General features: G+C 34.7%; 12 protein-coding genes, 1 non-coding gene and 2 pseudogenes across 29 annotated transcripts; 8 read left to right on the top strand and 7 right to left on the bottom strand.

Annotated features, from left to right (window-relative positions):
- Positions 1 to 9471: 9471 nt before the first annotated feature.
- On the top strand, positions 9472 to 16180 carry LOC124831690 (dihydrolipoyllysine-residue acetyltransferase component 2 of pyruvate dehydrogenase complex, mitochondrial-like). Of its 3 annotated transcripts, none has more exons than XM_047305764.2 (19): positions 9472 to 9660; positions 9760 to 9853; positions 10215 to 10285; positions 10475 to 10548; positions 10660 to 10700; positions 12251 to 12306; positions 12404 to 12478; positions 12564 to 12656; positions 12821 to 13063; positions 13143 to 13215; positions 13383 to 13486; positions 13754 to 13839; positions 13919 to 13994; positions 14906 to 14973; positions 15049 to 15115; positions 15211 to 15306; positions 15397 to 15499; positions 15599 to 15694; positions 15781 to 16180. In XM_047305764.2, exons 1-19 carry the CDS (start codon positions 9628 to 9630, stop codon positions 15849 to 15851), a joined length of 1620 nt encoding a protein of 539 aa, XP_047161720.1. In that variant the 5' UTR covers positions 9472 to 9627; the 3' UTR covers positions 15852 to 16180. The 3 variants fall into 3 exon arrangements, with proteins under 3 accessions (XP_047161720.1, XP_047161719.1, XP_047161721.1); XM_047305763.2 differs by having other exon boundaries at positions 10657 to 10700; XM_047305765.2 differs by having other exon boundaries at positions 9473 to 9660; positions 10657 to 10700; positions 13395 to 13486.
- Positions 16181 to 17313: 1133 nt separating this feature from the next.
- Positions 17314 to 19013, bottom strand: LOC124831691 (prohibitin-3, mitochondrial). The gene is made up of 2 exons (XM_047305767.2): positions 18053 to 19013; positions 17314 to 17496 (listed from the first exon to the last, which is right to left on the bottom strand). Exon 1 carries the CDS (start codon positions 18907 to 18909, stop codon positions 18070 to 18072), a length of 840 nt encoding a protein of 279 aa, XP_047161723.1. The 5' UTR covers positions 18910 to 19013; the 3' UTR covers positions 17314 to 17496; positions 18053 to 18069.
- A 20451-nt stretch (positions 19014 to 39464) lies between these two features.
- Positions 39465 to 43477, top strand: LOC124843242 (Pentatricopeptide repeat (PPR) superfamily protein). Of its 8 annotated transcripts, none has more exons than XM_088108105.1 (6): positions 39465 to 41337; positions 41417 to 41489; positions 41662 to 41753; positions 42024 to 42108; positions 42188 to 42260; positions 43226 to 43477. In XM_088108105.1, exon 1 carries the CDS (start codon positions 39595 to 39597, stop codon positions 41242 to 41244), a length of 1650 nt encoding a protein of 549 aa, XP_087964231.1. In that variant the 5' UTR covers positions 39465 to 39594; the 3' UTR covers positions 41245 to 41337; positions 41417 to 41489; positions 41662 to 41753; positions 42024 to 42108; positions 42188 to 42260; positions 43226 to 43477. The 8 variants fall into 8 exon arrangements, with proteins under 8 accessions (XP_087964231.1, XP_087964234.1, XP_087964235.1 ...); XM_088108108.1 differs by having other exon boundaries at positions 41650 to 41753; XM_088108109.1 differs by having other exon boundaries at positions 39465 to 41489; positions 43226 to 43283; positions 43408 to 43477.
- Positions 43478 to 46006: 2529 nt separating this feature from the next.
- On the top strand, positions 46007 to 48222 carry LOC124843244 (pentatricopeptide repeat-containing protein At3g62470, mitochondrial-like). Its single transcript, XM_088108409.1, has one exon. The coding sequence runs from the start codon at positions 46072 to 46074 to the stop codon at positions 47989 to 47991; it is 1920 nt and encodes a 639-aa protein (XP_087964535.1). The 5' UTR covers positions 46007 to 46071; the 3' UTR covers positions 47992 to 48222.
- Positions 48223 to 53103: 4881 nt separating this feature from the next.
- LOC124831306 (thioredoxin-like 4, chloroplastic) lies at positions 53104 to 55726 on the top strand. Its single transcript, XM_088110467.1, has 2 exons — positions 53104 to 54294; positions 55187 to 55726. Exons 1-2 carry the CDS (start codon positions 53839 to 53841, stop codon positions 55256 to 55258), a joined length of 528 nt encoding a protein of 175 aa, XP_087966593.1. The 5' UTR covers positions 53104 to 53838; the 3' UTR covers positions 55259 to 55726.
- A 301-nt stretch (positions 55727 to 56027) lies between these two features.
- On the bottom strand, positions 56028 to 57973 carry LOC124824671 (prohibitin-3, mitochondrial pseudogene; annotated as a pseudogene). Its single transcript, XR_015785162.1, has 2 exons — positions 57037 to 57973; positions 56028 to 56190 (listed from the first exon to the last, which is right to left on the bottom strand). The product of XR_015785162.1 is annotated as a prohibitin-3, mitochondrial pseudogene (transcript).
- Positions 57974 to 62270: 4297 nt separating this feature from the next.
- COP13 (Proteasome component (PCI) domain protein) lies at positions 62271 to 68419 on the top strand. Its single transcript, XM_047297135.2, has 11 exons — positions 62271 to 62630; positions 62757 to 62869; positions 63840 to 64086; positions 64618 to 64675; positions 64761 to 64850; positions 65038 to 65103; positions 67209 to 67298; positions 67429 to 67587; positions 67666 to 67787; positions 67975 to 68047; positions 68124 to 68419. Exons 1-11 carry the CDS (start codon positions 62446 to 62448, stop codon positions 68187 to 68189), a joined length of 1269 nt encoding a protein of 422 aa, XP_047153091.1. The 5' UTR covers positions 62271 to 62445; the 3' UTR covers positions 68190 to 68419.
- A 3005-nt stretch (positions 68420 to 71424) lies between these two features.
- Positions 71425 to 73664, top strand: LOC148201566 (uncharacterized). The gene is made up of 4 exons (XM_088109435.1): positions 71425 to 72602; positions 72694 to 72917; positions 73006 to 73251; positions 73340 to 73664. Exons 1-4 carry the CDS (start codon positions 71520 to 71522, stop codon positions 73662 to 73664), a joined length of 1878 nt encoding a protein of 625 aa, XP_087965561.1. The 5' UTR covers positions 71425 to 71519.
- Positions 73665 to 78665: 5001 nt separating this feature from the next.
- On the top strand, positions 78666 to 98502 carry ACD5 (Diacylglycerol kinase family protein). Of its 3 annotated transcripts, none has more exons than XM_047297138.2 (12): positions 78666 to 79048; positions 84511 to 84630; positions 84718 to 84885; positions 84984 to 85076; positions 86178 to 86270; positions 88647 to 88872; positions 89406 to 89499; positions 95121 to 95270; positions 96307 to 96408; positions 97068 to 97448; positions 97963 to 98029; positions 98103 to 98502. In XM_047297138.2, exons 1-12 carry the CDS (start codon positions 78875 to 78877, stop codon positions 98247 to 98249), a joined length of 1815 nt encoding a protein of 604 aa, XP_047153094.2. In that variant the 5' UTR covers positions 78666 to 78874; the 3' UTR covers positions 98250 to 98502. The 3 variants fall into 3 exon arrangements, with proteins under 3 accessions (XP_047153094.2, XP_047153092.2, XP_047153093.2); XM_047297136.2 differs by having other exon boundaries at positions 78667 to 79048; positions 84472 to 84630; XM_047297137.2 differs by having other exon boundaries at positions 78669 to 79048; positions 84472 to 84630; positions 98112 to 98502.
- Positions 93314 to 95114, bottom strand: LOC148201565 (uncharacterized). The gene has a single exon (XM_088108989.1). The coding sequence runs from the start codon at positions 94150 to 94152 to the stop codon at positions 93334 to 93336; it is 819 nt and encodes a 272-aa protein (XP_087965115.1). The 5' UTR covers positions 94153 to 95114; the 3' UTR covers positions 93314 to 93333.
- A 938-nt stretch (positions 98503 to 99440) lies between the features above and the next one.
- LOC124824675 (U-box domain-containing protein kinase family protein) lies at positions 99441 to 108232 on the bottom strand. Of its 4 annotated transcripts, none has more exons than XM_088109263.1 (10): positions 107843 to 108232; positions 106717 to 106924; positions 106137 to 106258; positions 105949 to 106070; positions 103714 to 103904; positions 102874 to 103196; positions 102376 to 102477; positions 101704 to 102132; positions 100606 to 101358; positions 99441 to 99883 (listed from the first exon to the last, which is right to left on the bottom strand). In XM_088109263.1, the coding sequence occupies exons 2-10, from the start codon at positions 106913 to 106915 to the stop codon at positions 99701 to 99703; spliced, it is 2424 nt and encodes an 807-aa protein (XP_087965389.1). In that variant the 5' UTR covers positions 106916 to 106924; positions 107843 to 108232; the 3' UTR covers positions 99441 to 99700. The 4 variants fall into 4 exon arrangements, with proteins under 4 accessions (XP_087965389.1, XP_087965388.1, XP_087965390.1 ...); XM_088109262.1 differs by having other exon boundaries at positions 106717 to 106947; positions 107843 to 108231; XM_088109264.1 differs by having other exon boundaries at positions 106137 to 106216; positions 106717 to 106947; positions 107843 to 108231.
- Positions 108233 to 116802: 8570 nt separating this feature from the next.
- LOC124824677 (soluble inorganic pyrophosphatase 6, chloroplastic-like) lies at positions 116803 to 119532 on the bottom strand (annotated as a pseudogene).
- Positions 119533 to 124003: 4471 nt separating this feature from the next.
- Positions 124004 to 127314, bottom strand: LOC124824669 (derlin-1.1). Of its 2 annotated transcripts, none has more exons than XM_047297133.2 (7): positions 127173 to 127314; positions 126728 to 126863; positions 125835 to 125908; positions 125647 to 125740; positions 125387 to 125515; positions 124850 to 125010; positions 124004 to 124403 (listed from the first exon to the last, which is right to left on the bottom strand). In XM_047297133.2, the coding sequence occupies exons 1-7, from the start codon at positions 127187 to 127189 to the stop codon at positions 124166 to 124168; spliced, it is 849 nt and encodes a 282-aa protein (XP_047153089.1). In that variant the 5' UTR covers positions 127190 to 127314; the 3' UTR covers positions 124004 to 124165. The 2 variants fall into 2 exon arrangements, with proteins under 2 accessions (XP_047153089.1, XP_087964681.1); XM_088108555.1 differs by lacking the exon at positions 127173 to 127314 and adding an exon at positions 127023 to 127147.
- Positions 127315 to 128506: 1192 nt separating this feature from the next.
- On the bottom strand, positions 128507 to 128612 carry LOC124824678 (U6 spliceosomal RNA). Its single transcript, XR_007027735.1, has one exon. It is a non-coding gene; the product is annotated as a U6 spliceosomal RNA (small nuclear RNA).
- A 3068-nt stretch (positions 128613 to 131680) lies between these two features.
- Positions 131681 to 134967, top strand: LOC124824674 (cell number regulator 6-like). Its single transcript, XM_047297139.2, has 4 exons — positions 131681 to 131969; positions 133045 to 133159; positions 133465 to 133733; positions 134401 to 134967. Exons 1-4 carry the CDS (start codon positions 131865 to 131867, stop codon positions 134632 to 134634), a joined length of 723 nt encoding a protein of 240 aa, XP_047153095.1. The 5' UTR covers positions 131681 to 131864; the 3' UTR covers positions 134635 to 134967.
- The last annotated feature ends 6685 nt before the right edge of the window (positions 134968 to 141652 follow it).

Below are 141652 nucleotides of genomic sequence, written 5' to 3'. Positions count from 1 at the left end.
TCTACTCCAATCATCAATGAAAAGCACAAAGTACCTACTACCTCTTGGAGTTTCAGTTTGTATGGATCCACATACATCTGAGTATACAATCTCCAATCTTTTTGAGGTCCTTTGAGGCACAAAACTTTGACATTTCCCTCTAGTTTGCTTGTAGTGAACACATTCATGAAATACAGATTCTAGAATGTTAACCAAAGGAAAACATAGAGTTTTTGCTCAGCTAACACAAATCCCTGAAATTTAGGTGCCCAAAACGTAGATGCCATAGCCACTTTGTTGACTTTCCTGCTGCATTAAAACATTGATGCTTCACAGCCTTCATTATCACACGAAAGGTTCTGTTTTGAGACAAACTCACCTTGATAACCATTATTTTGCTTTGGTCAAATATACTAAGATGGTTATTCTCCATCTTCATTTCAAAACCTTTCTATAATAGTTGTCACAAACTCAATAGATTTGTCTTGAGTCTTGGAACAAACAAGACTTCATCTATCACCACTTCTCTCCCATTTTCATCACGAAGCACAATCCGACTAGACCCCTCTACAATCAAGCTTTTATCATCTGCAATTCTGATTTTGCCATTCAAAACCTCCTTCATCTTGAGAAACCAATCTCTTCTTCCAGTCATGTGAGTCGAGCACCCTGAATCAAGGTACCATGACGCTTCCTCCAATTCATCTCTGTTTGTTCTTGTCATCAACATCACTGCTTCTGAGTCAAATGTGTTGTCTTGTGCAAGATTGACTTGGGTTTTGGGTTTATTCTTTGCACCTTCACCCTTCCAGCATTCTTTTGCGAAATGTCCAAGTTTTTGACAATTAAAGCATCTAACCTTCTTTTTGTCAAACTTCCAATTCTTTTCTTGATCACCATTATACTCTGACTTGTGACTCTTAAAGTTTTTAGAGTCAATGGAGTCCTTTTCTTGTTGTTCAATGGAGTCCTTTTCTTGTTTTTATTAAGCCTCCTTGTGCTTCTTTTTGCCAAACTTCTTCAACCCTTTTCCCTTTCCATGAAACTGGGATCTGACTTACAAGACTTGCTTTTGATATTGCCTTCGTTCATTTAATCTATGCTCATGAGCCTCCAGCGAATGTTGCAGCTCTTCTACCTCCATATTCTCTAAGTCACGCATCTCTTATATTGCAACTACAATATGATCGAACCTTGGTGGCAAAGTCCTTAGGATCTTATCAACAATGTACTAATCTGTGATTGTATCCTTGCACTCCCGCATAGCACTCACATGTTCTTGGACCTTATCAAAGTAATCAGCCTTGGTTTCACTCTCTTCCATGGCTAGACATTCAAATTGCTTCCTTAATGTCTACAACTTCACTTTCTTGGTTTTGTCTCCATCTCCATACGTTTTCAACAAGATTTCCATATCTTCTTTGTTGTTTGTGCCTTTGAAATTCTGTGAAACACTCTCGGTCCAACACACTGATAGGAATAAACTGAGCCTTACTATCAAGCTTTTGTTGAGTCTTGAAGTTTCTCTTTTCTTCATCAGAGGCCTTGGTGCTTAATTTAGGCACCCCTTCAAACACCACATTCGCAACATCCTGAAAGCCGAAAATGGCATTCATCTTGGTATGTCATTCATCAAAACATTTCCCATCAAAGATTGGATAAGACCCTTGCATCATTCCTCCTAGTCCAGCCATACTTCACCGTAATCTCCTTCTTGCACTCCTATCCTCCTATATGTTCTTCTTTTACACTTCTTGAAGACTCATGATACCTCACTTCTTGATGGCCTCAAGATACACACTCTGAAGAACTCTCACACACTCACAGGTTTCTAACTTATGCTCTTGATACCATAAAGGATTGGGCACAAGAGAGGAGAAATGTAATGTGTTTTATCTAAATGTATATCTATATATTATTATATTCAAATGTAAAGTAGAGTATCACCCTTATTTATAAGGGTTAGAAACTCTTATCAGAGTGCACAAAAGAAAATAGCACCGAAACCGACAACAGACAGCTGTTAGAAAACTGAAACAGCTCCACAACCTTTTGGCTTAAAACTTGTACACAAAACATATTCTAATAATTTTATGGGAATGATTTTATTATTATCCTGATAAAGAATTTTGTTTCAATAAGCGTACAAGGTAAAGAAATAATGACAAAATTTAATAAATGATTTAAAAAAAGTAGTAAAAGATAATGAGCACATACATATATTTTATATATATATAAAAAAAAATTAATACCTCTTATAGTTTTTATTTTTGCCAGCTTTATTTAAAGTGATCAATGACTTTTTAACATTCAAATTGATTTCAAGTTTTGTAATTTTTATTCAGTTTTAATCAATTTTTATGATGATGTCCAAATTGTTAATGACACAGTGTCCATATGAGTCATAAGTGAATTAGATGTAACTTTTTCACATACAAGACAACTTAAATTAAGGTTGACGTGGATATGTGCTATTTCAAAGTGGTTTCTACGATGAAATGCATTTGACTTTGATGTTGAGGACTAAGATTTTATTTCTCAGGAGGGAAGGTTGTTTAGTGGAATTGTTTCTCTGATTAATTAAAGTTCTTTCCTTGACAAAAGTCGTGGTAAGTGGTTTTTGGGGTATTTCTTCTTGACAATGTTGTTTGTCTTGTTCCAAATATCCAGGGCCAACAAATTTCTTATTCATCACATGATGGTGGTTTAAGGGGTGTTGGGATAATCCCCATTTACAATCGTGGTGACATGACAATAATCAAAATGGCAAGAACTTCAAAGAATATTGGCAGACAATTTTGAGGATATTGTCACTTACGAATAATACCATTTTTTGTTATTTTTATTGGAATTATGTGTTGGTAATTAACATTGAGTTTGAAGTTTGTTTAATGAATAACATAGTGGATCTTCTAATGTCATGTCCTGTAATTATTTCAAGTCGTCCTCTAAAGAAAACTTTGATGAAAGAGATGCTACACGTTTATCACATAAAAAAGGAAAAAACTAACGATGTTGGTCATAAAGGACTAAATCCGTGACTTTCTTAAAGGAGTGAATGAAAATAAAACAAATTTTGGAAGAGAGATGACATCCAAAAATGTGTGATAGTTTAGGGGCAAAAAACATATTTAACTCTTCATTTTTAAATTGGTTGTCTCCAACGAAAAGGAACATGGAAAGCTTGGTGGAACATGTGGAGAGTTTGATAGAGCATGTGGAAAGCTTGGAGGAACATGATGTTAGTTCAGTGAAACATGTGAAGAACTTGGTGAAGCATAAAGACAACCTGAATAACTCAATAGAGGAGGTGGAAAGCTTGAATAACTCAATAAAGCATGTAAATAGCTTAAATAAGTTGGTGGAGTTGGTGAAAAGCTTTGATAGTTGGAAGCGGGACATGGAAAATCTTGGATAACCTAGTGTCAACACCCAATTTCGTCCGGATTGGCTAATAGATTTATTTTTCTTTGCATGGGGAGTGTTAAGCGTTCGTCCTCTCTTACCTCAAGGACGTTCGGCAATTCTCAGCCTCGACCGTTCGTCCTCTCCTGTGCGTCGTTCGTCCTCCACCATGCTCTTCTCATCTCCATATCTCGTGACGTTCGGCATTTCTTTAGCTACAGGCGTTCCTGCGTTTTGCCGCTCGTTCTCAACCGTTCGACCGTTCACTTTCGTTGACGTTCGTCAATTCTCAACTTCAACCGCTCGGTCATCCACTAGCAACCGAGCCATACCACTACTCCCAGTGCAAACGTTCGTCTAGCCTGCCGGACCGTCCGTCCTCTACAATGAGAAACCGTTCGTCCTTAACCGTGCATGTATCTCTCCATATCTCAATTACGTTCGGCAACCCTCAGCATTGACCGTTCGGTCATGTTGTGTTAGTGAACGTTCGGTCATGTTATGTGTTAGTGAACGTTCGGTTATGTTTTATGTTAGTGAACTTTCGGTCACTTTATGTCAACGTTCGGTCATGTAATGTGTTAGTGAGCGTTCGGTTTATATTGTTTAATGAGCGTTCGGTTTTCACCCGAACGCTCAGTCCTCCATTTGAACGCTCGGTCTCAATGTCGGTTGTCTTTAGCGTTCGTTCTCTTGCTTAATTTCGTCCAGTGTTCGGTTTTAAGCGTTCAGCCAGGAAACAAATAGCGTTCGGCAAAGAGTGTGGTGAGGCGTTCGCCCTAATCATTCCCCTACCGCTCGTCCATCACTTTCCTTCCTACCGCTCGTCCATCACTTCCCCTTTCTACCGTTCGCCCAGCTAATTTCAGTCTTCTACCGCTCGTCCTGACCCTCCCTTCCATTCTTCTACCGCTCGTCCTAATCATTCCTGTCTTTCTGCCGCTCGTCCTAATCACTTCGCCTCTTCTACCGCTCGTCCATCCCTGACCATAAGCGTTCGTCCTGCACCTTGCGCGTGCGTTTTCTACGCTTTCAAACGTTCGTCCTCTATCCTACGTGACCGTTCGTCCTATATTAACGTTCGTCCTATTGGGGAGCGAGCGTCAATAGGTAGCTTTTGGTTTTGATGATGTATATTCTCATAAAGCAATCTCGAGCGTCCGGTCTTGTGGGATTGATGATTCTGGACGTTCGTTCTTTAATTTGTAAATCTTAAGTGTTCGGTCCTTGTGGTAGTGTCTATGAGCGTTCGGTCTTTGTGGTAGTGTTTGTGAGCGCTCGGTTTTCTCAGGTTTACCTTGTGAGCGTTCGGTCTTATTATCGGTTTGAGTCATAAGCGTTCGGTCTGTGTAGTAGTGATTTTGAGCGTTCGGTTTTGGCGTTTGGTATACTCGGGTAACTCTTAAGGGTTCGCGTTCGACCTGGATCAAAACTTTTACCTTGTGAACGTTCGATCTGGACGTTCGTTCATTTTTATGTGCACGGTCGTCCGTTTCCCGTATGGACCGAGCGTCCAAAAGCAGTGGTGGTTGCGTTTTTTAATTTGGCCTGAGCATTACACCAGGGATCCCCACCTTGACCACTAACGAGAATTTGCAGTATGGGTTTCTGCAAGAGAATATTTTTGGCAGGCTTTCACTTTTGGATTTTAATTTGGATAAAGGTAGATGTTTGGCTGGAAGCAGACACGATTGGAAGCATGGGGAGCAACACGCTGGCAGCAGCATGGGCAGCTCCATATTCACGGCCTGGCTGGAAGGGAAGCGTACCAACGCGGCAGAGCAATTGTCGGAGACACATGATGAAGCAAACACGCGTCCAAAGTGAAAGCTAGCTCATAGTACGGGTTTCTGCAGAAGAGGGGAATCATTTTCTGACACATTCGCTTTTGGGTTTGTCTCCCACGAGCACCCATCCGGAGGCTTCTCTGATTTTTTTTTTTCATCCTTACACCTTACGGCCAACATCAATCTTCAATCAATACCTCCACACAAAAAAGTTCTCAATTCCTTCAGTACACTAAAAGCCACAGAACCCACCACTTTTTTTATTCTATCTTCCATTCACTCTCAGACTCTTCTCTATTCACTCAACAAAATCACACCCTCCAAAACCAGGGCAAAAACGATCATCTTGATCATTATACTGGCCTTCATCTCCAACAATATCACACGACCATCATCATTCATACACAGCGAATATACTCTCCAACCCCTCTGCTCCTCCCATCCGTAACCATCCCAACCATTTCCTCTTCACAACTCACTCACTACCTCCACTACATTTTCCCGTCACCATCCTTATTCTCTCGAACATCATCATCTTCATCACATCATCTTCATCTTACTCTTCATTCATCATTCATCTGGAACACCTGGTGACCACGGCTACGGGGGGCACTGGCTCCCCCGCGACACCCTTCCAGCCATCTTTTCCTTCCACTACCACTTTTCACAGACCAGGGAACCAAGCTTTCAAACCTCCCTTCATCTCCAACGCTCACGGCTACTAGGAACACCCATCACCTCCAACATCCATCTCTTCATCCCTACGCCCATTGCTACTAGTAACTGCCCATCCTCTATATTCACTCACTACCATAGCCATCTTGACACGGCCAAACACCCACGGCCACTGGAGGACCATCATCATTCACACAACCAACATGATGACCATCATCTAGAACACACTTTCTACACCTTATACTCGGCCACTACCAACACCGCACGGCCACCATCTATCCTCACCCAGTCGTCATCTTCATCCATACTCACCCACTGTCATAGCCACCCTTCAGCATCCACCCGTAATCGTGAAGATTGAACCGAACCTCCATCACCATCAGCTTCGCGTAACCACACCTCACACCATCACCCATAAACTAACCACAACACAACCAAATAACCCAACCCATTCCCAAATCACCATCAACAACGGAGAGGGGGCAAGATCTGACGCTGCGGCCAGCGGCGGCCTTGGAAACGCCTGTGAACTGCCGGCGACATTAGAGATCAGGCAGAGAGCTCTTCGCGGCAGCCGGCTTGGCAGAGGCGGCCTCACGCGCGCGAGGAAAAGAGAAAAAGGGGAGCGTGGGACTCCGGTGGTGAGCGGCGGTGGTCAGCGTACCGGCGGTGGCTTTGACTGCAGCTGGCGGAAGCCGGTGTTGGCTGGGGCAGTGGCGTCGCGTGACTGGGTGGAGGGACCTCCGTTGGCTGCCTTGGAAGAGAGACTCTAGGTTTTGCGCTTGAATGAGAAGGTGAGAATCCTGTTCTGAGAAGGAGAAATGGACCTGGGGCCCGGCGTGGGCTGCTTCTTTCCTCCTGCCACCTGCATTCCATTCCCACCCCCATCTCGTTCGGGCTTAAGCCCACTCTTTTTATAAGAAAAAAGGAAAATTGAATCTGGGCAAACATTTCGGGATGCACTCCAAATTTCATGTTTACACCCCTAGCAGATCCAAAGTTGAAGAAGAAGAGTTTTGGGCTCAAACCAAAGAGCTTCATTTCTTTCCACACCTCTGGTTTTTATCTCTACACTTTTATGCTTATTGGTTGCTTTGTTTTATGCTCTTTAATGTTTTTTTTCTTTTACTTGATTGTTTTCTTTTCATATTATTGTATGTGACTATGTATGCATCTTATGTTTTGCCGGGTTTGTTCATAAAAAAATCTAATAAATATAAAAAAAAAATTAAAATTAAAAGACAAAACAAAAAGGAAAATACAAAATAAAAATAAAAATTAAAAATTACAAAAATATGTTTTAAAGGGGTTAGGCACATGTGTGATCGCACACATCGTCCTTGTGCTAAAACCTGTTCTTCTTCTTTTCTCAAATAATAATAAAATATGTTTAAAGGGTTTAGGCACATGTGTGATCGCACGCATCATCCTTGTGCTAAAAACCTTTTCTCTTTCTTAATTAAAATTACAAAAAAATATGTTTTAAAGGTTTAGGCACATGTGTGATCGCACGCATCGTCCTTGTGCTAAAAACATTTTCTCTTTCTTTATAATAAAATTACAAAAATATGTTTTAAAGGTTTAGGCACATGTGTGATCGCACGCATCGTCCTTGTGCTAAAAACCTTTTCTCTTTCTTAAATAAAATTACAAAATATGTTTTATAGGTTAAGCACATGTGTGATCGCACGCATCGTCCTTGTGCTAAAAACCTTTTCTCTTTCCTAAATACAAAAAATTCAAAAAATATAAAATCTTCAAAGACTAAAAAAAAACATCCATACTTTCAAACAACAAACAATCTTCCTACCCAGAACTACGTGATCCTTGATTCTCCATCAAAAGTGGAGATACGTAGGAGCAAGGCTAGCCCTTGTCAGGTTCACTTCCCCAAAAATCCAAATTTATCCATAATCATTTTCCAAACAAAATTTTCTAAACAATTTTCAAACAAATTTTCAAGCAGTTTTCTAAAAGAACTACGTAACCCTGATTTCTCATTTTGAATGAGAATACGTAGGAGCAAGGTCAATCCTTGTCGGGCCCAAAAAAATAAAAAAATATGTTTTGTTTATTCAGAATTTTTATTTTAGGGGATAGTTAAACATTTTGAAAACCACATCATATTCGTGCATTTAGTTAAAGGTACTGCCTTAGGGCAGGCGTTGTGGGGTGCTAACACCTTCCCCACGCGTAACCGACTCCCGAACCCAGAATCTGGTTTTCGCGGACTGTGTTTTATCGTTTTATGGTTTTCCCGTAGTTTCCCATAATAAACTATGGTGGCGACTCCAAAATCTTTTTTCTAAAACCCCGTTTCTCTTTTTTGGATCGTCGTCCCGTCGCGATTCCGGTTGCGACACCTAGGAAAGTACATAGACAACTCATATAACTCAAAAGAATGTATAGACAACTTAATAATAAAGCATGTAAAAGCTTGATAGAATATGTTGGTATTTTAATAGAGAATCCAAATAGTTTGATGAGGAATGAAATAGTTTGGTGGAGCAAGTGAACAATTAAATAACTCAAGTCTCGATAATAATATAATATAATATAATCAATTAACAAATTACATTTTTACACAAATAAACCCAATTGGATGTTATGCACCCAGTAGCAACTTCCAAAAGGAAAGTTATACACTCTCTTAACAACTTCGAAGTTGAAGTTGTGAGTCTCTCTAACGATTTTTTTATTCTGATAAAATGACTAGGAAAGTAATATGGGAGTGTACCACTTTTTTATTTAAAATAATTTTATTGTTATACCATTTGTTTATTCTCATAATTTTTTTAATTGTCTATTTCTATGATTTTGGCACCAGATTTGTCTATTTTAGTAAAAGAACCGAGTTTGCATGAGGGCACCGCTCTCCACCACAATTGCCGCTACATTGCAACTGTTGGATCGCAAATCGCCACTCCATTGTCCCGCTGGACTGTGAATGGTCATCGTAGCCCACCGCTGAACCGCGAACCATCGCCGCCACTTTGACTATTATGGAAGTATAGAAAGCAAAATCATATTGCTAATCCAGCCCGTGATAAATTATTTCTTCTCCCAATTCATAAAAAAAATTCAGAATTATTTATTATGTTCTGGAAAATAAATTCTAGAAATGATAGAATGCAGAAAGAAAATGATGGAGTGCCATAGTTGTATAATTTCTTTTGAGACACTACTCCCATCGATTTTCTAAGTTCTTATTTTCTAACTTGTATGACTACGACACCTAATATTTTTATTTTATTTTATTTTTCCTTCTTTATTCTTTGAAACTAAAAATTCTTGAAAACATCTTCATCAAACAATAATTCTAAAAATACTTTAATTATAACCAAACTAGGTTTTGAAAGTTATAACCAAATGCTATGGTTTACTAGTTCGCAATATAAGTTGACTTTGTTAGCAGAGTTATTTTTTTTTACACATGAGTGGCGAGGTTTTTGAAACTCACAAAAATAAATAAGTGAAAATAAAATAAAATTTACATGTTTTTTTTTTATTGTTTTTCTCTTTCATTACAACACAACAAACTATTAACAAGGATGTAATAATAATAAAAAACAATAAAAGTAAGAAAAATAAAAAAGTAGAAGAATTTATTTAAAGGAAGAGAAAAAAAAAACAAATATTCCTGAGTTGGTTGGTATGCTGCCATAGTTGCTACCTTCATAGCATGCCATTTGCATATACTTGATCGGATCTATCACCGAACGAACCCTAACCAGTCTTTCTTAGGTCGCTATTTCTCCATTTTTTCTTCCGTTCATCGGCGATGGCATCACATTTACTCAATCACTCGGCCAAGGTGAATCATATTCTACCTCTCTACCTACCTACCGTTATCATTATCGCGTTTTAATGCAAACACAGGTTGGCATTTTTTTTTGTTTTCTGTTGGATTCAGGTGAGAAATGTTTCGAAGTTGCTGCACCACGAGCGTTATATGTTGGCGCGTTGGTTTTCCGGCGATGCTCAATCCTCTCTCAATAGGAGGCGCGGTAATTGCTTGTTTTCTTGGTTATTTCTCAATTGCAACTGAATTCATAGCAGATTTATTTGTGAATTTGGAATTCTGTGTTGGATTGACCTAATTAAACAGTCCTGTGAAACTTCGAATTTAAAAATGGGAATAGTGTAGAATGCTTGATTTTTTATAGGTGTATTGGCAACCAATTGGTGTTTTTAATTAAGGTGTTTGTGAGTGAGCAGCAAGTATAAGTTTAACCGTAGAGATTGTGTTGGAGAGGCTTGAAGTGATATTAGCATATTCTGGTGTTTGGGAGCCATTTGAATGCTTGGTGAAGGTGCTCCTCAAGTGTTATTTTATATATTAATAATTGTAGTTGGTTATTTGTTTAGATGTGTGGAAAACTCAGCTCCCTGAGTCTTCAACAAGAAACAGTGTCTTTGAGCCGGTCGTCGACTTTACTGTGAGTAAAACAAATTGGCATCCAAATTTAACAATATATCACAAGTTTTTTTTGTTTATGCCTTCAATATCTCTTTCTTTTCCTTGCCTATTCTGTTGCTTTTCACTTCCTCTTCCTCTTCCTCGGCATGTGTATATTTCCAGCTGACTTGTATTTTCTTTTTGATATAAACGTTCATTTGGTACGCAGAAGAGAAACATCTCCATGGCTAGTATCAGAAGGGGTTCCATCACCGGGTCTGGTTTCACCGGAGAGATTTCACCGTAGGTCACTTTATGTTATAATAATTTCTTTTTCCTTGCATATGTCTTGCTTCAAAAGGGATTAACAGTAACTCTTTTTTATTTTTAATCAACCGTGTTCTCAAAAAGAAGTTCACAGGTGTTGTCAAGGAGATGCTATGCGTCAGCCTCAGGTACAACCAATGGATCTTTGGGCTGTTAATTTTGTTTCCTCCATTTTTTTTGTTCGGTGTTACATTAAGCCTTTCAAAATATTCCTTGTTGACTATTTATATTTTGATCTTTTAATTCATGGGTCCTGATGAATTTGATTAAGATTGATGTCCTTTGACATTTAATGATCATGGAATGATATGGATGATTGGATAAGTAGCTTGGTTAAAATGTTCACTGGGTTTTTGCTTTGCATTTAGTTAGTCATCCATATATCACAGATTTGCAATAGGGTGATGCTTATCACCTATGTGGGGCTTTGAGTGCTTTCTTATGTCTTAAATTGTTGCATATCTGACACCTTCATAGTTTGGCAAATTAAATTTTGAAATTTGATTGAAATGGAAGATGTGTGTTGGACATGTGAAGCTGCATTTAACCCACTGCATCTTTTCTCCTGTACTGTACTGTTATTTTTTATAGTATAAATTATAAATAGACGGAGAAATGTAGTCAGTTGAGAATTGCAAATATAGAGCTACCTTAGCTAATCTTGGCCAGAGTTTCTAACTACTCACTAGTGTCCTTGACCTAGGATTGAGATGAGACTTTTTTAAATGGGGTCTTTTGATACTATCCTAAGGGCATCTCCATTGGTTACACAGTGCAGTTCTTACCAGTTAAGAACTGTGCTTTTTGTAAAAGCAACCAGTGGACCTTGTCAAGCACCAAGCACATTGTGTAAGTGCAGGTAGCTTTTAATGGTATGTAAGGTAATATTTACACAAAAAGATAGAAATAAGATGCATTATTGACTAGATAAATAAATGTGTGTTGTATAAAAGTATATAAAGACACATGCTAGGTTGGAGAGATGAACTTTTTAAATTATAAAATAAAAATAAGTGGTATGTAATGATAAGACCATTTAAGATGCATAAGAAATAAAAATGGGAGGCATTGTGTTGGAGATGGCCTAATAATCCTGTAAGCGGACCTAGTCCCCTAAAAGAAGTTGTTAGCTTCAGGTCCAAGGATAATTTATATCACCAATCTCCCAAATACAAAATAACTCTTTCAGCAAAAAGCATGGTCAATGCACTGTGCACAGGCATGATTTACCTTGTGCCACATTCAACTTATTTAAGAATAGGGTGGAAAGTTGAAACTCTTGATCACTTTATGTGGTAATAGATGTTCTGATCTTATGCTTTTTTTTGGTGGAGATACAAGCGTGAATGGTTTTACATATGCCTAACGTAACTAGACTAAATGTAATGTTTCTTTAACTTGTCAACATATATGAGTCTTTTCACATTATGCCGCAGCTTATGCTTCTCTATCATTTGTGTTTCCTTACAGGAGATGCCATGTACTTGATTCGTTGTCACCTAAAAATATAGTTTTTATGATACAAGAATTGTATCTTTAAAAATGTTTCCACTATCTTACACCTTTCCTTAAGCTTCCCTTTTTTTTTGTTTTTTTTAATAGAATATTATGTCTTGAGACTATATAAATAATACTGTACTTATTGATTTAATCTCCGACGTTGGTGAATATATTTCAGATCTACCCCCGCACCAGGAAATTGGAATGCCTTCTCTCTCACCTACAATGACCGAGGTTTTACTTTTCTACATCATATGTTAATGTCATTTAGTGGGTCATGGTTTCTCCTAAAGAATATTCCCAATTATATGAACTCCCCAAATATATACAGGGTAACATTGCAAGATGGTTGAAGAAAGAAGGTGATAAAGTTTCTCCTGGTGAAGTGCTTTGTGAAGTTGAAACTGTATGGTTCTTGTACCAGAGACTTGACACATAAAATACCTCTATTAAGGTTCTTATGCAAACATTGACATATGCGTATTTCATAGGATAAAGCTACTGTTGAAATGGAAAGTATGGAAGAAGGTTATCTGGCCAAGATAGTTCGTGGAGATGGGGAAAAAGAAATTAAAGTTGGTGAGGTATTGATATCTTCTGCCTCTCCCCTCCTCTCTTTTTTGAAAGGGACTTTTTATTTATTGTTCCACAGTTTGAAGTTGCAAGAAAAAAATGCTTATTTACACTCCGGACTCTGTTGACTTATGGAAGACATCACAATCGGTAACATGAAGAATTTCTTTCATAGGTAATTGCCATAACTGTTGAAGATGAGGGGGATATTGACAAGTTTAAAGACTACAAACCCTCAACATCTGAACCAAGTGCACCTCCTGTCAAAGAAACATCTGTGCCATCCCCAGCAAAGAAGGAGGCAGAGGAGCCTGTTCGAGAACCTGAGGCAAAGGTTTCCAAACCAAGTGTGCCAACTCCATCTGGAGATCGCGTATTTGCTAGTCCTCTTGCTAGAAAGTTGGCTGAAGAGAAAAATGTCAGTTATCAATAACAAATTATACGGTTGAAGGTCTTTCAGAATAGACATAGTTAATCTATATCCCTCACTGATGTAGGTACCACTCTCTAGCATTAAAGGAACAGGACATGAAGGACTAATTGTGAAGGCTGATATTGAAGATTTCTTAGGTACAATTATATCATTTTATATATATATTAATTTGTCTGTATACTGTACATATTATAGTGGAAACATTTCATTGTTATGCTAGATAATTCCTCACTTTGTCTTGCTTGCTCTAGGATATTTTAGCATGTGTGGCTGATTAAATTGATTATATGATAACCCTTTTTAGCTTCTGATGCAGCTTCTAGTCAAGTTTCCGCACCCTCAAAGGCCAAGGGTGCAACAGATGCAGCTCTGGATTATATCAACATTCCTGTCTCTCAGATACGGAAGGTAAATTGCTGAAGAAATCCTTAAATTTTATTAGATGATATTTCTGTTTCAAGTGATCAAAGACCAGTTTTTGGACCATGTCACATGATGTTCTAATTTTGTTGTAAACATAGTTTCATAGGGCTTCTTGGTACTTTTTCTCATAACTACTGGCATATTTTATTTTCTCCTTCTGTGTGTTCACTTCTATGTAAGTTCTGATCATAATATATGTTGTGTTGCGTAAGCATGAGTGATGTTTTTAAATAAAATTATATATTTTTACAGGTCACAGCTTCACGGCTATTATTATCAAAGCAAACTATTCCTCATTACTATTTATCAGTGGATGCATGTGTTGATAAACTCATGAGGTAATTCCCCGTAATCAATATTTGAAAGATTTACCCGCCATACATATTATTTCTGATAATTGGAACATTTTGTCTACAGTTTGCGGAGCAAACTCAATTCCTTGCAAGAAGCCTCTGGTGGCTCCCGCATATCAGTTAATGACCTTGTAATCAAGGTATTAGATTTTTATCTGACATTATATCTCTTCTTGTCTTGGTTGCTTATTTGGTGCTTAATAAGTAGGGAATGTCATTATCTTATCTAAGAAATAATACTTGTGGAATGCTTTATGACAGTTAAAAAATCATATTAAATAACTTTTCTCTTATTTGATGTTAGCTTAGAATTAAATATCTAACTGTTGAGTTAAATGGACCAATTTCCGTAGAAGGGACCCCTATTGTGTCTCTTTGGCTACATTAAGATCATAGTAAAACAGAACCAAATTCAGACTAACTTTATTAAACAGATTGTGAGCAAAATAATATTATGCAGAATATGAAAGGTGTTGCGTGCTTTGCTTGCCTTGGATTCAATGTAAATTATTTTTCTGTCTTCCATGTGTTTGTATCAACTAAAGTTATGCATTGCATCTGGTTACGTCCCTTCCATTCCTTTCTTCTCTTTATTATAATAAAAAGTCCGCAAAAGTCACACAAGTAAATATTTTCATTAAATCTTATTTATAACTAACTACAAACTAGAATAAAATTATAACAAAATGGCACTAACTGAGCAATAAATAAAGAAAAGGAAGGTAATTATTGGTGTAGATTGAATAAAAATTAAGTGTACACAACAATTATTAGTTGTGAAAATGCGGAATGCAGTATAGAAATGGATTCTAGCGAAATGTTATTACATGGCTCAACCTTCAAGGGGAGGGTTCAGCTATCTGACTTGCAATTATGGCCGAAAACCCTTGTCCCATAAATCACTAAAAGAGCTCTTTTAGCTTAAATCGGTTCTGTGTACGAGATATTAACTAACTTATGCATAATATGTGGTCACAAATTCAAACCTCATTGCCAGCATTGTAAAAATAGCACAAGAAACTAAGTTTTATATCTGTGCTTTTGATTTCAGGCTGCTGCATTGGCTCTCCGCAAAGTTCCTCAATGTAACAGTTCATGGGCAAATGATTATATTCGCCAGTAAGTCTTTTAGTCTTTCATTATTGGCTTCAAATTTGTGGATTACTTTAAGTTCGTTATTTTGTTTTTGTGCAGGTATAATAATGTGAATATTAATGTAGCTGTGCAGACTGATAATGGGCTCTTTGTTCCAGTTATCAGGGTTAGCAATGGCCTCTTTCTAGTATTTGAAATACAATTACAGCCTATATTCCAATCACAGGTCATCGTTTTGACACATATTCATAATATATGCAGGATGCAGACAAGAAAGGCCTCTCTACAATAGGGGAGGAGGTCAAACAATTGGCAAAGAAAGCCAGAGAAAACAGCTTGAAACCCCAAGATTATGAGGTTATTGGAGTTTCATGTCTATTTTTATTTATCTGAGAATAAAGACTACTTGAGCTGGTTTATAAAGTCTTGGGTTGAATTGCATTGCAGGGAGGTACATTTACAGTGTCTAACCTGGGAGGGCCATTTGGTGTCAAACAATTCTGTGCAATCATCAATCCTCCTCAGTCGGGCATTCTTGCAGTTGGATCTGGTAAGAATAGTTTTGCATTTCCCCCTTTTATTTCTTATATCAACTGCAATCACTTTTCTCTTAATGATTATTTTCGTGTGTCGCTGACATAATGAACAGCTGAGAGGAGGGTCATTCCGGGATCAGGTGCTGAAGAATTCAAGTTTGGTTCTTTCATGTCTGTGACCCTCAGCTGTGATCATCGTGTTATAGATGGTAATCATTCTTCGATGTTTTTTTTTTTTAAACTCAAAAGTTAATTTTGTGGTAAAGCATGTCAACAATACGTTTGTTCTTTTCAGGTGCAATTGGTGCCGAATGGCTAAAAGCATTCAAGGGCTATATTGAAAATCCAGAATCCATGTTGTTGTAAGAGCAAGTAGAAATCATAAATTATATTGTAAACGGGGGATGAGGTTTTGTTCACTCGGGTATTTCTATATTCCCATTTGGGTTTGGTTGATCGTGTACCTGATCAATTTTTGATTGAAGTGTTTAGTCACTTTAAAAATAATTTTTGGAGAAATGTGATTTTTTTAATAAGAGAGGGTAGATGAGGCATTTAATTTAAACCCACGAATTGTGCTCACAATAGATACCTCCCCAGATACACGGCTGATTATGTAACATTTTCTTTGTTTATGTTGCAAATATTTGAAATAACTTGCATTTTGAAAGAAAGTGTATTTAATATGTTGTTCATTTAGTTGGCCTTAATTTTGACAGTTATTGTCTTTTCAATTACGATGCCTTTATAATTGGACATTCAATATTTGTTCTCCTTGTGAGATATGGTTTTTAAAAATCGACTAGTTTAAGGTATTATCTATAGATTTTTCTTATCCAATCATGGGACATACCTTGAATATATAATAGTTGCATTAATACATTCTTATTAGATTATAGTGTACGAGTGCAAATTTATTTATTTTACTAATATCTTTTTTGAAGTCGTTATACTTACTATGTTTAATTATTCATTTATTTTTTATAATTGTGAAGATTTTATCTCAGTCCCTGCCCATAATTTTAATTGAACATTTTTAGACTACTACTTTTATTGCTTAAATTTATAGACATTAACATAAACTAAGATAAATATACGAACTAAAGAGTAGTTTGTTTTCTTTATGTAAATGAACGCATAATATACTGTTATATTAGTGATGATATGGTTGGAATATTTAAAAGAATTTTGTTTAAAGTAAACGTACAAGTACAGAAATAACGACGAATTTTGATAAACGATTTAAAAAACTAATAAAAGATAATGTGTATATAACCATATACATATATATATATATATATATATATATATATATATATATATATATATATATATATATATATAGAGACACACACACACATTAAATATAAAAAAAAATTCTAAATTAGACCAACTGACATTTCATTTGCATAAAATCAAGAAATTATCTCACGGATTATTTACCCTATATAGTTATATAAATAACTCATCTTCTCCATAATTGTTTAATAATCTAAAATACACTAATATTTATGTTGGAAATATGTTTTCTTTCAGTAGAGTTAGGTATAGTATTTGGTGTATATCTTGAATGTGAGTGTATGTCACCTAATAATTTAAAATTTGATGTTTATAAGTAGTTTAATACAGATTTTAATTTTTTTAAAAATAAACTATTTAAAAAATGGTTTTAAATTTGAAATATTTTGAGAATATTCTGTTGAAGGAAGACATGTTGAAATAGTTTGAATTTCATAAAATATGAAATTGTTTAGTAAAGAATGTTAGTAGCTTTTACAAAAAGCCAAACATGCCAAATTGAGAAACTGAGAAACGAAACAGAACCATGTATTGAAATACTTTTGGTGGATTGATGATATAGGTAAGACAACTTACATTTAAGCACACAATCCAAGTATTATAATTGTACTAATGAAATAGAGTCGACACTAAAAACTCAAGATAACTACTCCCGGGAAGGAACAAGAAAACAAATTGATGCAAGCATCTCATGTCACTGCATTATTAAGCCCTGAAATGAAACAGAAAGTATTAGCAGGTTTAGCAATGGTAAAACTGCTCAACATGTACAACTGCTGGATATACAATGTCATGGTCTTTCTACTTCTTTCGTGCAGAGAGAGGTAGAAGCAGTTAAAACAATGCAAATAATTTAAAGTTAAAATGAAAATGGAACCCAGATAACTTAATAGAGCTGAATGAACAGTGTTAGCCTATGCATTCTAGTTGATATCTAGATATCATGTCAGAAAAAGAAAAGAATCTGAATTTGGTCCAAAGGGAAAACACTTCATTACAAGCAGAGATACTGTAAACTAAAAAGGAATGGAAATGGGTGATGAGCGGGTGTGGTAATGTATGCAAAATGTAAACAATTTAGCACTCAAATGATTGTGTTGCAACCTAAGAGAAATCTCATACTTTATTGATAAGATCAGCACTAAATCATACTCTAATATCAAGCAACCATTAACCATATATAAGACAAGATTTCCAATAATCTGTTAAAACTTGAAAAAGATAAATTGATTACATAAGAAACCAGATCACCGATAAAACCATATTACCATTATCATCATCACGATCATCGAGAAGGATTGAGAGCCATGAGAAGGTTCTGTCCACCAGGCAAGTACGAAACATTTGGCGACTTCGCCAGCGTGGAGGCTATTTCCCTGGATGCTTCAATCCTCCTGAGCTCAATCAGCCCCATTCCAGCCGAGGCAGTAGCGTCGGAGATTAGCTTCGCCGCATCGCTCTCTCCCTCGGCACGGATAATCGCGGCCCGCCGCTCCTGCTCGGCCTTCATCACGACGAACTTGGACCGCTCAGCCTCCTGTTGTGCCACCTGCTTCTGCTCCACCGCGCGCGAGAACTCGCTGCCGTAGGAGAGGTGCGTGATGGCGACATCATCGAGAACAATGTTGAAATCCTTGGCGCGGCGAATGAGACTGTCACGAACGAGAGCGGATACCTGAGAACGGTCGGTGAGGAGCTGATCAGCGTTGAACTGCGCGACGACAGCCTTGAGGACCTCATTGCCTATGGACGGAAGAACCTTCTCATCGTACTCAAGGCCGAGGTTCTTTACAATAACAGGGAGCTTGCCGATTTCAGGACGGGATAAGACGCGGAGTGTGAGGTTGACCATCTGAAGGTCTTTGGTGCCGGAGATGGAGGAGAAGGTGTGAGGGCGCGTGCGGATGTCGAAGATGTAAGGCTTCTGGACCCACGGGATGAGGAAATGGGTTCCCTCGCCTACGGTGTCGTCGAGAATGCCTCGGAAACGGTCGAATAGGACGGCACGCTGGCCACCGTCGACTGTGTATAGGGAGGAGGATAGGGCGGTGGCCGCCACGCCCAGCCCGAAGGCGGAGCGGGCAAGATTCGTCAGGAAAGAGACGGCGGCTTGGCTGCTTCCCATTTGGTAGAGGGATTAGGGTTTTGGATGGTTTGCTCGACTTTCTTGATGAGTTTGATGGGTTTTGGGATGTTGCTTTCTTGGTAAGCTTGATGAGTTTTCGGCAGGGAAATGATATTTTAACCTGTTTTTACAATTAGTCATGCTTTGTTATTTGTTCTTTGTAGTGACTTGGCACAGATGATTGATTTGACTGGATTTAAGAGTAATTTTTTTTTGTTGTTTTTTTAGTGAAGTTGTGAGTAATCAAGGGTGAATTTAGAAGCAAAGTTTGTGAGAACGAGAATTAATGTAAGATTTGATTTAAATTAGTTTAATTAGTAAAAATTAAATATTACTAAAATATTCCTAATTAATAAAGTAATATAAAATGTTATTTATTAATGTGATATTTAATTGTAAAAATGTTTATAAAGAGACCAAAATCATAAATATTTTTAACATTGATTTTTAAAAATTATAATGTAGTAAAATGAATTTATTTTTAAGTAGTATTTGTTTGTAATATAATTTACTAACAAGTAGTATCAATTTATTTGTTACGGAAGTGAGATTGATTAATTTTAAACAAACATATAATTATACGAAGTTAAAATATTACATGACCTAAAAAAAGTGTCAACATAATAACATACAAATATATTTGTAATAGTTCATGATGACCTTGCTTCACTGAGGTATCGTTGCAATCTATTGAAACGATATTGTATTGGCATCCCTATTAGACGTTTTGTATGAGATGGATGCGAAGATAATAGGTCGAAGCACTGTCTGAATAAATTATGATCTTCAATGTTCATAGTCCGTAATAAGTTTTTCTGTAGTTGGATTAGATGATTGAATCTTAGCATTTACCAGGGATATTCGACACTCCATGGCCTATGTATGTCGTTCAAGAGCAACACATAGTCTTCTTCTTTGATTATTTAGTTGTTGCAGTTCATTTATGATTCGAGAATCCATCTGATTTGCATTTCATTAAGTTGACCAATAAATAAAAGTATGAAAACTAATGTCAAAGATTCCTAACATTCAAAAATAGGTAATGTAAGTTATGAAACACATAAGTCAATTTAAGCAAAAAAGTCATGTAATACATTCTCGGAATAGTAATCAACTTAATCATCTAAATGGTGAAGAATTTAGTTAACATTTTGATTCAGGTGAGCAAATTGGCGGTTCATGTCGAGGGATAGGTTTGCCAAGTTATCTTCAATATGTTTAACCCGCACTTGCATTTGTTCCATACCCTGCATTCTGTGTTGCAAGTCTTGTACCCCTTCCCACATTTGAGTCATCATATTAGGATTTGAAAGATATGGAGGAGGTTGAACAAGGTTGTCATGATGGTCTGGTTGCTCTTCTTCTTCATCATCACCGACAGCGTGTTGCCAAACATTGTTGACATTAACAATATTCAACCTCTTCAAAGAATTTATTAAAAAATGATGTTTGGTCCCAATATGAGTGTTGGCATCGGCATCAACATATACTCCACAATATTGCATGATTTGGGTGATCAGGACACCATATGGTAGGGGTGTGTCATTGGCCTTGCATTTAAGCATATGTTGCATGATGTGATGAGGCCAATTGATAATTATATTATTTTTAAGCACCCATATCATAAAGATATCCTCTTGCAATAACTTTGCAAAATTTGCAGGTCGTGGAGTCAGCATGTGGACAATAATATAATGCAGAAGTCTATCATTAATATTCAAACACCCAACTATTTTAAGACGTTGACCCTGCATTTCTGGTCTAACCATAGTAGCTAATGTCATCTCCCGATCATACGGAAAGTCATCTGGGACTTTGAATAAGACAATTTTTTACCCTTCTACTTCATATTAGCAACATTCAACCAATCAGCAGGTTTCAATCTAATTCTTCTCTTGTTGACCTCATTGAGCAAATATCCATTTGCAGAAATCTTCAGATTTGAATAAAAAACTTTGATTAAATCCGGATAGAAGGGTCCTTGCAATGTAAGAAAATCGACCACCCCTTGAAATAAAAGATGATGTTGGAAAAATAACCTTGAATCGGCAAATGATTCGAAATTCATTATCTTTGGACCAACAATATTCCTTGTGTAGAAATCAGCTGCATAGTTTTCCATCTGATGGTTGTGAGTGAAGAAACGACGCTGATCTAATTGTTCTTCAACAGATGGTCTGACATAGGTTGCATCTTCTGGCTCAGTGAGGATTTCTTTTCCCTTACGACTTTTTCTAGGCCTTTTGGTTGATGAGGCCATTTGACAATTTCTTCAACAAAACAATTAATGAAAACAATAACAAGGTAAGTTATAACAAATTATTGAATATTAAAAATAACAACAAGCAAAGACAAACCATTAGATCATAACCATAACCATAACTTAAAAATTTAAGATGGATGAAAACCAATAAGTCATAATTACATTACAGGTACATCTCATAATATAATAGTAATACAGCTAGTTAGATAACACATCCTAACAGTCACCACCCGAGATCATTTTACATAATTTATTTCACCGCTTGTGTGGTGGAAGTCCCATCAACCTCTTTGTACATGTGGGGTTTCCACATAAGAAATCATAACATTGGTCGAGCAAGTTTTCATCAGCAATGTTCATAGCACTCAACATTTCATAAATGTTGCCCTCTGTGTATGTGTACGTCGAGGTGCGACGGAGTATTTGATTTCTATCTTCCATTGCTGAGACTTGCCGCATGGCTACATCAGAAATTACACCAAAATGAACATTTGATGAGCTAAGGACATTTGTGAAACCATCCAGGCTGGTCGTCAACTTATCAAATTGAGAATCAATGTCATCGACCATAGGTGCCTTCCTTTTGGAACCTCGTGAGAATGAAGTTCCACTGGATGGGACGGAAGGCATAGATTGAGTCTGCCCTGGACTATATTCATCCACAGATGGATGAGGGGATGGTGGAGTTGGGTCTCTGTACCCCGTCCACTCAGGCTGTTCTGGAATGTACTCAATATTTTGATTTAGATCAACACTCACACGAGGCCCAAGTCGTTGTCGACGTGCTTGACGAGCGGTCCGAACACCACTCCCAGTAGCTCGATCAGCAGCCCATAACTCCACCATTAAATTGTAGTGTTTGATACTATTAACTCTCCACTTTGTCGCACTTGGCCTCGACTGAAACAACATACATTACAAAAACACTGGTTCATATTATGTATTATAAGAATCCACAAAATATGAGTATTCATTTTAAAATACATGAATGAGGTCCATCCATACTTCGTCCTCAGCTTCAAATCTCATACTGACGGTGTTCCAAGCAAATCCACTCAATCCAAAAAAGAGGTCATGTACCTCACGCCATTTATTTTTCAAGACTTTTTGACGATTTTGAACATTATTTTTCGTAATTGCGACATACCCAGAGCTATGAAGATGATCAACTATGTTACTATATGCTTGGGATGTCCAGCTTCCGTCAACCCTATTACCGATTCATGATTCCTTAATCATAGAGTGTAGAAGACGTGCGTCCATGTCCTCTGTCCACTTAATGAACTCTCTAGTAGGACCAGAGGACTCAATGTCGACTGTCTTTCCTCTGCTCATTTTATACCTATTTGATAAACAAAATGGTAAGAAGTTAAGATTAAACATTGATAATATAATGTTCTTGTCATACCCATAACATCAAATAGTCATACAAGACAATAATATACAATAACTAAGAGTTTTGATAATCTCGCCACATATGATCTGCTATAGAATCCCTGATACGACTACCAATCCTATGGTCCTCTTCTCTAACTTGAGATGATGAAACATTATTGATACGCTGTCGTTGAAGCTATCAAATCAATACTACTTTTCAAGGCAACTTCAGTATTGCCAAGTAGTATTTAAGAAAGTAGATAGGGTTAACGTAACCTTGAGTCGTCTCCAACGAACACAGAATTGCTTTCGAATATGTGACTCTTATGAATGTTATGCAATGCTTATGAATAAAAGTAATGGTTTAAGAATGTTTAAAGAATGAATAAGAAACTTAAAAACAGTTATGATAAAATAGGCTAATTCCACTGCTTTTCCAAGATAGATTCATCATCGGTTATTCACAGATAATTGTTCAATTGATTATTATTCAAGTTTCAAATTAATTAAAGTACATTCTTAATTAATTTGAGGGTGATCATGCATTTAACCAAAGTAAATTCTCAATCAAATGCAAAACCTTTCTAGATTATTCACAATAAATTCAACCAAAGTACATTCTCAATCAAATTTTATTGTGTTTAATCATGTCTATTCTTAAATCTCCTAACCAAATTAAAAGCTAATCAATCAAAGTAAATTCTCAATTGATTATAGTTGAAATTATTACTAATCAACCAAAGTACATTCTCAATTGATAGTAAAAACCATTTAATCATATGAAGGTTCCTAAATTAAATCAAAGTAAATTCTCAATTAAACCTAGAAACCCTAGAACTCATATAATCAATATGCATGTAGATTCAAACATTATGATGCAAAAATCTTTACTTTTAACAAGATAGAGAGATGAAAGACATAGAGAAAGAACAACTTAAATCAATAATCAAAATAAACAATCGTATTACATCAATCTAACCTCAGAATCCATAATGGAATTACAGTAGAATAGCCCTAGATGCTTAGCTCTCCATGAATGGAGTTGAATACAAGATGAAAGAAAAGTGAGAGGAGTATGAGAGAATGAAAATATGAAGTGAAGTCCCCTTTTTCTGCCTCCTTTGGGTCTCTTTATATAGGCTTGATTGGGCTTGGACTCTGAATAGTTTGTTGATAAGATATTTTCTGTTGATATATTATATCTTTCAAATATTCATTAGATTAAATCAGTTTTAAAGAATATTTGATAGATATTAACTCAATTATCTTATATCCTATATCTTCCAAATAACTAAAAGATTTAGATAATGATAAAATTATTTGGAAGATATTTTCTGTTGATATTCCCATATTAAATTCAACAACTGAATTTTATCTTTTAGATTTTCTGACTTTTCAAAATTGCACAAATGTCCTGAAATTTCTTCTATCTGCACTTTAGCCCGTTCTGAATTTTCCAAATAAAATATGATTTTGGGCCTTGAATTGCCATTTGGACCAATAAAACTTATATTCTCAGCTACACAAATAAACATTAGAGCATCCAAGAATAATTTATGCGCTAAAACTCACTTTATACGTCTCTTTATTTCCCAAACCCAACAGTTCCAATCATCACAAATTCACTTAAAATCAACCATTTAAGTACAATTATCCCATCAAAAATTTGAATTTTAAAGCATAAATGTGGGCATAAATATGCACTCATCAATTATGCTCTTCCCTTTCATTCAACTCGTTATCAACTTCATCAAGTAATGAGTCATCGTTATCCACACCACGAAGGAAGTTGTGTAAGATACAACAAGTTAATATAATGTCTGTCATTGTCTCCAATCCATAGTGTTGTTCAGTGCCACTTGCAATGATAGGGAATCGTTTTTTCAACACACCAAAAGTTGTTTCATTAACATTTCTCAACGATGAATGTTGATGATTAAACAACTCGCGTGCATTTTGTGTTCCTCTACGTGTATATTCTTTAAGGTGATATCTTACGCCTCTATATGGAGTCAAAACTATACTTTTCAACATAAATCCAGCATCACCGAGGTAATATTTTCCTACAATTTTGCACATATACAAGTAATTAGTCACTACTAAATAAAATCTTCAACATCGCAATGTAGACACTGACCTTGGGTGATAACCAACGGATCATCTCGATCAAGAGCATTTTTTAAAATTCTTGAATCAGATGCAGTGCCTTCCCACCCAGCAAGAATGTATGTGAATTTCATGTCAAAATCACATGCCACAAACACATTTTGAGTTGGCCAATCTTTTCTTCCTCGAAATCTCGGAGCATCACATCTTGGCACCTTTACACGAACATGAGTACCGTTTATGGCCCCTAAACAATTCTAAACATACAAATAAGAAGTCATCATAAAACTTAAAATTTGTTATCATCCTTTGATCAAATAACATCTACAAATATATTGAAATGAGTACCTTAAAGTACGGGTAAAATCGATTGTTGTTCAAGACATATGGATGAACCTCATTTCCGAACGGTTGAATTAGAAACTCAGATTCCAAAGTTAAGATAACATCCAAGACATTGTGAAAGTGTCTGCTAACCGTCGAACCAGATCGATGAAAGAAAAATGTGACACTTTAGTTCTTAACATGGTCAATTATATGAAGAAATTGAGCAACTTGTTGCTCCACTGTCGACCGAATGACATCCTTAACTAACCCAATTGATCTTAGTCTCTCACAAAGATTAATAAATGCCTCTGGACCCATCCTAATAATGTCATGACAACGATTAGTATGCACAAGATAAGACATTAATTGCTCCCTACGACGGTCTCTGTCTGGTAGGTAACTCCTTACACTACTCGAATCACTCGAGTACATATTCAAGATACTCAACGCGTGTGCAACAACGCATAACATTGTTAGTGCAGCCAATGAAGTGGTTATTTGTAATTGTTGACGTATCATTGCGATAATATTAAAGTCTACACCAACCACATCATCATCCATATCTTCACGGTCCAAATATGATAAATCTAATTCTTCTTCCATCTATATTTACTTAACAAAATACATACAATTTAACAACTTTATACATACAACTAAAATGAAGAATATCATTAAATTCATATATTCATATAATCATATCCTAATTAACAATATTCATGCATTCATATAATAATTAAACAAAATGTATTATATTTATTCAGTAAATAAACCACATTCATGCATAATAATTAAATATAGTAATATGAAACATACCTATTCAAGAAACTTATGAAGCTTTAATTTCATATTTGAACCAATATTTGAAGCAAGATTGAAACCGCACTAACAGTAAGATCCCAATAAGATTGTAATTTCAATTGTCAATATTGAAATAAAAGAGTGACAATTCCAAACGAAACTTGTTCAAAAAAGAGATCAATATCTTATATCATATATTGGTTGAAAAAAAAATACTTTGTCAAATATCTACCTTCAATTCACTCTAGATGCGGCTTCAAGGAACTCCACACAATGACTCAACACAACAACTTAGCAAGTTCAACCAGTTAATGCTACAAAATTATTAACATACAACCACCAAGATTTTTGAACCTCATATATGCTCTAATCATAGTATAAGAGGAAGTTCAGTACTAAGCTACACATTGGAAAGAACAAGATTGTCTTTAACAATAAAAAAAAAAAGCAAATGGACACAATATATCTCCCTAACCTGGACATCTTAGTTATCCCTCACTTCACCTCCGTAGCTTACGAAATACTTCACCTCTGTTGCTTACCAAATGCACCTTATTGTTACAAAAACCTGCAAACACATACAAATGCTTAAGCCTGCTGCCATAAAAATCCATATCCAAAGACTACCTATGTCCCTATGTGATTCCTCGTGCATGTACAATTTAATGGAACCCATATCTGGCCAACTCGTATGCCAGAAAGCATTGTTGTGCGTTGCCCTTCACCCTCCACACAATCGTCGTACTCCACCTAATGCCACCACCACCAGACACAGACACCTCCATCCCCATCCACCTCACTATACTATTGTTTCCTCCATACTCTTACCCTGCATTCCAGGACCACCACATTTCCTCCACCGCACAAACCTTCATCCTCTTCTCCATGCCACACATATCCCTGTTCTCCTTCGTCCTTTTGTCCACATGTCTCCGTCGAATGGTGGTCGTAACAACACACCTCCATCCTCTGCGGCCTTCTCCTCAAACTTCTTGCACTGGTGCTTCCATGGCGGATGAAGACGTTTCACAGCGACGCCACCAACATAACAGCATCACCCCATGGACGATCGATTACACGGTTCTTCATCTTTAGCTTTGACGACGGAGCTACTATTCTAGCTATGGGAAACCGCTTACTGGAATCGCAACACAGAGCTGTCATCCGCACAACCGGATACGAAGGACGCACACCAGCCTCATGGATATATGGAATCGGATACGCGAACAACGTAACCGAATACACCTCCTTCGAAGAAGCTTCCTAAGGCTGGAATCGAATACTCTTGACACTGGATCCGAATATATCAACATCTCTTCTGCTTCAAGCTTTCATCTTCTTCAACCTTTTGCCTCGTCATCATCAACCGCCTTCTTCCTCCTCCTTCGTCTTCTTCATCCACTGGCGTGGTCATCATCAACCGCCTTCTTCCTCCTCCAAACACCCCTGTCTTCGTCTTCACCACTTGCAGAGGTCTTCAACCTGTAACAACCACATAAATGTGTGCCAAAAACATTACCTCACCTCAAGATCTTGACAGTTGCTCACTCTCAAGTGAAAACTTCAGCACACACACAAGTCTCACTCACGCAAAGCTCCACAAAGTAAACACACTCTCACAGTTAATACACATACCAAACTGATCTACCAACAGCGTCTTATTAATGGTGTTCATGGTCAGAGTTTCTTTTTAAAATTCAAACAGCAATCTCTCCTTTGTAGTGAATGGTTGTGTCACGTAGGGAATCTCGCTAGGACCCTGCACTGCGTTGCTAAACCAAGCTGCAAAAGCATGGCTCCGGACACTCCAAACTCCTCATATGGGAAGCCACAGTAATATCACTCGTGCTGGCACAATGCAATTGCTGGAATCGAGTATCAAAACATAGAACCGAATATGTTAATACGTGTATTTATAATATGCATGCATTTTTCAATGATCGTGGAATTATAGAAATACCACATGGACATATACGACTTTTGCTTATAAATCATCACAAATCTTTGCAAAATTGCGAGATGCTCAAAATGTAACAATCCTCGCAAATCGCTGCTTTTACCTGCTTTTCATTCTTCGCAAATCACACCAAGGGAACAATGTTTCTAACGCAAATCAATCCTCGCAAATTCTCCTCTATAGTAAATCAGCTCAAGCGAACGCAGTGTTAGTGTGACATGATGAATTTCAGAAATGAATTTATAATTTTTTAAAAATATATTTTTGTTTTTTAAACTATTACATCAATTTATAATTTTTTTATTAAATATATTTTTGCTTTTTAAACTATTACATGATTTTTTTTCTCTGTGTTTCAAACTTTGTATTAAGTCTTTATTCTTTTAGAAAGTCTTTGTTTCAAACTTTGTATTAAGTCTTTATTCTTTTAGAAAATTATAGATTTAGTTCATGTAACTTTACAAAATGAGATAGACGAAAATAAAAAAAAAATTGAAAAAGACGAAAAGAAATATAATTTAGGAATTAAAAATATATTTAATCTTATTTTTTTAAAGTGTTATAATTCTTAGATTAAAAAAAAGAAATTTTTGGAAAACTTGAATGGTGTGAGGTGGAGTTTGGTACAACAAGTGAAATGTTGGTAGAGCATGTGGAAAATGTAACATCCCAAAATATAGTATAAACTATAGAAGAGAGTCATCACATACATGATAAGATATAACACTTATCCAGCTAGTATAAAGTATTTCCTTTACAGTCATCCAAAAACAACTATAAATTTAAAACTTTATATATACAATAGGATACTCAAAACTATCTACAAGGTTAAACTAAAAACGAACTACTCAGCCGCATCACCTCCATCCAACGGCTGCTCCAGAGAAACCTCATCTCTCTCTGCTCACACCCATAGGATGATCATTGTAGAAGAAATAACACCAATACATACAAAACACAAACACACAACAGGGTAAGCTAGTTTAAACAAAGATTAATCATATATTCATTTACTAAGTTTCATACAATCATACATATTCATTCACACCACATAAACTCTTCATACATGACACTACACTGACTTTGACTGTTCGGGCTTAGAATGATTGTCGAGCTATGGCGGGTCGTGCACTCGTGGTGGCTTTAACACTTTGCAAAGCCATTTCCAATGGGTTTCACCCTACCACACTCACGAGGTTAGTCTCTACCACGCCTTGGAGCATACTGGAAGCCCCAAGACTAGGACCTCTTGTTACTCCTCACGACATGGATCAATCCTCTCTACTTGAGAATGAAAGACCATTGGAGTTTCAGGATAACCCCCAAGACTGAGCTCCTGCATTCATTTTAAACATACTTGAATCTCAACAAGAGAATTCACTTTGGATCACAACATAGGGCACCACCATGTAACCTCTCCGTGAGGTTCATGGAATTACGTCCATCAACCATACTTGAAAAATCACATACTTTGAATTCACCAACTTTCACTTTAGAACATAACTCATAACAATAATCAATGATGTAATGTAATACAAGCTCAAACATACTTCATAATGCACTCAATAGTTCATTTAAAACAACTTAGGACTAAAAGAATAGAGTGAACTAAACCTGGACCATTCACACAGTGCACACATTTACAGAGCAAATCCAAAGGTTTCTCGCACAGCGAGTAGGGTCATTGTGCGAATCCTCAGACAGAGACCCACCCCTCAAAATCATTCGCACAACGGTTAAACTCGTTATGCGAATAAACTCCTAACTATATCGGACCCCAAACCCCTCACATTGCGCCCCAAATCGCTATGCGAAAGCCCCAAGCAGTGGCTCAGACTCCCTAAAGACTCGTAGAGCGCACCTATTCGCTATTCAAATAAAATTGGCAGTAGTCCCAGACCCCAACCAGTCGCATAGCGCCCTGATTCGCCATGCGGATCATCAAACAGAGAGCAACCCTCTCAAACCATTCGCACAGCACGCCTATTCGCTGTGCGAATGCCTTGACAGAGAGCATCTCGCTAGGGTGACTCGTTGTACGAATCCATTTGCATAGCGAGTTTGCATAATCTGCATAACGAAATTCTACAGAATCATGCAACTCAAACCCTAACTACCAATTCTATCTATTTTTCTCAACTTCTAACACCTCTAGATTGTTTTATATACCTAATTAGACTTGACTAAGTGATTATAAACATTCATAACATCAATCTAAAGTGTTTATGGATCAATTCCTACTCTTAGAACATCAAATTCATCAACTTAAGGACTCAAATCACCATCTACCACTTTGAACATGTTTTTGACCATTTGATGACTCCAACAAGTCACATATAACTTACTAAAATTGCCCCAATAGACCAAATGAGCCCTTGACCTCTAGTTCTCAATTTCACTACCTCACTTCCTCTAAAATAACCCAAAACACTACCCAATTCACTTAACTTACTATAGTGAATATTATAACAGATTACACACATCTAACATACTCAATTGCAGTGTACCTCACATCCAAAATCAGTTCACAAGCATCATTCCACAATCACAATTTACATTTCAGTACACACAATTTCATCTACTAAAAACCTAAAATGTGACTCAAACAGCATAATAACACAGAATTCAGCATACACAGGCCATACAACTAATTTAAAGAAAGTATCTAGCTCCCCTTACCTCAAAGATAAACTGCCCAGCTTACAGAATCACTCCAACAATACCTTGCACCGCAAGGAAACTCAACAGAAACCTACAACTCACCAATTGGTGATAGAGAACAGCTCTTATAGCTTGAATTGAACTAGGAATTTAAGATGATAACTACAAGACACATGCAACAGAAGAATTTGCATGATCCCGACTCAAGAACATGTTGTGAAAAGGGAAAAACGGCTTACCAGCTAAAATCAAGAAATTGATCAGTTAGTTGTGTAGCCCTCTACGCTATGAACGTCTGGGCACCTCCTGATCGTCAATCAGACAACTCAATTGAGAGAAATTCTAGAAAGATGTCAGAGAACTCTGAGGAATAGTGTTCTAGAGAGATGAATTGTATTTAGATAATGAACCGAGCTTTAGAAAGTTCTATTTATATTATAAGAGTATTTTAAAATAAAATGCTCGTCTCATTATTTTAATACACCTATCTATTCTAATACTTTATTTTCTAGGTCCTTACAAAATTTGTTGGAGATAGCTCAGTTAGAGCATGAGGTTAATTTAATGAAAAATATGGAAGGTTCGGTGTAGTATGAGATTAGCTCGATAAAATATGTAGAAAGCTCAGTAAAGCATGTGAAAAGTTTGGTAGAACATGAAGTTAGTTCGGTGAAGCATGTGGAAAACTCGATGGAATGTTTGTAATGAATAAATCTTTTACAAAAAAGTATTAATTGAACAAGTAAATAATACAATATATTTGGTATCTTTGTGGGGGTAGTTTCCCATTATTATAACATTTTCTTCACATGACACTAGTTGCAACATATTATTAGCCCCAAAGTTGTGCAAAATAAGCAAGCTCAAGATCATAAATATTGCAATAAAGTGTCACTCTCCTCATTGAGACAATGTTCTTATGGAAGGAACAATTTGAGGAGATGAAGTAGATGAATTTGAAGGTAAAGTTTGTGTTATTTTTTTAAGAGATTTGGAGGTGACGGTGGAATGGATTTAGAAGTAAAGTTTATGAAAATTTGTAAAGGATTTGACGGCAAATTAAAAAACAAGTTTTAATAAATTAAAAAATAAGATTATTAAATTGTCCTTGATGTTAAAAATAATATAAAATAATATTTGGATGAGTTAAAATTATTGTAGAAGTTTTTTAAAGAATAATTTTTTTTACAAAAAAGTATTAATTTACATAAATAAAGAATACAATATATTTGGTACAACCTATCCAAAGCTTCCTACAACATATATTTTCTAAACAAATCAAAGCTTTGTGAGTCCAGGGTGGTTAACCAAAGGTGGTCGGCCCAAAATTTTTTAGAGTGGTCAGTCCATAATTTCTTTGAGTAGTCAATTAAGAATGGTCTGTTTAAAGTAATTATTTAAAGATGATCGGTTTAAAATTATTGACTAAGGATGATCAAAGAAGAATAATTGACTCAGAGTGACTGGTCAATAATGACCAATACATAAATTAATATATAAAGTATAAATAATATTAATATGTGGTGAGTTTAGTAATTACAATTTTAAAACTATTCATAGCTAATACATGGTCATATTATTGCAACTAATTATATATTTGAGAGTAAAAATAAAAGAATTAAACATAAAAAGCTATGACAAGAATTAGGAGGAAAGTTATTTGAAAAACTACTTTTACTCCACAATAGTAGTATTTTATTTTATTATGCAGGCTTTGACCGTAAAATGTGACTTTTTTAGGTTTTTTATAGATTAAAATGTGAGATCCATTCTTTTTAAAAAGTTACCATTTTGAGGATTTCAACATATCAGTATTTCAAATTACCTACGAGACTTAATATTTACTTTTGTGGGATAGTTTCCGACAGTTATAACATTTTCTTCACATAAAACAAGTTGAAACATATGATTAGCTCAAGTTATGTCAAAGAGTGCTTCTCCCTCCACCTCCCACTTTACGCATTTGCCCTCATTTATTAAAGTCAAATAAAAATTAATGATTGATTAATGATCTCTTAACCACCAGCAACCTCCTAACCACCAACAACTTCATTAAACCATAAATGTTATCTATTGCCCTACACCCCCTTCCCTCTTTTTAATTTTTTTATAAACCCTAAATCTTGCACTATTAAGTTGTTTTCGCTGTAAAATTATATAATAATAATTGTGGCCCTACTGGTGGTGTTGTGGTGTTGTGGACAATAGAGCAGAGGAGGAAGAAGGCTGATGATGTTGTGACAGTGGAGGACGAAGAAGGCACGGAGAGCTCAGGACGGAGAAGGCGAGCTCACCAGGTCAGTATATCAAGTAAACACCTTAACCATGACGTACCACCTTAACCGCACTTCGACCTGCGATTAAGGGGTGTCGCACTTCCAAATGCGGATGTCGCACTTCGAAGTGCGTTTTCACTATGCGTTGTCATTTTTATTGCTCCGTCCTTGTGCGGTCTCATACTATGTTTGCTTATCATCTTTTATGTTTATTTGCACATTGCATTGTGAATCATATCTCTCATTGTTGTTCCCTTATTGTCATATGGCTTATAGTATATCAAGTTGATATGATGCGAATGAAGTGTTCTGTTAGATCATCCAGTTTGGCATCAGTTTGATTTACATCCACTTAGAATGATAAAGTGTGTAGAATGGGTGATGGGTTACTGTTACTTGGGCAGTGAAATAAAAGTAAGAAGAACATTGAGATTTTGTTTTGAGTGGGGGAGGCTTTTCGTCCTAGGGGGTTACTCTGGATGTGCATGGCGTTTTATTTAAGAGGGTTACGTTTCGGGTAAGGGGAAAAAAGAAGATTGAGGAGAGGAGTGTGTGACGGTTCGAGAAAAAGAAAGGTGAGGATTCCAGGTTGTGAGAAGGAGTTCTGTGAGTAAGATTAGGAGAATACAGAGGTGGGAGAATTTAATTGAGTTAAATTATGGGTGTTGGGTTAAATGAAGAATAGGTGTTGAGGTGTGTTTGTACGTAGATGGGGAAACAGTAGCATGCAGGAAGGGAGATGTTGGAGTGTACGTGAAACCGTGGGAGGGAATATGGGTTTTGAGCATGGGTATGCCTTAAACTTTGCAGGTGAGTGAGTAATGAATGAGTGAATGTGTGAGAAAGAACTGTGTGCCTTTGTAAAGAAGAAAGAGGAAGCAAAGGAGAAAGGAGATAAAGGTGTTGTGATGGTAGAGGAATAAGTAGAAAATAAAAGAATATGAAAGGAGAGAAAGGGGATGCAGGAGAAATTTTGGGCTGGTATTTAAGAAAACAAAGTGTTGCATGAAGCTTGCTCACTAGCTATTCTTTTCATATATTTTGTTATACGTGTTAATGAATTATTATTTAATTTAGTTCTTTTATTTAGTATTTAGTTTATAAAATTTTATGTTATATTGTATTGTATTTATTTTCTATGTATTAGTTAATAATTTAAGTGTTTATTTTTATGTAATAATTAATATTTTGTTATGAAATATTTTTATTTGTTATTTTTTAAAATTTTGATTTAATTTATAAGATGTTTATATTTGGTAATTTTTATTTAAATTTTAATAGTTTTTATTAATTTTGTAAATGTTATTTGTTAAATTTTAATATTGTAATGTTTGTTGTAAGTCTTATTTCATTATATAAGATGGATAACTACCTATTTCTCGATTCTAAAATAAATTCTGATTTTATATCGAAATTTTCTTCTTTTCTAAATGAAGTCGGTGAGGGTGATTACACCGATAAGTTTTCCACTGATCAAATCTTCCCATCACGTGCCAATTTAATTGAATGTGTTTGAAATATTGCATTTGACCTTGGATTTGTTGTCGTGATTATAAGATCTGACACAACAACTGGTGAAGCTGGATGAAAGACATTCATTATGTTAGGCTGTGAAAGGAGTGTGAAGTATAGGAAGTATAAGCCAGATGTTCAACCTAGTGTATCTGCCACAAGAAAATGTGAGTGTCCGTTTAGGTAAAAGGGTAAACCTAAAGGACACGGTTGGGTGTTAAAGGTTATGTGCGGCTATCACAACCATGAATTAGCAGAGACTTTGGTTGGTCATCCTTTCGCGGGGAGGTTAAATGTTGATGAACAATCAATTCTTGTTGACATGACTAAGAATCAAGTTATGCCCTCAAATATTCTATTGACTCTTAAAGAACATAATGAAGATAACGTGACGACGATAAAGCAAGTATATAATGCGAGATACACTTTCAAACGATCTTTGAGAGGGTCGAGAACAGAAATGCAGCAGTTGTTGTTGTTGTTAGATAGAGACAAATAAATCCAAAGAAGTAGATGTTTGGACGATTCAGACGTAGTTACTGACCTATTTTGGACACATCCCGATTCAGTGCACCTGGTAAATTCATTTAATAATGTCTTCTTAATGGATACGACGTACAAGACGAACAAATATCGTCTTCCGCTGCTTGAGATTGTAGGAGTCACATCCACTAGATTGACATTCACAGCGGCCTTTGCATTGCTTTCATGTGAACGCCAAAATAATTTCACTTGGGCACTGGAAAGGTTCAAAGGATTACTACTTACATCAAAGGGCGGTCCACGCATTGTTGTCACTGACAGAGACCTTGCTTTGATAAATGCCATTAGCAATGTCTTTCCTGAAACATATCAGATGCTTTGTCCATTCCACATTCGGAAGAATGTCAAAGCAAAATGCAAGATGTTAGTGGATAATGTTGAGGCATGGGATGTGTTGATGGAAGTTTGGCAAAATGTGATGGACTGTGACGACAAGTCGATGTTTGATGCTTATGTTCATCGTTTTGAGTATGCCTCTGCACCATGACCTCTATTTTTTGATTATGTGAACCGTACATGGATCATTCCATACAAGACATATTTCGTCAAGGCGTGGACAAACAAAGTGATACATCTAGGAAACACTACAACAAACAGGTAATTATTATTACTCATTTCTTTACTTATGTATTTCATATTTGTTGTGATAGTATTAATGTGTTTTATGACAGAGTTGAGTTTGTGCACTGGAACCTGAAGAGATTATTAGGGTCTGGTATGGAAGACTTATGCTCGTGTTGGGATGCTATGCATAATGTCATTGTCCTACAACATAATAAGATCAGAGCGTCCTTTGAACAAAGTCTTAACGTAATGAGTCATGCTTATAAAGGATTGAGATAATATAGAAGGCGTGTTGGACGTGTTTCACGATACGCTTTAGGACTCATTGTCGATGAAGTTGAGCGAGTGAATCAAATAGGTTTGGACAGTGATCGTTGTGGATGCATTTTGAGCTCAACGTATAGCCTCGCATGTGCTTGTGTATTAACAAGATATGATCCAGGAATATTTCCTCTTGGTGAAATACATGTTATGTGGACCCGTTTAAGCATCTCAAGTACTGTGTCTACTGAATCGCTTCTAGAGTTTAGCTTAGATCGTGAAGTTCAATTGGTACAGGAACGACTCAAGAACGTTGACATTGGTGAAAAAGTCAACATAAAGCAGAAGATGTTATAAATTGCTTGCCCAAAGATGACATTTATGGTTGCTCCTTTGCATAAAGTGAAAACCAAAGGTGCACAGAAGACTAAAGTTGCACGTCATGAGAGGTCTATGAAACATGACCCTTCATATTTTGAGCACGTTGACACTTTTCATTCCAGGACAGAGCTTTCATCACAAAAATCACAACTGAAATTGAAGCCAAAAGAAGTAATGCGAAGACCAGTACCGATGTTAAATCAATTTCATCTGATCTGTCATCCATACATTGTCGATGTTGTTGTCAATGGTCACTGCGATTATCGATGCATTGCTGCTTTGTTGGGTCTAGGTGAAGAGGCATGGCTCGTTATGCGACATGACCTTTATCAAGAACTAACTCAGTGGCGTGATGAATACGCAAAATTAGTAGGAAGCTACGATCGATTGGAAGAACTATGACAATCATTGCTTGTCCATGATCGATCACAGATATTTCTTATTGACCTCATAAACATTACTCATTTGTTATTTGGTATTTTTTCCATAAATACGTACCTTCAAACATTACAGGTTAATGCCAAGAAGTGGATGAAAATACCGGACATTGGCTATGTCATTGCAAATAGATATAATGTCATCTTAGTATGTTTGTCCTATGTTCAAAGTTTTACCATATTCCTACTATGCACTTCACCGCCTACTGATATCAAACAACATCGGATCTTATGCATTGGATTTGTTAATGGATGTCATTTCATACAGGTAAACTTCCATTTCTATTATTCTATAACCATTACCCATTATGATTCATTTACTAATATTAAGTTTCCAGGTTCAATTACAAGATGGTTGTCCGTTACCCATGGTGGACATCATTGCGTCAAACCATTGTTACCCAGAGGCGCGATCATGGTCATGATTTTATACACATAGGATGCAATCATTTATGGAGATAATGGAAGTGAATAGAACTTATGTAGATCTTGGAGAAGACTGAAATTAAGTTTGTTTTGTAGTAATTTATTTTTTCAAATGTAAATATTTTTTATACTTATTTATTGTTTTGAATCGATTGTCGTATTAATTGTCCCTTATTTCAATTGTGTCTTATTATATAATTTGATTTAACGCATTCAATGAATTAAAATTAGTCACAGTATGAAAACCATACATAAAGATCCTGAGATAAATATTCAAAGTATAATTAAGCATTACATAAATAAGCATTTCGAAAAACATATATAACAATGTCCTTTCAAGAAAATGATGCTCGTCCACGCACATGACGAGCACCTCTACCTACTACTAGTCTCATACTCCTCAACGGATCTACGAGCAACCTGGAGTGTGTAGCGCCCCAAAATTTTTAGGGTGTCATAGGTTATTCAAAAATCAGTAAAAATTTCAAACTTTAACGTAATGGGAAAACGTACTTTTGAAACCTCAATATTTAAACGTGCATAAAACATAATAGTTCTAAAACACTTGTCCAATGAAAATAACGAAGGAGCTAAAATAACTTCAATTACATTGTCTCAAAGTTCAAAAGCAATAACTGTAAATAAAATTCCCGTAGATTAGATGCTCTGTTATATCATTATAAACCTGTAAATTCTAATATGAACTTGGTTTTATGATATTGGCTTTAATTGTAACTTGGTTTTTGACTTTTAAGATACAGGTATGGTCCATTTCTTCTCTTTACAGAATGATCCCTAACTTTAGATTTTGATTACTGTAGTTGGGCTATTAGTTGGCTTCCTGAGTCATTTCTCTCATTCATATTTTGTTCTTAATAGGTTCGGGAAAGTTTGTCCTTAACAATTATTTGAACATATTTGTGATCTATAGACAATGGAACTTTAACATCATGATGATGAAACTATATATATTCTTCTGTGCTTATAATGCTTTGTGTAAGTTTGTTTTTCCTAGTTATAATTGAATCCATTTAATTTAATAATAGTACATATTTTGAATTTTCTACAAGGTGATGACTGCGTGTGCTTCTTTTGTCTATGCAGGCCGTTCCATCATTTCCCAGTTCATTTCCTCACCTATTTTCTGGAAAAGAGAATCTCCGTTGTTTAATTCCTTGTGCGATTGACCAGGTCAGTTGGACATCAATGCAAATATATGCTAGTTGATTAACGTGTATGGCAATGGCCAGATGTGATTACTGTGTATCTGAAAATTTGTTCTTGTCCAAATTCTCTTCATCCTGTAAATATTTAAAGAACAATGTCATAAAAAGAAAACATTTTCTTAATCTGTATTCATGGCTAAGTTCCAAATTATTCACTTTTGTTTAGAAGTAGTATATTCAAGGATTCTATCATAATGGATTAGTTTTGCCTGAAGAGAAATCTATACCCTGAAATATGTAGATGGATCATGTTGAGGCCATAACCTATTAGATAATGAAAAACCAAAATACATGTATTGGGTTTAATGAATATTTTTATTTTTGGAATGTTTTCCGCAGCTGCTGCTGTGAGACTTTAATTTCAAAATTTGAACTCACCATTCCAACTTGGTTGGCCTGTTAATGGCGATGATCCTTGTGGACAACCTTGGAAAGGCATTTCTTGCTCAGGCAACCGTGTTACATAGATGTATGGTCCCACTCTTCACTTTATATAATTTGATCATTACCTTTAAGCTTTGTTTCTTAATTTTAATGACTATTGTTTGTGACTTGTCAGTAAGTTATCTAATCTTGGACTGACTGGGTCGTTGCCTCTGTAAGATTAATGGTCTCTTTCCTTACATATATTCATTGCTATCATTGTGTGACCTTGTAAACTTTTGTAGAGACATGAGTGGCAACAGTCTTGGCGGCAGCATACCATACCAGCTCCCTCCATATGTGCAGCGATTGTATGTTTCAATTGACATGGGGTTGTAATCTTCAGTGTATTTTATTTATGATATGATTTATAACGTTCTTAGTTCTTTGTGTGCAGAAATCTTGCTTATAATAATATCACAGGGACTGTTCCTTACTCTTTCAAACTTGAACGCTCTTACAAACCTGTGTGTAATTTTCTTGTAAATTTATCATAGTTGTACTACATTGACCACCACTACAAACACCTAGAATAATTTTTTATTTTTTTATGCAGGAATCTTGGTCACAATCAGCTCCAGCAAGGACTGGCGGTTAACTTTCTTAATCTTTTTACCCTCTCTACATTGTGAGAATTTTTCTTGCCCTTCATCTGCATAAAAACTGTAGTCTAAATGGCTTTCAAGTTATTGTTACCTTTCTATTTTGTGAATCTGTAATACCCATTATTTAAAGCTCAAATTTTATGAATCTGTAATACCCATTATTTGAACAGACTTACTATTGGGTTACCTTGAAATTTTTTTTTTCTGTTTCTGTATATAAAATTTAGTAAAAAGGAATGAACTAGCCCTAACCCATAGAGTTTTCGGAATATTTAGTCTATGGGCTTTTTTAATAAAATATTTTGTTTGGTCTGTAGGTCTTTTTAGACCGAATCCACGTGAGTGGCCAAATCCTTTCATATGGGCTCAATTCACAACTCTACGTGTATACATTGTATAACTTGTCATGTTAGAAAATGATCAGTGGTAATTAAATTCGTCACTTAAACCTTTTACAGAAGGTACTTCAAAGAGTATTCTCTACATAATCTATTGGCGCAGACACTGATGTCCGATTTACTGTCGTGATCCTGGTGCCCCCAATGTCATTTCGATCTTTCCTCTTCCTCGCGCGCTTCACGAAACAGTACCACCGTCCTCATCTCTCCATGCGCCGTTCCCCACTCTCCTCTCTCCACGTGCCATCCTGTTCTCCCCACCACCACCCTCCCCATATCGACGAGCGCCTCGTCCTCGACCAAATTTCCCACCTTTTTCCCATTCCCACTTCCAAATCCCAAAACCCCGTTTCGAAACCCCTCAAACCGCCACAACCAGACGCGAAATCGGTGGACGCGTTTTTACCCGCCGAAGACAAACTGCGCGGAGTCTTCCTCCAGAAGCTAAAGGGCAAGGCTGCAATCGAAACTGCTTTGTCCAATGTTGGTGCTGACATGGACGTTAGCATTCTCGGTAAAGTACTGAACAATGGGAACCTCGGTGGTGAATCTATGGTTAGGTTTTTCAACTGGGCAATTAAACAACCAGGGGTACCCAATGATGTTGCTAGTTACCATGTGATTGTTAAGGCACTAGGAAGAAGAAAGTTTTTTGTGTTTATGATGGGTGTGTTGTGTGACATGAGAAAACGTGGCATTGATGGTGATTTGTTGATGTTGTCTATTGTTATTGATAGTTTTGTTAGGGCTGGTTATGTGTCTAGGGCAATTCAGATCTTTGGGAGCATGGATGATCTTGGGGTTCGGCGTGACACCGAGGCTTTGAACGTGCTTTTATCTTGTCTATGTCATCGTTCTCATGTTGGTGCTGCCAATTCTGTGTTGAATTCGGTGAAGGGGAAGGTGTGTTTTGATGTTGGTACATACAATGTGGTTGTTGGTGGGTGGTCTAAGATTGGTAAGGTGGGTGAGGTTGAGAGGATTATGAGGGAAATGGAGGCTGATGGGGTTGCACCCGATTGTAGGACGTTTGGATTCCTTATGGAGAGCTTGGGGAGGGTAGGTAGAATGGATGAAGCTGTTAAAGTTTTTTGTGGTATGAAGGAGAAGAATTGCCAACCAGATACTCCTGCTTATAATGCAATGATTTTCAATTTTGTGTCTGTTGGGGATTTTGAGGAGTGCATGAAGTATTATAATAGGATGTTGAGTGATAACTGTGAACCTGATCTTGATACGTTTGATAGAATAATTAATGCGTTTCTCAGAGTGAGGAAAGTGGCTGATGCGCTTCAGATGTTCGATGAGATGTTGAAGCGAGGTGTGGTGCCGTCTATTGGGACCATAACAACCTTTATCAAACGATTGTGCAGCTATGGTCCACCTTATGCTGCTTTGGTGATATACAAGAAGGCAAGAAAATCAGGGTGTGTGATATCAATGGAAGCTTATAAGATACTGCTTATGCGGCTTTCTGACGTAGGAAAATGTGGAACATTGTTGAGCATATGGGAGGAGATGCAAGAATGTGGGTACAGTTCAGATTTGGAGGTTTATGAGTATATCATCAGTGGTCTTTGCAATGTTGGACAACTGGAAAATGCTGTTCTTGTTATGGAGGAGGCTTTGGGCAAAAGGTTTTGCCCAAGGAGGCTAGTATTTAGTAAACTAAGCAACAGGCTGCTTGCTACAAAGAAAACAGAGATGGCTTACAAGCTGTTTCTGAAGATCAAACATGCCCGTTCACTTGAAAACGCAAGAAATTATTGGCGTGGTAATGGTTGGCACTTTTGAACCTGAGGCAAAGGTTTCCAAACCAAGTGTGCCAACTCATCTGGAGATCGCGTATTATAGTCCTCTTGCTAGAAGTTGGCTGAAGAGAAAAATGTCAGTTATCAATAACAAATTATACGGTTGAAGGTCTTTCAGAATAGACGCAGATAATCTATTTCCCTCACTGATGTAGGTACCACTCTCTATCATTAAAGGAACAGGAAATGAAGGACTCATTGTGAAGGCTGATATTGAAGATTTCTTAGGTACAATTCTATCATTTTATGTATATTAATTTGTCTGTATACTGTACATATTATAGTTGAAACACTTCATTGTTATGCTAGATAATGCCTCACTTTGTCTTGCTTGCTGTAGGATATCTTAGCATGTGTGGCTGATTAAATTGATTATAACCCTTTTTAGCTTCTGATGCAGCTTCTAGTCAAGTTTCCGCACCCTGAAAGACCAAGGGTGCAACAAATGCATCTCTGGATTATATCAACATTCCTGTCTCTCAGATACGGAAGGTAATTTGCTGAAGAAATCCTGAAATTTTATTAGATGATATTTCTGCTTCAAGTGTAAATCAAAGACCAGTTTTTGGACCATGTCAAATGATGTTCTAATTTTGTTATGAACATAGTTTCATACGGCTTCTTGGTACTTTTTCTCATAACTACTTGCATATTTTATTTTCTCCTTCTATGTGTTCACTTCTATGTAAGTTCTGATCATAATATATGTTGTGTTGCGTAAGCATGAGTGATGTTTTTAAATAAAACTATGTATTTTTACAGGTCCAGCTTCACGGCTGTTATTATCAAAGCAAACTATTCCTCATTACTATTTATCAGTGGATGCATGTGTTGATAAACTCATGAGGTGATTCCCCATAATCAATATTTGAAAGTTTTACCTGCCATACATATTACTTCTGATAATTGGAACACTTTGTCTACAGTTTGCGGTGCAAACTCAATTCATTGCAAGAAGCCTCTGGTGGCTCCCGCATATCGGTTGACCTTGTAATCAAGGTATTAGATTTTTATCTGACATTATATCTCTTCTTGTCTTCTTGGTTGCTTATTTGGTGCTTAAAAAGTAGGGAATGTCATTATCTTATCTAATAAATAATACTTGTGGAATGCTTTATGACAGTTAAAATCATATTAAATGACTTTTCTCTTATTTTTTGTTAGCTTAGAAATAAATGTCTAAGTGTTGAGTTAAATGGACCAATTTTTGTAAAAGGGACCCCTATTGTGTCTCTTTGGCTACATTACGATCATAGTAAAACAGAACCAAATTCCGACTAACTTTATTAAACAGATTATGCAGAATAAGAAAGATGTTGGGTGTTTTGCTTGCCTTGGATTCAATGTAAATTATTTTTCTGTCTTCCACCTGTGTGTTTCAACTAAAGTTATGTATTGCATCTAGTTACATACCTTCCATTCCTTTCTTATCTTTATTATAATAAATAGTCTGCAAAAGTCACACAAGTAAATATTTTCATAAAATCTTATTTATAACTAACTACAAACTAGAATAAAATTATAACAAAATGGTACTAACTCAACAATAAATAAAGAAAAGGAAGGTAATTGGTGTTGATTGAATAAAAATTAAGTGTACACAATAATTATCAGTTGTGAAAATGCAGAATGCAGTACAGTGAAATGGATTCTAGCGAAATGTTGTTACATGGCTCAACCTTCAAGGGGAGGGTTCAGCTATCTGACTTGCAATTGTGGTCCAAAATCCTTGTCTCACAAATCTCTAAAAGAGCTCTTTCAGCTTAAATCGGTTGTGTACGAGATATTAACTTAGTTATGCATAGTATGTCGTCACAAATTCAAACCTCATTACCAGCATTGTAAAAACAGTACAAGAAACTGAGTTTTATATCTTATATCAACTGTTTTTGATTTTTCTTATATCAACTGCAATCTCTTTTCTCTTAATGATTATCTTCGTGTGTCGCTGACTACATGAGCAGCTGAGAGGAGGGTCATTCCGGGATCAGGTGCTGAAGAATTCAAGTTTGGTTCTTTCATGTCTGTGACCCTCAGCTGTGATCATCGTGTTATAGATTGTAATCATTCAATGATGTTTTTTTTAAACTCAAAATTAAGCTAATTTTGTGGTAAAGCATGTCAACAATACACTTGTTCTGTTCAGGTGCAATTGGTGCGGAATGGCTAAAAGCATTCAAGGACTATATTGAAAATCTAGAATCCATGTTGTTCAATCGGGTATTTCTATATTCCCATTTGGGTTTGGTTGTTCTTCAATTTTTGATTGAAGAAGTGTTTAGTCACTAAGAATAATTTCTGGGGAAATGTGATTGTTTTTTATAAGAGAGGAGGGTAGATGAGGCATTTAATTTAAACCCACCAATTTTGTTCACAATAGATGCTGCCCCAGATACACGGCTGATTATGTAACAATTTTGTGCGAAGTTAATTTTATTTCATTTTTTAAAACGACTTTTAAACCACTAAAATTCCAATAATTAGAAGGACGTAGGTGGTTTCATTTTTTATTCAATAATCATCCCAACCAAATATAAAATTCGAATATTATTTAATTTTAATTTAATTTAAAATTTGACTGAAATGAAATCATTATTTTTTTAGCTTGATTTGAATTAGATTTTACAGTTTTTTGTAATTATAAAATTATTAAATATTTTCTTTATGAAAAAAAGCCAATAATTTTTTTTCTTACCAAAGATATTAAACATTGTATAGTGAAATATTATTTTTCATAATTTCAACTTTATTTTCTTTTTAGAAATGAATTATTTAATACAATTAAAATTATGATATAAATTTCAACGACCCAATTTTGACATCCAAAACTACAATTAAGAGGTAATTATATAATTATATCAAGTATACAAGTATAGTATATACTTTATAACATAATGTATAAACCTCCAAAGGTATCAAGTAGTATTTTAAAAGAAAAGAAAGTAGTAAATTAATGCATTACACGACTATCTTTATCTATATTAAATTATCCATACATGCAATTTTCATGGCCAACCTCAAATATGCTCTTCTCGATAACTCACATTATCTTCTGCTCGTGTGAAGTATACAATCATATGAAGTATATAATTAGAGTTAATTTAAAACTTATAAGTTTTAAATAAAAAGAAAATATACTAGCAATTCATAAAATAACTACCTAATTTTTACAAATCATACAATTTACATATAAACATAAGGCTCTCGTATCCTATTCATATATCAAGAACAACACACATCTCTGAAAGACTAATGTATTAATTAGCACTCTGAGACCATGCACATGTCATTGCTTAATCACTTTTGTCTCTTAGAAGCTATAACTATAACATGTTCAAGTTGCTCCATGATCCATAGAGCATGACATGATAAATTTTATGTCTCATGAGCTTGACTACTATCGACACTCTAGGTATGAACCTCCATCGACTATCACTACTGGTTATTTTCTCTTAGGTGAATCCAATTATTAGTAGAGTCAGGATGATCTCATTTTAGTTTCAATACACTACACATGATACAACCATGCTAGTATTACCACCCTAGAAATCATCACTACTTTATTCAATTCATATCAATCATGACAAAAACTACTAGATTTCAAAAATTTATATCATTTCAGATAAGTTAATTCTCGATTAGTGAAGTCATGTCTCGTTTAGCCAGTGTTCCCTGAAAGGGGACTAGCCTATTCATATCAATCATGACAAAAACTACTAGATTTCAAAAATTTATATCATTTCAGATAAGTTAATTCTCGATTAGTGAAGTCATGTCTCGCTCAGCCAGTGTTTCCTAGAAGGGGACTAGCCTAGAAACCATAATGCACGTCCAGTGACCACAACCTAGTGAGAATGCTACCTTAATGTTCTCTTCGTCTAGTGACCACAGCCTAGTGAGAAGGCCACCTTAATGTTCTTTGACTTTGCTTAAAACATTTTCACTTAACGACATACATGCTTGCCCAACGAGAAAGTACTGAGAATAAATTCTTTAAAAATTTGTCTAACAAGACTCTTTTGCTCAACATGGCAAGTACACATCTTACTCTTGCTTTTTTAGTGATTTCAGACTCGCCCAACTAAACTTTGTCTCGCTCACAGGTATACTCTTTAGGATTGCTTTTGATAAGCTCGTCCAACAAAGAATGACTCATCCAACAAATCAAAAAGTTGGAGCTCTCTAACTTCAAATTATACATTCTCACTTAAAAAGTTGTATGTTTGTCCAAAAAGTCTATATAATTATGCATGTTAGTTTTTATAAGAGTGTACTCTTGATCAATTTAACCAAGCTTTTTAATTATTTTCACTTGAAATATATATAAAACAACTTCAAACATATTTAATAAAGTTACATAACTAATAAACAAATATCATCATAGTTGACAACTCAAAATTATAAACCTATCAATCAATGTTAATTATTATTTATTATCTTATTATTATATGTTTCAAAGAAGTATTATTTTAATAAATTAACAATTCATATTGATATTATAAATATAATTAATATTCTCTAATAAATTTTGAATTTGTTAGTATTTACTTTTTAAAACAAATTTTGCTATCGGTAGCTGTTGTTTAAGATAATTTAAGTGGACATTTTATATGAGTGTAATTTTTTTATATATAATTATTACAGATTTTAACTTCAAGTTTCAATTAGAATATTTCTTTTACAAAAATCGCCATTTTTTGTTCTTAGTTTTTTTTATCAAACCCATAATTTTTTCCATCGAAACACCTAACTTCAGTCGCTACTCTTTTTCCTTACTAATTCTACTGCCTGTGATGTGAATGGCACCTCGATGACTCTCTCTCTTGGCCACACAACAAGAACCTCTTCCAACATTCTACCTTTGACATTCTTCCTGCGACACCACACGCATTCTCCACTGCCACGTCAACATGGCCGGTGCTGTGTCTTCTCCGCCACCGAGCTTCGCTCTTTCCATCGGAGACGACTACCGCAAAGAGGAGGAGAGCAAGTGCGCTTACCTTGTGGTAGCTCTCTGCCCTTGTCTCGTTTGCTTCGTGCTTCTCCTAATTGCGCTTTCCATCATTCTCGTTGTCAAATTTCACTTCTTTTGCCACACCCCTCTCCACTCCTTGCTTTTCAAAAAAAGCTGCTGATTCCCCGTCTGGGCTCTTTTTCCGCCTTACCCCTTTCCCCTTTTCATCATGAAAAGTTTCAGTTTTTGAACAATAGTAGGACATTTGCTAGTGATGCTGATTCTGGGCTTGAGGAAGATTGTGATGATAGAGGTGTCAGTGGTGAATCTTGTGTAGATCTTGATGAGGTTCATAGGGTATGCAAGGTGATTGACGAATTGTTTGCGTTAGATAGGAACATGGAGGCGGTTCTTGATGAATGCGGGGTTCAATTGTCGCATGATTTGGTTGTGGAGGTGCTGCAAAGGTTTAAGCATGCTAGGAAGCCGGCTTTTCGGTTCTTTTGTTGGGCGGGGAAGAGGCCTGGGTTTGCTCATGATTCCGGAACTTATAACTGCATGATGAGTGTTCTTGGGAGGACTAGACAGTTTGAGACAATGGTGGCATTGCTTGAGGAAATGGGTGAGAAGGGTCTTTTGACAATGGAGACTTTCTCCATTGCTATTAAAGCCTTTGCTGAAGCAAAGCAAAGGAAGAAGGCTGTGGGGATCTTCGATCTGATGAAGAAGCATGGGTTTAAAGTGGGTGTTGATGTGCTTAATTTCTTGCTTGAAAGTCTTGGCACTGCAAAACTCGGTAAAGAAGCGCAAGCTGTTTTTGAGAAATTGAGAGATAGATTTACACCCAACTTGCAAACATACACCATACTTCTTAGTGGTTGGTGCAGGTTGAAAAACTTGCTGGAAGCAGGGAGGGTGTGGAATGAGATGATTGATGGGGGATTTAAGCCGGATATTGTTGCGCACAATGTTATGCTTGAGGGGTTGTTGAAGTGTAAGAAGAAGTCTGATGCCATCAAGTTATTTGAAATTATGAAGGCCAAAGGTCCTTCACCCAATGTTCGGAGTTATACAATTATTATACAGGACTTCTGCAAGCAGAAGATGACAAGAGAAGCTATAGAATATTTTGATGAAATGGTAGATCAAGGGTGCCAACCTGATGTTGCGCTTTACACGTGCTTGATCACTGGGTTTGGGAGGCAGAAGAAAATGGATATGGTATACAATCTACTGAAGGAAATGAGGGAAAGAGGTTGTTCACCCGATGGGAGGACCTACAATGCTTTGATAAAATTGATGACTAGCCAGCATATGCCAGATGATGCAGTGAGAATATACAAGAAAATGATTCAAAGTGGCATTGAACCAACTGTTCACTCCTACAACATGATAATGAAGTCCTATTTTATGACAAAAAATTATGAAATGGGTCACGTAATTTGGGATGAGATGCATCAGAAGGGGTGTTGTCCTGATGATAATTCCTATGCTGTACTCATTGGTGGGCTTATAAGACAGGACAGGTCTAGTGATGCATGTCGGTATTTAGAGGAAATGTTAGAGAAGGGGATGAAAGCTCCTCAACTTGATTATAACAAGTTTGCTTCTGATATTTCTAAAACTGGGAATACTGTCATCCTTGAGGAGTTAGCTAGAAAGATGAATTTTGTTGGTAAGTTTGAAGTGTCTAATGTATTAGCTAGTTGGGTTGACATGATGAAGAATAACGCCAAGAGAGGAGAGCCTACAAAATCTGCTAGTCAGTTTATATGATTGCCTGATTGAATTTAATGTGACGAAGGACCAAGGACCTCTTTTGTCCAAAGGACATAGCATCACTGAGCTACCAATCTTCTTTGTATTCTAGTTATTGTCTGATATTCTTTTCTTCCCCTCCCCCTCAAAAAAGGTAAATCCGAGCTCTTTATTTTTGTAAATTGCTGCTGGTTGTGTTGTACAATGGCATGTGTTATTTTAAATGCAATCCTGCTAATTCTCGTTGAAGTCATTGTCTATATGCTGTTTTACATTGCAGTAATCAACAAAATTGATATTTCTGAATATAGAAAATGTATAGCTTGCTTTATAGTAATACTGGAGCCAACAATAGCAGATGTTTGCATAAGCTCTTTTTGTTGTACTTTTTATTCAATGAAAATACGAGTTGATTGGATCTCTTCCCTAAATTATTGTTCTATTCTGTGTATTTATACGAGTAATCCGTGTTAGCAAGGGATTTGGCGTTAAAAGATTAGTCTGTGATTAGATATAATAAGGAAGAACTTCCTTTACTTTCTTGGTTAAATGTAATCTATACAAAATTGGTAAATGGGATTCTAACATCGATAACCCGAACTCTGGGATGGTGATCTGATTATCATTTAGAAACCGAAACATGGATGAGTTTGAATTTATTAGATTATGAGCACGCTAAAAATATTGTAGAGGATAAAGTTTACAGAATAATTATATATCTTTTACAATATTTTTCTATTAATCCTCTTATTTGTTGACAAAAAAAATGTTTTAATTATAGTATGTTCTCAAACATTTCATGTATTTTTTATAAATTATAAAAAATTTAATGAAAATGTTTTAAAAACAGATATAGCGATGAAATAATCGAGATTCATAAAAGAATATCTAATCTTTTTTGTGGTAACTAGAAAGTAATCAGTATAGCTTAATTTTACAAATCACATTTAATTTTTAATATTATTAATTTAACATAAATTCTTAGTTAATTGAAAAGTAGTTTTGAAATAATATAATTAAATGGGACGAAAATAATCAAATGTAGCATAATATAGGTTTTCTTTTTAATGTATTTAGGAAAATTTGGTGTAGTATTATGGAAATAGATAAATTTGAAAAAAATTACGAGAATAGACAAGTCATGCAACTTCACATGATTTTGAATGGCAAAGTTGTGCATTTCCCCACACAACTTTTGCACAGTTTTTGTTTTGAGAGCTTTGAAAATAAATGTCGTTAATCTCTTCAACTACTTCAATATGATATAATAGAAATTTGTTTTGGGACAAGAAGACTTCCAATTTCAATCATAGAGTTGGTAATTGATTATTGTGTACTTGTAATTGATTATTGACAGTTTGGCAGGCCAGCCCCATAGGTCAATCTGACCAGCCTGACAGATCGGCTTCATTAAAAAAAAAGTTTGAACCCACATTGCGACACTTCATATTAAAATAGCCAACAGTCCAACCAAGGTTTGATACAGCTTGACCAAAGTCTGATATAGTTCAGCCAAGGTATGATATAGCTCAGCCAAGGTATGATATAGTTCATCCAAGGTCTAATATAGCTCGGTCAAGATATGAAACCGCCCAAACAAAAGCTAGTTTCAGCCTAAAATAAGCTTGGAAGTTCGTCATCAACTTGTTTTCATGTAAATAAAAAATAAAAATAATTCAGTCTGTTTCCATATGATATTAGACTTTCAAAGACAACCTGAGTTGTATCAGACCTTAACCAAGCTACATCAGACTTACTTTGGCTGAACTATGTCAAACCTTGGACGAGTTGCTTCAGACCTTGGTCGAGTTATATTAGAATGGACTGTCAGGTAGTGTTAATATTAAGTGTCGGGGAACGAGTTTGAATTTTTTTTAATGAAGTCGGGCTCCCGAGCTGACTCATAACACTAAAATTAGAAGTCGTCATACCCAAAAATGACATTGTATTAAGATTCAAACTTCAATGTAACGTAACTTTTAATCCATTACATCACATTAAAGTTGTTGGAGTGGCTTACAACTTTTAATTTCAATGCAATCAAAATAAAAGCCTTGTGAAAGTTAAGTAGAGAATGTGCGACTTCTTCATTTAAAGTCGTGTGAAGAAATTGTATATTCTTATAAATTTTTTCAAATTGCATCAAATTTGCTAGATTAAAAAATGTCAGGTCTTTTCATACCAATTTTTGGCCCAACATATCTATTTATCTAGGAGGGACTTTATTCCTCCCCCATGGATCTTGGAAGCATTCACTGTTAAATGGTAATAAGATTCAAAAGAAAAAATAAATTTGAAAAGTGGGTAAAAAGGACAAAGAGAAGAATAATGATAATTGAGAATTTTATTTTCATATATGTCGAGTCAATTTTAGATAGTTAACTATCAACTGAATGGTCTGACTCTAAGATTGATGACCACTTTAGGCCGAGCTCCTTTATGTCCAACTCCTCTGAGTCGAGCTCCTCTGGTGTACTCTTCTTGTGTTATCTAAATTATTTAGACTTTCTACTGAACTATTTGAGTTTTTTATGCACCTTACCGAACTAACTGGACTTCCCACTGAATTATCTAAACTTTTTATCGAATTATTTGAGTTCTTCATGTACCTTACCATGTTATCTGAATTTCTTATTGAATTATTTGGATGTCTTGTTGACCTGGAGACATAGTACACATGTTTTGTCAACCTTACTAGGCTAGGAATATAGTACATATGAGTTGGGGATGTGACTAACTATTTATCACGTAAAAAAAACTAATGACATTGATCATGAAAGATTAAATATCTGACTTTCTAGAAAAAGAATGACCTAAATAGAATAAAATTTGAAAAAAAAAACAAAAAATGACGCATAATTTAAGACAAAAATATAATTAACCCTAATTTGTTTACTTATATTCCTTTTGACACAAAAGAAACATGAGAAAATAAAACAGAAATTATGTTCAATAATTTTAGAATAAGAAGATCAAATGTTTTTATTTTAAAATAGGAGATAAAATAGTGAATTAAATGTACCAAAAATTGCATTTAAACTTTTTAATTATTTAAAAATAAATCATAAAGTAAATAACTTAGGTATTATTTATTATAATTTATTACTTGTACATTTTTTTATATTCTTCATTTAATTTTTTTTATTGATGCTTAAAATATCTATATGATACTAAAAAGACTAGCTTTTGTACAGAAGAAGTAGGATGAATAAGATCATTTTACAGTCTTTTATTTTATTTTATTTTATTGTGTATCTACCAATCAAGGTCCATTTTGTCATCTCCATTCATCACTGGTTCGATTTGTGGGATCGAGGTTAATTCTGACTCTAAGTTTAGGTCACAGTTTGGTCCTTAATTCTCCTTGTACTGTTCAATTAGATCGAGTGTCACTTGCAGAAGATACTCTGACGCTCAAGTTAGTGTTCATCTAGACAATTTGACAATAAATGCATAGTAAAAGTAATCAAATACGTGAATATCAAACATGTATTTCTAGACTTTCGTGATGGACTTCTAATTAGGGTTGACTCAATTATAGTCCATACACCAATAACCTGATTTAGAATTAACTTAATAACTCTCGATAACTAATCTTGTTTTTGGTCCAACCAATTAGTTCACCGATCGTTTCATTGTTAGATGGTCAACCGCTCAGTTCATAACTGACCGAACGACAGTACGATAACCTAATTAAATCATATATAAATTATTGGCGGATGAAATTATATAAATCATTCTTACTTTAATTACTAAAAGGAAAAACATTAAAAAATAACTGTAGATCTTTTATTTGTCACTTATTTTAGTCTTATATTATTTGAGAGCAGTATTAACATATGTTGAACTACTTAAATAATCATAAACTTTTGAATTTAAGAGAATTAATTCAGTTTTAAATATTTTACAATTTTAGATATTATTTATTGAATTTTAATCAAAAAAATGTTGTTTTAATAAGTGTTTAAATATTTTTTGTTATTTTTATCCAAGTTTTTGGTCGTTTAATATTTTCAATCAACAAATAACACCATTGTTATTCTTGTTTCATTAGTTTATTGGTTAACTCTTTTTTTTAATATTAAAATTAAATGATAAAATAGTTATATAAAAATAAAAAATATTTCGAGTAAATGTTTTGAATAAAAATTAATTATAAATGTTTAAATTTAGAAAATACTTAAAACTTATTTAAGTGAATTTATAAATATAGTGGAGGAAATCAATTTTTAGTTAAACTTTACGTTAAATTAAAAGCAATTAGACCTGGGTACCCATTTGCTAAAAAAATGTATTTTCTTCTTCTTTATATATGTTAAGTTTTTATTAAAAAAACATCAGTTTGTCAAATTAAGTTACCGATATAAAAAAAAATGTAAAGGGGTAGAGATGGTTTATATTAAAAAAATATGTAAAAATTCAAAGTATTTAGTTGAAGAATTTTCTTTTTCTGGAAATGATTGTGGAGAAAGTATTACAAACAAATGCATAAGATTATTTGAATAATTTTAAAATGAAGCAAAGAAAACGGTCTCATTTTCACTCTTTAAGGGTTTGTTTAGTCAAAATGAGAAAAATAAGATAGTATAAAAGATTGAAATAAAAAAATAACAAAAATACGTGAAAATTGCAAATATTGAACTGAAGAAAATAATAGAGTGAAAAAAGAAAATTGGTAAGAATATTACTTTTCTATTATTTTCCTATTTTTTTCATTCCAATCAATTCTCCAACTAAATTTATCTTATTTGTTTTTACACTCACCCCACCAACCAGACGACGCATAAGTTCGAAGGAAAAGAACCCATCATACATTCAATATGTAAAATATTATTTTTCGCAATTTTATGACTTAAAATAATTATTACAAAAATTAATAAAGGATTAAATATGTTTTTACTCCCTATACTATCAAGCGTTTTTGGTTTTAGTCCTTCTTTCAAAACTAAGATACATTTTAGTCCTCCTTCTTAAGGAAACTTTGATTTTAGTCCTCCAAAACTAACACCATTAAAAACCAACTGATGTGACTAACGGTAGACTGACACAATATTTTTTTGTCAGAGTTTATCACTTTTTCTTCCTTTCTCTATCCCTCGTCTCTTCCTTTAATCCCAAAACACAAAACAGTAAAATCTTTCGGTTAAGCTTTTCTCTCGCATCTCCCATCATCGGTCAGACAGCCACCATCATCAAAACCACGAACGCTGGCCCTGAGAGAAGAACCCACACCGATACCAGAGGACTCTTCTAGGATCCACTGCCATTCTCCGCCAAAGCCATTGCCAACGCAAGCAGAATCCACGTGACCACGTCATTGAACCGCCATTGCGGTCTCCCCCACTCTCGTGGTATAGCACAGGTTTCTTCAGTTATCCCAAGAGACCGAGAATGGCACAAACCACCAAGAGAAGGGTTCTGATCTCCTAATGCCAACTGAAAACTTAAGGTATGACTTGGATAATGCGAACTGAAAACTGTGTACATCTTGAAAACTGCTGCTGCTTCAGGACTCTATCTGGCTTCCAGTTTGAAATCCTTATACTATCGTCGCTATGTCTAATCTTTGTGTTTTTATATAAACATCAATGTCTATTGTATCACAACCATTTAGAATCATTTTCCATTTCCCAAATATAGTCCACATTTTAGAGTTTTTTTTTTTCTGTAACCGCTATACCTTGGGAAAGTCATTTTCCTTATTGCTAATTTTATCCTTTCACTTGATGATGCTTCTATATGGTATTGGAATCAATTGAAACTCAGCAACCTTTTGTATGAGGCATCACTGCTACCGGCCAACTTATTAAAATTTTCTATTCCAAAATCTTGATTACGAGCAGTGTAAGCTTTTGAATACAAAATATGTCGCAGGTTGTCATTCCTGGGCAGATTAGCAAGTCCTTTGCCAGTGTTAGAGTAGAGATACAAAAATCAGTTAAGTGTAGAATTTCCCAGGTAGTTTTCAGCTTAATTGCTAGGGACAGGCATGGCAAACTATGTCTTGGTCAGACAAAAGTTAAACCTCCAGTGAAAATCAGGCACACATTATTTTCTAGTAGGATAAGAGTTGCTGATGAATATAAAGATGGGTTATCTGATGAAGATGAAGATCTCTGTCCTGTTGAATGTGTAAGAGAATTCACCACTGATGAAGAGTTCAGCAAAATTCTGGAGAAGTCTAAAGGAATTGGATCTTTGGTGGTGGTAGATTTCTTCCGCACCTCTTGTGGAAGCTGCAAGTATATAGAGCAGGGTTTTGCAAAGTTGTGCAAGAAATCTGGCGATCATGAAGCTCCGGTAATCTTTCTAAAGCATAATGTAAGTATCTGTTTCCTCCATATAGCAGACAAATATTTATGTTCCTATATTCTGTACAACAGTTTTATTTAGATTAATTTTTCCATACAGTAAATATTATTACACTATTAATTAATCAAAACTATTTAATATTTGATTTTTAAAGTAATTATTGTAAAAGGCAACAAGTTTATACACACGATAACATGTAATTGGAAGACAGTGTCATTAACCTCTGCACTATCAGCGTATGTTATATTATTTTATTTTCCAGGTCCTATTAAGATTTTATTTTGAGTAAACATTGTATATGTGACCATTTGAATGATCTCTATTAGTGATAATAAATATTAATATTATGTCAAAACTCATTAGTGATAATTTGTAACTAGTTTATAGTGCTATGTAAAGTTCCTTACAGAATAAAAGTGCATAAAAGTTAAAGTCTTTATTTGTGATGTGTGTGTTTCCTGTCTCCCTTTTACAAACCTCTTTACAGTTTGCGGAGAAGAAATTCACGATCAGCTAATATTTACATTCTCGAAAAAAAGATTCATTATGATTTTTAGGAGCGTAAAAAAAAAAAATATATATATATATATATATATATATATATATATATATATATATATATATATATATATATAACAGTTTTATCCTAAATTAAAATTAGTTCCTCTATAATCTATTTATAGAAATTATTTCATATTACATTTTCCAAAATTTGATTTCTAATTTATACATACTAATTCTAATTTACAAAGGAATTGGGTTTTTTTTTTCTTCCATAGAAATTTATCCGACGAGAGCTTTTATCATTGTCACTCAAACTAGAGGCTTTATTTGATTAATTATTAGATTGAACATGTTAAAAGTTCATGTACAAAGACTCTTACTACGCTATTGCTTGCAGGTAATGGACGAGTATGATGAGCAGTCCGAGGTTGCTGATCGACTTAGAATCAGGGTATATCTCATTTATTGATTACTGATTATCAAATGAAACTTAATCTTCATATTGACATGGCTAAGCATCAACCATGGGTTAATCTAAATGCTTGTTGTCCAACTTCTTTTCAATGTTTGCTGTCCTCTGGTATCGGTGTGGGCTCTTCTCTCGGAACTGGCGTTCGTGGTTTTGATGATGGTCGCTGTCTGATCGGTGATGGAAGACGCAAGAGAAAAGCTTGACCGGAAGATTTTAGTGTTTTGTGTTTTAGGATTGAAGGAAGAGACGAGGGAGAGAGAGGAAAAAAAGCTGATAAATTTTGACAAAAAAAATTGTGTTAGTCTACCGTTAGCCACATCAGCTGATTTTTAACTGTGTTAGTTTTGGAGAACTAAAATCAAAGCTTCCTTAAGAAAGAGGACTAAAATGTACCTTACTTTGAAAGAGGGACTAAAACCAAAAACGCTTGATAATACAGGGACTAAAAACATATTTAACCCATTAATAAATCCATCAAATATAACAAATATTCATTTCACTTCTCAATATTTTATTTAAGTAGAGCGGTAAATTTATTCCTTGAAATTGCCTATAAACTTCAATTTAATTCTAGAATTTAAATAAATTAAAGTGAAATTCTTGAAAACATTTTTCTCTTGCATTTATTTTGATTTCAGGTACATCCTAATCATTAAAATACAATTTAATTCTTTTAAACTATCAGAAGCTTTTACGATATTGACCACATATTTGCAAGCGAGAATGGCCAAATTGAGAAACGAAATAGAACCAAATGCGCAGGATATATTGAAATACTTTGGTAAATTGATGATAAAGTCAGTTGACTTACATTTAACCACACAAGTATTATATTGAATTGTGCTCAAACGAGATAGAGTCTACTGTAAAAACTCAAGAAAACTGCTTCCAAGAACGGAACCACTAAACAAATTGATCCAAGCATGTACCTGAAATGAAGAAGCAGGAGGGTTAGGCAGGTTTGGCAATGGTAAAAAACTACTAACATATACAGTTGCACATCAAAACCTAGAAACAACTGGGTATACAATTTCATGGTCTTTCTACATCTTTTGTGCCGAGAGGTAGAAACAGTTAAACAATGCCAATAATTTAAAGTTAAGATGAAAATGGAACCCAAATAACTTAATAAAGCTTAATGAACAGTGTTAGTCCATGCATCCCAGCGAATTTTTCATAACCATATAGATATCATGTCAGAAAAAGAAAAGAATATGTATTAGGTCCATGGGGAAGACACTTCATTAAACTGGCAGAGATCTGTAAATTAAAAAAAGTAAAACAGGCATGAAATGGGTTCCAATGTTAATGGATGAGAGGGTGTGGTAATGTATGCAAAGTGTGCCAATGTCTGTAAACAATTTAGCACTCAGATGTTTGTGTTGAAAGGTTGAGGTTCCTCAAGGAAATTATTTAGACAAGATATCCAACTTGCAACCTATTTGTAAGAGAAATCTCATAATGAAACTACAAAATGAAAAAGTCTACACTATTGATAAGATCAACACTAAATTATACTCTAATAATAAGAGTTCCTTGTCAAGTAACATAAACCATGTACAAGACAACATTCCCAATAATCTCTGTTAAAACTTGAAAAAGATAAGTTGATATAAACTCATTAATTACATAAGAAACCAGATGACCAATAAAAAATTATTCACTTAAGGGTTCCTAATAAAAAGGAGAAATGCTACATATATCAATACATTCTTTATCAATAGATTGAATATGCACACTATCAGAGACATATGCAGACAGAGACAAGTAATTACCATTATCAAGATCAACGGGAAGCATTAAGAGCCATCATCAGGTTCTGTCCTCCAGGTAAGTACGAAACATTCGGCGACTTTGCAAGCGTGGAGGCTATTTCCCGGGACGCTTCAATCCTCCTGAGTTCAATCAGCCCCATTCCAGCCGAGGCAGTAGCGTCGGAGATTAGCTTCGCCGCATCGCTCTCTCCCTCGGCACGGATAATCGCGGCCCGCCGCTCCTGCTCGGCCTTCATCACCACGAACTTGGACCGCTCAGCCTCCTGCTGCGCCACCTGCTTCTGCTCCACCGCTCGCGAGAACTCGCTGCCGTAGGAGAGGTGCGTGATGGCGACATCATCGAGAACAATGTTGAAATCCTTGGCGCGGCGAATGAGACTGTCGCGGACGAGAGCAGAGACCTGAGAACGGTCGGTGAGAAGCTGATCCGCGTTGAACTGCGCGACGACGGCCTTGAGAACCTCGTTTCCTATGGACGGAAGAACCTTCTCATCGTACTCAAGGCCGAGGTTCTTGACAATCACGGGGAGCTTGCCGATTTCAGGACGAGACAGGACGCGGAGTGTGAGGTTGACCATCTGAAGGTCTTTGGTGCCGGAGATGGAGGAGAAGGTGTGAGGGCGCGTGCGGATGTCGAATACGTAGGGTTTCTGGACCCACGGGATGAGAAAATGGGTTCCCTCGCCGACGGTTTCGTCGAGAATGCCTCGGAACCTGTCGAAGAGGACGGCACGCTGACCGCCGTCGACTGTGTATAAAGAGGACGAGAGGGCGGTGGCCGCCACGCCCAGCCCGAAGGCGGAGCGGGCAAGATTAGTCAGGAACGAGACTGCGGCTTGGCTGCTACCCATTACAGAGAAGGGTTTAGGGTTTTGGAGGGTTTTCCTCTGTCTTGATTAGCTCGATGGGTTATGTTATGGAGATGGAATTCTGGCTTGGAGAGAAAGTAATATTTACTTTATAATTTATATATGTATTTTGTAACTTTATAATGACTGTTTAAATCTTATGTTTCAACAACATTCACCTATACTTAATGAACTTAATGTAATAAAATAAAATTGGTCAATATATCAAATAAATATATATAAGGTAATGGCTTAAGTGATGTAAGATGTAATAAAATCCTAGTAAAATAATACAAAATAATGAATTAAATTCAGCACATAAAGTAACTTTAAATTTAAACATTTATTTATCTTCATTCTAAATTACAAGCTTAATCCTATAATTTTCATTCAAAGTATTTTACCATAAGCTAGTTAAGGAATTTCATCATCACTTTAAATTTTCATAAGCAGAACATTGGAATCATTAATATGTTTAAACACTAGTCCCCTTTTGAGCAAAACATCCAATTTATTTTTATTTTATTTAAATAAGGCATATGAGAAAAAGAAACTGTGAAATGTACCACGATATCAAAAGAAAGAACTTAGTTACGAGGGGTGTGATAAAAAGTTATAAGTTTAAAAAATATAAGTAAAGTTTTTAAGTTTGATGCGAGTATCCAAGAAGGTTAGGGAAACTGTGTTACATAAAAAGTAAAGGTTAAAAAAAAAAAACAAATCCTAGTAAAAGAGTCATAAAGTATAACTTTTTTTGTTAGAATTTTTTCAACTATGGAAAGATGTCTAAAGGAATTAAAATTACAAGATAATGAAAATAAAGTAGAAGAAACCAAATTACATTAACGTGTTGGAACTTTGGTAAAAGGTACGAGTGTTCTTCTTTCCGTCTCATTCCACTGCACGTCCTCTCTTTTGAGACTACTGTGTTCATTCAATATATACAAAAGTTTGTTTCTCCTAGTTGTGTGTGAGAATACGTGTTATTGCTACATTAGAATTGGTTTCTATTTTGTGAGTTCATGTGGCAGTGTACATCCCTCGCTTAGTTCATTTGGATAGTGTGGAGACCTGTCACCTTGGTAGAATAGAAACTTGACAGCTTCGCAACATAGCAATCCGGTCTCAGTGATTTAGAAGCACGACAATTTAAGTCAGCAACTCAGTATATCAACAGCTAACAGGTCAATTCTGAATAGGTCGGCTCCAACTAGTCAGTCTCCATTAGCTCCGCACCAACAACTCAGCAACCCATCAACTCCACATCTAATAAGCTCGACAATAAAACCTGAAGTTTCCAAGGATACACAAATATAAACTAGAATTGAAAAATAAAGGAAACAAAGATATTAAAAGGAGTGTAATAAAATTCTACAAATTGAGTTATCACTCCTCCATGCCCAGTTCTTCAAACCGAATTCTTTTACTTAAGCTTCTCCAGCCGAGCTTTTTAGATTGAGCAGTCTGAGATGAGCTCTTTAAGTTGAGCTCCAATATCTCTCCAAATTGAGTTCCTCCAATCGAGCAACTCCGGGTGGAGCTACTTCAAACGAGCTTTCGAGGTTAAGCTCTTTGGAGGGTGAGCTCTTCTAACTAAGCTCCAAGACTTCTTCAAACAAAGCTTTTCTAATTAAACTCTATAGGTTAAGCTCTTCTAGTTGAGCTCTCCAAATTGAGCTCCTCCAGTCAAGCTTTATAGGTTGAGCTCCTCCAAGACGAGCTTTTCAAACTAAGCTCTCAAGGCCGACTCTATAGGCCAAACTTTTTCATGCCCAACTCTCTAGGTCGAGCTCTCCGAGTTGAGCTGACCTCTCCAAACTAAGCTCCTCTAGTCGAACTCTCCTGGTTGAGTCCTACCAAGGTGAGCTCTTAAGGCTGAACTCTTCCAACCAGCTCTCCAACTGATTGGTCATATACTGATTTCAGTATCGAATTACCTTCAATAGGTACCATTCAAGCAGACTTTGGGCGATCTTGGAAAGGTGCTAGAAACTGAGCAGTTAACGATTTAGTCTACTACATAAATCGTCTGGTCTACGACAACCACAAGCTCGACCTAGGACCCACCAAAACAATATGCATTACACATATTGATTTTGAGTCCAATAACTACATGTACACCTAAAGACTTTGAGTCCAATATTGGATATGCATTTGTACATACCTAGCCTAAAATGACTAGGCGGCGCGACCCATCAAGGGTTCATTATTGTAGTCTTGAATATTTTTGTCTTTTAAACAGCCAAATAGTTACCCTTTAAGGCCATGTTCGAATGAACAAATTTTATTGTTAAAGAGGAAAATCTAAGACTAATTTGAGAGATGCACCGTATTCATTTCAGCGGATATTCGAAGACAAACTTAAATGGATTTGCAAGACATGTACTTTTTTTATCACTCACTGAATCGTTCGGATTTTGAGTGAATTCCTTTCAAATGTCACATTTGCCCTCCATATAGAAGATGAGCATGTGTTGAAGATGGAGAAGATGAATAATAAAGCTTGAAGAAGGAATTGAAGAATAGTGTATTTGGTTCTTTAGGGTGTTGTATTCGATTCTAGATTTGTTGTATTCGGTTCCATTCCATACAACAAATTCAACTGATGTTGTATTCGGTTCTCGCTCTTTGGTATTCGGTTCCACTCCCTCATTCATCATGTTGTATTGTTATATTCGATTCCTGTGGTGATTTATTTGGTTCCAGCAAGTCTGCACCTGCCCAACATGTTTTTCTCTATGTCCATTGGTTCTTCTACGACACTACCTTTGTCACTCAGATGCAATACCAAAATCTCTTCTCCACGGTTGTTGTTGATGCCTTCCCTTCCTTTCTCCCCAAATAACTACACACCATTCAAGACTATTTTGCTAGAAAATTCTTCATGCAGATTCAAAGGCTACTTGTACCTATAAATATTTCATGTTTTTACTTTCTTCCAATTCCTTGCCTCTTCCTTTGGTCTTTTGCATACTGTTTTGCATCTTTGTCGTTTAAAGTAACAAGGGTATTTGAATATTTTGTTCATTTCAAGTAGAATGTGTTTTTATACTTTTTCTTTTTAGTTTAATAGAGTAAATCTATGTTTCTGAAAACAAGTTATGTATCAAAGCTTTTGTAAACAAAGTGTTGACATTTAGAAGGATTTTATTTCTTTTAGTTTCCCACAATTTTATGAACAAGCAATCATTTTTATTTTTTCCTCCTTATGAATATCTTTACAATTAAATATAACATTAACAATTATCAATTTATATTATTTTTATAACTAGGAGTATTTTGGTAATCTCCAATTTATACCAATTATTTTTTTTTAATTTGTTACATCGATGAACTCTTATACTAATCTTTACGGACTTTACTCCCAAATTCACTCTTACTCACCTCTAAATCCCGTAAAAAACACAACAATCAAGTCACTCTCAAATCTCCTCAAATTCATCCATTCACTCTCCCTCAAATCAATAATCTAAAGTGAACACTCCCTAATATTTTATCTCCAACAGATTCCATATGTAAATCGCACAAATGGCATATGATCCTAAGACCTTATACATTCTCATGCATATCCATCACAAACACACATTAAAACATACACTTATTCTCTTACACTCAGAGCGTCGAAAACCTTTTGCATCCTCATTGCTTAACCTTCTAGAGCACACTAAGAAATCTTTTTGACTCAATCACATGCCACCTCCTGTCAAAAGGCCACACTCCCAAAGAACAACATCAATTTGAGTTTAATTTATTATGTTTGTATTAACGAGTCATAATAATGTGTTAAAAACTATTTTTAATTTGCTATGAATGAGGACAATTTTTATTTATTATGATACTAAAATCGATTCCATAGTCTTAAAACATGCAGTAAATTGAATTATGTGTGTTAGAAAATCGTGTATTTGACAAAATCACTACGAGTTTGTCGAGCTCAACCGAGCTTGGTTGCCGACCTTGTCTACCTAAATTTAGTTTATCCATCTTTATTAGTGACTTTACTGAATTAAATCGAGCTTTTTGTCAACATAACCAAGCTAAATAAACTTTTGTGTGCTTGCTTATTGAATAAGAGGACCTTGTGATGACATTGTCTTTTATTATCAACTTTGATGACATTGTCTTTTATTGCCAACCTTGATTAGTGAAACATAACCTATCAAACTCAAACAAAGATTATTCTCTTAATCAATGTCCTTTTAGTTTTTATAATTTTAATTTTTTTTTTATCCTTAACAATTTTAATTTTATTTTAGTTTAATTTTTAGTCTTTACAATTTCATTTTATATGAAAAATAAAAAAAGGACAAATTAATAATAATCTACTTTTGCAAATTGCTTTTTTTAAATCCATCTCACCCACCACTTCACATTCATTCCATTCCATTCCCTTCCTTCAAATATCTTTCATTAGTGCACAAACACATTCATGTGCTACATTGCACTCTCAGGACGACAGAAAAACGAAGACGAGCTTCGGGAGGGAGTCACTGTTACGTATTTTCACTAAGTCAGTAAGAACAAACGAGTGAACGAGTCGAAAAGCGAGTAACTGCACTGCATGGACCCTCTGGAAGCTTTGGTCGCCCAAATCCAAGGGCTATCGAGCACTTCTAGCGATGTCAGTCGCCTCCACAGTATTTTGAAGCAAGCCGATGAGTCGCTCCGATCCCAGTCAACTCGCCTGCCCTCGCTTCTCACTCAACTCGACCCCTCCATTCACTCCCTCGGTTTTCTCTACATCCTGTACGTCCCTAAAAAGATTAATTTTAAGCGTTATTTGTCGATGTCCAAAACCCTAGTTCTTGAAACCTTGAATATTGTTGCCAGATTACGCGAATTGTTTTATTTTGATTCTTTTTGCGATTGCAGAGAAGCCTACATGACTAGTCCGATCACAAAAACGCAGGCTGAGACTGCCATTCCAATCGTTACCAGGTTCATCGGCGCTTGCAGCGATCAGATTCGTTTGGCCCCTGAAAGATGTATGAAAATATGATATTCGAATCTTTATTTTCTCTTGATTCACTGCTTTTATGGAAACGGCTTTAAATTGCGGTCGCAGTTAGGGTTGATCCTTGACATTGGGAAATCGCCGGCCGAAGTTGTTTTTGCGCACTGATTTTGAAACCTTGTTGCTTACATTAGTTAATTAAGTAACAAATTGCGGGTTCAGATTATTTTATTGGTTGTTAGATACTTGTGCGATCGAGTGTTGTTTACAATTCAATAAAAGTGAAGGAGATATGATTGGTCGGCGTGGTAGAGAGGAGAAATAGATTTGATGGAAACATAAACGATGAATGGGCATAGGTGGGAAATAGAGTACAAATTGTAAGTGTTTGGTTAAAAGAGAAATAAATAACAAACATGGCGAGAGATTGAGAGATAAATGGAAATTGTTCTGTCAAAAGTCCCACGTAGCATAGGAATTGAGGAGGTGAGATAGGGAGTGGAAGAGTTCCGGTGAATCCCACTACTTTAAAAATATCTCCTCTAACTCTTCCCGACCTAACATCCCACTTCTTCACCCATCCATTCTATATCTCACTAACAACTCTTGATTGGGAAAGAGGAAAAATAATTAGTGAGTCAAGGTTAATCAACTGGAGAGAGAAGAAAGGGGACAAATGAAGATTGGGAAGATTTTATTTTTTGGTGTTGATTTTCTTTCTTGGCTTTGGTTGTTTAATGTTGATTGTATTTTCTTCCGAATTTGTAGTTTTATGCATGTTCAAGAAGCTGAAGGATCTGCTACAGAATGAGTTTTAATTTGATGTTGATGTTATTTCTTGGTTTTTGGTTGATGTGTTTTTGAATGTTTTGGAATTTTTTAGTTTTATCTGTGTAGAAGGTTGAAAGATTGAAGGAAGCAGAGGCTTTAGTATGATATTGATGTTGTTTCACGGTTTTCAATTGAATATTTGTGTTTCTATTCCTTTTGGAATTTTGTAGTTTTATCTGTGTGTAAGAGGTTGAAGGATCAAGTGATGTTGTTGGAAGCTCCAATACGAGGTGTGGCTCCTTTGTTCACTGCACTTCGGAAAGTTCAGGTCTCTGCAGAGCACTTAACTCCCCTACATTCAGAGTTTCTTTTGCTTTGCTTGTTGTCAAAGTGCTACAAAACTGGTTTATCCATATTGGATGATGATGTTTTTGAAGTCAACCATCCACGAGACCTTTTTCTCTACTGTTATTATGGGTGCGCTGCTTTCTTTCTCTATTTCTTTCTGTGCTTTTAGCACTGTGTTTTAGTTGATAGAATGTGCTGTAATTTCTTCACTGTTTGTAATAATTTATTGAATTTCTCTCACTTATATTAGATATGGTGTAGGTAATGTTCTGTCTTTTTAACAGTAGTGGTGGGGTTGTAGGATTTTTCCATGTCAATTCATGTGGGTATTTGGGAGTTGGAAGGGGAAAAATGCAAAATAAAAAGGGGAGGAAAGGGTATCAGGGAAGAGAAGAGAATAGGAAATGGTGATGAGGATGTCTTTTTACTTCAGAGATGAGGATGGGATGTTTAACTGGCACCCACCATTGCTACTCAAATTTATTCTCTATTCTTTTGTATTTATCTCAAGTTTTATCATAGTTAAATTGAAGTGCACATGGATCAGATTGACAAGTACTTTGAATACTTGTCAATATTTAATAACTTTAGATCATACTTCTGGTGATGAGCTCTTAGTGAAGCATTTTGCATATTGTCTGTCTTTTGAACTTCTGACAGAGGAATGATATGCATTGGAATGAAGCGCTTTCAAAAAGCATTGGACCTTCTGCATAATGTAAGCAATCTACATAATCTATAACTTGTGTTATTCATGATTTGTTCTAGTATCAACCTTTTAATTCAGTATTTATATTTTCCAGGTTGTAACTGCTCCCATGTCTGTCATTAATGCTATAGCTGTTGAAGCGTACAAGAAGTATATACTGGTTTCTCTCATTCGTAATGGACAGGTATAAGTCTAATTATTTAGAGGTTACACCTGTTATGTTTCCTATGCATCAGATCCTAAACAGTGTTGTCAGATGACAAACCCTCTGTGTATGGGGTTTTTCTCATTTTGACCAAATTAAACTTTATTTTTTTAGGTGCTATATTTATAATTTATCAGGTGATGACCTGCCATTTGTTTTCTGGCAGTTCTCTACCAGTCTTCCTAAGTATTCTTCTTCTGCTGCTCAAAGGAACCTAAAGAACTTCTGTCAGGTATGACTTCAATTTAGTTGGTTGAGATACTGTCTTATAATTTAGAAGGTCAAATTGTACAAGTTGGTTTTTTTATATGCAAAATATTGATAGAAATAACTTCTATCTTAGTAAGTGTGATCAGAATGAAAGTTAAGAGAAAAGATACTGTCTTATTTATAGTTTAGAAAGATAGGAATAGTTCCTGCCGTAGTAGTAATCATTGGGTTAAATGAATCACGGTCTGCTTGGGTAGACAGATTCCATCAACACCACCCTCCTAAGAAGCTTTCTTGTCCTCAAGTCAGAAGGAAAGGTATTGACATTTGGTGTTGCTCTCTTCACCCGAGGCTGGTTTTTATGTACTTACTGGAGCAGCCTTTCTATGCAGCCCTTGATTGTATAACTCCCCATATCAAATTATCTTCTGGTCCAAGTTGAATCATCTTTCTTCAGTCCAGAAGAAAGGACAGTGTTCAGCCTACGTTATCAATTGTGACCTGGTCACTATTATGGTGGTGGGGCAGGGTGGAGTAGCAATGAGATATAGGAACAGACTCTGTCACGTGTTTTAGTGTTGCTGTTGGAGTGGCTGCAATCATGCATCTGGGACTTTTTAGCCACCGAATCTGAAGTCCAACTGAGAGTTCAACTGAAATCTGTTGTCAGGAAATGCGCTCTCTATTATGCTGCAGCTTTCCTTTTGTGGTCAGTCAGATAATGTTTCACTTATAAGGGGTGGTGCAAGCTATAACAGAAATGGATGGGTCGTGGTTCCCTAGGGCTTTAGGGTGTATTTTTCTCCTTTCTCATCTGTTGGGGCTTGGCCATCAATTTGAGTCCAACATTTCTGTTATATTTTTTAAATTGGTCACTTTTTAACTGACAATATTGGGCAGTTATTTATATTATATTATAATATAATAAACTAAAATGAATAATAACCTAAATAAAGTATAATATATGGTATATTAAAAATAGTAATGAACTACTTATAGCAATAAAAACTAAATTAAACATACTATTATAATATGATGAGCTAAAATGTTAATAAAAAATATAAATAGAAGAAATACATATACATAATATTGGAAAATAAAGACACACGAAATACAAAATGTATGCATGTAAACATTCACATATATTTAGGTTCTGTTTATACTAAGTGTAAGTCAAAAGGCTTACACCAAATCTGATGGTTCAGATCAGTTCATCTAAGTAGGTTATATTGTGTATTTACTTTCCATTAATTTGATTTACATTCAGATTTAAGTACACTAGCATGTTTTCCTTCCAAGGAAATAAAGACACCTTTTTGAATCGATGCATAGGTAACACATGACTCACTAAGTGAATTGATATCAACCATTAGATTTTATTAAATTAAAGGTTTGGGTTTGGTACGAGCTTTTAGACTTTACACCTGATGTAAACAAAAGCTAACTCATATGTGTGCGCGTGCGTGTATATGTAAACAAAAGTAAAATGAGGTATAATGTCATAGTGCATACTGTTGCAAATCGGATACAGCAGGTAAAGATAAAGATTGACCCATTCATTACAAGATACATAATGGTATAAAATACATATTACTTATTTAGCAGGTTGATTGGGTTCTCTGACTTTGTAATTAGGTAATGCGAGGAAGAACTAAATTCCCAGATTTCTTCCAACTGTGGCAGTAAAAATCATCACTAAACATTTAAGCTTTAAATATTAGGAAAGACTAATTTCATATATTTTCAAACGTATTCGTATATTGAAGGTGTATGAACAATTGCAAAATTTGACAAAAAGTACAGGGGCTTAAAGTACACTTTCCCATTTTTGAATCTGTCATTTCCATTGAGTAACCTCTACAAGACTCTGCCTGCTTTAGTATATCCCACTCTTCGTAAGTTGTCTATAGGGTAAAATCTTATGCAATTCTCGATTTTTTTTTTTTTAATTATTCATGGATTTACTTATTTAAAATTCCTTTTTTGTACCATCAACATGAATGGCCGTGTAACTTTCTGTTAGCAATATTGTGTGATTACTTTAACGCACATTGACTTGGCTTCCATGCATATATTCTGTATTTGAGCTATGTTAACCTTATTTTAATCCCTTTGCCATTTGTGCAGCCTTATGTTGAATTGGCAAATACTTATGGCAATGGAAAAATTGCAGAATTAGAGGCTTTCGTCAAGACAAATGCGGAGAAGTTTGAATCTGTGGGTTCTTTTACATATTTAATACTTATTTATAGGGGCATTTTGACTGTTGCTCAGTACATTGTTTAACTTCCAGTTGTGACGTTATGCAATTACTTATCAAGATTTCTTGTGCAAATTTCTGTTTCAGGACAACAACCTTGGACTGGTTAAGCAGGTTGTATCATCCATGTATAAGCGGAATATTCAAAGATTGACCCAGACATACTTGACCCTTTCTCTCCAAGATATAGCAAACACAGTGCAGTTAAATAGCCCCAAAGAAGCTGAAATGCATGTGCTACAAATGGTGGTCCTCCAACTGATATACATTGTTATTTTCATTTTAGCATTAACATACCACTAATAACATACTCCTAAACTACAGATTCAGGATGGTGAGATATATGCTACTATCAACCAGAAGGATGGAATGGTGAGATTCTTGGAGGATCCTGAACAGTATAAAACCTGTGAGATGATTGAGCATATTGATTCATCAATCCAGAGGTATATTGATGTTAAAAGCTCGTTTAGCACAATTACTTTCCAATAATCAATTAATATGTTTCATCTCAAATTTTGAAATGACAAGTTTTCAGTTTTGTTACTTTTAACGGTTAATTTCATAGTGACCTATATGTCTATAATCCTTCCTATTGTACTGAAGTATTTTTTTTTCTCAATATATGGCCAGAATAATGGCACTATCAAGGAAGCTAACTGCAATGGATGAACAAATTTCATGTGATCAGTTGTATTTGTCAAAGGTGTGTGTTCGTCAACTGTTCTGTTATCTTAACATTTCTGTAAAATGTTTTTAACTTAGCTAACTTGCGTACTCAGGCCGGAAGAGAGAGACAAAGATACGACTTCGATGACTTTGATGTTCCACAAAAGTTCAACATTTAAGGCCAGGCAATAAAGGTTATTATGTACGAGACTATGAATGATGCAAGTAGATCTAGTTCTGGTTCATCAGCCTTTTTCTTTATCTTTTTTGTTATCTCCAGTTCTTCTGAGAAGCAGGTAGTGTTTTACTCCAAAATGGAAGAATGCTTGTTCTGTCGTGGACTAGCTGAGGATCAATTATCTCTACATATTAACTATATAAAATTTAATGCTCATTCTTTTCACTTTCATTTATGCTCCATCGACCCAGCATAATGCAGCGTATTTATTTGCGTTTAAACGGAAACGATATCCTCCGTTCTCGTTTTTATCTTGAAAGGGTCGGTGCTCAATGAAGGGCGTCAACATTGTTAGGATGCATAACAAAGTCAAAAAGGAAATGTTTTAAATAAGTGGTTTTATTTTGAAGTAAATCCTTATTTTGGTCAATTCTTATGCATTGTAGTGAAGCTTGGTCACTACAATTTATTTTGTCATGGGAGGTTAATTCGTCGGTTACATTGGAAACTAAAGCAACATAGAAGGGGTTCTTTTTTCAATTTCAAGAAGTTGAAATATTTGAATTGTTTATATTATTTTTATTTTCTAAATATTTTTTTTAGATAGAGTAATTAAAATATATTTTATTTGAATTTTTTCGTTTGTATTTTACTAACAATTCCTTAAGCATCTTTAGTTTTGTTAAAATTTCGTATAGTTGAAGAAGGAAGATTTATTTAAGCTATTTTTAGTTTCAATTCTTAATTAATGAGATTATTAAGTGTATTGGAACAAGATCAATCCTTTTACGAGATTTTATTTATTCAAATCAGGTCATTCAATCCGATTCGACTCGACTCATCACGGATTGACTACTTAGTGAGTCAATCTAATATGGTTAATTTATTAGCGAGTCAAAAAATTTGAATCCAGTTTGGTCTATCATGGGTTGATGGGTTAAACGGGTTTGTTCAAGTGTTCATTTAATTACAAATTTTTTTTTAAACTAAAAAAATTACAAGTTTTTTAATTCTCACTTAATTACAAGTTTTTTTTAAAATTAAAAAAAATTATAATTATTTTGTAATTCAAATTTAAATAATTTTATTCTGAAATGATGTTAAATTTTAAAAACAATTCAAAATAAAAAATTTAACATACAACTCAAATGTAATCCAAAAAGCAAACCCAATAAACGAATAAATAAGTTTATAATATTAATAACTTTTGGGTCACTTATCCATTTATAAGATTAGAGTCTTGAATGGATAAATTTATAATATTTTGCTCATCTTTTTCTTTATTCCCATTTACAATACAATAAAAAAATATTAACTAATAATATTAAACATAAATAATAAATAATTAAATTAAACTAGGTGGGTTGGTGAGCCAATGTTGCTCACCAAGGGTTTAACTCGGGTGAGTCGGATTCTAAGTGAATCAGGTTGAAAATTGGCCTGTATAAAAAAATTTCATTTTTTTCAAATCCAATTCGACCCGAACTCGTGGTGGGCCAGGTTGGCTCGCGGGTTCAACCCATTTGACAACACTAATTGAATGCAGTAAAAAATTATATATGATGTGCATTACAAAATATAAACTAAAGAATAAAACAAAATAAATGAAACTAAGTAATTTAAGATAAAAAATAATTATGAGATATCTAATAATCTAAGATATCTAACACTTTTTTAAAGTTGGTGTACGAAAATTGTATGTACTAATTTTATTATAAATATAATCAAGGTTTAATCCTTTTCGACATCCCTATTTGTGTAGGAATGTCTCAGATAGGTCCTCGTTTTCTAAAGTGTATCAAAATGGTCCTTAATTTTGAAAATTGAGATCAATTGAGTCCTTTCCGTTAAGTTGGCTGGACGGCGTTAAAAAAATTGATGAGTGGGATGCTGAGATGACGAAATGTTACTGACGTGGCATTGACCTGACTTAATGGTGAGTTTTTTAGATTTAAAAAAGTGAAATTTGTAAATCAAAACGCAACGTTTTGATTTTTAACATAAATAGCGAACGTTTTATGAGAAGGAGGAATCCCTAAATTGATGAGGGTTTTGTCGAGGGTTGTCTTTTATGGTTCCAATTTGGCGGACAATAGGTATCGTTTCTAGATTTGCGAGTGATCTATCGGTGGTATTTCGGTAGAATCAAGAAGGTGTTGGCGGTGAAGCACGTGGAAAGCAGTGGCGAAAGTGTTCGAAGTGAACCACGTGTTCAGGTTAGTAAATGTGCTTTTGATTGAATTTTGTGATGATTTTGTCCTTTATGGTTGTCGTACACTGTTGTATGTTGTATATTGTTTCGTTTTCGATTGCAATATGGTCCCTCGTTATTAAAGCGTTGTTTGATTGTCTTTTTCAGTGGGTTGTGGTTTGTATATATTGTTAATGCTTTTTTTTGTGGTGGGTTGCAATGTGGTCCCCCATTGTTAAAGTCTTTTCTTACTTTATAGGTTAAAATATAATTGTTGTGTTGTACGTAATGGAAGGAAATTTTGAAGTTGTTTTTCACCATGGTGGGAAGTTCATAAATGAAGGAAAACTTAAGTATGAGGGGGAGAGTACAAGTTTATCCTTTGACCCAGACATGTGGAGCTATTTCCTTGTAGTCAGTGTAGTAAAAGGTCTAGGTTATGATGGGTTTAAGGAGTTGTTGTACTGCGTTGGTGGTGGTTCTGTTTTGGAAAATAGGTTGGAACCTTTGTTGGATGACATAGGAGCCATGCACATGATTACCTTAGCCAGGCTTAATGGTGAGGTTCATCTCTTTGTTGTTCACAATGTCTATGAACCTGAGGTGATAAATATGTTAGAATATATTCCTCAAAATACAGAAGAAGTAGAAGTTGAACCTGTAGGTATGGTTATGGGTGAAGGTGAAGAGGAAGTTGGGGGTATGGTTGTTGAACCTGTTTTAGAAGAAAGAATTGAGGCTGATGATGTTGTTGAAGGAGAAATTGAAACAGAGGTTGGTGGGGGTGAATGTGAACAACATAGTGAAAGACAATTTAAGGTAGCTGTTAATGAAGGTGAGAGAGGGCAGTGTGATGGAATCAATGAAACTATTGTGGTTTCAGAAGAAAGAGTTGAGGCTGATGATGTTGTTGAAGGAGAAATTCAAAGAGAGGTTGGTGGGGGTGAATGTGAACAACACAGTGAAAGACAATTTGAGGTGGCTGTCAATGAAGGTGAGAGAGGTCAGGATGATGATGTTGTTGAAGGAGAAATTGAAACACATGTTGGTGTGGGTGAGGTTGAAGAGGATGGTTGTGATGTTCGAAGCTGGACCAGTAGTGGTCATGATGATGGCAATGAGGAGGTTAATTACGACTGTATGGAAGGTCTGGTTGATGTTAATGTTGAGTGTGATTTAGAAGAGGAGGTAGGAGATAGAGTGGCAGATTGGTTTGGTAATGTCGAAGTTGATGTGCAATCTGATGATAGTGATGTGGATGATGGAATGAATAGTGATCATCATAGAGGTTTGTCCGATGATGAATGGAAATCCGATGAATTAGACAGTGGAGCAGAAAGTGAAGCAGAAGATGATGAAGAGGAGGGTTATGGGAAGTTTGTAACCTTCTGCATGCCTAAGACAATGGTAGATTATAAATGGGATGTGGGAACTTATTTTGCTAAGAAGGAAGACTTTGTGGATGCCATGAAAACATATGCAATAGAAAATGGCAGAAATATTAAATATATTAAAAATGATAAGAAGAGAATGAGGCTAAAATGTATGGGTGCTAAAGGAGAGTGCCCCTGGATGGCATATTGTGCTTATATGGAAGCCATTCATACGTGGCAATTAAGGACTATTGTTGATGACCACAGATGTAGTAGAGAGCACAAATTAAGATTACTTAATGCAAAATGGCTCAGTAAAAGGTTGGAAAAAACTGTTAGAGAAAATCCCCAAGTAAAGGGAAAGGAAATTCGTGAGAAGATAAATCGAAAATGGAATGTAGGTGTATCTAGATGTATGGCTTATAGGGCAAAGGCCATTGCTTCAGACCATGTTGATGGGTCTTTCAAAGACCAATATAGAAGGATTTATGATTATGCCAATGAGGTTTTAGCTCGTAATCCAGGATCCACAGTAAAAGTCAAAGTTGAAGAGAATGTGGATGGAATTAGTTTTATGAGGTTTTATACATGTCTAAAGGCCTGCAAGGATAGTTTTGTGTCCTGCAGGCCAATAATTGGGTTGGATGGTGCTTTTCTGAAAGGAAAATATGGTGGTGAAATGTTAACTGCTGTTGGTAGAGACGCAAATGATCAAATGTTACCGCTTGCGTATGCCGTGGTGGAAGTAGAGAACAAGGATACTTGGAAATGGTTCCTTCAACTTTTGGTTGAAGATCTCGGTGGGGAGGAAGTAAGTTCATCATTTACATTCATGTCGGACCAGCAAAAGGTAATGCACATGACCTATTCCCCGATTATGTTAATTATCTTTGAGGTTGAAATCATATCTCTAACAACACTGTCATAATTTCATTCAACAGGGACTACTACAAGCTGTACAAGAAGTGGTGCCTGAAGTTGATCAACGTTTCTGTGTTAGGCACTTATACGCTAATTTTAGAAAGAAATTCCCTGGAAAACAACTCAAGCGTTTGATGTGGAAGGCAGCTACAGCAACCCATCCACAAGCATGGAAAGCAGAAATGAGAAATATTAAACAGCTTAACGATGAGGCTTTCAAATACTTGTTAAAAATTCCTCCCAGGTTTGTATTTAAATTTCTATTGTTAAAAATCTGGCAAATATTCATAGTAACATTGATGAACATATATATGTTCTAGGTACTGGTAAAGATCAAGATTTAGCAGCAAGCCTCAGTGTGATACTTTGGTTAACAACTTGTCAGAGGCTTTTAATAGTGTAATGGTGCATACAAGGTCTAAGCCAATCTTAACCATGATGGAGGAAATCCGGCTTTACTTGATGAAGAGATGGGCAACTAACAGGACAAAAAGTCAATCACTTTCTGGGAACATTTGTCCAAAAATCAAGACTAGACTAAAGAAGGAGTCTCAGTTAACTAAATATTGGATACCGTGGTAAGAATGAGGTTTGTTCACTTATGATTTCTTTTAAAATGTGTTAGTGGTTTATGATTATAATGTGTTTCTTGTTTTGATTTTACAGCTGGTCAGCAAACAAGATTTTTGAAGTTCGCCATGTGTCCCAAGCTGGTGACAGATTTGTAGTCAATTTAGATGAAAATTTGTGTACATGCAGGAAGTGGGAAATCACTGCCATACCATGTTGCCACTCCTTAGCTGCTATGAAATTCCTAAATCTTGATGCAGAGGAATTCATTCCATGTTGCTTTAGGAAGTCAACATATGAAGAAACATACTCTTCAATTGTCTATCCAATAAATGGTAACAATCTGTGGGAGATTACCACATATGAAGATGTTCTCCCTCCACCAAAAAGAACTTTGCCTGGAAGACCAAAGAAGAAGTGAAGGTTGGAGCAATGGGAGTTGGTGAAGGATGACAAAAGAATGAGGAAGGGTGGTTTAAAGAAAAGATGTGGCATTTGTAAGGAACTCGGCCACAACAGGACTTCTTGCACCAAAGCACAACAAACAACTGATTTCAACTCTCAACAAACACAACAAAGTAACCCATCAACTCAACCAAACATCCCATCATCAAATCAAGAAGAAGCTGCAGTTTAAGGGGATAAATGAACAAATTTAATGTTTTTTTTTATGTCTCTTTGTATTAGACAACAACTTGGTGCTCTTTTTGTATTAGACAGTACTTTGGTAATCTTTTTCTATTACACAGCTGATAATGCTAATTTTTATGTTAAATCCTCTTTTTTTTCCTTGTTTTCTAAATAATTGTATTACCACCGAACGAACGCTCGTCCAGTGTGGACGCACGAGAGGACGCTTGTCCACCGAGAACAGGACACTCGCCCTGTGGACGCACGAGAGGACGCTCGTCCAGTTAGAACACGACACTCGCCCTGTGGACGCACGAGAGGACGCTCGTCCAGCGAGAACAGGACACTCGCCCTGTGGACGCACGAGAGGACGCTCGTCCAGTTAGAACACGACACTCGCCCTGTGGACGCACGAGAGGACGCTCGTCCAGCGAGAACAGGACACTCGCCCTGTGGACGCACGAGAGGACGCTGGCCCAACGAGAAGAGGACGCTCGCTGAGTCTGGACGCACAATGGACGCTCGCTCAGAAAGATGTGGACGCACTAGAGAACGCTCCCTCAGCGGAAAGAGGATGCTCGTCCACAGAGAACGCTCAGTGCACGGTCGGCCAGCGAGAATAGGACGCTCGAAAAAAAGTGACCCTAAGCAATGCAGATTTTTTTAGACTCATAAAAACACCTCAGATATGCATGACGCAGGTGTATGATAGGAGACTCATAAAAACACCTCAGATATGCAGATTTTTTTAGACTCATAAAAACATTACAACTTCAACATAATAACATTATTTACTCATCACATTTCATAACAAAAATAAAGTTTTCACTAATAAGAAGTCTGACTTTCATTGAAATGGAAGAAAAGTACAACACGGTTACAACCCATCAGCCCATTGTCATCAACATTGATACGCAAATTGTATTTATTACACATAAAAGAAAAACCAAAAATATCAACACCTTCATCCAGTTCTGAACAACCAACAAAGATTTCTCAAACTTAACTAAAATTTTCCTATTACTATCCATTTCTTCACTGTGCACCGAACTTTCTTTCTTTCCTTCACACTTCAAGCATTTGCCCCTTTCCTCTTCCACAACATCATTGAACCATTTGAAGTAGTTGCAGCCACCCTCTTCAGCACCACTCTGTATAAACAACAATCCATTCTAAAAAACACTTCCACATAATACAAACGTCAAATAAATCATACCTTATACTTCGAGCATCCCCAAAATTGCTTGCCACGATTCTTCACAGTTTTAGCAGTTCTCATCGCACATCTGAGTCCACAGTGGCAAATCGGTGAACACAAGTTACGGTTCTCCTTCCGCCACACAGTGCATGTCGACGAACAACAAGAATGCTCCTTCGACATCGTCTTCGAACAACTACGTTCTTAAACCCACCCACCTGCGTCGAACAACTAAGTTCTTAAACCCACCCACCTGCGTCAACAACCTCCAACACGAACCTCGCTCTCGTCAACCAATTTGGGGATTTCTTCAATTTAGGGATTCCTCCTTCTCATAAAACATTCGCTGTTTATGTTAAAAATCAAAACGTTGTGTTTTGATTTACAAATTTCACTTTTTTAAATATGAAAAACTCACCATTAAGGCAGGTCAATGCCACGTCAGTAACATTTCGTCATCTCAGCATCCCACTCATCAATTTTTTTAACGCCGTCCAGCCAACTTAACGGGAAGGACTCAATTGATCTCAATTTTCAAAATTAAGGACCATTTTGATACACTTTAGAAAACGAGGACCTATCTGAGACATTCCTACACAAATAGGGATTTCGAAAAGGATTAAACCTATAATCAATTGTTAGTATTATAAAAACTTAATAAAAATATTTGTTAACTGATCACTTGAGTTAACGAACACAGTCTTGGTAATTCGGATACAATTTTTTCTCAAAAGAAGTGACAATTAATCTTAATGTGTTTGGTCATCTTATGAAATACATAATTAAAACTAGGTTTAAACTCTCGATTGGTCTTTGTATTTGTCCGAAAATCTCAATTCGATCATCAAATTTTGAGTCGTCTCAATTAGTGTTATGTATCTTACTTGAAAATGTGTTCGACTTCACTGAAAAACAATGAAACATGGAACAAGGAACAAAAGGAAACCGTGTAAAACACAAAACAAACTAGATTTTCCACTAAATTCACATGTGAACGAGGCAAATGAGAACATAAACTTGACACAAAAATGAACAAACAACACAATGGTCGATCTCAAAGATGACCAAGAAAAAACAAAAGAAACAATAAAGGAAGTATATAAATTTGAAAACAAAAGCTCGATAAGTGACCTAAGTTTTTTGAACTCAAACTTGAAAAAAAGAACGATGGAACTATCGCGCTATTATATTTGTGCAGTTTTTCACCCAAACATTTTCAAATTAGGGCTTCTAAAATAGTTAACAAAACAATTGGAAAATGATACTTGAGCTATGTCAAAATGATGTTAACATTGTTAAGAAAATCTCACGTTACACAATACAGTAGATGAGTCGAGATTCGAAAAAATAGCGAATGCTAAATCAACAAAGGAAGCCTGGGAGATATTGGAGGTTGCATATAAAGGTGACAACTGCGTTAGACAAGTCTGAATACAAGCTCTCAAAGGAGAGTTTGAACAGTTAAAGATGAAACCCAAAGATATATAAAGATGAAAGACCCATTAACCCATTGCCTTAAGGTTTTGGGTAAAGAGTGGTGTCAATCTCTTATATGGTTAGGCTTTGATGTCATTGGTGTTTGTGTCTCCCATGTGAACCCCATCCTTGATAGACTCAACAGTGGTATCGGAGCCGAAGGTTTGTCTTGGTGACCAGCTGAGACGAGCATAATGATCCCTATACTAAAATTCTTCCTGGCAAAGGGTATTCAGGTAAGCAAGTTCCGTTAAGATGAACGATAGTTTGAAATGGATACTCGTGGTTATGGTTGGTTGGGAATGTTTCTATTGGAGGGGGAGTGTACCTATGTAGAAAGAGACTCACCCTTAACGGGGAGATTGTTGGGAATCCAAGTGAGTTTAAGTCTCACATTGGATAGAAATGAGAAAGTATAGCACTATATAAAGATGAAAGACCCATTAACCCATTGCCTTAAGGTTTTTGGTAAAGGTTGGTGTCAATCCCTTATATGGTTAGACTCAGATGTCATTGGTGTTTGTATCTCCCATGTGAACCCCCTCCTTAATAGACCCAACAAACATATATTTTCTTATTTAATATCAAGAAAATTGATATATTTAAAATTTTTCATGTAAAACAAAGAGAAAACACGGGTGATTAATTAAAATTGAGATATCCATTATTATACTAGAAATAATAAGGTCAATAAAATTAAGATATTTAAAATTTATAATGTAAAACAAAGACATAAAATGTAATTAATGTAAATTGAGATGTCAATTATTAAACTAGAAGTAATTAAATCACGTATAATCTTTCATATGGTCTAATTTCTTTCATAATATGAATCACCTTCTCTTTTTTTATTTCAATTTTCTTAATTTCATAGTATAACTGTTGTGTAGGTTTAATATACACAGATATCCATATATCTCCACACTAGTAAGATATTGTCTGCTTTGAGCTAAGCCCTCACGGATTTGCTTTTGGCCACTCCAAAATACCTCTTACTAAGGGATGTATCTTATGTGTATACAAACCCATGTGTATTTCATATTTTATCCGATGTGAGACTTTGTTTGTACCCAACATCTGAACCATGGGCTCTGGTACCAGATGTTGTGTGGGTTTAATATAAACACATCCATAGATTTCCACACTAGTAAGATATTGTCTGCTTTGGGCTAAACCTTCACGGATTTGCTTTTGATACCACTCCAAAAGACCTCTTACTAAGGGATGTATTTGTTGGGATAAACTTAAATTTTAGGGTTTTATTAATAATTTTGTTTAAATCTTATTTTATTAGTTTTTGGATATAGTAATATTTAGTTTGATTTGATAGAGATAAAATAGGGACACGTAGTTATGATTTTCGGTTTATCTAGGTACAATATTATTTTATGATAGATTAAACAGATTTTATTTTTAAGATAGTTGATATTTTATTTTTATTCCTCGTAATATTGTAAGTGTTATGGCTATTTAAAGCCCTTCAATTATAATGAATAACAAGACAAAATTTCAGGAAATTATTTGAGTGTGTATGGTGAGATTTTTCCAACAGTATTTTATGTGTATATAACATATTTTATTCGATGTGAGACTTTGTTTGTTCCCAACAATAACGTGATTTCCACATTTTTTTCATTATATAGTAGATTTTGATGCGCTATCATATAATTAATCATAGCTTTGTTTTAGAAACTATACTTTTTTTTAACAATTCATTATTGCTATTTAGAAATCTATAAAAATTGTATTTTCAATTAAACATATTAGTTTCTAATATCATAACTTAATATTAAAACAATTTCTTATTTATTTATTGCTAGTTTGATCTTTTAATGACAAAGTAATTCCACGAAACTCAACATTATAACAATTTTAAAACCTAAGTTAAATATGTTTTTTCTAGGATTAAATTAATCTGGTTTCAAACGTTAAAGGATGAAGTTGGTTAAAGTGTATTTTAATTTATTTTGAAAAAAAAAACAAAAATAATTAAGAAAGAATAATAATAACCATTTACGGTTGGTATGCAATCTTTGGAAAAAGAATATTCAGTTCAATTTTGGTGTAAAAATATGTGGTAAATCGCTTGCTTGCGCTAAATCGAGTCAATGGTTTTGCCCCTCACAAGTTCCGTTGGGAAAAAACAGAACACCAAACGAAACCATAATAAAAGATTTTACTCTGCAATTTCCTTGCACTTTCCAAACGCTACTAATTCGAGCCTTTTTCACCTGGTTGAAAGTTTTCAACCTTTTCCAGAACTTTGAAATTTTAATTTTCGGGTAAACATACATCAACTCGTTTCCTTGACTCTTCTTCCGTTGTGAATGGAGAGAGAAGGAAACGATTGTGATGTGGGGGATACGTCTCTCACAGCTTCACTTTTTGATGGTGAAGCTTCGGTTTTGAGCTCCACCTTTTTGTTGGATCACGTTGGGGAGGTCACCGTCACCTTCCACTCAGACCGATTGTATTGGAAATTGGTGGGATCCTTGGATAATGTAAGTCCATTTGATTGCTTTCAACATGTTTGTGAAAATGTCTGGCTTGTATTGTCGTTTTTCTCAGATGGGGTTGATGATTCATCTCGCCCTTATGTAGACTATGTTCAATCGTAGTTACAGAATTCTATCAATAATCCTGTCTATTGAATTCGTGGTACCACATACCAGGTTTTCTTTGAACAGTCCTGTAGTAATTATGTAAAAATTGACGAACCATGTGTTGCTATAGGTATCTTGTAGCAGCACCCGTACCGCATGTTGGAAACTGCCGTTGAATATTGGTTTTGACTCTGAATTTTCGTGACCGTGTTTGATGTAGTTGTTGTGTTTGATAAAATGTATTCATTGAATGGGGTCTGAGCTTTGCTGGTAGAGCTTGAGTGAGGAGCCAAATTTGTGGGTAAGAGATGGATTTGTTGGCTGTTTTAATGGAACGCAAGTTTGAGTTAAACTCCCATGAAGCTTGTAGGAATCACTAAGGGAGTCATTACATCATTTCATGCTACAGGATAATACTAGGAGGTGCGAAGTGCAGCATCCAAAATTTGTTTTTGATAAAGTGAGTTTAAGATCACCTATGTTCAAGCCAACACAAACAATTTTTTGTGATCAGATTTCTTACAGCTCTTTATGCAAGACAAAGTATGATTGTGATAGGTTTCCAATTTCCATGGAATGAGTACAAGCCAGTATGGGGTACCAGCATGCCCAAATGCCCATGGCCCATTAGAGTTATAGTAATAGAGAGCGAAGAGGAGAAATGAGGTTATATAAAGAGGAATGTGAGGGGTATGTAGGGAATAATTTTGGGTTGTTGTTTGTTATCAGGCGGAGAAATTTTCACTGAAGAGTTAATGCTCTGGGATTATAGGGTGTTCTCTTCTGTAATAGTTTTATTTTTCAGTCTATAGTACAAATTTACCTATATTGAATTGGGTCCCTATCAATTGGTCCAGTGTGTTGGATTGCTCAAGAGAGACCTAGTGTTTATGGAGATGGAGAACACGTGAGTGGTGGAGCTGCCGGACTTTGTGGGAATGGATTCTATTGGGTTGATAGGTAGTGCTGAAAGGTTCTTTGGGGAGCAAGAAATTCAACTATGCGATAAGCTACAATGGGAGTTCATGAGTATGAAGGGTGCAGTGAAGCCATGCTTTGGTGGTTCAGTCATGGTGCTAAAGTGATCTAAATGCATATTGGGAGTCGTTTCCTGTCACTATGATTAGAAAATGCATAGAGAATGGCAGTTTCCAACATGAATACTCCTGGTGAAATGAAGAGGAATAAAACCCAAATGCTAATGGCTTTGGGGGTTGAAATGAAAAGTCCCATTCTTGTGCAAAAAAGAGAGTTGATGAGACTAGTCCATTGGGTAGATCATCAGAAAACAAGAAATGAAGGTAAACCTAGATTGACAAAAGGAGACATTGTTGGGAAAACAAGTCACAACTAAATTGTGAATTGCTTCTAATGGTAGTCAATGGGTGGTCATCATCTCAACTTACACTCTGGTTGCTTGATATTGAGGACAACTTGAACCTTCTAATAGATACATGAAATTATGGTTTTGATATGGTGGAAGGCACTACTTGGTGATGGAGGGGAAGAAGAAGATGCATGCTATTGTGTCATTACATGATAGCACCAAAATTTTGGAAAGAGCAAGGGTTGGGGCTGAATTGGGACAAATACAAAGGGGGACATAACTGGTATTTTGTAGAGTGGGTAGGTTTCTTAAATTAAGACTTAAGTACTATTTTGGTCCCTATTTTCGTCCAATTTGTTCAATGTAGTCCTCTTTTTTTTTGCACGTTCAATTAGGTCCTTACTTTTGGAAAATTTTGTTCAATCTAGTCTTTTTCCATGATTTCTATTAAATTGTTAACGGAAGAGCATATAGGATGACATTGTTTACATGACGTGTGCTGCTTTTGCTTATGTGGCCTGTCAACAGAGGAGCTTCTCGACTGAGAAGCTCGACGAGTAGAGGCATACCACCATTGGCACTAGGATCCGTCGCCTCACTCTGTTACCCAGCTAGAACCGCCGCTTGCTCGCCGTCAAATCACCACCACTTTGCCACCGAGACCCTCACAATTGCAGCCATCACTGACTCTGTCTAATGTTTTCTCTTTATTCCTTCTCCTTTGTAAGGGTTTCAATCTTCCGAATCCATGGTTGCAATAACGAAGCCCATGGCCTCTATTACCGCCATCGTGTTCACCTTTTCTATCTCATTCAACCCATTCCTCCTTCCCTATTTCAATTTTAATTTTTGTTATTGTTCGTGATTAAATGTTGTTTGAAGTTCCACATCGACTAGAGAGATAAGGCCAATTTAAAGTATATATGTAGGTGTAAACCTCACCTTACAAGCCAGTTTTGTGGGGTTGAGTTAGGCCTAAAGTCCATTTTTTAACATAGTATTAGAGCCATTGTTAGAGCCTATGTAGTGATATTTGTTGTTTGTTGGACATATTGTTTCACTCGCTATCCGACCACCAATTAATGTCTTGTCTTACGCACGAGATGTATATATCTTGGCGTAGAGGGTGTGTTAGAAGTCCCACATCGACTAGCGACAAGGCCAAGTTAAAGCATATATATGGATGCAAATCTCATCTTACAATCCAGTTTTGTGGAGATGATTTAGTCTTAAAGTCCACTTAACAATTGTGATTGTAACGGGGAAAGAGGAGAAGATGAATCATTGTTGTAACGACAATGGAGGGATCTCTTGAGTTTTGTCAAAAACGGAAGTTGAAGGAGGTTGGGGAAGACAGTGATAGCTGGTGCCAGAGATGCAGGTATTAGCAGTGGCATGGTGAAGGAAGAGAAACTGAGTATGAAAGTAGAGGGAGGATGCGCAAGGTTGAAGCTTCTCAATCGAGCTTCTTCTTTGCTGACTGAGCTTCTTAGCCGAGCTTCTCCTCTATTGGTTGAGCTTGACGACCGAGCTTCTCCTCTACTGGCACGTAAGCTAAATCGACACACGTCAAGCAAACAATGCTACTCTGTGTGCTCTTTCGTCAACAATTTAAACAGCATCATAGAAAAGGACTAAATTGAACAAATTTTACCAAAATAGGGACCTAACTGAAAGCGCAAAAACACTGAGGACCACGTTGACCAAACTGGATGAAAATAGGGACCAAAATAATATTTAAACCTTAAATTAAAGGGTTAAATCCCGTACTTTCGGGATACTCATGCAAAAAGGTCAATCTAATTCCAACCAAGTGCATCGAAATTTATGGTTTTTGAAGAGAGGATGGGTTGTGAAAGGCCTAAAATATTTTTGTGGTGCACAAGACCCCATCAGTGAAGCTTGAACAAATGGTAGGTATTACTTGGCAGTGGGTCAAGACCTGATGGAGAGAGGGATTTGTTCAGCTGATTTTGGCAATTATTAACCAGATACATCCAAACAAAGTTGTGTTTGATGATGGCAATATTGGCAACTTAATTGAGTCAGTGTCTTGGTTCATTTCTTTAGTCATTTCAATGGTTTTTCTATGAGAAATAGAACTGCACACAATGAATAATCCAATGTCTTGGAAGCTATTGAACGAGCAATCAAATTGCTATAGTGCATTTAATAGTTGTAGTGGAACGGGTAAAGTATCACTCACTTTGAAAAAACCATCTTATTCTTTAACAGGTGCACCATTTATTCAAAACCAACCCTTGTGAATGAAAATATTGCTAAGATGTTGTACTTGGGCTCTAGTGCATTTGATTTGAAATTGGGTGAGGTTTTAAATTCATCCTAGTTACTGAATGGAGAGTAGAGAATGCTACAGATTTGGGAATTGTTATAAGCTTTGAGAAGTATACTTACACTTTTGGTTTCATCACCGGTTATCAATTTGGCTATGTTGGAGAAAGCCTCTATAGTGGAAGCATTGGATTTTGATGTTAATGCAGAGATTACTGAAACCAAAATTCATGGGCTGATGTTTGGATTTGGTTTACATGGAAGGATTCACAAAATAGAGTTACATGATGTATACATTTACAAAATCCTTTTTCTTGCTACATAATTGGGTAAACAGTGAAAAAATTGTGAAGTCTAATGAAATAGTAGGTGAACGCAAAGGGAGTAACTGTAATGGGAGAAAAGTAATTGAGTGGCTTATCCTTTTTGGAATGTTCAAGCAATGGAAGAGGCTACATGGGAAGAAGCAAATGTAGAGAAGGAGACGCTTCTCTCTTTTTGCCTCAAGGATAATGGAACAACAATTATTGAATAGCCCATCTCTTGGAAGGCTTGACCAGTGGAATAAGCTTCTCGGGAGGAAGCATATTTTCAAGCTGTCACTTTTCCTTCTGCCCAGAGGGTTGGGAAGTGGCAACAGGTATATTACATTACAATTTCCTTCCTCTTCCTTGAGGGCAAGGTAGAATTTAAAGGAAGTGGCATTGATATGTTTTCAATTTCCATTGAATCATGACAACCTCTTATGGGGTACCTGCATGCCCATATATCTTTTGCCCGATCCAGTTAACTCAGGTGGAAAATAGAGAAGGAGGTAAAAATTAGTTATAGAGAGATAAGGGGGCAAATGTGGTTACATACAAAGTAACGGGAGATGTATACGGCGAAGAATTTTGGATTGTTTTATCAAGTAGATAAATAGTTTCTCTGAGGAACTTATGTACTGGTATTGCAGGGGTTTCTCTTTAGTCAAAGTTATTTTTCAATCTACAGTACAAATTTCTACCTATATTCAATTGGGTTCCTATCGACATTTGAACAAAACAACCATGAACATGCTCAGAATCAGGAAAATACATTTGTCTTTCTCTGATGCAAACGGAGACCTTAATCTGTAACAAATGACGGAACATATACATTCCCTGTGGGCAGTAATATCAATAAATAGGCACATGCTCACAAAGATTCATACGTAATCATAAACAAATTATAATGGGTAATTCTCATTGAAATTTAACAACTGCAGTAGAGTTTGGCATATAATATAAAATAAGACAGCTTTATAGTCACATTTTATTAGATTTGATAGTGGGTAAATTTCTACTACAGCCAAAGGCCACACTCTTTGCTGCAGAGTAGAAGGAAATACTACCATTGTGGAGTAACAACAATGTATTTCCTTATAAAAGTAGTTTTTCAATAATTTTTCATATCTAAATTAATAATTACAGAGCTTCCCTTGTGTTTCAATTTCTTTCTACATATCATCCCTGTCATGGCTTGTTTATGTTTTATTTTTTTATTTTTACTCTCAAACATATATATATATATATATATATATATATATATATATATTTATAATTAGTTGTAATAATATGACCTGATATGAGCAGTGGATAGTTTTTAAACTGTAATTACTAAATTGAGCACATAGTTTGGGTTTCTTCTAATACTATTTTTTCTTAAATGTTCAACGAATCAGGATATTTCAACTTGCTTACGTGTTAAATATTTTCCCAAGGCTGCTACTGAGATCAAACTTTCTGAGATATATGCTGTTGAGTTAAACGGTCATGGTTCAATTTACATATCGAGTCTCCCTCCTGCTCCTGAATGTCTACTTTTGGGTCAAGACATACAGGTCTGCTCTTGTTCTTGTTCACGATCATGCAATTTTTTTCTTTAGAGGTTTGTACTGTTTCATTCTATTTACCTTACAATTATGCAGATGTACCGCTTTACTGTGCATGGTTTTATAAGGAGCAAAAATCAACCTTCTCAGTGTATCCTGGCTGATTATACTTTTGGTCATACAAATTTGCAAGTGTGTCGGAAGTGGGTTAATCAACTTAATGCTTCTTTGAAACAGGAAGTTGGAAGACCAAAGAATCTTTTGGTATGCTCTATTGTTGGTCAAAGATTTACAATTTTGCATTTTACTTTTATTGATTAATTAAAATGAACTTTTCCCAGATATAATTTCTGATTCACTAGGTTTTTGTTCATCCAAGGAGCGGTAAAGGTAATGGCTGTAGAACCTGGGAAGCTGTAGCTCCTATATTCTCTCGCGCTAGAGTAGAAACAAAGGTGAAACTTTAGAATCTCGGACGATATCCTAAATGGATAACTCCTGATAAACTTTGGATGATATGTTTATGTATGTTTAACTCCTGTCCATGTCTTCTAATGGGCCATCAACTCCTTGCTCAATAGCTTTTAAAATATTTTTTTTGGACTGTTCTCCACTGTTGTAACAGAAATGAATAAACCCCATTTCCATTAATTTCATGATGTTAACTTATGGATTTTGTTTTAATAATTTATGGAAGTTCACAAGGATGAATATTCTAATTTTAGATTCATTTTTAAAATAATTTTACTTTTTTGTTGTGCTTGCCTTGGCCGGTCAATCTACAACTTAGACCGGTGAAGTGAACAAATAAAACCACCAGTGATCTATTTGAGCTTGTTCTTTTAAAAGTTGAGTTATAATTGCATTTTATATATGTTAAAAAAAATAAGTTTATGTATATGGTAGATATTGATTAAGAATATGGTCAATTTCGGTGCTTGATTAAATGGAGTCTAATCTGTTATGTATATTTAATAATTAATAATATAAATAGCATAAAGACAAAATTTATATAGTGTACTATAGGTACAGTTGGTGCTTTTGTCCCATTAAATTTGGAGTTTCATTTTTGAAATATATAATGTGTTTAATAAAATGTAAATTGCCGAGGTGAAACTCCAAATTTATGTACCTAAAGTACAATATTTAAGTTTTGTCCATAACAAAAAATTGACATGATTTTGTTGATAATCAACAAAAAGAAATTTATTAGATGAGAAAATGTAATAATACATTGGAGGTCAGGGGAGAATGAAGTAATGATCAATGTTGTGTGAATTTGTTTCTTCAAATGATCTTACTGACTTGCGCTCTATCTGTTTAAGCACAAGGAAGATTGATATATTTTGATTGCATTAGCTTGAGGTGATTGTCTTTTAATTTTGCTCAGCTTAGTTACTGCCCTACCTTTATGTCTGCAAGTATACACGTCTAACATAAACTTTTCACATCACAACTTTTTTTGTTTGCTCTAAATACTGCAAATTAAAGAAGGATAACTTATCTTTGTGATAATTAATCTGTATTCTTGTAATACGTTTACTTTCCTTTGCTAGGTGATTGTGACAGAGAGAGCAGGAGAGGCATTTGATGTGATGTCTTCTATAACAAATATGGAGCTTAACTCATATGATGGTGTTGTAGCCGTTGTAAGAACTTAACTCCCTTCTTTACATTCTGATAGAATTGGACCAGAAATAACTTTGTAATACTTTATTGCACTATGCTGATAAATCTCATTATGATATAGTTAAGACTATAGGAAATGATTGAAAAATATGTAAATTTATGATTGATTAAACTGTGCAAAGGATATGAATGGAGGTCAATCTAATGGCACGATACTACTAGAAATATGATCATAATCACCTTAGGTACAACTCTCCTAAAAATGTTATTTACATAAATACAAAGCAAATCTCATATAATAGGAACAATGTCAATTAATTAATAGTTGTGTCAGATCTTTTAATACATTTATATAATCTACGTAATATCTCAACACTTCCCCTGAACTTGGAGCACATCGGCTGGATGTATCAAGCTTGCAATATATGTTTGCTATTTTCAGTCCTTGAAGAGACGTGGAGAAAATATCTGTTAAGTGGTCTTAGTAGAACTAGGAAATGAACTAGTAATTTCTCCACATATAAACTTCTCATAATAAAATTGAAATAAATCTCAGTATGCTTAGTCTGCTCATAAAAGATTGCATTGGAGGCAATGTGCAGGGTTGCTTGGTTTGTAACTGTTAAGAAGTTGACTTTAAGCCTAACTCAACCCCACAAAACCGACTCGTAATTGCATCCACTTATATACTTTAAATTGACCTTATTTCTAGTTGATGTGAGACTTTCAACACACCCTCTTCACGCCGAGGTATATACATCTTGAGCGTGAGACTATACATTAATGGGTGGTCCGATATCAGCAAGTGGAATAATATGTCCAACAAACAACAAATATCACTAGGATAAACTTTAACCTGACTTTGATACCATATTAAGAAGTAGACTTGAAGCGTAACTCAACTCCACAAAACCGGCTCGTAAGGTGAGGTATGCACTCACTTATATATTTTAAATTGGCCTTATCTCTAGTCGATATGGGACTTCCAACGATAACAAATGACATTCCTTTAGTCTTCATAGAAACACAATTCTTGGAGTTGATGTTTTAGGCATATTAGCTCACATGTAGAGAGAGCTGTACCTTGGTACTCAGTTTCTGCATTGGATCTGGCAATAAAATTTTGCTTCTTCCTCTTCAATGAATTCATATTACCTCCAATAAAGACATAATATCCTAATGTGGGTCAATTCTTGATTGTTAGTTACACTTACCTCCATTATGTCAAGAATGCAAAATATGTAAACAATATAAAGAGTAATAAGGAATACAATCCTTGATCATTAGCGATACATATTTCCTTATTTTCAGAGGATCTAATCATATCTTTAACACTGTCTAGCTGGAGCATATATATCATAAGTCAAACTTATTACAAATGTTGTCAACATGAGAACCTTTGAGAGAATTGGTGAACAAATCAGCCAATTGGTCAAAATCATTAATAATTTCTTTGAGAGCATTTCTCTCTTTAAAAAAATTGAAATAAACTATTTGCTCTTATACAGTGTAGGATTTAGAGAATGTGTTAGCATACAAGGGATTCTCCATTTATAATGATCAAGAGTACTAAATATGGAAACAAATTAAAGAGTAATAAGGGATACAATCCTTGATTGTTAGCTGTAGATATTTCCCTATTTAAAGAGGATCTAATCTCTGATGTTTGAAGTTTTGTTAGGTGTCTGATAGCTAATCTGTTAGTGAGGGAGCTAGTAGTTAAATTTATTTGTTATTGGGCTGAGAACGAGAAAGAATTAATCCATATTACCTATAAACGAGATATTTACAAATAAATATATCTTGTCGTTTGAAAGTATTGGATTGGACTTGTAGTAGGGTGAGGTCAGGGTCACTCAAATTCCCTAAGTATTACTGCACCTCATCTCTGGCTCAATTATGCCAGTTGTACTAGAAAATAATACACATTTCCATCACTTCTCTTCATTTATTTTCTCCACTTTCTTCTGTCTTCATTCAGTTCTGTCACTTTTCGATTTTCATCTTACCTCAACAATTGAATAAAACTTGTATAAACTCTGGAACCATAAATGAATTGAAAAACTTAGCTTTCTGATCTAATATACTCTACCAAATGGTACAGTGTCAAGAGATGCCTTTGATATGATGAGCTTGTGCAATATCAAGATTGACATTTGGATTTGATTTTTATTATAATGCCTTGCACTACAGTACAATATCCAAGGACCTCATGCATATTCTCGTTATGATGTAATACCTCAACCATTCTTTTGATATGTTCATGAGATTTTATGTTTATCAAGCTTCAAACCTTTATAGTTTAGATGCATCCATTTAATCACTTTTCAACTAGTTGCTTTCAAATGGTTTTCCTCAGTTTTTAAATTATATTGTTCTAACTGTGGTGGTTCCAGGGTGGTGATGGATTTTTCAATGAAATCCTTAATGGGTTTCTTTCTCCCAGGTTTAAAGCTCCCTACCCACCAACTCCTTCAGATTTTGTTCATGTGGCTAAAGATAATGGTGATTCCTTGGTTAATGACGAAGATGAAATTGTTGCCGAGACTTCAAGTAAAATGGAAGACCAGTTTCCTCTGATTTCAAGTCCAAAACAATTTGGATCCAGAATCTCAAATCTGAGTGAGTTTAATTTTTCTGTACAGCATTACTTCCCAAACAGACGCTTTGTAATTGTGATGAGTTGCTGACTTGTTCATGTACATAAAAAGTAAATACAATGAAAATAAATACTAGAGACTTGAGGATAAATTAAGAAAGTAATTTGTGAATTGCTTGACTGATTTGTCCATAGCATATTTGTATATATACACAGGAAAAAGTAAATACAATTTATATTTACAAAGACAGTAAATAAGCATTCAACTACTTTCTAAGACCCTAATGTTTCCAATGGTACATCAACTCCTAATAATGTCAGTGCTGGATTAGTTATAGGCATCATTCCAACTCTTCATTAATTGCATTGTATAATTTCTATTAGTTAACATATTAGAGTTTCCATACTTCAGTGACACTGTGAAGTGTTAGTTTCTGCAACCACCATTTCCCCTCCTTTACATCTCTACTTTACTTTATAGAAGCACATAGCCACTATAACAGAAAAGGAAAAAAAGGAATGACATTTAATGCTTGGTTATTATGTGGTTTTGAAGATTCCGAAGATAAGGCTGCTGAATTTCCTGTTCCCAATGAATGGTTTAGATTTGGGATTATTCCTGCAGGTTCAACTGATGCCATTGTAATCTGGTAACCTTTTTCCTTCGTACTTTCCATTCTGCACTAGAGATTATGTCATCTAATATTAATTTAAATAATATATTTATACAGAATAATCTTGCTTTGATTTTCATGCATCTAAAACCAAACCAATTTGCAATATCTTCTATCAAAATTTCATTTTGCCTTCTTCTGCATAAATTACTTTTAATTGTTACAAATATATTTTTTAACAGTTTAATTTGGAAATTAAGGGTCACAATCTCACACAGGGAGCTGAACATATATTATTTGTCATACAGTAAATACAATCTATAATCAAGGAGGCTTAATTATGGTCACTAAATGAAAGGATTGCCTATGCACTACATGTATTGAAACTGGACATAATTTTTTCATTAGAGGATGATGGATCTATGGGTATCCATGTTTTTCTTTCATTTCGGGAAAAAATGGAGACAATTGCTAAACTAGTTCCTCAGTCATTCACAGGGGCAGCATATATATCAATATATACCAGCTATAATCTAGGAAGCCTGACCATGATAACCAAATCTAAGGGATTGACTACTTACTACATAGTTCAAACATTGAATGTAGACATTAAATTAACCTAACTATAGACTTATTTCCATCAGTGCTATCTTTCACTGATTTGCTAGCAAATACAGATGCCTCCATAACTATTCATAATGCCTGGAAGAGCATATTGATGTTATATGATGATCTATCCATAAATAGAAGTTGCATATTATTGAGATTGCGTAATTTAATGATGTTAGATTGATATGTTTTTGTACTGTACTAGTCACTACATCTTGTTGTAGTATTGTGGTCCTTTATATTCTAATATAATAATTAGGTAGAGTTGTTAGAACCTAGATCACATTGTAGATGGAAATTGTGAGAAATAGAGAAGATTGGGAGAAAATATCCCTTGTGTCTTTTGTATACACATAGGGTAGTTTATTTATAATGTAAGATATGGGCCAATGCCCTTAATACAGAATGGGCTGAGTCCAATTAACAGAAACACACATCTTAACATCTAACACTCCCTCTCAAGCTGGAGCATATAAATCATATGTTCCAAGCTTGTTACAAAGATAATCAATTCTAGGTCCTCGTAAGGACTTAGTGAATATGTCTGCCAACTGGTTGCTTGAGTTAACGAACTCAGTCTTGATATCTCCGGATATGATTTTTTCTCGAATAAAATGACAATCAACTTCAATGTGCTTGGTTCTCTCATGGAAGACAGGGTTAGAGCTAATATGGAGAGCAGCTTGATTATCACATATAAGTGTCATGTGAGTGACATATCCAAATTTCAATTCACTAAGTAATTGTTTAAGCCACACAAGCTCGCAAGTAGCTGATGCCATAGCTCTATATTCTGCTTCTGCGCTGGACCTTGCCACAACACTTTGCTTCTTACTTTTCCAAGATATCAGGTTGCCACCAATAGAGACACAATATCTAGAAGTAGACCTCCTATCAGAAGGGGAACCAACCCAATCAGCATCTGAATAGCAAACGATTTTTGCATCGTTGTTAGGACCATATAGCAAACCTTTTCCAGGTGATCCTTTAATATACTTCAGTATGCGAACAACTGCATCCCAATGGTCTTCACATGGGGATTTTAGGAATTGACTCACCACGCTAACTGCGAAGGAAATGTCAGGATGTGTAACAGTAAGATAGTTTAATTTACCAACTAATCTTCTGTACCGTTCAGGATCTGAGAAAGGCTCCCCCTGATTTGGTAGGAGTTTGATGTTAGGATCCATAGGTGTCTCAACAGATTTAGAGTTCATTAACCCTGTTTCCTTCAAGATGTCTAACGCATACTTCCTTTGAGATATGACAATACCGGTGTTGGATTGTGCTACTTCAATACCCAAAAAGTACCAGAGTTTGCCAAGATCTTTGGTTTGAAAATGATGACAAAGGTGTTGTTTCATCTGAGAGATGCCAAGATAGTCGCTTCCTGTGAGAACAATATCATCGACATACACTATTAAGTAGATACATCCAACACTTGAGTGGCGATATAACACTGAATGATCCGCTTCACTGCGAGACATACCAAATTGTTGAACAACACAGCTGAATTTACCAAACCAGGCCTGAGGAGACTGTTTTAGGCCATATAAGAATTTGTGAAGATGACATACCAATCCAGATGACTCCCCCTGAGCAACAAAGCCAGGCGGTTGCTCCATATAAATTTCTTCATGCAAATCACCATTAAGGAAAGCATTTTTGACATCAAGTTGGTGAAGAGGCCATTGGCGAAGAGCGGCCATGGCAATGAATAGGTGAACAGAGGTCATTTTTGCCACTGGAGAAAAAGTATCACCATAATCCAAACCAAAAATCTGTGTGTAGCCTTTGGCAACCAGTCAAGCTTTCAGACGATCAATAGTGTCATCAGGGCCAACCTTGACAGCATACACCCACCTGTAACCAACAACAGACTTTCCAGATGGTAATTGGACAAGCTCCCAAGTTTCACTTTTCTGTAAAGCACTTAATTCATCCAGCATAGCTTGATGCCAACCAGGATGAGTTAAGGCATCACCCACAGACTTGGGAATTGACACAGAAGAAATAAAGGAGAGACATGTATAAAAAAATGGAGATAATCTGTGGTAACTAAGAACAGTATAATGGGGGGAAGGGTTACGGGTAGAGCATATACCTTTACGGAGGGCAATAGGCAGATCAGACTCATTTGCTGGAGCCAGAGGAGACACAGGAGGCGGCACTAGAAGTGAGTCATGAGGGAGACAATTGCGGCGACTATAAACCTGAAGGGGTGGTGGTGAAGGACTATCCTGTGGTGAATGATAGTCTAAAGAAGGAGGAGACAAAATGGGTGGAGCATCACTAGGAGGTTCACAGAAAATAGGAATATCAACAGTAGCAGGCGGAGGTACAAAACTAGAAGATAGATGTGAAAAGTAAAAAGAAGATTCATCAAAAGTGACATCAGCAGAGATAAAATGACGATTGAGGGAAGGGGAAAAACACTTATAGCCCTTTTGTGACCGTGGAAATCCTAAGAAGACACATTTGTGAGACCTAGGAGATAACTTATCAAGACCGGGACTAAAATCATGAACAAAACATGTAGACCCAAAAACTCTAAGAGGTAATGGATGTAGAGGGTCTTGAGGAAATAAGATAGAATGAGGGATTTTGTTATCTAGGACAGAAGATGGCATGCGGTTTATAAGATAACATGCCGTGAGAACTGCATCACCCCAAAAACGTGAGGGTACTTGACCATGAATTAGAAGAGTACGAGTTGTTTCAATAAGGTGTCTATTCTTGCGCTCAGCCACCCCATTTTGTTGAGGGGTATAAGCACATGAGGTTTGGTGAAGAATGCCATGAGAAGCCATAAATGTTTAAACGATTGAGAAAGGTATTCACGGCCATTATCACTGCGTAAATTTCGAATAGAAACCCAAATTGTGTTTTTATTTCATTGAAAAATGATTGGAAAATAGGAAACAACTCAGAACGATTTTTCATTAAAAACAACCAAGTACATCTGGAATAGTCATCAATAAAAGTAACAAAATACTGAAAACCTAAAGTGGACTTAACACGACTAGGTCCCCAAATGTTAGAATGAACTAATGAAAAGGGGGAGTGAAAGTGAGTCAGACCAACAAAAGGTGTACCTGTATGTGCAACAGATGCAGATGTAGTGGAACTAGAGTGCTGACGATCCTCATACCATCTGAGAAATTCGTTAAAGATTGCAGGTTTTTCTACGGTATTAGATGAAGTAGGATGGTGTGCAGACGGTGATTGGGGAGATGGATCAAAATTAGCCATTGCTACAGGTCAAGGAGGACGCCCATGAAGCGCATAACATCGATCAATTTTGTGGCCTAACTTGCCACAGTGGTCACATTTTGGACGTCCTTTACTTGGCTTGCGAGACCGACTTCGATCATCACGTTGGATAGCCATAACTGAGGAATCATCAATATGAGGAGATGTCTCAGTGACTGGTTTGCTCGGTATACGCAAAAGAGCAAAACAAGTAGAAGTAAAGTTGGGTATGACTGGAGAACCCAAAATCTGATCACGGACATGAGAGACATCATCAGAGAGTCCGTATAATGCCAACAACATGAGGAACTTTGATCGTTGTTCCAGTTCTTCAGCAGGAGTGGAAGCAGGAGATAATATATCATTAAAATCATGAAGAAGGGCATGAATTTTACCCAAATATTCTGCCATGAGACCATGATTGCGCGGACCAATAACAGTTAATAGGTCCTGACAAACACCATAAAGGCGCTGAGTGTCATTTGTGTATAACAACTTCGCTTGTGCCCATACTTCTGAACATGTTTCATATGATCGAAACATTTGTTTCAGTGAGGAGTGAATGGTGGACTTTATAACAATGCATAACTGAGCATCAATTTTCATCCAGCGGGAAGTGTCATCTGTGGTAGCAGTAGTCACATTTTGAGTAAGGTGATCTAAGTACCCCTGACTCTTCAACCAAAGTTTGATGTTGGACGCCCATGTTGCATGATTTGTGCCATCTAACTTGTCAATGGACAAGTGTACATTCACATAATTGGTGTATATTGAGGGATCAGAAGATGAGCCACCAACAAAGGTGTTTGTAGACGAGGAAGATGCCATGGAGAAGGAGAAACCCTAAAAATCCAAAGTGCTCCGATTGACGCAACGACCACAGATCCAGAAAGAGGACGAGGAGGCGATCACGACGGTTCTGATCGGTGCCGGCGCCGGCGATTGTTGCGGCGGCGCGTGGAGGCGAGTGGGTGGTCCGTTCGCCATGATCTTTGTACCACGGTGGTCGCCCGGCCGAGACGATTCCGATGGTGTGGTCGTCGGTCGATTCTGGAACTCCGGCGACGGCGGTTGCAGCGGCGACGACGACAGCGATGGCGGCGACAGTGGCGATGATGTGTGCCGGAGACCGTGGAGTTGGCTGGAACTAATCCTATGCTCTAGATACCATGTGAGAAATAGAGAAGATTGGGAGAAAATATCCCTTGTGTCTTTTTGTATACACATAGGGTAGTTTATTTATAATGTAAGATATGGACCAATGCCCTTAATACAGAATGGGCTGAGCCAAAGAAATTATCTTTATTGATGGGAAACCGTGTTACACTCCAGTATTTGAGTGACCTGGTTCTGTCCCAAAGAATTCCCAAGACGACTTGCTCCCTCTTAGTTATTTATAGGCAACTCCTATCTAACCAATGGGTAGCTAACCTATCATAACTAACTGTTACATAACACAAGTACTAGTGTAGTATTGCTATTACAAGCCTCATTTCAATAAAACTACTAATCCTGAATAAAGGAGGTAAATCATAAAATTAGGAAACAATTTTAAACATTAATTAGATAACTAGTTTATTCCTCAATATATTCTAAAGATCTTTGATATATTCTAAAATAGTCTAAGATACACTAAAGATATTCTAGTTTTTTTATAAAATCCTAATATACATATTTGAAAATTATATGCACCTTAGATTTGTGTAGCAAATATTTTTCTGTGTAACCTTAAAGTTTTATGATACAATTCACATGGGCTATGTGAAACTCTGAATACAACACTATGTATTTTGTAGTACCACTGGAACTCGGGATCCTATTACTTCTGCATTGCATATTGTCCTTGGTAAGAGGGTGCACCTTGACATAGCTCAAGTTGTACGGTGGAAAATGACTCCCAGTTCTGAGGTTGAACCTAATGTGCGCTATGCAGCTTCCTTTTCAGGGTAATTCTTCTGTTATGTGTGCTTTAAATATAAAAAGAAGACAATTCTAAATCTTGATTTTAGCGTATTTTAGTTGCAAATGTTTTATCTTTCAAGCATATTTTGTGGCTTAATATTCAAACATTTCCAATGTCTGTAATTGTTGTTGTTAAGGGTCACAACAAGTGCTGTATGGTAGTTGAGGAAATTAAATTGACAAGCTTTTGTTGGTTTGATTCCTTAAAATTTTACAATTTCAGTTTGCTAACTATACTTTGAGTTTTGGTCCTTACTAAACCTATTTTGAAGTCCTAAGCTCTCCTCACAGTGATTAGGTTTTGCATAGTGTAAAGCTTGTGGTATTTTCAAAGGGGTTTTCCCTTTCAGATATCTTTGAAGGTGGACTTTAAATGTAAGTCAACCTCACAAAACTAGTTCTTAAGAAGAAGTTTGCACCGATATATATACTAAATGTGGTTATATCTCTAATCGATATAAGATCTTCAACAACATATATGTTCAATGATTAGTAACAGCATTGAATTTTGAATTTTTTTTCCTAAGAGGACCAATATATTAATGTCTTTTTTTTTTTTCTTTATCTCAATCAATTTATAGATATAATTTTGGGATGGGTCTTGAATTTACTTGCACATGACCACTAGCTGAGAGAATAGGGGGGAGAGCATTTCTGAATATAGTAAAAGCACATTTAATCTGCCAGCCTCATTGCACTGCCAAACCTTGAATGACATTTTTGTTTTGATAACTAATTAAGGTTTGTCTTTATTCATCTTTAAATGTGCATCTTTTGCATACTCAGTTGGAAAATGTTCACGGTTAGTTTCACAAATGGAGATATAAAATGTGAAGCTTTTTCCGCCTTTACGCTGTACTTTTTAGCATATAATAGTTGAAATTTTTCTTGTCCAAGAAGCTGTTTTCAATCTAAAACTCATTGAGGCATGTACTACATAATCATCTTGCATATACTACAAATTAATTCTTAATTGTTATAGAGATTTAGTAATACTATATCCTACGTTATTGGTATCAGGTATGGATTTTATGGTGATGTCATCACAGAGAGTGAGAAGTATCGTTGGATGGGTCCCACACGTTATGATTATGCCGGAACAATGGTATTTTTAAAGCACAGGTAATCTTAAGTAAATTCCTTTCTTGAATTCCATACTTTTCTTACTTTATTCCCTTATTCTGTCTGTTATATGGGAACTATGTAATGTGTATTCTTTCTTTGTTTTGAACCACAGCTGGAGATGCCATGCTCATAAAATATATGTTTTTTTTCTTATAGGTTCCATTAGTTGGCATACATGAAAGATATCCATTAAGATCTTCATTGTATTTTAGAATAATTTAGAGAGTCTCTGGTTGTCTCTGAGTATTACTTGCCTTATTTCCTTAAGCACTCTGGGGACATAACATTGTCTTGGATGAAATATGCACAGTTTCCTTATCTCTTAGGATATAAGATTGTAACCATGAAATCGGTTTTTGTTGGTGTATTATGAGGGTTACTCTTTCTATTGAATCCTTTGATTTGGATCATAAACTTTTCTTTACCGAGTTATTCAACTCCATGGACAAATCAAAGAATGACTCCTTGTTAGTTCGACTTCTATCTCTTTTATGAAGAGAATGAATCTTTTTTTATCAAACAAGCTTAAAAAATGGTTAAAGACCTCTTGTGGTAATAGTTGACATTTTTTATGCACAAACTAATAGGGTTGTTCCTTTGTTATTGACACTTAACATCTTTCTTATTTAACTTGGCCTTTGCATGCATATCTTCAGGTCATATGAGGCAGAAATAGCATACCTAGATGTTGAATCAGATGAAATCAATTTAACTTCCAAAAGAGATTATCAGGGTAATTTGATACGGGCAATAAGGTCTTCACAAATATCAGAAAGACGTATCTGCCGAACTAATTGCAATGTTTGTAATGAAAAGCCAAATCATGCATCTGTTGGAGTTTGCAGCCTCACACCTCATTTGAATTCAGAAGAAACAAGATGGGCAAGATCCAAGGGACATTTTCTTAGTGTAGGAGCTGCTGTAATCTCTTGCAGAAATGAAAAAGCACCGGATGGATTGGTGGCTGATGCACACCTGTCAGATGGTTTCCTTCATCTTATATTGATCAGAGACTGTCCCCATGCCTCTTATTTATGGTAAACACCACCTGTCTTCTTTCTACATTATGCATGTGAAATTATCAAAGTCAGTAAATCTGTTGTAAAGTTTGAATCTGTTCTTTACTACGAAGAAAGAAATCTTTATCTATCGTATGTTTGGAAATCTTGCATTCCAATGCCATATCACATCAATCTTTTGAACCCTCGGAATTTTTTTTACATGTAGGATCTGCTCAATTGAGCTAATGGAACTTTTGAATTGAAGAAAAATAATTTTACATTAAATGTATGCAATCCATTGACTAATAATAATCTTTTGCACAACCTTGTGACGTGTTTGTGAAGACTGAATCATGAAAAAGTTTAGTGATACTCTTTTATGTGGAACCTTAATTTTTTATTTTAAAAATTCATACGCTCTGCTCTCATATATGTTATATAGTTTAAATGATTGTATTTTATGTTTGTCTCATTATTTCTACAGAAATCAAATATAGGTTAAACATTTAGTAACAATATCCTTTTTTGTTTTCTTTACAATATGATGCAGGCATCTGACTCAACTTACAAGAAGAGGGGGAAGCCCCTTAAATTTTAAGTTTGTTGAACATCATAAGGTTGGTTTTTCCATAATCCACACACCACACCACCTCCAAGCATGACCATGGATAATTTATTAATTTTGTCTAGCTTTTGCAGACCCCTGCATTTACTTTCACTTCTTCGGGTGATGAGAGTGTATGGAATGTTGATGGAGAGATTTTCCAGGCACACCAGCTTTCAGCTCAAGTGTTTAGAGGTCTTGTATCCATGTTTGCATCTGGTCCCGAAGTTTAATTGTGGACATAGCTACTTGCTTTAAGTTGTTGTGGCTATGCCATTAACAGGAACCAGGATGAAAGCATAGTTAACACCATGGCCTTGTATATAGTATATATCTATTTACAATGTAACTACGCCGTTAAGTGGAAGGTTTGGGACTTGTAACTATGGAGGGAAATTTTTTATACATTGTAATATATATTTTTTGTGCTTCGTTCATGATTTTCTTTTGGCAATTGCAATAAATGGAAGAAGGCTTGATTGTTTACATCATGATTTTCTATGTACGTCATTATTCTTGTACCATCAACATCTAATAGAAGTTAGTTTAATATTGTCATTGTATGAACCTTTACATTTTAGATGTCATTTTCATTTATTTTTTAAAAAATATAGTTGTCTCAAAAATTTACGGTTTAAGAATTAAAACTGGCTCTAAAAGATTATTTTAACTTAGTATATAAGAAATCTCTTCTTATATATAGGTACCAATTTCACATTTCTGAAGCTTGTATTTTTTTATTATGGTTTTTTATTTGGGTTGTGAGTATAAAACGTCAAAATAATGTATAATAATGATTAACATGATATTTTTTATTACATCTCTTTCAATTCTATCTTTTGGATTGACTGGTGTGAGACAAAATTTTCCGAATGTAAAAATGCATTCTGGAAGAGTGTTTATTACTTTTACAAAATTTGTATAAGTTTCCTTTGTTAGTTGATTTTTGTTTAATATTTTCATTTATAAGAAAATATCATACGAAAAATATATGTATATATTGCACTACTTTCTGTAAATAAAAAAATGTAAGTGTTTTAACACTTGCATCTATACAAACAGTCTTATTTTATATTAAGACTTTTTAAAAACTGTTAAGAGAATATATATCATATAAATATAAAAACATAAACAGTAAAATACTAAAAATGATAATATAGATTCTATTTCCGTAGAGCTCTAAATTAAGCAAGCAAAATTATTTTTAAAGACACAACTTTGTATCGTGTATCGGATTATTATGTGGATTCCTCTAGCTTTCCCTTGTCTTGAGTGTAAAAATGGTTCTTATAAGTCGTCCAACATGGATGAACCATCAAAGGGTTATTCCAGCTTAAACAATTTGAATCCTACACGTCCAACTGCATTAAATACTTGAAATGAGTGTTTTATTCATTATAATACACTTACTAAACTCAAATGTATACAAAAAAATATGATTCTTGTTTTATTTATTTATACTAAGAACAAGATTGACATGGGTAAGTGTATAGAGAGTCAGACAGTAGAATCAAATCTATCTACACTTGAAAATCAATCTACCTAAATTAATCAAACAGCATTCTTAGGTCCTACAACTACAAAAAATATCTGCATCCAAGACACTGCTACATGTTTCTAAGAACCCTAAATCAGAGAAATATTGGTCTTAATATCAATATGGAGAAAGAAAATGCTGCTGATATCATGATTCTGCGGACTTCCACTCCAAAATTGCTGACAAAAGTGTGTAATTAGGAATTAAATGCTTGTGAGGTAAAGCTATGTTTGTCATTGGTGAATTGTCGTTCTCTTCAAGCCACTTATCAATTGCTTTGCGATCGTATGTATATCCATCAGCAGCAACACAAGGATCATCCATCACATCCTGCATCAATAAAGTACAACAGACATCTTCAAGGACATTGACAAGACAGTTGGATAACAACGTTTGGCTAAAGCTATGATGGTAACTAGTTAACACGGACAGAATGTTCCTTATGTTTTTGTGAAGACTGTTTACCAGAATCTACAGGTGGAATCATTCAAAACGTTGCTTATAAATTGATATTTTACTATCTGAGGTTTTTACATTCAGTCTCTGTACCTAAAAACCTGACCTTTCAGTCTCTACATGTGAACATTTAGTTCTGTTTTGGCCCTACCATTCGATAAAACCATCACAAATCAATATTAACAGTGTAGAGCTGGTACAGATTTTTTAGGGAAGTTATTAAATTATCACAAATTTGTTGCTAAAGTGACAAGTTCTTGTGGTTTAACAAGCACTATAAAATTTGTGGTGGTTTTAGCTCTTTGGACACACTTAACAGAGGAGATCAATTATAAGTGTATATGCACAAACCAAAATGTTTAGCTTTTAGGTATTAAGGCCAAAATGTAGAAACAATACAAGCATAAGAACCAAAGTAGTAATTAAACCTAAAGTAACATTATGACATTTTTTTATCTGACGTATCCAACCTTATCATAAGGAAAAAGGTTGGGTTTGTTGTCACTAAAATATGTTTACCCAAATGAGTAGGTTTTACATTTAATTATTGTGGCATAGAAAATCAATTTATTGTCACATATGGAGTATTTGATTACCTGAAGAATTGGACAGATAAAGTGATTAGGAGGTTTGGATTTAATAGTAACAGTTGAAGCAGAGTGTTGGGCCCTATCAGCAACTTCTTTTAATCTGTCAAGTATTGGAAGCACTTGATCTTTTAAATCAGGCCGGTCTCTACGCCGAAGTTCTGCACAGCTCATTCCCAACAAAGCCAAATCTAGTGTCTCTTTAAATGGCCAAGCTCCTGCCTCTGGATCCAATATATCTGTCAAATTCCCACCTTCAATTGCAGTTTCAACCTTATGAGCAAGTGCTATTGCTGGTTTTGCTGTCAATAATTGTAGGATCACCATTCCAAAAGCATAGACATCAGATTTTGGAGATATTAACCCAGTCCTTTGATACTCAGGATCAATGTAGCAGAGTGTCCCAACAGGTGCTGTGTCCTTGTACATGGTAGATAAATTATCGGAATGGAGTACTGTACTAAGTCCAATGTCACCAATCTTGCTGACAAGGTTTCGACCAAGCAAGATGTTTGCTGGTTTTAAGTCCCGATGAATGATAGGTTCTGGCTTTGAGCTGTGAAGAAAGGCAAGAGCTGATGCAATTTCCCAAGCTATTCGAAATCTCTCAAACCATGTGATTGGGCATGTGTTGTTTTTTCTCAGCAGTCTGTCTTCCAGGCTACCGTTCTCCATATATTCATATACAAGACATCCATGATCAGGACATGCACCCAGAAGAAGCAGCAAGTTTGGATGACGAATTCTGCTCAATATCTCTAACTAGAACAAAAGAAAAGATATAAATTAATATTGCTGTCTGGTTCAGTTCCAGTCTTATAATTATTTTTAATATTCTTGTCTGGTTCAGTTCCAGTCTTACAACTAACTTGGTTGTGTTAAAATTGACATAAAGTAATATGTATTAGATTTGACTATTTGGATTTTTGCCCAACCCTAACCATTATATTTGAATTAGGATTATAAACTTTGATACATCAATGAGAAAATCCAAACTTGCGACTGAAATGCTATAAACACCTGCAACATTGAAGCTATATACTTATTCTTTTATCTCATATTATGGAACATATTTTTGCTTTACTATTTTATTTATAGAATTCATACCTCCTGTTGGAATTGCTTGCTTTCACGATTTCCATTAGTGTTGAGAACTTTAACGGCAACAGTTGTGTGATACAAATTACACTTGTACACTGTTCCATATGCTCCCATTCCAATTCTCAGATCTTCAGAAAAAGATGAAGTAGCTGAGACTATTTCAGCCCATGTAAACTTCCGGTACTGTAGTATATTACCACTAAGAGCACCTTCCAACTTTTCTTTCTCTTTTGTGGCACGGATCACTTTCATCTCTGTTTCTTTCCTTTCCACAGCCTCCCTTTCAGCACATTCTTTCATATATACAGCTTCTCTGGAGGCATCCTGATATTTCTCTATTTCTAGTTTTGCAAATTCTTTTGCCTTCTCCTCCTTAGCAATAATCTCCTTCATTTTTATGCTTTCTTCTGACCGTTTCTTGCTAAGGTCATTCAGCTGTTCAAAACAATAAATGATGTTACTCCATTTGACAATACCAGCAATGATTTTAGTTGCACGCATATGGAAGGTGACTTCATCTTCCAATTGCTATAATAGGGTAATGTATCTTTATGGATGTCAAAGCAAAGAACCTAACAAGGAAACAACTTAGGTATGCTAGGGTGCAGGGGTCCCATTAAATTATTGTACTTATTAGGTAGAAGAAAGTGTTTTTGGCAATAAGAAAACAGATGTTACCTTCCGGGATGCTTCAACTTTCTCACTTTGAGCTACTGCATGAAGTCCTTGGACATGTCTTAGCTCAATTCTCAACTTTTCCAGCTCAAGGTTCAATTTTGCCTGATAAAATAAATGATCAAAAAGAAAGTTCACTTGCAAATTGGAGTTGTATCTATCTAGAATTTGCTGAAGCAATAGCTATATGACAAGCAACATAAAGTTTTTTATGAAGGATTGCATATTAATAAAAATTTCGATTGTGCACAACATATTTGTAGTTTTACATTTGCATGAAAAAACTGGTTCTAGTGGAAGATAAAATTTGTGTTGCTGGAGACTTGTCAAGTATAGGATAGAACGAAAATTAAATAAAAAAAAAAAGGAATGAACACTTTTCCATCCGATGTTAAATCATGTATACATATGTCTATGTTTTCCAATAGGGTACCATCACCTGATGTATGAGCTAGAAATCAGTACCATTTCATCAAGCCAGATAAAAAAAATTTCAATTACCTGCCTATTAGGTGATGGAAGTGTAGTTGCTAGTGGCACATCCTTTATAGAATTTTGATCGTACATCCAAGATTCAGTATCAGAAATAAAGCTTTTGCAACTAGAGACTCGACTTAAGGCATGATCAATGTCTGAGTTTCTGGCAGAGCTGGTAGCAGTATTTTCTCTCCCAAAATCTAGAGATTGGCCTCTAGAATGGCTAGTGTCACTTAAACTCGGATTTGTGCTTAGAAGTGCACTATTTATACTTGAAAGAGCTTGAAATCGTTGTGTTGCTAGGGAAGACGAGTGTAAACCAGCATATGATGAAACTGATGCAGATTCTGTATACATCCAAAAATGATAATAATTATACTACACAGGGGATAGTCAATTTTGATGTTTTCATGATGCAACACAGGCTAGAATTTCTGAGAAGAGATAAACATATCTTTGAAACCAAGCACCTCATAGTGTTGCCTTTATTTGCAATGTAGGTGAGTAATATGAACATTAAATATCACAGTAGAACTGTAAAATATAGTGGCACAGTTTAAATATAGATGATTTCTTATTATATTTCCTTATTTCTAATAATCCAGATGGGGAGTCATTGGAAATTACGATTTGAAGAATAATGTGAATGTCTACCATTTACAGGAGACATATGAGCAGGTGCCTATCTGTGTACTAACAATGCTGGAACACAAGAATGTCAAATTGGAAAATTTCAGGCATTGGATATGTACCTATGCTGACATGATGATAGCAATTTAAGAATTTAAATATGATCTCATAACTTATCAAGGGTTTACAAATTTCTAAACCATAGTTTTGCAGAAGTTACTAGTAGTAGTAGACCTGTCTGAGAGGTGGAAGTGTAGTTAGATGAGCTGCTGGAAGACAAACTGGTTTCACTAGCATCATCTACAATGCTTCCATCAATAGGCATGTCTGACTGTCGTATGGACAATTTTCCCTTCGAAATAGCATAAACTGTGCAAAATCTTGGAGTGCTTACTGATATTTTCATAGATATACCCTTCTGTTTACTGAAAACAATACATTAGTAAAGGGGGAATATAATCAGATAGAGACCACAAGATAGTTGGTTGAAATGAAACATTATGTACTCAACACTGATACAAACTGTAAAATATTCCAGGCTCATCATTAAATTCAGTTTAAAAATCCATAAGTAACCATGCTCTAAATATTCATATATTGAACAAAATCATCGTATAGGCTAAGTATTAAGAGAAGCGCAGAAATGGTTTTTATCATGAATATTATTATCAATTAAATTGAAGTTCTAGTTCAGGTAATTCAAACACCTCAATTCAGAGTTGTCCAGGCAAACTACAAAGAAACAAGAAGGAAGAACTCTTCTGAATTTGTCGGCAAAGTTAAAAATTGTTAACAAAATATCCATCCTAAATTAGAACACAGAATTGGTAATCTTTTTTCTCATCATAACATTGACATTAAATCTAGTCTGCAACAAAATTTTGGTCATAGAAGTTTTACGAAAAGTTTGCTGCTTCCATGGTTCATCATATCATGTACAAAAGTTGGAAGAAATACTAACTTTCAGGTTCTTATACAAATCATTTTGGTCAATAAGTCATCTTAGAGCACACCAGAAAAAGAAAACCATCCTACAGACAATGTGAATGTCTTCAATTGTTATAATTAGTCCCTCTATCACTTTCTTTCTACTTATATCTCTCAAATTCTTACTTCCAACTGAAAATCATCACAAACAAAATCATTTAAATGGTTCTAAACTTTCTTTTACCCAAAATTTACTACCTAAGTATTTAATTTCAACAAAAATAAAAAATTCCAAATCTTCTCTCTTTTGATCCTAAATTCACATCCTACTAAACCCTTCAAATTTTATTAAGCTCCCACTAGATATGTGACTTATAAATTTCCAAATTTGTTCATATCCCAAATCCATCACAAATCCCCAAATATTTGAATAGAAGTTAATATTTTGGAAATTTCAGGTAGAAAAAATTTGACAACAAGCCTAAATTTGTTTAATTTAAAAATAGAGGGACTTCCTTTATTCAAAGAAAACTTGGAAAACAAAAATCTAAACTAGAAGATCAGAAGTACAATTAAGTAAAAAAATAAAATCTTTTAGAATGAGTCATTCTAAGCAGGCCTTAAAATTTAAAAACCTATAATAATGCTCTAGGAGATTACACATTTTGAACAAATAAAGACAAAAAAATAGTGTACAAGATCAATTATTTACAAATATAGTTGTGTTTTTTAATAGATAACTTTGCCTATTTTATTTTATTCACCTATATCATCAAATTTGTCACTGATCACAAAGTTGTCACAAGGGACAAAATCAGTCCTAAAGTGCAAGGAGAGATTAGAGACTACAGAGCCATTAAGTTTAGGGAACAATCACTATTTAGCATGGAGTATTTAACCTAATTTCATACTAAAATGTCTAGGTAAGATACATTTCATTATTTTGAATTTTATTGGTAAAGCAACCTCAAGTGTTCCTATCATACTTCAAAAAAGGAGTATTATAATAACCATTTTTTAACACACCATTATTGGTTGAAATTTATTGAAAATCATAAATGAAACTCATTCAATAGGAAGTGAGTTTCACATAATTTTGTGATTCCCTAGAAGTTTGTTCTAATAAAAAGAAGGTGCTTAAAAAGTTTATGTTCATAGCATTTTTCATACCAGAAATATTCATAATCAACTATGCAGTGATATAGGTTAGGAGACCGAAGCTAGGTCTCTTCATAGTTAAAAAGAAAAAAATGAAGTACAATTTGTGATCAGCCAACAAATAGTAATTAATGGTAAAAGCAACAGTCCTCTTAAATCCCAATATCCAATTTAAGGACTCATGTGTGATTAGATTATGATACAAAACTTGGGTATTAGAGAGTGTCCAAATCCTACACAAAGTAGTATGTGATGCTTGGTGGAGTATTGAAGTGTTTGATTCTCTCCCCTTAATAGTTAGCTTTTGAAGTGTTTAAGTACTTATCATTTTTCTTGGCAGAAGTACTGGTTTATTGAACTATGCATCAACATATCAGCAAATACCTTTTAAATATGCCACGAGATGAAGCTCCAACAACAAGTTTGGTGATAGCACCCTTAGCCACTTCCTCTGTTATTGCAATAGCCACGTCATCTGATTCAATCAGTACAACATCCACATGCACCTGCACCAACACTATCAGAAAACAAATCCTATATTGTATTAATCTACATGATCTATCATATCTGACCTTTCTTTGCTCACACAATCTCTTGAAAGGTAGCAGCATTTGGTTTGTTTGCCACTCCACTTCCTTTTTGAATGCAGTTGCTACATCATTACGCACTTGTGAAAGAGGGATCACATTTCCCACTGGAAATACAAAAATGTTATATTATCCTAACGAAATAATCTTTTGCTAATTCATATCCATCTTCTACCAGATGTCACTTCACTTGTGCATTATCAAATTACTTATTCTATAGAAAAACTTAAGTAACCCATATAATTAAGTACTTATGTTGTCCAGCTGAAAACTCTTAAGTATTAAAATGAAAACAGAACAGAAACATGGCCCAAAATCACGTTCTAAAGTTTTGTCATGTTGACAAAAGTTATGCAGATATGAAAATTCCCTAACTTTGAGGCTCAATGCAAGACTGCTAATTGGATAGTCATAGTCCTTTACAAATAGACCAGACCACCTAAACAAACTTCTTCAGGATACAAGTGCGACTGATGCAGTTATCATTACTTGTAGAAGTTTCCCAATGTAATATATGCATAAAGTTCAGACTTTATTGAACACATTAAACATAAAAATACATTACATGGCGTTGGAACTCCTTTTATAGTAGCATAAACATGTATCAGCTTGAAGATAATCATTCCCTCGGGAACAAACTTATTCAGTGCCCACTGTACCACATATTTGCTTTTCTTGTTACCCTTGATTGCCAAAGCAACAACTGAAGAAGATGAGGAACGCTGAGATACAGTATTTGCATCTGCTTCCAGAATTTTTTCCATCTCTCTTCCCTACGAATAAGGATGTAAGTTATCTGTAACAGCCGAAAAGAAACAAAATGAATGTTCTATCAGAATATCAAGTTACTTGCAGGCACTAAAAATAACAAAATTTAACAGCTTCATGTCAAAACACTTGCAATAAATTTCTAAACCACATTAAGGACTTACTAGGATAAACTTCTTCATAAGTATTTTTAAGAGAAGAAAGTAAGATAGGAAAATGGAATAAACTTCTCTATTAAGCGAAAATCAACATATATATATATATATAAGTTAAAATCAAACTTTTATAAATTAGCTTATGCATAAGCTAACTTCGTCTTTTCAAAATACTTATTTTTTTTTTCTTTATTGCTTTACTTCTCTTTTGAAGCATTTATAGAGAAGTTTTCCTAAATATGTCTTATCCTTACGTAGGTCATAACAAAGTAGGGTTACAGTGTCATATTTCAAGCTAAAATCAATTAACATAAAGCAAAATTGTCTAACAGTATATAACTGATACTATAAAACTTATCTATAGAGTGAAATCTTAGAAATATACAAAACAATGAGTGTTAAAGGAACTATTTTTGTTTTAAAGAGAAAGCAACCTCCATTAATTTTACAAATAACCTGATAAATCAAGGACAAGGGTTTCAAGCTCCAAATTAAAACAATTTAATTTCTGAATTTCACAGGACAAAGTTCTTCTCTTTATGCATGAGTCAAAAAACCTAATCCCAAATTCCCAACTCTGTAAACAATCCCCAGAAAGAACTCAGTGTGCAATTATCAACTTTAAATGATGAAAAAAGGAAATTTCAAAGATCCATGGACAAAGGGACGAGAGTGTGATAAAAATTCAGAAATCCATATACTTAAACAGACCAAACAAACAAAGTAAAACAAAACAAAAAAACAACCATAGGAGGCTTTTCAACTTACCAGTCAAACCCCTGCTTAGTTGAATGTTGAAACAGTGAAAAGCTTCAAATCCTTGTTGGTGAAGAAGCTTCTCCTATATGAAACCTTTCCCAGGTCTCAAACAAGAACACCACCCAGACACCCCAAAATTCATTACATGGTTGTCTCACACATAAAAGAACAAAGAACGTGAGTAACAGCAATTCATGGTCTCATCAGACACATTTTCTATTAAATGCATCAACCTAACCGTGCCTTCAGACAATGTCCACCTCATAAATAAGAAGTCACTGTCATGACGAGGATTTTTTTCATACAATCAAACTCTAACAGCAATTTCCGTCAACACAAAAAGGGTGTTTCTACTTTCAATTTTTGAGAGCATTTTCATTTCAATTATCAACTCAATTAGTCAAACCTCTCTAGCCGCCTCACACATGTTGTTTTAGTTTAAACCAAGAAATTGAGACTTGAAATGGTAACACTTTCTTTTAATAATATGATGTTTCTTGTCTTATGTTAACTGCCAAAGCTGTTGAATGTGTTTAATGGAATATTCTGGAATCATATCATAAGGTAAATCATTAAAATTATAAGTCAATTCATTTAGTCTATGATGTTCTAAAAAGACTCAGAAAATTTAGTTTCTGACCTTCACAATTTTAGAATAATTTAGTTATCGAAATTGACACCACTGGTTGATATCACAAATTAATAATCAGTGATTAAATTAATCTATACACATCAAAGTTATAAATGATAACAACTCATCATTGTCAGAGTAAAAAGAATAAATAAAATCAAAGCAAATTGCCCCTCCATCACAATTTATTTATATACATTTTAAGAATTTATTATATTCTTTTTATTAATAGATTAAGAATAATAAATAAATATTCATGTACACAATTTTATTAAAATGGCTTTATTTTTAATAACTATATATTGTATTTACTCTAATTATTAAGATTAAGATCATTTGTGATAGAAAATTAATAATTAATGGTACATCTATAACATTTTTTTGTATTTGTTTTTCATCAATATTTTCTTACTATTTCATCTTTAAAATTGTGATAATTCTTTAGATTGTGTTATTATTTGTGTTACCTATAATATTGTGAACCATTTTGATAACTTTTTTTAGTGTTTTAATTTTTTTTTTAATATAAAAAATAAAAACAAACAAGTTTACACTAGTTATAAATAGAAAAAATAAATTATTTTAAGAAAGTTACAAATGTTAAAATTATAGATAATTTTGGATGGTTGGTGAAAAAGTCTTTAACATAAGATAAAAATATCGTCAAACTGATAATTCTAAAAATTAAAATTTCATTAATTTCAAATTGATAACTTTAAATTCAAACGTTGTCTTATTCAATGATTGGAAAAGACGAAAACTACATTTTACTTAGTCTTCGTTTCATTTAAAATAGTCTTCGTTTCATTTAAAAGTAAGATTTCATATTTATTTTTATTTATAATATTTAACTGACATATAAATTTGTACGTATTTGAATAACAGATATAATCTTATTTCTCTATATATTTATTAAATGTTTTTATAAAAAAAATAAAATTAATATAATATTACTAAAAATTCAATGTCAAATTATAAAAAATTATAAATACAAATATATCTTTAATTTAAAACAGAGACTAATAGAAAAAAAACAACACATCTGTATATGTAATTTTAAAAAAAAAAAGTTTTATCTATATCTACTAAATTTTTTTAATTTGTCACGTCAATACAATTCTACACTAATTCTCACAAATTTTATTTCTAAATTCACTCTCATTTACCTCCAAATTCACTCAAATAAACAACAAAAAAATTTATCTTCAAATCCCCTCAAATCCACTCAAAAGAAGAGGCCTAATAGAAAAAAAGTGAACATCTAGATAATAAATTATTTGGTCAAAGTATTTGTATTTGGATTCAATTATTCTTTTTTTTTGTCAATTTCCCAACTTGTTTAAGTGATTTTTTTTATAGTAATTTAAATAGTTAGAATAGACACACCAAACCCCACTGAGATTGACTTTTATAGCTTACACCACAAAATTCCAATAAAATAATTAGGTTACAATTACACTGTTCTTTATGATCAATTAAAAAACAATAAAATCAGCAACATTTTTCATACGTTATTAGTTAGTAGTAGTATCATAGAAGTTTGTGATGTGAAATCAAAAGTGAAAAGAACTTATATTTTATTTTAAAGCAACTTTTTATATCTTTTAACAATTATTATTTTTTAACAACCAATGTGATAAAAAAATAGTTAACTTCGTCTTTATTTTTTATTATTCTTTTATTATATTTTTAAAATATATTAATTTTGATATAATAAAATGTTTTAAAAAATTAATATATTAGAATCATTATTGTAGTATTTTAATATATGGACTGAGATAACACCAAAGAACAAATTCCCAAAAATCTCAGTATTTTAATAAATTAGTCTTGAATTTTCAGTTGAAAAATATTTTATTTTAAAAAAAGTATTACACTATGCTTGTTCAAAAGAAAAGAAAAAGGTATTGACGGTATATTGTGCATGTTTCATGCAACTTAACGAAAGAATAATATTAATGATGAAAAGATAATAGGATGTATTAAACAATTATAGTGATCTGAAAATTATAATGAAAAATAATAATAGTATATTCTTTCTACACTAATTTATACTTAAAGTGATGATAGATGGTGATAAACTTAAATAGTTTATGACTTTGATAATAATAATAATAATAATAAAGACAAATAAAATATAAAATATAAAATAATGAAGATAATTAGTTAATAATTTAAACTTAAAATAAGTGTTTTAAAATTAATATTTTAAATTTAAAAACCAAATAAGGTTTAATTCTTAAAAAACGAAAAAAAAAACTACTTATTTTATAACTGAATGATTACATGAATAAAGTTGATAAACACATCAAAATTTGGAACTTTACTTATTTTTAGTATTTTTTAAAGAAAAATAAAATAAACGGGTCTAATATAATAATAAATTATTACATGATGATGGTTATAATAGTAGTAGATAGTAATAACAACTAGAAATGTTAGTGATGTTACTAAAAAAAATAATTGGATGGAAACATAAGCGAGAAAAAACTAATTGCATAGTGCCAACTATTAAAACGTGTTGACTATTATAACTAATTATAACTAAGTGTTTGACTACTATAACTAAGTGTTGTCTATCGAGAGTCAGGTGTCGTCTATCAGTGAGTGTTAGGTGTTGCCTGTTGAGGATTGAGTGTTACTTGTCGAAGGTTAATTGTTGCTTGCTAAAAGTCATGTGTTGCATGCGGAAGGCTGAGTACTACCTTCCGAAGGTTACGTGCTGCTAGCTCAGTGTCATGTGTTGCTTGCTAAGGACTGTGTGTTGCCAACCAGGACTTGATGTTGTCCATCGATACCTAGGTGTCGTCTGCTGATAGCTAGGTGTTGCTTATTAGGACTACGTGCTTCCTATCAATACCATGTGTCACTTACTAAAGCTAATTGACCTACTCGGCCACAACCTGTGTGATTGATTCTACCTAGCCACAAGCTAGCCTCATAAGTATAATGTCACTGATTCTACTCGGCCACAAGTCGGCCTTGTAAGTACAATGTCTGACTGATTCTACCCAACCATAAGTCGGTCATATAAGTACAATATATGACTACTTCTACTCCGCCACAAGCCAACCTATATGACCACCATTACCCAACCATAAGCAGGTTTGTCTGACTACCTTTCAGACTAACAAAACTAATGGCGTATTACTCTATAACTTACCATAATTTGGATCAAACAACTGAATCATGAGGTAAATGAGCCATTGGGCCCATCCATGCCCATGTAGGTGAGAGCTCGTAAACATTATGATCATCCTATAAATAGTACAACCATCGAGGTAAATAATTTATAGTGATCATTACAACATTTACTACTACCTGACGCACCCAACTAACTTGGGCATCAAAAGGTATTCTGCAAACACACCCTCTCTCGGTTTTAAGAGTGAGAAGTCTTTGCTAGAAGGAGTTTGAAGAGTCTTCACAAGGTGTACTCGGTGTGGTAAGAATAGTTGACGACTACCGAATATCGGCATCGTGGTTGTTGATAGGGGGAGTTATGTTTAGCAAAACCCATCTCACATATGCGTTTTTTATGATGAACAAAAATGTTTTGTAGTTTCTTGCACAACAAATGACAAAACTATTGCTTGATCTTTATTATGTGTGTGCTTGAAATGATTGCTATATGCATTCATTACATGAAAATGAATCATAAGTTGAAACATATTGCACTTTGTATATTTGGAAGAAATAATCGATTAAATTGTTTATATATAATCTGTTAAATTTCTTCAGATTTCAGTACATGCTTAACAGGGGCAAAATAGTTGTGTTTTAACCGATTACATTAGTTGTATAATCGATTAAAAAACGTTGATATGCCAGCATGTGTTTGTTGAGTGCATTGATGTATTTAGAATGGAAAATGATTTTCAAACTTGCTTAAGTATGAAACTTAACCAATTACATAAGTTTCATAATCAGTTAAAGTGTTTAATCATTTTCATTGAAAATCATAAGTACCTATAACAGTCGTATGTGTTTGTTGTTGGCTTGTATGATTTGCTTAACCGATTACATGCGCCATTTAATCACTTAAATATGAAACGAATGTAAAACTATTAAAGCCGAAAGAAAATCTTAACAAATTACTTTAAAAACATAATCGATTAAACTGCGTTTGGTTTGAAAAATTCTATAAATAGACGTGTTGCGTGCTTATTCAATACGAATATATGTACTTACACTTTTATAACTGACTTGTTTGTTAAGTATCGATTGTAGGAGCGTCCCAGACTTCTTGGAGAATCAAGATCATTCATTTGGAAAGAAATTCATCAAGATTCTTGAAAGATAGTTATGCTTATTCATTGCTGATCATATTATGCACTTGAGGGGTACTCTTTGAGGATCAATGTCTACACTACAATCAAGAGGATTGTGTTTCATGTAGTTGTGAGCCAAGAGGAGAACTTGTGTGTTCTGCATTGAGAGTTGGATTGCTATCAAGGTGTACAAAAAGTTGGGATTACTTTCTGGGTTGTGAGATTGTGAGGTGTTCACATCTTGTGTTGTAAGTGATATTGAGTTTGGGAGGGAGAGTTGAGAGAGGAGTTCTTTGTATTCTTCCTTGTATAACTCTATCATTATAGTGGTTCACTTTAACTAAGATTGTTGAAGGAAGACTGGATGTAGACTTGGCCTAACTAGTATAAACCTTTGTGTTGATCTCTCTTTCCTTCTCTTTTATTGTTGTTCATATACTTTTCAAATTGATTTCAAGAAAACTTAAAGATTTTGAAAAGCTTTTGAAATGCTTTTGGAAAGAACAATTTTTTAAAGGGCTAACCAATTCACCACCCCCCTCTTGTTGAGATATAAGTCATCACTTTTTCTACAATTGGCACTAGAGTTGGGAATTCGAATTTTACTCGAATTTTAATCGGTTAGGTTTTAAGTATAATCAATTAATTTGTTCTTGATGGCCAATATGTCTCAAACCATGAGCAAAAGTGTAGTTGATAATGATTTCTTGAATTCAATAGACAAAGGTGTATGGAAGTTTTTTTATTAACAGTTCTCATGAGCCTATTAGGACAAATATATCAAAGAGATCAAATCATATGGAGAAAAGATTCACCAACATCCTATAGTCTACAAAAAATCTAGAAAATGAAGACACAAATTTGATGGCTAAAAGGTTCTCGAAATTCTTGACATGCAAAAGGAAATTTGACGTGAATCTTGTAGAAAATCAAAAGCACTCTAGAGACCAAGATATGCAGAACCAAAATGAAGGTAGAAAAGATGTTTGCAAACACCCAAAACAACAAACAGATTTAAGCATGATGGCCAAATCTGCACAGACTGGAAACAATGAAGAAAAAGGTGAAAAAGAAGTCATGTGGTATTTGGATAGCGGATGTTCCAAACACATGACTGGATATCCTACAAGGTTCATCAACCTATCTTACAAAACAGACGGTTATGTCACATATGGGGACAACAGTAAGGGTAAACTCGTTGGTATTGGTAAAATACAAACACCTTCTTCATATATCATTGAAAATGTCTTACTTGTTAGTGAGATGAAACATAATATCCTTAGCATTAACCAATTATGTGATAAAGGATTAAAAGTTACATTTGAACCAAATCATTGTTTAATTTGTCATGCATCTTCAAATGAACTTGTTGTTGAGATTGTTAAAAGGGGGAACCCATGTTTAGCTAAACCCACAATCTCTATGATATCTGTTTTTGATGATGACAACACATAGTTAATAAAAACACATGTATATGTATTGTGTTATATGTGTTATATGCGTATATGCTTACTGTGAGATATGTATAAGCATAATTGTGAACATATCATGTTGATTATTGCATACTACTATGTTGGAAATGTGATTATATCTGTGTATGCATAATATGAGTTTTGAAATGGAAAAATCACATGCACCAAGCATATCTGTATGACTTAATCGATTACAATGGTGTGATAATCAATTAAAGTCATCAGACAACTTAAACTTTAAACTGTGGCAAAACAACAAGTTTTAAATCGATTACGTTAGTGGTTAAATTGATTAAAACTCATGTATTTGCACAAATATTTTTCAAGTGTATTGTGATGAATTTTGAGAAGAAAAGTTTTCAAAAAAAATATACTAAGTGTTAAAACTGAATCGATTACATGCATCTTGTATTCAATTAAGTTTGTTAAAGATTTGAAAACTATTTCATTAGTTGACATAACGGTCACAATGGTCATATTTTTAAATATGTTGACCAAATATTAATTACAAATCGATTACATTAATTGTGCATTCAATTAATGACTTTAACTGCTGTTAATCTGTTATAACTGTGAGATGAAATCGATTAGATTAATAGCATAATCAATTTAAATGCGTCTGATTTGACTTATGTTATACATAGACACATGATTTGAAATTCTGTAAGACAATTGATTTTAACACTTTCATATTTGTTTCAGATAAATGCTTTAAAGTTTTATAGAAGAGGAAACCGCTCCAAGAAACAAGAATTGTCGTGGTGAACAAGTCTTGATGTTTTCTTGAGAAGCTGGATTGATTGATTCAAACTTTCTGATCATTCTGCACAACAGAGGTGCATACTGCTAGATTAGGAAGCTCTTGCAAACGCTTTAGTGTTGCTATTTCCCTGTGGTGTATATAGGAAGAAGACCACGTGGTTCTTGACTTTGAGGGGGATCTCAAAGGGGTTGACTGCAGGAGTGGATTGTTCTTGCTGCTAGTCTGGCTATCTTAGATTAATGAGTTAGAGAGGTTCTTTACATTTTGACGAGTGAGGTCGCTGTAAAAACCTTGTTGTAAAAACTCAGATCTTATAGTGTAATTGGCTTTCGGTCTAAGGTTGATCGGAAGGACATTAGATGTAGGCTTGGCTGAACCAGTATAAAAACTCAGAGTTTGAATCTTCTTCTCCCTAACTCTGCATTTAATCGATTGCATATTACTTGTATTCGAATACACATACTATCACATTGTATACATTTTTACTTGCGATTCAAGAAAAATTTAAAGACTTGTAATTTTGCGAAAAATATTTCAAAAACAATCATTTTTATACAACACCAACCACTACAAAAAAAATTGTTATTTAATGGATGTTATTTTTTCATTTTGCAAAGGTTTTCACCCTCCACAAATTAATTTCCAAGGGTTTTTGAAACTCTCGCAATTAGAGTCGTAGCTATTAATTTGCGGAGGTTTTTAATGACCCCTGGTATCATATTTATATTGTAGAGGTTTTTTTGTGAAGGGTTTTAATCTCTCCTATTAATGACTTATTTTATACAGGTTTGAAACCTCCTTTATTTATAATTTTCCACCTACATTCATAATTTTTTAATGTAATCAAATTTGTTTTTTATAATAACAAATAAATAAAATATATAAAATTGTAAGGTACACAACAAATAATAAAAATTAATTTTATTAACAATTTAAGATAATGTACATTCATTGACAATTAGAATGTAAATATAAAAAAATACACAATGTTTAAAAAACATTGCAAGATTGACTAACAAATCTAGCATGATAAAATACAACTAGACCAATTGAAAACATATGAACTAATGCTGATGACTTAAACAAGTTCACTACAAAACATCATCTTGTTTCATTTTCTTGTTGAGTTTGTTGAGGTTTTCGATGCTTTTCCTTTTTGGGAGGTACTTCCAACCGTGCTTGTGAACTCCACTAATGTTTTTAGAAGCATATACTAATGCAAGCCTGTATAAAGCCAAGAAAGAAGTTATAAAAACCACAATATTTACATAATGCCTCATACAATATGAAATAAGACAAAAATATGTGCAAGCCTGCAATAAAGCCAGTAAACAAGTAACAAAAAGCCACAATAGTTACACAATGCTTCATACAATATGAAATAAGAAAAAAATATGTGATTTATAACTGAGATAATAATTACTATAAAATTAGCATTCCTTTAATTCATCAAAATAAGTGCAACAGACGAACACTCGTTGCTTCAATTAAGAGAGATTGTGGTATTTGAGGGAAAATGTGATGAATGACATGGGTTCCAATGTCATGGTGAATGTTATAAATCCATCCATACCCATGATCAATAGTTGTAAGGTCACTCCTAAGGTAGCTCCATTCCTGTTAAACACTAAGAAGAAAGATTGATTTTAAGTCACTTTCAATTCCAAGTCATCACAAACATTGAAGAAACAAGTTGAAGAAGACTATACTATAACTTTATAAAGCTCAAGAGAAAGCAAGAATGGTAAATAAGTTGACTGCCCTAACTACAAAATCACCTGGCTTGGATCAAACAGTTAACAAATCACCTAACTGCTCAATATAATCATAAACTACAAAATGAACAAGAGCAAACTTATGAAAGAAGTTATCAGATAGTTAGGTAATAGAGATATTACAGTGAAATGCTTCTCAATGTCATTAACATAATTCACCAATGATGCCTTTGGATCATCTACTGAGATTGCAACTATTTTCGAATCAAGTTCTCCATCATCAATCATGGCTAATGCACCCAAGGTTTGACCTTCAAAACCTCACCTATTTTCCTCTCTCTTTCACCAATCTCAACAACATCAACGGCAGAATTACAATGAATTCAGGAATATTGTGTTGTATTCGTAATATAACATTATGGTAGAAAGGGAAATCTAGAATCTTTATTAATGGAATACCTGGATCTTTATCTCCTAGTGCTCCTTCAACGTTAGAGTTTGCAAAAGATGGATTTTCCCATGTTTGTCGAAGTAAGCCATAGTTCCAATGTATATTGTAGCTGGAGAACATGAATAAGATGTGTTTCAGAATAGGCTAAATATGAAACCAAATCAGTCTAGCTAGATCAACCAGACACAGTAAAAGAAGCCAAGGATGTGATGAATGAGAGATGCAAAATGCTTCAACTGTTAAAGATAAAAAATTAACATGAAGATGGCATCTAAGAAGGAAGGGTAATTATGAAATGTTAGCAATGGGTATTGAACCCTAAAAGTAGTAGATTTATGGTAGTAAATAGACAACACTGAAGAAAAAAAATATCACACCACATTTATGTCGACAATAAAGCATTAAAATAATATAGAGAATATATTTACTTTAAAAGTGAACTGGCAATGACAAATACTGTAATTTAGAATAAGAAAGGAACAACATGAGCTTAGAAATTGTATCTCACATGTAATATCAGAGCTTTCCCTTTTTCTGTATCTTGTTTTATGATAGTGAAAGCTTCATCAATTGCAACCTCCATCTTTGCATTGGATACTTTAGGAATCTCAGCAACTAAGTTGAAGATATCATCACCCGATGGCAATGGAATATCATGCCAAGGAGAAACCTAAATATTTTGCAAATTACATTTTAGGTACAAGTAACAGAATCATAACAGGTAGCCCACATGGCAGAAAACCTATTCTTTGAACTTTACTTCCATTTCCTAGTTGAAAAGCGCAATGTTTCATTATATAGTAATTCTTATTACATAGCTACATGATAATTAGCTTCCATCATATTCAGCAAATATAAGTCATGATGAATTCCCATAAAACATTACTATTTGGCTCCTGCTCAACATTTCTTTCATAAAAGCAGAGGAAATGTAGTAACAATAAGTAAACACATACAGATGTGTGAAACAAAATATCTCATATAGCTAGTGAAGTATAAGAATGTTCAAAACTATTCAACATCAACCAAAATAAAGACTATCCTTAACAACTTACCAAGCTATTGGATTGTGTGAAACGAAGTGGGTCATTAGGATACGACAACGTTGTTCTTTCTGGTGAGTTTCCTATTTTTCGCTTATGGATTGGTGATTCCCGTTTTTCCCCTTTCCTACTTCGATCGAATTCACGAAAATTGCAAATTCAAGTTGTCCTTCTTTGCATTCTCGATTAGCAGTTATTCCTCGGTATCGCTATTGTCGTCTTTGCGATGCATTCACAATGACAAGGAGGACAATTGTGGTTCGTAAGTGGATGACTTCGAAAACCTAAACTCCGTCATCGATGAGGAGTTCAAAGAATCCAAATGTATGAGAATGGGGAAAAGGATTGGGACGGTGGCATTAGCGGGGGTTCTAGGATAGAGCGAATAGGCAGCGATCATCGGCGACCTCGTTGGCTAGACTCGCTTCGTCGAGAAGGCGTGTCAGCAGAGATGAAGCAAGATGATGAGGTCCAGGTTGCTGAACGATGAACTGGTTCTTGGGTTTTGATTTGGGGAAAAAGTTATTTTAGGGTTTTGATTTAGAGGGAAGTTTTAATGAGTGTAAAATCATGGAGGGAACTCAAAAGTATCGAGTGAAAGAAAAAAAGTAAAAAGAAAAATTGATTATAATTTATATTAGATATTAACCTCCTTTAAAAAGAATTTAAACCTTAAACAATTCACCAAAATCATTTTAAATCATGTTAATATGTGGAGGGTTTTTGAAACCTCCACAAAATAACCTCTATTAAATAATAATTTTTTTTAGTGAATTCACCCCCTTTTTGGTGTGAGAAATGAAACACATCTTTTATTAACACTTGTGTTAAATGAAAAAAGGCTTAACAACATATAAATGGTTGATTTTAGTGAGACTTCCTCTAAATCTGTTATATGTTTGTTGTTTAAAGAAGATGAACCTTGGTTGTGGCACAAAAGACTTGCACACATTCACATGCCTTATTTAAGTAAACTTGCATCTAGAGGTCTTGTGTTTGGGTTGCCAATGAATCTGACAGACTTTGTGATGCTTGTCAAAAGGGAAAACAAACTAGATCATCTTCCAAATCCAAAAGGATGGTATCTACTACTAGACCTCTTGAGCTTTTACACATGGATCTGTGTGGCCCTTCAAGAATCAAAAGTCTAGGAGGAAATCTTTATGGTCCGATCATTGTAGATGATTATTCTAGGTTCACTTGAACTTTCTATCTTGCATCTAAGAGTGATACCTTTAAAACTTTTAAGAGTTTGCCTCTGTTATCTAGAATGAAAAAGATCTTAGGATTAAGGCTATTGGAAGTGATCATGAGAAAGAGTTCCAGAATGAAAACTTTGAGAATTTTTGTCATGAACAAGGCATATCACACAACTTTGTTACCAATGGATAACATTGTTGCTTTGAAGTAATTTTGATGATGATACAAGTGAAGACTTGAAGACTTGAAGAACCTTTTGTAAATGTTTAAAACATTCAATATAGAAACAATTTATATAGGAATCATTTTACTTTTGTAAGTACTTAGAAGGTTTCTTAATTTAGTGATTTAGTGCGTGAATAATCGATTATCATAGGGGATGATCGATTAACACAAACTAAAATAGAAAAAGGGTTACTCGCGCAAACAATCGATTATCACAGGGTATAATCAATTATCATTGCTTGGTTTGATATTGTCCAGGGTGTGACAATAATCGATTATCAATTAGGATAATCGATTATCACGTCTTTCAAAATCCATAATGGCCTAAAATAATCGATTATCACTTTTGATAATCGGTTATTACTGGCAGTTGGGAGTTACCTTTTCAGTTTCTAACTCTGCACAAACCTTGGCTTATAAATAGAGTTCTCCACAACTCTTAAAGAGTAACTTTTCATTTGAGAGTATTAAAGTTGTGTGAAAAGACTAAGCCATTTGAGAATACATAAAAGTTCTGAGGAAGTTCTCAAGTCTTAGAGAGCTCATATCAAGTCTTATGAATGAGAGAAGCTTGCATTTAGCTTGTCTAAAGTCGAAGCGGTTCTCTTCAAGTTGATTGAGCTATAGGTTCTTCCATCGTTTGTCGAAGGAATGTGTTCTCTGTCTTTTAATCTTTATATTAATCTGTTTGTAATCTGAAACAATATTTTAGTGGAAAAGGTTAATCACTCTTTATAGTGATTAACAATTAAACGTAGAATCTTTTGATTCAAACCAGGATAAAATCATTTGTGTTGATTTTCTTTGACTCTGTAACTTTAGCACTTAAACTGTTCGACGAAAGTTCTAAAAGAAAATCATAAGTCTTAAAAAGAACCAATTTACCCTTCCCCTCTTGGTTATTAAATATTACACACTCTCTAAATCCTTTCCCTCTGCTAAAGGTCATGTGTCGCATGCCGAAGGTCGAGTACTACCTGCCCAAGGTTACGTGCTACCCGCTGAGTGTCATGTACCACTTACTAAGGACTATGTGTTGCCAACTAGGACTTGATGTCATATGCCGATAACTAGGTGTCACCTGCCAAGGATTGCGCGCTTCTTACTAGTTCCATGTGCCGCTTACCAAAGTTAATGCTGATCTATCCAACCACAAGGCAAACTTGTTAATACAATATCTGATTGCTTCTACCTGGACACAAGTTGGCCTGTATGACCACCACTACCCAGCCATAAGTTGGTCTGTCGAACTGCCTTTTGGACTGACAAAGCTAATGATCTACTACTTTGTAACTTAGTAGAATCTAGATCAAACAATTGACTCATGAGGTAAATGCGTCATTGGGCCTACCCAGGCCCTTATAGATGAGGGCTCATAAATGTCATAATTACCCTATAAATAATACAACCATCACAGTAAATAATTTACATTCATTATTATAACATTAATTATTATTTGGCGCACCCGACTAACTTTGGCATCATAGTGTCATCTGTAAAAACACTCCCTTTTTCTCTTGGAGAGGCATTGAGTTAGAACATTTCAGTTTGAAGAGTGATGAGTGTTTACTAGAAGGAGTTTGAAGAGTTTTCACAAGGTGTCCTCGACTTGGTAAACGCAATACTAATTATAATTCAATATCATTAAAAAAATAAACATCCTAATTGTTTAGAGGTTATTAAAAGATGGAATGTTTCCTAGATACATTCATTCCAAAAGTTAAGAAAATATTCCTAATTAAACTAATAATGTTTAGTCAAGACTTGACCTAGCTCTAGAGCTACTAGTCTATCTATACCTATTATAGCTCACATATTTTATATATAATCATTACTGGGGATAAGCCTAAAACAACATACCAACAAAATATTAGGGTGAGCTAATGCATTTAAAAGAAGTATAGGAAAGGAATACATTTATTGTAAAAGATATGAGTAGAATTTAAATATCAAACAGGGAAAAAAGAAGTAATTCAAACAAATAATTTTCATAAGATACATTCATTTTTATTCTCAATTTTCTCATCATCTTTAACTCCAATAAATATACCGATATAATCTTCTAGAAGACTAGTGTTTTGAAAAGATTCGTGAAACTCTACACCAGTCATGCTTGCTACCAAATCCTTCATTGATGTTACAACATTCAATACCAATGTCCCCAAACCAATCCATGATAGAGTTAACCACATTAGCTCCATAAGTATATCCTTTTTATACGACACTGTCTATCATATAGAGCCTCCTCCAACTCACACCATCTAGATGTCCTACTATATGTGAGTTAGACACTAGTCGAGTCAAAATAATCTCACCTTCTCCCCAAAGTACTTCAAACTAGTATTTAAGATGATTCATTTTCAAATTTTAAAGTTAAGACTGCCACCTAGCGGTAACAAGTCAAAGCCTAGTCTTTCCCAAAATCTATCAATAGTGTCCAACGATAAGGGCAGTGCGCCCGACGATATCATACAACCCATTTTCCTTAAATTTTCATATCTTAAGGCTACAACTATAAGGTGCCAAATATCTCACTCATTCTCATTTATGTGTCTAAAATTTTCATGCACACAAATCACACCTATTTCATAACCTTCTATGATCTAAAATTTCATATCTCAATTCAACTATTAAAAACATCACATAACATATTTACACAAGTGATGGAATCCTACCTGACGTACCTTTCTCAGTGTCCTCTTTGTGTAATTTTACATTTCATTGTATATGTATCTTAGCTTGCAAGGAGCATGGGTTACTATAAATACCCAGTTCCTTTCTTATATTTTTCACTTTTGAGCATAATGAGAATTAGACTTCTGAAATTAGAATTAATTCTTTCTTGAAAGTGGCTAGAGAGTCCAAGGAATTCCTCTAGCCACCTTCCAAGCACACTTTCCTCCACTTTCATTTCTCCATTTTCCTTTGTGCTTCTCTCTCATCCACACAACATCACCATTGCTCTAATCCGCTTCAAACCAGTGGCGTCAGCGCTCCTTAGCCACGCGTCCTCCTTTTTCTCTTGTCAAGGGCCCGTACCTCGCCACATCCTCATTTTCAGTTCACTCTCGCAGAACCACATCTCATTTTCCACATCTCAGAAACCTCACATTCGGTTTTCCTCTCGAGCACCTCCTTATTTGCTGTAAGTGTCATTTCTTTACCAGAAACAACATCTTCTTCATATCTTCTTCCACTTTCACCGAACACCTTAACCCAAACTTAGGGTTTCTTCTTCATTTTCACTTTACCTTTGATTTTGACTGATTAAAACCTTGTTTTAATCATTTTTCATCGTTTAAACCACTTTTCCATCGATTGATCTTTGATTTCCATTGATTAATCTTTGATTTACATCGATTAATCGGTCCATTTAGTGATTCCTCACCGTTCTAGGGTTTTCCATAGTTTAACTTAGGGTTTTAAGGTTTTCTGCAAGTTCACTCTCTATTTTTTAGTTTTCCTTCAAGTCAGCTCTCCATTTAGAGCTTCATCTACATTCTGCTGCGTATTACTCGTCGGAGGAAACTTCGAAGGAGTTGCATCACGTCTTTGGTGTTCTTCTTTGCGCTCTTCCATCAACAAGGCTCATTAGTTCTCATCTCCTCATCTCATTCCAAAATTTTCATAATAACCTTTTTTCCCTCAAATTTACTCATAGAGTCATAGAAAATTCACATAATTACATCAAAATGCTCAACGTTCCACATTTGTTGTCTCATTGTTCAAAACTAACACCCAAATCAAAACCCACTTCATAACACAAAAATTCCCAAATTTAATTTCGACAACAAAATATTCAACAATTTCATAACACAAAAAAAACCACCATATTATTTAAGCTTGACTTAAACAACAAACCTAATGAGGATTAAATTACAGCTCCATATAATCTCCATAGAATGAGGGTCATCTAGAGCATTAAGAAATCACATGTAACCATTTTTTTTTTTTTGCATGCATTAGAAATCGGAAAGGTTCCTAGCAAAGTGCAAATTACACTTACCTACAGATATACTGATAATAGCATATGGTAAAGCTTGATGCAAAAATTGTCTTTATTGTTTCACTCTTGAAGACGATAATAGCATATGGTAAAGCTTGATGCAAAGATTGTCTTTATTGCTTCAATCTTGAAGAAGATAATGGAAAATGTCAGCTTATAGGAGAAGTAGGAAAGAAAACATAAAACTCTTAATGCTTGCCTAGACTTTTGAAGATTTGAGACAACCCCTTTCCTTCTCCACAACGTTTTACTTCTTTTAATTTAATAATATAATAAAATCATTTAATATTCTAAAATGTAGGAAAGTATGAATCAGGAGTAAATTTGAATTTCAATTAAACTAAAAACATATTAACTCTATATTCAATTATGGACAACAAGAAGACACTAACGTCAAACAGAAAGTCTAGATGATCATACTAACATAAAAACATAAAAATATCTGTAACAAGGTTGGTTTCAAAATTTAGGATGAAAGACATAACATGCAGGAAATAGTTAAATAAAAATTACAGAGAAAGAGGATGATAGTGAGAGAGAAATGATGTTACAAAGTCATCCATTTAAACGATGACTCTTTCCTCTAAAAGCAACTCCATTACTCTGAGTCTGTTGCTGATGTGAGGAAGCAGAAACATTTCCTTCAGTTTGCTCTGCAGTGTCTCTTGCTGCTGTTCTTTGAGTGCCACCAAGACGATGGCCTCTTCCTTTAAATACAATTCCAGCAGAAGGATCAGATTGCACAGGAGAATTTATCTGTGTACCCTCTCCCCAATATGCTACTATTCTGTGACTGATATTATACATAATTAAGAATCACAAGATTCCACCAAATTTAGACTATGATATGTATAAAAAATGTTTTTTTTACATCACTCATCTTTTTAATAGTATTTTGCTCATTAAAAAAATCAACTTTTGCATTTTTAAAAAATGAGAGATTAAAAAAATAGTGGATGTGAAGTGTGTAAAAATTTGTTGGATGTCAAGATAATAGTATAAAAGGAAACTTGTCATACTAAATGTTCCAATCCTAAGTGTTTTGATGCAATATCATTTTCATCATCAAATCCGAAATATTATTTGTTATTTGTTTTAAAGTCTGAAATAATTTTACAGTATGTTTCTAAAAAAATATATATTTAAATAACTACTTAGCTTAACTCTGAAGCCACTATTAGATTTACTAAAAAATAAAAAAATAAAAAAAAATAGGAAGCTGATAAGATAAAAGGATACACCCAAAGAGGGGTTTTGAATTTGAAGTTTCCCCCAGCAAGAGGATGAAGCACTGTTAAGAAGTAATACATGTGTCCTGCAAGCATACCTAAGATGTCTGGTTTTATAGGACTTCCAAATATTAAATCCAGAGCAAGCAAAGCCCATGGAAGGTAAAATCCCTGCATATATATTAAAAAACAAAAGTCATTATCAATAGTATACTAATTCTAACACAAAACTACTCATAAGTGTTATCAATAGGTTAAAAGTGTTAATATAAGCTGAGTTGCTAAACAACGAAAAATGCTACTTTATGCAAGAATTATAGAGAAAAAAAAAAACAAAAGACCGTTTTTATATGTTAGACTTAATTTATTCATAAATGAAAGAAAAAATATTTTCTAAAAATAGTAATATATATGTATATAATTTTTTTAATAAAATAAATGTAACTTAATAAAAAACTAATTTCATGTTTTTTTCTAAACCTGAAACAACAACATTTTTATGTGACGATGATATTATGAAACATGGAAGAATGGAATTTGATAGTACCTTCAATGATACGACACCATAAATGTTGATTCGTGCATTTGGAAACTCGCGGCTCCAAACATAGACGATCATGAAAACTAACGAAACTCCCAAGAATGGATACCGGAAATATGGCACTGCTGAAATCACCTTAGAGGACCATAAATTTGTCACTTAATGTTTTTTTAGGATGAAAAACATATCTAAATCTCGTTTGTGTTGCAAAATTATGGAGCATGTTTCATTTGTATAACTGAAAATCAAGAGTAACACAGATATACCAGAAGAGAGAGTGCACCAAATATGAACATCCAAACATAATCTGCAGTTCTCTTGTCAAAGGGTCCTCTTTCCAATGAAACACCATACTTTGCTCTGCATACATTCAAACAATAACAATAACTCTATCATTCAAACCATCTTACAATGGCTGAGTCAAATGTAAAAAGTTGCATAATTAGTAGCTTACATCATTATCAGACGAACAGCAAATGGAAACGAAAACGGCCCAAGAAAGAAGAAATTTGTGATAAGCCTCCAAACCTAAAAATATATAAGCAAATATGGCAAAGAAATTGGTGAACAGTTTATCCAAATTACTCTTATTCTTCTTTACTAAGTGTTTATAACTTAAAAGTTCATAACTAGCTTAATATCAAGGACGATCATGAATTGTATTTTCAAAATCCAATCTATAATCAGTCTAGATTTCATAAAATAGATTGGATCTATAATCTAAATCACTGATCAATCCTATTTAGATTTTTCTCAATCCAATTTGAAATGGAATCCACCTTTTTAATTAAATTAAATCTATTAATATATACTTAACTATTTGGCTTGACTCTGTATTCATGATAACTCATTCTACCTTTGATAAAGATCGACTTATTTCCACCTTTGATCCAAATCAATTTCTAAATCTAATTAAGTAGATTGAACTTAAAGTAAAAAAAATATGGATTTAAGTTTAGGATAAATCCATTTAGGTAGACTTAAAATATTTAAATTTAGATTATTATGAATTAGATTCACCTTTTGGATTTTTTATCCACAATACTTAATTAGGTTTAAGTGCTAGCTGAAAATGAAAAGTATATCTCAGATATAATTCTGAAATATTTCAAGATCGTACATAAACATCTAGATTTTAATTTTTATACAACATCACTTTAGAGATTTTTGCTATGTGAAATATTCATAAACCATTTTAAGTTTGACTTTTGAAGTAATTACTAGAGAAGTTAACAAACATGTTTATATGACAAGAAGAGTATAAAAAATCATGCACACTAAGAAAAGTAAATTCACATATCCTATAGCTGCTGATGAGAATTCAGAGCAGTTTTTGGATTACAAAACCTGAAGGCGTTTAAACACTGGTCCATAAACAAGTGCTATGTTCCATGCATCATAGAGCTGCAGATAAAATGCAGAAGTGGTCATCAAACAGGCCACTCCATAGATCTTGCTCACAGGTGGAAGAGATCGATAGTATCTGAAACAGCAGAGGAACAATATTAATCAATTACTGTTTTCATCATTCTCTCAGAAAAATACTTGGTACCAATCTTGCTATTATAAGATACAACTAAGATAAAGAATTAAACATGATTAAGATGAGATTTAAGCATGTGAATAATATATAGTACAATACATAAGCATAGAAGTTGAGTTGACCATGCATATGTCATGTGAAATAAAAGAAAATTCTATGTTTAGATTATATGATCAGCTGCCATTTTTAATTCTTCATGCTTGAGTTAGGAGAAAGAAAAATTGAAAGAGAGAGAGAGAGAGAGAGTACTCTGCTGGTGTAGACATGTTGAAGGAAATTGGTATTGGCAAAACAATAATTGAAGTTTAAGAAGAGTGAAGGAATTGAAAATTTCAAAGAATGGAGTGAGCATTAATTATAAAAGGCATAGTTAGGAAACAATGCCTTTGGAAGTATTCACCGTCAAAGTCCCACACCGGTTGACACTCCAAAGTTGTTTTTGCCTAACTGTCCTCTCATGATTGACTTATTGACTTTGTCCTTCTTCATTGACTATTTCCAGCCCTCAATCTTCATCCTTTAATTCGAAGAAGTTTCCTTTTCCTTTTTCATTTCTTTTCACTCTTTTTCTTCATAAGATAAGATTGTTTAGGTGGATAGTTTTAATTTCATCTCTTCAACTAATTTTTGTTGTTGTAAAATGTAATTTATGTGTTCTCTTATATTATTAATCTCTTAGGGTATGCCTACTTCAATAAAAAAATTACATGAAAAGACTTTTTACAATTCCAACCAAAATGGTTCAGAAAGTAGACAAACAAACAAGATTTTTTTTACAATACTACATTTAAAAGTAAGCCAAATTATATTTTCCAACATCAAGTGCCCATATGGGAATATCTTTTTTCATTATTTTTCAGAAAAGAAAGGTGCCAAAAATGTACATTTATTTCTCTAAAATAAATAAAACCAAACATGAAACTGATTTCTTAAGGGGATTTCAAACACCTATTGGAACACCCTTTTAAATGATATGATATTTTTTTATGGTATTATTTAACTTATGAATATATATATATATATATATATATATATATATATATATATATATATATATATATATATATATATATCTTTTGTACCATCGTTATAATATCACTAACGAATCTTTCAAAGAATTAATTCATTAAGAATATAATAATAATAAAACATGATCCCAATTCATATAATGGAATAACATTATTTTCAATCAAAACCTTAAAATAATATATTTATAGATTTTTATTTTTATTTTTAATCAACGTTATAGATTTTTATTTTTATTCAAAAACTTAAACTCACATGTTTTTTATAACATTTTATTGTTTATGATTCATTTGTATATGAAATCTTTTATAATATCTCATTATGCATTTGTGTATAAAAGACTATTTAATTGTGGACACTCTTAGCCGGCCTTAGTTTCAATCATCATGAGGATGAGGAGTGCTATAATCACGTAAGGATGATGGTTTAGTGTTGCATCAAATAGAAAGACTTGAATAAAGCTTATAATGTTTTGAGAGTCTTTATTATTAATCTATGATTTTTGCTCTGTATCTAAGAGAATAAATAAAATAGAAGGGTTGAAAAATTGAAATGATAAAAATTTAGACCATTTCTTGATTTGTGCGTGTCATTCTTGCGCAGTGGCCATGCTAATCTTCTCTGTATAGTTCCAAATTTATGAGTTGTCCATCAAAGCCGCACAGTTATAAACCACTAGCTACTACGTTATTCAATTGATGTGGGACTTGTACTCGTTTACTTTTAGTTCACAGCCTTCCAATTTCACGGCCCTGTCTTGGTGAGTGAATGGTGAAAATTTCACTGAGCGGAAGTTTTTAACATTAATTTTAGGGTCAATAATCAATAATACTGAAAATATGTGGAAATTACCCTATTATACTACGAGGATGCTAAATGAGATTTATATAAGAGTGGGTAAATTATAAAAAAAAAATCATTTATTTATAACATTATATGTATAAAGATCTTAAAAATAGAGTGTTATAGAGAAGATTGGTGTATTAGAATAATGAGATAGATTATTTTATTTTAAAATAATCTTATAATATAAATAGAATTTTTATAACACTTCTCATTATTCTAAGAACATTTCATCTCTCTAGAACTCTATTCTTCAGAGTTCTCTGAATTATCTCTAAAATTTCTTCTTACTGGGTTATCTGTTCAATGATCAGAAAGTGCTTAGGCGATCCTGGTGTTGAGGGCTTGATTTTGGACGGATCAATTTCTAGTTTTCAGCTAGTAAGTTGTCTCCCTTTTTCTGTCCATTCTTCTCTAAGTTGTGAGCATGAAATGATTCTGGTTGCATGTGATTAGTAGTTATTTCTTCCATTTCTAGCTCAAATCAGGTTCTAAGTGTGGTTCTCTATCACCAATTGGTGTGTTGTAGGTTTCTGTTGAGTTTCCTTGCTGTGCAAGGTACGGCTGGAACGTTTTGGTGTTTGGGGCTGTGTATCTCTGAGGTAAGGGAACCTAGGTTATGATTTAATTATCAGCTGTGGTTGTATGTAATGAATTCTGTGATTAAGTGTTGTGCAGTTACCATTTCCGCTTGTGAATGTATGCTCTTAACTGTTAAAATGGTAGAAAATGTGAATTGTGATTGATGAGTTGATTTGGAGTAATCTATATGCTGTAATGTGTGCAATTGGTGATTGTTATTGACTGTGATGTGTTGTAGTATTGAGGAAGTAAAGTGTAATGTGAATTTTGGGTTGGTTTAGTGTATTTTAGAGGAAGTGAGATATTAAATTTGAGAATTAGTGGTCAAGGGTTGTTGGTGAATGCTGGGATAGTGTAGATAGGTTATATGTGACTGGTTTGAGTCATCAAAATGGTCAAAAACAGGTTCCAAGTGGTAGAATTGGTTTTGGGCCTATAAGTTGGTATTGGAGGGTTTAGAGTAGAGATTGGTGCATAAACACTTTAGATTGGTGTTAGAAATGTTTAGAATCCTTTAGGCAAGTTTAATTTAGTATATAGATCGAATTAGAAGTGTTAGAAGTTGGCCAAGTTGAGTAGAATTGGTAAAGAGTGGTTGAGTTGTGTAATTCTATAGAATTTCGTTCTGCAGATTATGCAGACTCATTGTGCAAATGGATTCGCATAGCGAGTTACCTTGGCGAGGTGCTCTCTGCCAATGTACCCGCATAGCGAATGGGTGCGCTAGGCGAGTGAATTGAGAGGATTGCTCTCTGTTTGTATATCCGCAAAGCGAATTGGATTGCTATGTGACTGGTTGGGGTCTGGAACTATTATTCAGTTTATTCGATTAACGAGTGGGTCTCGCTCTGCAAGTGTTTGGGGTGTCAAGTCTCTGGATGAGATTCTTGCGTAGCGAGATTGGGTCGCTATGCGAGGGGTTGGGGTTTGATGCTTTTCATATTTTATTCGCATAGCCAGTTTAGTCACTATGCGAGAGATCCAGAGTAGTTGGTCTCTGTTTAAGGTTTTCGCAAGGAGAGTTAGGTCGCTGTGCGAGAAGTTTATAGTCTCGCTATGCGAATGTGTGCGCTATGTGAGAGGCACATTCTAGTTCAAGTCTTGTGTACTCTTATGTTGTTTGATATGAATCAATGAGTGTTGTATGAAGCAAGTTGAAGTTGTATCATGTAATATATGTGGTGATTGTAGTATGTTGAAATCAAAAGTGTAAATTTCAAGTCTGGTTTGGACTTAATTCCATGATCCTCAAGGAGAGGAGCCATGGTGGTGCCCTTGTTGGAATTCAAGTAAGTTTAGAATGAATGCATGAGCTTAGTCTTGGGGGTTATCCTGAAACTCCAATGGTCTTTCATTCTCAAGTAGAGAGGATTGATCCATGTCGTGAGGAGTAGCAGGAGGTCCTAGTCTTGGGTGCTTCCAGTATGGCCCAAGGTGAGTGATAACGGACTAACCTCGTGAGTGTGGTAGGGTGAAACCCATTAGCAATGGCTTTGCAGAGCAGTAGAAGCCACCACGAGTGCACGACCCGCCATAGCTCGACAATCATTCTAAGTCCGGACAATCAGAGTCAGTGTGTGTTATGTGTGAAGGGTTTAAGTGATGTGAATGTATAATATGCTTGTATGATGTTAAATAAATTGTTGTATGATTAGTCTTTGTTTAAACTGGCTTACCCTGTTGTATGCTTGTGTTTTGTATGTTTCGGCTGTTTTCTTCTGCGATGACCATCCTTTGGATGTGAGTAGCGGAAGAAGAGGTTTCTTTGGAGCAAGCATTGGAGGGAGGTGATGTTGAATAAAGTTTTTTGAATTTATAGTTTTTGAATATTTTTCAGTCTGTATATAAAGTTTTAAATTTATAGTTGTTTTTGGATGACTGTAAAGATATCATTTTATGTCTTAGATGGATAATTGTACTTCTTTATCATGCATGTTCCTTCTCTTTAATATAGTTTACACTATATATATTAGGATGTTACATTATGATTTATTCGTTTTTAAAAAAAATATAACATTAAACGTGAATATGTCATTAACCATAGTTGTCACGAGTTCTCATTTCCCCTTCCAGTTAATAATGAAAAGATTTAATCACATTTTACATTTCATGGGTTTTTATCATAAATTTTTTTTTTCATATTATACAATTATGTTTTTTAATTCTTGCACACTGGGGTACTGATTTCTTTTCGGAAGTAGTAATAAAATTATATTATTTTGAAATTTTAACTTCTTTTACAGCATAAACTATTACATTTTTAATAAATAATTAAAATGTATAAATCAATTTGTAGATTACTGCTGATTAATTTTCTCGGTTCGTGATTATCCAACATTGGTGTTCCTTTCTTGTCCCAATTTCCTTAGATCTCTTAAACTGTGAAGTTACATTTCTGATTTTTCTCTATTTATCATAACATTCCAACACAGGCATTTTCCTCCGATTTATCATTGTTCTTTGTGAGTCTGGTTTGTATTTTGAGATCAGATGGGGGAAAGGACACAATCGCAGTACGTGAAGCTGAAGAAGGATCAAGTTCCTTTGGAAGATATCACGCCTGGTGAACTGAATCAGCCAATTGAGGTCCCTCAGGTTTGGATTCATACCCGCCTTTTATTTCTCTTGAATTCATTGAGGAATTTTTCTGTTTTTCTTTTGTTTTGGATTCTGGGTTGTTGTCTGATTGTAGAATTGGCAATGGCATGGTCTTAAATTGCAGTGGCTGTCTTGATTTTGGGATGATCCTCAATATTTTTGGAATTGTGGACAATGTGGGTTGATGTTGTTGCAAGTGTGGTTGTGGGCTCTCTAAAAACCTTTGTGGTGTGATGTGACCAAATTGTGGTAGCAAATTCTTATTTAAATATACTAACAGAGATATTCTTGAGAAAACCTTGTTAATGTGGCTGGTGTAGTCGCAATTGTGATCACAGGGACCATAGAAGCCTTGATTTTTTGGCTGATAATTTGCACTAGCAAAACTGTTTTATAAAATCTCCCAATATTCATGAGGAAACCTTGTTGAAGGGATTTTAGGTGCAATATTAGTGTAGTTTTGCTTATTCGTGAATCCTAGTCGTGTGAATGAAGAAACCAGCAAAGTGGTCTGGTGTTGTGTGCGTTTGCATTTTTCGAGATGGAGACGTGGAATGTGAAATTGGGCGGGGAGATCAGATTGTAGATGCTTGATTGAAGATGTCATATAATCAGTTTACATTCTGTTCACTCAAAATGTTGTTATGTCGTGTGTGTTGGGAATGTGAATTCTGAAGTAAATTTGTATATTGTTTGTCCCGAATCTGTGTTAGCGTGTTTTGAATCACTGGTTTGGAACTTTTACCCATTTGAAAATTAAATCAAGGCTCTAAGTAAAAGCCAAAATTGCTGTGTATATCATTATTGGAAATTTGGACCCACTTATATTTTGTGCAATCTCAACAATCAGGTTGAACTTCTAAAATTTTTAGAATTCCAAACAAGGGTTAGTATTCCTTTTGCATCTTATCCTAGGGAGAAAGGCTGTGTTCAAAACCATGTGAAATTTGTTGAAACATTACAAGAGAGAGCAAAAATGAAAATTTGAAAAGATTTTGCTTGTACTTTGTTTGGTTAGTTTTAATACAAGTTAGTGAATAGCTATTTGTTAATGGTTTTTAATTCTTTGCAGTTGGCTGTTCACAAGTGCATGGAATGTGGGCAGCCATTACCTGAAAGCTATACACCTCCTGCTGATGAAGCATGGATGACTGGGATCTTTGGATGCGCTGAAGATAGGGAAAATTGTAAGTTAATGCATGGTCAAGCTGTCAAATTTGTTGGAGTCAGGGTGTTACCTATTATCTATATCGAACTAGTCAAATTGTCTCTAATGAAACTATAACTAATCCAGTGTCATATGATTCCTTTGACCACTAATCAATCCTTATTATCAAAATTTCTTCGTATTTAATGATATGTTTAGTTGAGAGTGAACACGCCGAGCACTAGAATTTGAAGGAGTTACTTAAATGGCTATATTAGAAGCATTCATAGTTGCAATGAGTAAGCAGAAAGTTGTGGTTGTTATGCTATTTAGCGTTCATTGCAGGCTTGACAGGACTATTTTGTCCTTGCGTATTATTTGGGCGCAATGTAGAAAGCTTGCATGAAGAAACTCCTTGGACTGGACCATGCGTTTGTCATGCTATTTTCATCGAAGGTGGCATTGCTCTGGCAAGCGCAACTGCGATCTTTAATGGTTACATTGATCCAGGGACATCATTTCTCATTCTTGAAGGCTTGTTTTTTACCTGGTGGATGTGTGGCATTTACACTGGTCAGGTTCGGCAAAACTTACAGAAGAAGTATCACTTGAAGGTATGTATGTGTTGAATGTCTTTTCCAACTGAACAACGAAACATAAAATATGGAATGGTATGTATCAAATGTTGATCTGCTGAGAGAATATTGCTTCTTCTTACTGCAGATTTGTAATGTAGAATTCATTAGATGTTGAAAACAATTTCCTTTCTGTAGGAGTTTTGTTCAATTCCCAAGCCTTGCCCAAGTGAACAAAAAATATGATGCCATAAGACCTTTTTTTACATGCATATTTTGAACAAAATTGGTTCAAAGAGAAACACAGATGTGCTTGATGGTGTGTAATCTATAACAATGAAAACCTTATGAACACAATTTTAGTGTAAAATGTCAGCAATCTTCAACCAACCACGCAGTTTGAAAAACTATGTTTTCTTAATGATAGAATTCTGTATATACAATGCATTTGTGATACTTCTGTTACCTAGTAACATGTAGTGTGTGTTTGGAAAAGATTATTCCAGGCAAATGATCATTTTTTTCCCTAAAAATCTCTAGTGAAGTTGGAAAAAAGAAATGCACTTGTCTCTCTTCAAACTAAGCTAAACCGAACAAACAATTAACATTTTAATGATTTTGTCTCCTTTTTCTTTTATGTTTTCCCCGGAGCATAAACACTATTTTGGTTTTAAGATTTCCTCAGTAGTTCTTTTGATGTCTGCAGAACTCACCTTGTGATCCATGTTGTGTACACTGCTGCATGCACTGGTGTGCCTTGTGTCAAGAGCATAGGGAGATGAAGGGAAGGCTCTCTGAAAATGCTCTCTCAGGGACAACCATTGTAAGTGCTCCTCCCATTCAAGAGATGAAGTCTAGTGATAACAAGGACAATCCTGAAACCTCTTCTTCTTCAGACAAGAACCATGAGCATACTGGTTTGGAACTGCAAGTTGTATAGGGTGTTGGTGTTAACCTTGTTAATATCCAAAAGAATGATGACATGTAGTCTGAAATTTTGCTTGCTAGAGAATAACTTTCTTGCACCTTTGAGTTGAGTTCCCTGTTTAACATTGGACTTGTGGGTCACACATAAACCACACCTTTGCTCTCTAGTGCCAATTTAAATTGAGTTCACATGTATGTATTTAAGTCAAATTATTTTTGGCTTCTTCTGTTGTTGGCCATGTAAGTTTCTTGAAAGATGATGCTCTATTCACAGATTCAGGTGACTTTTGCTCACTTTTCCTGGGAAAAGCTTGAAAACTTAATATAAAAAAAGGCAAATTATTTATCCAATTAGAAGGTTTTGTTTTAGATTAAAATCTGCCAAACTAGAATATAATCAAAATATACCAACATTTTTTACAATATCAAACTCTTAAACCTCTTAGATTAAATATTAAGATCATAACATAACACTTTCACATTCTAACAAAGGCATCAAAATCTCACTATCTTAACAATAGTCCAAATATACACCAAACTAAAATCAAAATCTTAATTTGTTCACGAGTTAAAAGTCTAAATAAACACAAAACATACTTGAGACCAAAAACAGTAAACAAATATCAAAATTCAAACATCTCCAACAACTTTTGACTTCATGTTTAAGGTAGATTGACCATCCTTCACCATTTTGACATTTCTCATCTTCTTTCCCTACAAGTCATGACAACATTATAACATTTCTCATCTTCTTTCCCTAAAAGTTATGGCAACATTATAAGTACACGGTAAGGTAGTTAAATGTTAAATTATTTATTGCAGCACCAGAAAAACAATATAATATTTACCTTACACATTAAATCCTAATGTTTGGTGTTGTTTTCGGAGTGAGTCCTCTCAAATCCAATCAGAACATTGCAGGGTAGTTCGTGAGCTTGCCTAATTGGACTACAAAGATCGAGTAAGATTAAGTAATTTGAAACAAAATTTCTTAATATAGAATATAGTTAAAAATTGTTTAATTCAATGTTTTTTTAATTGCGTGTTTTAAAAAAATAGTTTGAATTGATTATGTGGGTTACAACATGAACACGTTGGTCATTTTTATGTTAATGGGAGAAAAAAAGATTATTATCTATTTCAATAGACAAATATGCATAATTTAACTTCATGAGACCCTTAAAGAAAAATATGCATATTTTAACTCGAATGAGATATAATATAATTATGTTTACACTATATTTTAAAAAATTCAATTGTTGTGCAATTTTATGTAATAAAATAGGTTTAATGGTTCTTATTTTCGTCAGCTTTATTCGATGTGTGACTATTTTTTTTTAATGTTCATTGTAGTCCTTTATATTGTAATTTATGTTCAATTTTGTCCTTTTGACTAACGATGTTTAAATCGGTAATGACAAAATGTTCACAAAAACAATCAGTGACACATCACCCTTGATACGTCATCATCATCTCCTACCTCCAGAAATCCTAATTTTCCCCTACACAGAAACCTTAGCCATCACCTAACCCTAGCCGCCGCCACTCTCACGACCAGCCACCATCTTCGCACCTCCATCATCAGACATTTCAAAACCCTAACCAGAAACCTTTCGCGAACATATCACGCAATGGTCGCGCCACTGTTCCAAACGCTCCGCCACAAGCATCGCAAAGAATCGTGAGTTCCTCATGCCTTTGAGCAACGTCGTCATGAAGCTTCTTCATTCTCCACCAGCTACCATCAACCTGAAACACAGAAGATCAAAATCCACAAAACTAGAAATCTCCTTCAAACCAGAAGCGAGATTTTCACCGCAACGATGAAGTGCCACCAACATTATCACCAACCTCCCGCGAGCAAAACCCAAATTGTAGAAACGCAAAGCCGAATCACGCAATCATCTTCAACCGACGCACCAGCTCCTCTCCGCAAGCTTCTCCACTGTTACCAATAAGGAGTATTGGTAAATCTTGAAGAAATTTGTTTTGATGATGCTACAAGAAGTTTTAGTTGCAGAAGATATTAGAATTAGTTAAAAGCAATTTGTAGAAATTAAATGTAGTAGGAAATTCTTGTAAACCTTGTAAACTTGCATTTTTAACTACAATAATCGATTATGATTAAGCAATAATCGATTATCACAAGTCATACTTGAATAATCGATTATCACTTCATATAATCGATTATCACATTTTTGAAAACCTATAACGGACTTGAATAATCGATTATCACTTACAATAATCGATTATTCATGGCAGTTGGGAGCTGACCTTTGGCACTCAGTTTACTTGGCTATATATTTTGTTTTGGAGAAATTAGAAAGTAACGTTTTTGAACTGAGAAAGCTTAGAACACTGTGTGTCAGAGGAACGTTCTTAGAAAGCTTTTTGTTCATTGTTCCCTTGCTTGGTCTTGTGAAAGGAGAGGCTCGCGTATCGTGTGTGTCGATAGTCGGAGCAGACTCTCTTCAAGTTAGCAAGGTGCTCTGCCTGGTCTTGTGAAAGGAGAAGCTTGTGAATCGTTGGTCGATTGCTGAAGCGGTTCTCTTCAAGTTGGTAGAGTGGTTCTCTTCAAGTTGGTAGAGTGGTTCTATTCATTTTATTCTTGTTTATTATCTTGTAATCTGTTAAACAATTGTTTAGTGAAAAAGGTTAATCACTATTTATAGTGATTAACGACTGGACGTAGAATCTTTTGATTCGAACCAGGATAAAAATTCTGAGTTGATCTTCTTATTCCCTACACTCATTTTATTTTACGTATATCAACTGTTTGATTAATTTTCTGAAAGAAAATTATTTTTACTAAAAGGACCAAATTAAGTTTAATTGTGATCGAATACGCTTTCCGCTCTCTGAGTGTTAATTCCGCTGCGCTATACTCTTCGAAAAATACCCCCTCCGATACCATCAATTGGTATCAGAGCTTTCATTGATAGTTTTTCAAAATTTGCGAAAATGGCTGGTCACAATCAAAACCATGTATATGCTGAGGGTGCTTCCATTAACAGACCTCCATTGTTTACGGGTGATAACTATGCTTTTTGGAAAGTTAGAATGGAAATTTTTATGGGGTCTGTTGATAGAGGTATTTGGGAAGCTGTACAAAATGGCCCTTATATTCCTATGAATACTGTTGATGGTGTAGAGACTGAAAAACCTTATTTTAATTGGACTGCTGAAGAAAATAGACGAGCTCAGTTTGATATTAAAGCTCGCAATATAATTTCATTTGCTGTTGTACTTGATGAATTTTATAGAATTTCAGTGTGTAAGACAGCACAGGAAATGTGGGAAGTCCTCAGAGTCACTCATGAAGGAACAGAGGACGTAAAGCGTGCTAGGAAGAACACTCTCATTCAGGAATATGAGATGTTCAGAATGCAACCTGGAGAAACGATCTCTGATGTTCAAAAACGATTCACTCATATTGTGAATCATTTAACAGGGTTGGGTAAGACTTTTGATACTGATGAACTTAATGTGAAAATTCTGAAATCTCTGGACAGGTCTTGGCAACCAAAGGTGACTGCCATCTCGGAATCTCAAAATCTTACTCAGATGTCAATGCCAATCTTGTTTGGAAAGCTCCGTGAGCATGAACTTGAGCTGAGGAGATTGACTGCTGAAGAGGATCAAGGCAAAAGGAAAACTCTAGCTTTCAAGTCTGAAATTTCTAAAGGAAAAAGCTCTAAGAGGATCGAAGAAGATGATTCTGATGATGAAGAAAATATGAGCTTGATGATAAAGAAATTTGCAAAGTTCATGAAAGCAAAGGGAAAGGACAAGTTTCACAAAGATAGGAAAGAAAGTCAAGAATCTCCATCAAACGTAAAGTGCTTTGGTTGTGGAGAAAGAGGGCACGTAAAATCTGAGTGTCCAAAAAGCAGGAAAAGTGAAGACAAGAAGGAGAGAAAATTTCAAAAGAAAAAGAAAGCATACATAGCTTGGGAGGATAATGCCTCTAGTTCAACAAGTTCAAGTGACACAGAAGAAGAAGCCAATATTTGTCTAATGGCTGAATCAGAAGATACTGGAAGCCAAGTAAGTGATTCCAGCTTTGAATCTAGTGAATTAGACTTGCAAAAGGCTTTCTATGAATTGTTGATTGAATCTGAAAAGCTTGATGCTGCACATAAAAAACTTAAGAAAGAGCACAATGAATTAAAATTGAATTATGAAAAGTTGCTTGATGATGAAGTTGTCTTAAGAAATAAAGTTAGTTCTTTAGAAACAAAATTATCTGATGCAAATGCTACTGTTGAACCTGTTGAATGTTTGTCTTGTAAGAATCATATGTTTGATATTGACATACTTGAAAACTTACTTGCAAAGGAAACCAAGACTAATTCACATGCTAAGACAAACTTTAAGAGAAGAAATGTTAAAAATAGAAATATGCATCAAATAAATAAGTCCAAAGTAAGAAGAACTCGTAGAGTTTGGGTTGAAAAAGGGACCTTTAATAAAAACAAAGTAAGCAATGCTTGTTGTTTTTACTGTATGAAGCATGGACACACATCAAACAAATGCAACATTAAACATTTTGGTGTTCCAAATGGTAAATATGCATGGGTTAAAGTTATAAAATGATTTATACTTGCATGAACTAACCTTAAGGACCCATAATTAGATTGGGGACCTAAAACTCTTGCTAATTTGTTTTGTAGGAATCTACTAAGTCAAAGAAGTCATTGTGGTATCTTGACAGTGGATGTTCAAGACACATGACCGGTGACAAGAAAAGATTCATTTCTTTTGAGAAGAAAAAGCAAGGATTTGTGACTTATGAGGATAACAACAAAGGTAGAATCAAGGGTACCGGAGACATTGGAGGAGGAAATACATTAACAATAAGAGATGTGCTATATGTTGAAGGACTCAAGCATAACCTCTTAAGCATAAGTCAATTATGCGACAAAGGTCTTAAGGTAACTTTTGAAAGTGATAAATGCACTGTTTACTTTAAAGATTCTGCTGATATTGCTTTGCAAGGTGTTAGGCATAACAATATTTATTTGATTGATATTGAAAGTGCATCTAATCATAGTATAACATGCTTAGTTGCTAAAGAAGAAAATCCTTGGCTATGGCATAAAAGAGCTGCACATATTCATATGCAACATTTAAATAAATTGATTTCAAAAGATCTTGTGATTGGTTTGCCTAAACTGAAATTTGAGAAAGACAAATTATGCACTGCATGTCAAAAAGGTAAACAAACCAAATCTTCATTTTCATCCAAAAGCATGATTTCAACATCAAAACCTTTAGAACTTTTGCATATGGACTTATTTGGTCCATCTAGAATTAAAAGTTTTGGTGGAAATTACTATGCTCTTGTAATTGTTGATGATTACACAAGATTCACTTGGACTTTCTTTTTAACTCTGAAAAGTGAAGCTTTCAAAGCATTTAAAATTTTTGCTAAACGTATTCAAAATGAAAAAGATTTGAAAATCAAAACTTTGAGAAGTGATCATGGTGGAGAATTTGAAAATGAGTCATTTGATAAATTTTGTGAAGAATATGGCATAGCACATAACTTTTCTGCACCTAGAACTCCCCAACAAAATGGTGTTGTTGAAAGGAAAAATAGATCATTAGAAGAATTAGCTAGAACACTTATGAATGAATCTAATGTGCCAAAATACTTTTGGGCTGATGCAGTAAGTACTGCTTGTTATGTGTTAAATAGGATGCTTATTAGGCCAATTCTAAAATTAACTCCATATGAACTGTTGAATGGTAGAAAACCAAATATATCCCATTTGAAAATTTTTGGATGCAAATGTTTTGTATTAAATAATGGAAAAGATAATCTTGGAAAATTTGATGCAAAATCTGATGAAGCAATTTTTCTAGGATATTCTTTGACTAGCAAAGCTTATAGAATGTTCAATAGAAGAACACTAAAAATTGAAGAATCAGTACATGTTGTCTTTGATGAGATTGTAGACCTTGAGGTAAATCCTCTTGAGTCAAATAGACCCATTGCAGGTGATGAGGATTACTTAAAAGAAGCCCTTGAGGAGATGTATCTAAATGAAAATTATCCTCCAGAGCTTCAAGAAACACCACAAGTCGTTGTTTCCAAAAGCTATCAACAACCAAGAGGACTATCTTTGGACAACATCATAGGAGATATATCAAAAGGGGTAACTACTAGAAATAATTTAAATAATTTTTGTCTAACTGTTGCTTTTGTGTCTCAGGTAGAACCTAAAAATATAAAAGAAGCTCTTCAAGATGACAAGTGGTGCATTGCTATGCAAGAAGAGCTAAATCAATTTGAAAGGAATGAAGTTTGGGAACTTATTCCAAAACAAGAAGAATTCCAAGTCATAGGAACAAAATGGGTATTCAGGAACAAGTTGGATGAGGATGGAAACATTACAAAGAATAAAGCAAGGCTAGTTGCTAAGGGATACTGTCAAGAGGAAGGTATAGATTATGATGAAACGTATGCACCGGTAGCCAGGTTAGAAGCAATTAGATTGTTACTTGCTTATGCCTCTTTGATGAAGTTTAAATTGTACCAAATGGATGTGAAAAGCGCATTTTTGAATGGTTTTATTAAAGAAGAGGTATATGTTAGTCAACCTCCTGGTTTTGAGGATTTTAAATATCCTAATCATGTTTATAAGTTGAAAAAGGCCTTGTATGGTCTTAAACAGGCACCTAGGTCTTGGTATGAAAGACTTAGTACCTTCTTGATTGAAAATGATTTCTCTAGAGGAAAGGTTGATTCCACTCTATTTATTAAGAAAGTAGGAAAACATATCTTGATTGTTCAAGTATACGTAGATGATATTATTTTTGGGTCTACAAATGATTCATTATGTGAGGGATTTGCACAAATAATGCAAGGTGAATTTGAGATGTCTATGATGGGTGAGCTTACCTTCTTCTTAGGGCTGCAAATAAAGCAAATAGATGGGGGAACTTTTGTCTCCCAAACTAAATATTGTAGAGAAGTGCTTAAGAAGTTTGGTATGGATACTTGTAGAGAAGCCAACACACCTATG

The sequence above is a fragment of the Vigna umbellata genome, chromosome 3 (assembly GCF_029865625.1).
Source record: "Vigna umbellata cultivar VRB3 chromosome 3, Vumbellata_1.0, whole genome shotgun sequence".
NCBI classification, from domain to species: domain Eukaryota; kingdom Viridiplantae; phylum Streptophyta; class Magnoliopsida; order Fabales; family Fabaceae; genus Vigna; species Vigna umbellata.
Note: the sequence above shows the minus strand (reverse complement) of the source record. Positions and strands in the feature narration are given on the sequence as shown.

Excerpts from the sequence above, each read along its gene's own strand:
- LOC148201566 (XM_088109435.1), top strand. The coding sequence starts at position 71,520 with ATGGAAGGTCTGGTTGATGTTAATGTTGAGTGTGATTTAGAAGAGGAG. Across the intron at positions 72,918-73,005 it reads TTGTTAAAAATTCCTCCCAG|ATCAAGATTTAGCAGCAAGC; the intron begins GTTTGTATTTAA and ends GTACTGGTAAAG. Across the intron at positions 73,252-73,339 it reads ACTAAATATTGGATACCGTG|CTGGTCAGCAAACAAGATTT; the intron begins GTAAGAATGAGG and ends TTGATTTTACAG.
- LOC124843244 (XM_088108409.1), top strand. The coding sequence starts at position 46,072 with ATGACTCTCTCTCTTGGCCACACAACAAGAACCTCTTCCAACATTCTA.
- ACD5 (XM_047297136.2), top strand. The coding sequence starts at position 78,875 with ATGGAGAGAGAAGGAAACGATTGTGATGTGGGGGATACGTCTCTCACA. Across the intron at positions 89,500-95,120 it reads ACTGATGCCATTGTAATCTG|TACCACTGGAACTCGGGATC; the intron begins GTAACCTTTTTC and ends TGTATTTTGTAG. Across the intron at positions 97,449-97,962 it reads CCCCATGCCTCTTATTTATG|GCATCTGACTCAACTTACAA; the intron begins GTAAACACCACC and ends AATATGATGCAG.
- LOC124843242 (XM_088108105.1), top strand. The coding sequence starts at position 39,595 with ATGTCATTTCGATCTTTCCTCTTCCTCGCGCGCTTCACGAAACAGTAC.
- LOC124831306 (XM_088110467.1), top strand. The coding sequence starts at position 53,839 with ATGTCGCAGGTTGTCATTCCTGGGCAGATTAGCAAGTCCTTTGCCAGT. Across the intron at positions 54,295-55,186 it reads TAATCTTTCTAAAGCATAAT|GTAATGGACGAGTATGATGA; the intron begins GTAAGTATCTGT and ends TATTGCTTGCAG.
- LOC124824669 (XM_088108555.1), bottom strand. The coding sequence starts at position 127,048 with ATGGTCAACTCAACTTCTATGCTTAT. Across the intron at positions 125,516-125,646 it reads TTGGTGCACTCTCTCTTCTG|GTGATTTCAGCAGTGCCATA; the intron begins GTATATCTGTGT and ends TGGTCCTCTAAG. Across the intron at positions 125,011-125,386 it reads ATGGTGTCGTATCATTGAAG|GGATTTTACCTTCCATGGGC; the intron begins GTACTATCAAAT and ends ATATATATGCAG.
- LOC124824674 (XM_047297139.2), top strand. The coding sequence starts at position 131,865 with ATGGGGGAAAGGACACAATCGCAGTACGTGAAGCTGAAGAAGGATCAA. Across the intron at positions 131,970-133,044 it reads AGCCAATTGAGGTCCCTCAG|TTGGCTGTTCACAAGTGCAT; the intron begins GTTTGGATTCAT and ends AATTCTTTGCAG. Across the intron at positions 133,160-133,464 it reads CGCTGAAGATAGGGAAAATT|GCTTGACAGGACTATTTTGT; the intron begins GTAAGTTAATGC and ends CGTTCATTGCAG.
- LOC124831690 (XM_047305763.2), top strand. The coding sequence starts at position 9,628 with ATGGCATCACATTTACTCAATCACTCGGCCAAG. Across the intron at positions 12,657-12,820 it reads AAGAAATTAAAGTTGGTGAG|GTAATTGCCATAACTGTTGA; the intron begins GTATTGATATCT and ends TTTCTTTCATAG. Across the intron at positions 15,695-15,780 it reads TGATCATCGTGTTATAGATG|GTGCAATTGGTGCCGAATGG; the intron begins GTAATCATTCTT and ends TGTTCTTTTCAG.
- LOC124831691 (XM_047305767.2), bottom strand. The coding sequence starts at position 18,909 with ATGGGAAGCAGCCAAGCCGCCGTCTCTTTCCTGACGAATCTTGCCCGC.
- COP13 (XM_047297135.2), top strand. The coding sequence starts at position 62,446 with ATGGACCCTCTGGAAGCTTTGGTCGCCCAAATCCAAGGGCTATCGAGC. Across the intron at positions 62,870-63,839 it reads TCGTTTGGCCCCTGAAAGAT|TTTTATCTGTGTGTAAGAGG; the intron begins GTATGAAAATAT and ends GGAATTTTGTAG. Across the intron at positions 67,299-67,428 it reads ATGCGGAGAAGTTTGAATCT|GACAACAACCTTGGACTGGT; the intron begins GTGGGTTCTTTT and ends TTTCTGTTTCAG.
- LOC124824675 (XM_088109263.1), bottom strand. The coding sequence starts at position 106,915 with ATGGAAAAAATTCTGGAAGCAGATGCAAATACTGTATCTCAGCGTTCC. Across the intron at positions 106,259-106,716 it reads AAAAGGAGTTCCAACGCCAT|TGGGAAATGTGATCCCTCTT; the intron begins GTAATGTATTTT and ends TTGTATTTCCAG. Across the intron at positions 101,359-101,703 it reads GCAAGCAATTCCAACAGGAG|TTAGAGATATTGAGCAGAAT; the intron begins GTATGAATTCTA and ends CTTTTGTTCTAG.
- LOC148201565 (XM_088108989.1), bottom strand. The coding sequence starts at position 94,152 with ATGGCATCTTCCTCGTCTACAAACACCTTTGTTGGTGGCTCATCTTCT.